Source organism: Eptatretus burgeri, chromosome 12, assembly GCF_056783735.1.
Source record: "Eptatretus burgeri isolate ZD-2024b chromosome 12, Ebu_testis_v1, whole genome shotgun sequence".
NCBI classification, from domain to species: domain Eukaryota; kingdom Metazoa; phylum Chordata; class Myxini; order Myxiniformes; family Myxinidae; genus Eptatretus; species Eptatretus burgeri.
The window spans coordinates 86,586,965-86,731,143 of record NC_140972.1 but is presented as its reverse complement, the minus strand read 5'-3'; the positions used below and the strand labels follow the sequence as shown (position 1 = coordinate 86,731,143).

The following is a 144,179-nucleotide window of genomic DNA, read 5'->3' as shown; positions in this document are numbered from 1 at the left end:
ACTGTATCAAACTGTTTTACTTGCAATTTTCAAAGTGCCCTCCCTCGTGATCGATGCACAATTGCAGCCGAGCAGGCACAGAGCGGCACACACGTCTGCAGAGTTCGATATCAATTTCCTCAAACTTTGCAGTGATTTGAGCCTTCAATTCCTGAATGATACGAGGCTTTTCATGATAAACAAGGTCTTTCATGAGTCCCCAAAGAAAGAAATCTGGAGGTGTAAGGGATGGGGAGCGTGCTGGCCACTCGATCAGACCGCGGCGGCCGATCCACTTTCTGGGATAAAATGAATAATCTGCAAGAAAATTATTAACAACATGACTTCCCAGAAAGAATCTGACAGCCGAAAAAACAGAAATCGGGCGCTACTTTTGACTCACCCTGTATGTGTGTGTGTGTATATATATATGTATATGCATATATATATATATATATATATATATATATATATATATATATATATATATATATATATATATATATATATATATATATATATATATATATATGACTGTATCGGGGGAAGGAGAATGTACGAGTCGATGGCGATGTGGGAAAAGGCAAATATTATTTTTATATTCAAAATAAGCAACCCACGAAAAGACTATTCACATCATATAATGTACACCTTTTTCCATATTTTGTTGCAGGTGACAATAGTAACAATTGTATGGAGATGTGTATGTTCGAGGTAGTTGTAGATTTGTAGTGGGGGTTGGTGTAATTGTGTATTTTATTTGCTTTTGGATTGACACAGGAAAATGTTGAAAGATGTCATGATGGCAATCCATAAAAGGATTGTGATATATTGTGTTGTCTGTCATTCCTACCTTGTCATTCCTCCTCAATCCTCCCTACCTTGTTTGGTTGTTTATTTTTTAGGAACTCCATCCCTACATATTTTTTTTTCATTTTTAACCACTGAAGCTGGACATTTTACATGCTTATGACATCACTCTATAGGAGTGTTTAAGCATATAATTTTGTATACATTTGAATGGGCGGCCATTTTTTCCCCGTGCCATCCCTACATACGGAGTACTAACTACCTTTGAGATATATATGTATATACATATACTCCATGATAGAAAGAGACTAGTGGCGTGCTAGACAGAAAGCTGCCGGTGCAGAGTGGAATGGCACCTTCACTAATGCTGGAGACCATTTTGTGTCTGCCTTGCAATTTCCTCTCATCATCCCTTTGTTGAGTAACAAATCTCTGCTGTGCTTCTCCGTTTTGTGCTCTAAATGCATTTAAATTGGTCACAGATAAATTTGCTCTTCTTCTTGCCTTATTTTTCTAGATTTCTTCTTAATCATGCTTCTTTTTGCTTCTGTTTCAAGAAGTCACCTTTTCCCATTTGAAATGCAGCTTCTGATTAATTTGGTCTTTCCATGGATGCATGGCTTGAAGAAGAAAAAAAAAAAAAAGAACGATTTTTATCTGTAAAATACTGTTGTGGCCACGGGTACCGAGACACCAGTTGTTACTCAGGGGGATTAATCCCCGGTTGTCCTCGGTAGAGCCGGACCTGGGGCCAACGCTCACAATTAACGTTGTGGTACGGTGGGTTGTTTTAAAACCACGAACGCCACCCAGTCAACCACGAGTTCCAGTGTCCGCCGTCTAATTATTCCGTTTAACTGGAGGTCACGTGGTTACCTGAGCAGGAAGCGCACCCTCGGCAAAGCACCAATGTTATCTGATTAGATTTTAATTAGGGCGGCCGAGTGTTTTAACAGCTGGTGCGTGCTGACGATTTTTTGGTCAAATATGTGGTAATTACCTCCCAGTCTATCTCGGTTCGGACAATGCTAGACCAATGGAAGGAAAGGACAAACACGGACAGGTTGGAAATCGACAAATAATTTATTAATAATAAAATAAATAAATGAAAACCTTTTTATTTTCTGAGGTAAATAAAATAATAAATTTCAAAGCAAAATCAATCAAAATGCCAGGAAAGAGACAAAGAGCAGATGCTTATCGGGGGTTGACTTACTTACAGCTAAACACAGACAAGGGCACCCAGCAGATCATTCAGGGGGAGGGGAGGGGGAGAATTGTCTCACTCACCAGAAAGTCGTCCATGAAGGGAAAACGTCCTGAAATGCGTGTGTGCGTGTCACGTCCGTCGCCAGCACCCAGCTTTGCCTTGAACGCCAGTCGAAGTCTGGAGAGCACCGAGATCGTCCGTCACGGGTTTAGACCCTGGTGTTGTTGGTGATCGACCCGTGCCTCACTTGTTGGCGGCGCTGCTCACACCCACACGCGCACCACACGCTCGCTTGCCGAAGCACTCAGAAGGGCGAATTGTCTCGTCGGCGCTGGTCAGACACCCGCTTCTTGGTCGCTTCTCTTGCCCTTTGCTTTTTCCTCTCTCCTTTTGCTTTTCCTCCCCTCACTTTTTCTCTTCAGAATGTTTTTTTTTTCCCCTCCTTTCTCTCCTCACACTTTTTCTCTCAAGACTTTTTCTCTCTTCAGACTTTTTCTCCTCAGAACGTCTCTCTCCTCTCAGAACGTCCCTCTTTCGCTATTTAATCACTTTTTTTTTATATCTTAGAACGTCTCTCCTCACAGAATGTACCTCACGCTTTCTCTCGCTAGTTTTTATATCCCCGGGCCGTCTCCGCGGGGTGCCGTCCGCCCCAAGCTCACCCCGCCCCACTGGGGCATGGTTACCATGGCAACCCGTGCGCTCTCAAAAAAGGCGGGCGTCGGAGCTTGCGAACGAATGTTGTTGAGGAAAAATGAGGGCGGGCTTCAGAGCTCGTGAAAGAAATGTGCGTGAACGTGTCTGTCGTAAAGAAAAAAGCTTCTATAGGAGAGGGAGGGGATCTATCCTTTACCCTTCTCAACACATCACATTTAAGATCCCATTATACATGGGGATGGGGCTCATCTGAACATGCATTTAAGGAAATAACTGTCTGAGGACCTGGATGTGTGGATGCATTCATCAGACCGGATTCTGAAATCCGCAACAATACTAAAAAAAAAATCAAAAAATCTAATAATGGTTAATGAATTAATGATGAAATGTATCGTCACGTCCGAGTGTCCATAAGTACGGAATTATTCAGAGCCGTGACCTTATGGTCTGAGAGATGGTCCAAACGGTCTATTAAGGTGCTGCGTTCAATTTCACTATTTACCAAAGTCATCCAAATGAGCCGAAACGACGGCAAACACACACGGAAAGCAAATGGCTGAAACACACTCTTACCATTTAAAGGATTTATTTTTGGAACAAAAAGCACAGGGAAGAGGGTCGACAAGACGCTATAATAATGGAACGAACTATGTGAGTCAAAAAGACAGAAGAAGGAGAATGGGAAACGCAAGCTTATATACAATGAGGAAATGAAATATCAAATACTATCCACTAGGCACCAACAGTTCACACTTTCACAAACAAAAACAATGCAAGCGGGACTTCCCTTTTCTCTACGATGCGCAGGGTGAATGCAGGACGCGACGGTATCCGCTTTAGAGACCAGGAGGGAGACGAGAGGTAGTAATAATTCAGAGCCAGCAATAGGTATGCAAGGCCTTCCACCAGGCCACGTGGTTCTCCTTTTTCCTCCTCGCGCATGAGGTTTCTTCTCCAAATGAAGTCTGCTTCCTCTTCCGCCATACTTGCCTCTCTTGGTCCTCTTACGAGCCTCTCCTGGTACTCTCTCGGTGGACTGTCCAGTCTCCACTCATTTGCAAACTTGTGGACTCTCTCGTGTCCTCTTGCACGTTCACTCTCCTCATCACTGAGTTCTCCTCTTATCCTGGATGGACTCTCCCTTTTGGGTCCTGCCCACAGAGGCGGCCCCTATAAAATAAAAGGTACGCCTTTTCTTTCGGGCTCGACAGCCCACTTTGCCACCATGGCTGGCACACGCTGGCCAGAGAGATCGCAATTGGCCTTTTTGCGCACCTGTTACATGTGTGCCTCTGAGTACGGGAAGTCCACGCCTAGCCCCGCCGACAAAAGGTATATACGCATACATAATTATCCTGTTTATTCTGTCTATAAATTACACACGCTGCATCCTCAGCGCCACATGAAACAAATGACTTTCTTTGACAGATCCCTGTAACATGGCATTCTAACCTACTCGAAACACACAGACCATACTACACTTACCACAGTCTAGCTATGGACCCTGCCCCTCTCCCTTCTAAGTAACAGTATTTAAAATTAGGATTGTACATTTTTTAAAGTCTTTGGTATGACTCGACCAGGGTTTGAACAACCAACCTCCCAGAGTCAGAACGGACGCTCCAACCATTAAGCTGTTGAGGCTGGTAAAATGAGAGTGCTGTGACTGGCTCACATGATCTGTTATTTATTTTCTGTTTTATTTGAACCCTCGCCATTTTTACCCATCACTTTGCTTACAAATGTAATCAAAAATTGGCACGCTGTACTTTACAAACATTCTGCTCTATTCGCTCTATCATTTGCCTGACGTAATCTTCAATCTACTTGTAAGTCGGCTAACCTCACGTTCAGCAACCATCCTTGCTGCTTATGTATTGTGCTTTGAGATTTTTAGATCCTCATGGAGGATCTCCAAGTCTTACTCACGTTGTTGTTCTTGTGGACTTTTTTGTTTCACAGCCCACAGTTTTCATCAAAACTTCCTGAAACTTGGCGTATATATGTAAAAATACCCCAGCGCAGACAGTAACCACCTCCGATTTTGAAAATTCCTCCTAGAAAAAAGTTATGACGTCAAAATATCTCCGCTAATGGAAATCGCCCAAAAAATTAGTTCCGAAACTAGGCAAGCTTTTTAAATTCTGTTTGCGGGAATCGAACAGGGCATTAGTAGAGATGAATTGCCGCACATATGATGCATCACTATGACGTCATATCAATTTTTATGACGTCATATCAATTTTTATGACATCATTCCTAGTTTTTGACGTTTTTTGTTTTTTGTTTCATTTGTTTCACAGCCTAGAGTTTTCATCGAAGCTTCCTGAAACTTGGCATATATATGTAAAAATACCCTGTGCAGACAGTAACCATCTCAGATTTTGAAAATTCCTCCTAGAAAAAAAAGTTATGATGTCAAAATATCTCCGCTAATGGAAATCGCCTAAAAAATTATCTCCGAAACTTGGCAAGCTTTTTGAATTCTGTTTGCAGGAGTCGAACAGGGCATGAACAGAGATGAATTACCGCACATATGATACATCACTATGACGTCATATCAATTTTTATGACGTCATTCCTATTTTTTGACATTTTTTGTTTCACAACCCAGAGTTTTCATCGGATCTTCGTGAAACTTGCCATGTATATACAGAAAGCCCAGGCGCAGGAAGTAACCATCTCAGATTTTGGAAATTCGTCCTAGAAAAACAGTTGACGTCATAATATCGCCACTAATGGAAATCGCCTGTACCATTATCTCCAAAACTAGGCAAGCTGTTTAAATTTTGTTTGCGGGAATCAAGCCGGGCATAAGCACAGATAAATTATCGCAAACCTGATACATCACAATGACGTCATATTCGTTTTTATGACGTCATAATTAAGAGGACGAGGATCTCAGCTCATTCAAGCTTGTTGCTGTAATAAAGGTAGGAAAAGGTCATTCCATAGGCCATGTTTTATGAGAATTAAAGACTGTTTTTTAAAAGACAAAGAGAATGACTTAGCTAAGCCTGGTGTTGGCTTAGCGGTTAGGGTGCCTGGCTTGGGATCTTGGGGTCCCGAGTTTGATCCCCTATCCATTGAATTAACACCAGGTGTGGTTGATTCAGCCTGTCATCCTTCCAAAGTTGGTGAAATGAGTACCACCGTACTGGTAATAAGGGCACTGCATCAGCGGCACGGCTGTGCCCTCAGCTAATAATGCTACCCGCAGCCTTGTGATGTATACAAAAGAGAAGAATGACTTGTCTGATTCTGGAGTTAGGATGCTTGTACACATGTAAGCATACGAGTTAGGATGCTCGTACACATTCATTACTTGGTACTGCATGGTAAAAAATGACATACAAAGTAAGCACGAGATATGATGAATCTGAGTGAGTAGGGCGTTTTTGGACCATTGATAAAATTTTATTGTTACTCTCCGCAACAAGATGGAATCGTCAAACATCATACATCATGGAATCATCAGACACACTTTTGACTGGCTCATGTCAGGAAACAAATTCCCAAAACATGAAATAGTTTGGTTGCATTGCAGTCCGATTGTCAAACAGCCAGAATTTCAGCACATCCCGAAACTCGCTCTATGTTTTAGCTCCTAATAGACATTTTACCACGTATTTATGGTCAATGCTGTACAGATTATCCAATTATCATGACTAAATGATGTTTTGTGGCAGATTTTTTATTGACAACATCAAAACTCCAGTGCATGAGTCAAGTGAATATTGTGAAAAACCGTCATTATTTTAAGTTGGCTATTAAAGGGTTAAAAGCTCAAAATCAAGTTTGGTAAACACTTGATTTGGATTAAGCATACCAAAAATCCATCCAGTAAGAATGAGTGCCTGCCATTAACATGAAATGCTTCCGTTGTTAATTTTTATTTTTATTTTTTCAAAATTTGACCCTGTCTAATATTTTTAATACCGGATACCACCGGGTGGCGAGATACGATACACATTTGCATAGAGAGAATTGGGGTCTTCCCCCACCTTGAACCCACTCCCCCAGATATGTTACCCAGACACAAACCATAGTTGGGGTACCCTTAGGCAACATGCAAAATTTGGTCGGACGTGGTTGAGTAGTTTTTTTAGTTTCTGAAACATATATATAAACAAACAAATGTACAAAGTCACTTTTATAGTATTGTTTGCAGGAGACCATGCCTTTAATCTAACACCTCTGTGAGTCATAAACTGTTTTGTCAGGGAGTTTTTAAACATCTCAGAACTTGGTCTCAAGAGTGTACTGATATGATACCAACTAATGAGATGAGATTTCATATGTTACACCGATGAGAAGGTTTGGGTATTATATATAGTCATAGCGGTTGAAGCCTATCAGTTGGACTTTGCCCAGTTGGGTATCTTAATAATCCACTGATTTGAAAAATAAAATCCTTACATCTTCCCTCCTTGTGTCATATAAATCTCATTGTTAACCTTCACAGCTTTGGAACCTATGATTAAAAATCCAAACTTTTCATGAACACATTTGAAATGCTTATTTTTCAGACAAGTCATCTCAGCCCACGAGCAGTGCATAAAGATCTGTGGCATGCCTCACGACCCTACAGCAACGAGATTGATACATACGAGGCAAGCTGCTTTCAAAACACAAATTGCCAACAGTCACATGATGATTGCTGGCAGCACCACATCTCTTATGTCATCAATTTTGTGGTGGCAGCATCAGAGGACTCGTACTTACCTTGTGTACAGTATGATTTGAGTGAAGACAACACATAACTATGCCATAGCAGTCAGTCTTATTGATGACTATGGATTGATAAAACACGATTATTTCATATCTATTTATACAACCCCAATGCCTTCATGTTCACCTTTGATGTATTTGCCAAAAAGCTATGATGACATTGTTATTGTCGCTAATTTGTTTCCACAGTCCAATTCATTCACTGAAGATGTTAATTCTGACTCTATTGTAAAGAAAGCACCTGGTCTGAAAATGAAAACGAACATTGATGCTATTAAGGTGAGTTCAATCTAATGGGTTTATTTGATTTTATTAGGAAACAATTAAAACGGTGTTCTCATCATGTGTGCGTGAAAGCCTCCAGCCAGGAAGATAAAGATCAATCTATCTGGAGGTGAAAGCTATAATTTATGAATACCTGTATCTAGTTAGAAAGCGAGAATACCTGTAGCACTGCCAGATTGATTGACTGACTGCTTGGACACAGCTGAGGTTCTGGATGTGCTGTTGTGACGCCATGATTTGGAGATGTTCTGGGAAGAAAGGGTTGAAACCTCGATGAAGAAATGGAGCCCAGTTGATGATCAGGACAGTTGGGAAATTGGTCAATTGTGTATAAATCACAAAAGTTGGTACATACAACTTTGAGATTTGGCATTAAAATATGGTAAATTTTATAACCATAGTATACGGTGTTGCATAATTAGTATTGTACAACAAATCCTTTAAATGTTAAACTTAATGCATGATGAATATAGTGGTTAATGTTCCATAAATGATTGTAATTGTTATATTAGGGGGAGGAACGTGTGTGCGTGCGTGCATACGTACGTACATGTGCATGCAATATCTCGTCCTAAAATGTGTTTCTGAATGCTTTCATAGCTGAGAGGTAACCCTGGACAGGTGACTACTCCAATACGGGATACTGCCGAAGGAGACCTGAACCAGGGTAGGAAGAAATTAACAATCAACCAGAAGACCAAATGCTGCATTGAAGTCATCAGATGGAACGTGAATAAGTAAAGAGCAAATATCGAGTCATCAGGAAGAACCTGGATAGGATTCGGGTTTCAGCCGTTACTCCTCAACCCTCAAACCCACCCAGGTACAGCCAAGTGAGCCTTACAGAAAATTTTTTGGAAGAATTCACTTCTCCTTTGAGAGATAGATAAAGAAAGAGAAATAAAGAGTGAAAGAAATAAAAGAAAAGAAAAGGCAAGAATTTGAATCGATGAAGTAAAATGTGAAAAAGTGTAAAGAAGTGTGAAAGGAACAAAGAACAAAGATGTCGGGAGGAACCCAGATAGATAGATTTCAGCAGTTACTCCGCAGGCTCAAACTCAGCAACAGGCACAAGCAACCAGAGGCCCGTCAACGGGGAAGCACGGTCTACACAACTTCAGGATATGAGACAAACATAATGAAACGGAAAACCAAATACGGCATTGGAGTCATCAGAAGGAACCTGAGGAAGTAAGAGCAAAGATGGAGTCATCAGGAGGAACCTGGATGGTACAACGTAGCTATTGTACCAGCGTAGATTGATCCACTGGTATTTAAAGGTACCACGGTATCGCTAACACTCACAATTAAACGCAAGAAGACATCACTGCCAGCTTAATATCCATTCTGATTAATGATGCATATCCAATCCGAAAAGCACCAGGATGACAATATTTGAATGTCTGTTCAGGATTTGACCCAGGGTGGACACCTCAAAGGTGAGCAAACAACCTCCAAGCTTTTCTGTCAACCTGTTAATCAATGCAAAACAATTATATTACAATGATTCTTCAACAGGCACAATTATTCCCTCCTGTGGGGTTGGCTGACGAAAAAAATTTGGCCCAAGCCTTTCAAGAACTGGCTGGCCCAGCCTGAGGTTCAACTAAGTAGGTTAGAGTCTGAATTTGGAATTGGTTCAGGGTGTCGGCGATAGCTCACGTCCTCTTCACAAAGGACACCGTGGGATCTTTAATGTAAACCAACCAATGGTGGGCATTAAAGATCCCACGGCAGACGGGACACCCAGTTTAACGTCCATCCGAGGGACGTCACAGACACTGATCAATCAATCACCTGAATTGTGAACACGAGGGTGACATTTTATATTTGGATTGGGATTCAAATCCGGTCGATATAGCTCAGAGTCGAGTCGAGTGTGCATACCTCTAAGGCTCAGCTATACTGCCAGCAATACTTAGATTATTTATATAATGCAATTGATAACGTCACAGTGCACAAACGCAGACACCAGAACATTTTCCCACATAACCCTTACGGCACCAATTATTCAATCGTAATCTGCATCAAAACTACAGGAGTTCAAGAATTATTGTTTTCTGAATGAAAACGTCACCTTGATATTTGTACAGTGAATGCATCAGATATTTATTGGTCATGCTTGAGGAGCTGTCTGTTGGAGTATTATATGACAGTGATGTTGGGAGCTTTTGTTGGCTTGCCGAATGTTGATTGCCGCAGTAACAATGAACCTTTGTGACTTGGCTGGTCCTCCCACTTTGGCAATGTCAGGGAGTTAAGGATCCCGTTCAGTGGGAATAATGAGAAAATCTCTTATCAGCATGAAAGTATTGCTACAAAAGCAAAGGAAATTTAATTTGTGTTCTGTGCAACATTGTGCAGAGAAGCTAAAAACGTCACTGAGCAAACAAAACCATGTTTTTGGCAGTGGCAATGTTTTGGTACTATTAAAACTGCCTCCAAATTGCTGTGTAATTGATTAATCCGCTTTTATGGATGCTTCCTATTGCCCTGTCTGTGAGCTGCCATCCTTCATTTGTATTTTCGAAATTATTGGATTTTAAAAGGTGAACCCACATGCTCGTGAGATGGTTTGCTTTTAAAATAATTTGGTTTCATGATCGTCTGCACAGGAAGAGCTGGCCAAAGCTGAGGCCCTGTTGGGAAGTCTGGAAAGAAGTGTGAGCTCGGCGAGCTTCACCAGCCCTCCAGCCAGCCCATGTACCAGTTTCATTCACACTGCTGGAAGACGCTGGAGCAACACCTCGAGTCCGACTACGAGCTCTGTTGGGAGTCCCTATAAGTCAACAACAAGCCCAAGCAACAGCCCTACCATGAGTCCTTTGGATAAGGTCATGACATTTCCTCACAAGTCAGATCTCTGTGAGAAAGCTTCCACCTTTTCTGGAAGTTCTTCAAGCATTGGGACCCAGTTATCAAACTCTTCTGCCTTGCTCATCCCCAGTACAACTTCCCATCAGGTAATTAAAAATTCACTTTGAAAATTGTGATTCTTTTTTCCTGCTTTCACCATTCCCTCTATAAATGTCGATCGCAACTTCCTGCTGTCCTATACATGTACAATGCAGCACATTAAATTTCTGGGCCTCTCAAGGTGGGGGGGGGGGGGAGCGGAGGCCCAAATACGCACAATTTTGGCCAATCGCGGTTTTTGAGCTGAGATGAGTCATTGTTTTTGTCTGCGTGTACGATTACCTCCAATTATGAGCCTTTTATTGTTTCCCATGCACCGTTAATTTTATCAGACCAGCATATGGGACTGAAGCTAAATTAAATAACAAATAGTCATCAAATAGGAAATGACATATGTTGATCCTGTAATACTAGATCGACAAGATCTAGTAAACACACAACAGTTAATAATGGTCTTCCAAAATGTAAAACGATGGGCAAAATTAATTGTGCCAAAAGGCAGACAAAGGTAATGACATTGTGCAAAAAATGAATCAAGTTTTTAGATACTTCAGCAAGAAGTGAAAGTGCGGCACCTGTGGGCCGCCATTACAGGATTAATTAATCAAATTTGTGTAAACATGAGTCAAATATCCGTTCAAGTGTTCCGCTCCGCAAAGCGCAAAACGCTCATGCCAGTCCCATGGTTGAAAGGATGGTAAAAGCGCTTGATGTTGGGATCGAGGACCAAACAGAACAAGGAAAAAAAAGACATAAAATGTTGTAGTCCACGTTGTTTTAGTAATTTTGCTGCACAGAGTTAAAGGGCTTGTCCATATTTCACTTCTAAAAAGGCCCGTGTCTACCAGTCAGCCATCTTTGATCAGATTGCAAAATACAGTTAGATCCAAGTGTACGCCATTGTGTACTGTGCTAGTGCCATGTTTAAATATAATTGGACCATGTATGTCCGAGAAATGGTTGGGCACATGTTTAAGTAACAAAAATGGACACCAGTCAGCCATCTTGATTGTGATCTCGAAAAAAAAAGACTTGCTTATGTAAGCCATCAGTCATTATCTGTGTGCCAAGTTTGAACAAGATTGGTAAATGCATGTCCGAGAAATGGTCGAGGACGTGTTTGATACCAGGATTTTTTTTTACAACGGAAATGCCTGCCAGTCTACCAGTCAGCCATCTTTGATAAGATCACCAAATAAAGTAAGGGGCATGTGTATGCCATCATGGACTGTGTGCCTGTGTCAAGTTTGAACAAAACTGCATGTCTGAGAAATGGTTGGGGACACATTAAAGTAACAAATGGTCATCGGTCGGCCATCTTGGACCTCATCTTGAAAAACAATTATGTACTTATATAAGCCATTATTTGTTTTCTGTATATCAAGTTTGATCAATATCGGTAAATGCTTGTCTGAGAAATGGTTGAGGAAGTGTTCAACACCAGGTATTTTTTACAACTGAAATGGCCGCCAGTCGGCCATTTGGATCTGTTCTTGAAAAAAAAAATTGTTCTTATGAACACCATTCATATTTTGTCTTTGTGGCAAGTACGGATAAAATCGGTCTATACATGTCTGACATATGGTTGCAGACGCATGCAAGCACACACAGACACAAACATCGAGACCAAATCCATTAGCCCCCCTTTTTTTTGGACTAAGTCCAAAAAGGGCTTAAAAATGCCCGTGAGTGTACTCGTGTACAGGAGAAATCATTGCAGATTTACCAACATTTCTGCCTATCTGGATTTCGAGATTATTTACCCTAATCAGGATGGCGTACTGATAAATATCTAACGAATGATGACCACATTCATCAAAATCCAGATAGGTGGCTCCGTTTGATGTTTAACTGACATTGAGCATGTAATCTTTGTCTGTTTGATACAGTTGTCATGCTGAGGCTTCTGGATTGGAGGTGACGCTTTGGTGTTGGACTTTAAGTCCATTGCAGATCAGGGTAGTGCTCGTCACACTCCACATATGTCGATTTACCCGCTGATGACATCACGTGCCTTCTGGCTGAATGGTTTGCAGTAGCAGGACCAATCGTTTGAGTGTCAGAGGGATGATTGTTCTTTGCGGAATATGCGGTTTTACCGTACAAGTTATAATCAGTGGCGATGCTCACCATAACAGCCAAAATTGCAATAATAGCCGAGGCTGACCCTGCTCTTCCCATTTGTTTCAAAATTGGATAGTGGAGGTCAGTTTTATTTATTAGTTTGCTCTGACTTATTGTTATTATTATTATGTATATATATATATATATATATATATATATATATATATATATATTATCATGGCCGTTGGGAGTATACATTGTTTTAAAAGAAAAGGAAGCATCCAACCAAAAATGTAACTCGATCTATCCTGCTAATCTAGTAATAAACAAGCAGAAACAGTTCCAGTCTCAGGTGATGTTTCACCTTCTTCCCAGTGGGCTTCCTCAGGCCAAGAGGTCATATCAAAATTGGATGTTAAAATAGGTGGTGAGTGAGACAAATATTCTTGTGTTTTTGTTGTATTTATTTAAAACCCAGTTGTAATGTGACCTCTTTCCTCAAAGCTTTTCTGCTTCAACGACACATTTAAAGCAAAATATTCTGTACAAATTAATTATTAGTTGTGATATTATTTTGTCCTTCATGTAAAACCATTTATCTTTGCTTTTGTTTGATCTGAATTGTTGTGCAGGTTCAAAGTAATATATCTTCACTCCTGCAGCGTAATGCTGGAAGTGTTTGGGTTCAAAGCCTTCCGTCTCCCACTGGTCGACTGACTTTTCTTACTAACACCATTGGCAGCACCAGGGAGGCAAAGTTTGCACAGTCTGGTCAGCTGTTTCGCCCACAGGCTTCACCAATGATTAGGACAATACCCACCACCCAAATCCATGAGAAAGAGCAACAACCCCTCTCTACCCATCTGTACTCATCTTGCAGCAGCAATAATGAGAATCACCTTTTTGTCAATGGCAATGCAGCAGAATCAACTCATCACAATGGGAGTCATGCCACATCAGAGAGGCCATCGGCAATGATGAAGAACACCGATAGTCACATGACTTCAATCCATTCACCCAGCAAAAACGCTCAGGTACTTCAAGTTATTGTCATTTGCAACGATGAACAGGTTTTCTTGCTGTATGATTGTATCCTTTGTGAAACTATGAGATTGAGAAAATGTATTTTTACTTTCAGGCTTTTCATTTCTCTTTCCTCATCCCTCCTTCCTCTTCACCTCTCATTATAATTTTGTCATTTTGTCCTTAACCTCCTTCATTCCTCAAACATGCAATGTTGCTTTTTGAATATTCAAAGTATTCCACTGAAAACAAATAACTTGGCTGAAGATTAATGGGACTCAAGTTCTGACATGTTGATGTTGAAACTTTTATAAGAGAGATAAACAAGTTTGTTATTTACTTTCTTGTGTGCTGAGGACATCTATTCAAATGTAAACATCATCTGACAGGCACATAGTTGGAATTCAATACATTCATTTACATCTGCTATAACATCATTACTGGATGGAGCATGGCTGTGCCATGATGCAGTGCCCCCTTACATTTAGAATTCATAGTCGGGGTACTGACACACAATAGCTGATTATTTTCGAAACTCATTACTGCAGTTTCTACATCCATAGATATTTGCAGCAAGAAATAGAAGACTGGACAGCGAGCTTCGCTTACTGTTGCTTGAAGTTATGTTTTGAAAACTAAATCCACTAATGTGCTGTAATTGTGTACCATACCTGTGTCTGTAAATTATGTGCGATGATACTGACGTCACAGAGTGGTGACAGTGCTGTGGATGTACATATACCATACAGGGTGCAGATGAACTGAAAATCTGCAGCTTCCTCAATAAATCGACGCAGACAGTACAAGTGGACCTGATGCCATTGACACGCCCAAGCGTATCTTATTCCTCCTCTTCAGAATGGTGAGTTTTATAAAGCGTTCATCATTTTCTTTCCCCTTGTAGTTATGAGTTCTGACATTACATGGTGTTGCAATTCTTAATTCCTTACAGTGTATTTGTGGCAGGTTCTGCTTTTAACCATAATTATTTGGCCTTAGACAAAATTAATGCACAATAACTTCATTGCTCTTGTTGATGCGTGCTTCTCTGACAATGTCATTGATCCATCTGTGTTAAAGGCCTACTCACACCTTGACGTGTTAGCCAGCTTATGCCGATTTTTGAAAAATTTGTCTAAAACGCTGGCACACGTCGAATACGTTATGGGTAAGTTTTGGAAACATTGAGAGCACGCTGAAAAACACTGCCATACGTCGTAGTACGCTGGCTTTCATCGTTGTACTTTGCGGTTGTCCTCAAATTTTAGCATGCTTGAAATTTTACGACGTATGCCGGCGTATGACTCACACGTTCCGCTAAGCTGGCCATAAGTTGTAGGCACGTTATGCGATCGTTGACACGTCGACACACGTTAATTGTAAGTTAATCATAAGTTGAAACACGTCGAGGTAATGTTTAGCGAACCCGAAACTTATTTCTAACTTATGAGTAACGTGTTGTAGGCACGTTACGCGATCGTTGACACACGTCGACACACGATACATGTAAGGTTACTTCGACACGACACACGTCACACGTTACTTCGTCAAGGTTACTTCGAAGTAACGACACACGTTACTTCGACACACGTCAATGTAATGGTTAGCGTCAGTGTTCCAGACTCCCTGGTTTTTTTATTTTTCTTTTTCTTCGGTATGACGGTGATGTTGATACTTCGATTTCTAGTGCAGTTATAATATAATATAATTAATAGGCTGCCGCTCAATGATTTAAATCATAACCACACTAGAAATCGAAGTGTCAACATCACCGTCATACCTAAGAAACCCCCCCCCCCAAAAAAAAACCAGGGAATCTGGAACACTGACGCTAACCATTACCTCGACGTGTTTCGACTTATGAGTAACTTACAAGTAACTTTTGTCAACGTGTGCCAACGATCGCACAACGTGCGTACAACTTATTCCCATCGCGTGCGGAACGTGAGGCATACGGCAAGTACGTCGTAAAATGTTTAACACGTTTAAAAGTACAAGACGTACTCCACTTACTACGACGTATGATAGCGTACTTTAGCGTTCTATTCACATATACCAAACTTACCCATACCGTATTCGACATGCGCCAGCGTTTTAGACAAATTTTTCAGAGGTCGGCATACGCTGGCAAGGTCGCCAAGGTGTGACTGCGATGTTGACACTTCCATTTCTCCGGCGGTTATGATTTGAATCGTTGTGCGGAAGCCTTTTAATAGGCTACGCCACGTGATCATCGGCGATACGTGCAGCGCGCTATGCATAAGTTAGACTATCGTTGGGCATAGGTTGTGAACGCCAACAACAGGCTAAGCATTCGTTGGTATAAGTTATCTGTAAGACAACGGAACGTTCTGTGTCCGTTACTAATATGTTAAGCATACGACCAACTCGTTATGAATACGTCCGAATCTTTAAAAAAAAACATCAAAAGTTCAGCGTAAGCCAGCGTTTTACATACATTTAGATACGTTGCCATTGCTGGCTAAAACGTCAAGGTGTGACTCGGCCTTAAGCAAGGACAAGACAGTGGCCTGGTTGGAGTTACTGAGTCGTTGCATTTTGATGCTGGGAGTCCAGATTTGAATTTGGCGTTAAATAATGTATTGTCCGAATATCTTTTCATGCTATTCATTGCCAGCTCCTTCGACATCATAGCTACAAAAGACATGTATGTGTGAACAGTAACATTGTGATTAGTAACATTTTGCTCCATGATGTTCTGGTATAAACTGATGAATATAAGATTTTGGTTTTCTGACTTTAACTAATAAGTCAGACATTGGAATTGTATCTTCCAAAAGTAACATCGCATTTCCATTTTACAACTAGAAGGGCACTAGGTAGAGCGTATACCTCCATCATGCAATGCCTGATCCACGAGAACATATCGGACCCAACACATTTTTGAAATATCGTACTGTATATCGTTTTTAGCCCGATCTCTCAATGGTGAAGAAACATTTTCAAATTTCTTGGATCTTCACTAAGATCGAATCAATTGGTCCTTGTCACACACCAAACGTGTCCACCAAGTTTCGTCCGGATTCGTCCACAACTTTTTGAGATATCATGCAATGTCGTTTTTAGCCCCATCTCTCAATGGTGAATTATAATCAGTTAAAAATTAAATAATTCTCTTATTCAGATCTGGATTTGGATCTTCACCAAAATTGAACCAATTCTTCCTCGTGTCATTCTCAACATGTCCACCAAGTTTTGTCTGAATCCATCCACAACTTTTTGAGATATCGTGCTATATATTGTTTTTGGCCCTATCTCTCAATGGTGAGGCCTAAGTCACATTTGCTCTACGGCGAGGATACGGCGGCCATACGCCCTCTGAATTGACAGAAACGTGTGGTGGCCGCAGCGTTTCTGAGGTGGCCTCCGGGTGGCCCTACACCGTTCGGCTATATTTTACAGGCCATAGGGGTCGCTGTGGAATTATAGCACGGAGTTATAACTTTTTTTCATTTGTACGTTCGCCGTAGCAATTCGACAAGGAGAAACAAAAGAACTGGTTAAAAAAAAAGAAAGAAAAAAAGAACCCACTCGTTACCGTCCGTCTGGCCACACGTTCGCCTTCGGGCCCCCCTGCGGTCGCCTTGAAAATTCTATGTCTGCCGCAGGAACGCCCTAAGGTCACCGTGCAACATCAAATCAAAGACCGTACGGCACCCCCACGTTTTCGGTCTCCACAATTTATAAATACGCCGTGCGGCTACCCGAAAAATAAAAACATATGTGACTGCTACATTGCGTGACCGTGGAAATACTGCGGCTGCCCTTATAATTGTTAATGGCCGTATATTTTGTAGACCCCACGGCCGCCGTGCCAAATGTGACTTCGGCCTGAAGAATCACTTGAAAAATTCTCAGATCCAGATCCGGATTCGGATATTCACCAAAATTAAGCATTGCTGTCCTTGACCGGTCACATACATACACAACAAAAATTCAGAACGATTGCTTGGAAACTGCGGCTATAAATCGTGTGACAGACAGACAGACAGACAGACAGACAGACAGACAGACAGACAGACAGACAGACAGACAGACAGACAGACAGACAGACAGACAGACAGAAACAGACAGAAACAGACAGACAGAAACAGACAGAAACAGACAGACAGAAACAGACAGAAACAGACAGACAGACAGAAACAGACAGACAGACAGAAACAGACAGACAGACAGAAACAGACAGACAGACAGAAACAGACAGACAGACAGAAACAGACAGACAGACAGAAACAGACAGACAGACAGAAACAGACAGACAGACAGAAACAGACAGACAGAAACAGACAGACAGAAACAGACAGACAGAAACAGACAGACAGACAGAAACAGACAGACAGAAACAGACAGACAGAAACAGACAGACAGAAACAGACAGACAGAAACAGACAGACAGAAACAGACAGACAGAAACAGACAGACAGAAACAGACAGAAACAGACAGAAACAGACAGAAACACACAGAAACAGACAGAAACACACAGAAACACACAGAAACAGACAGAAACACACAGAAACAGACAGAAACAGACAGAAACAGACAGAAACAGACAGAAACAGACAAATGCTACTGACAAACATATTTGGCGAAAATATTGTTGTGGTTGACGAAATTCGCAAACCACCATTCAGGTCCCTTAGGTGAGATATCTCTGTAAGTATATGTGTAGTTAGGCCCAAACCCGTTGTTTAGAGGGAATAAATGTCATTCATGCGGGCTGCGACCCCTCTAGATAGCCGTTTTTCTTTTACTATCTTTATTTTGGACCAGCCGCCATTACTACCATCACAACCACCACCAACCACGTCTCAACAGCCATCACACAACAACCACCAGCCGCAACGCCGCTTCACGACAACAACAACGCCAACAGCCACGACCCTTGCCGTCACATCTCGCTCTCGCAACCATCGCATCACCGTCATTCCCGCGCCGCTTGTGGACACCGATACTGGACTCGTGCAGGGCGCGCACCAAGCAGCGGGTGCAGAAACACCAGCCTTTCCGAAGAAATCGGATCAAAAACGACTCAGCCCACTTCTGTTCCGTCCTATCAGCGAGCATGGGGCGATTTGGCCCCACCTCCAGGTGCGTCGGAGTAATATCGCTATATGCAGATTCATGGATCAAAAAGCATTCACGCCCACTTTTCCTCTGTCCAATGGGGAGCCAGCCAGAGGTAAAGGGTCGAAGGTGAAGGAGCGAGGCCCCGGGGGCTATAAAGGGCCGCGTTCGCTCACCGGGAGTTGAGTTGGGAAGAAGGCAGAGTTGAGTTGGGAAGAAAGTCAGTCAAGTTGAGTTTGGAAGAGCCAGTCAAGAGAAGAGTCGGAGAAAGCAGTTGGACGGAGCTGTGGAGAGTGGGAGAGTTGGAGAGGTGGCGGCGGCGAAGGCAGTCGAGGGGGCGCTCGTGTCAGAGTCTGGAAGCTGCGGAGAGGGAGGCCGATAACGCGACCGAGGTCGCGGTGGAGACGCTCGTCGTGGGACCCGAACCAGTGAGATATCCTCATCCCCCCGAGCATCAACAACCCCCTCCTGTTTCTCCCCGCGCTGAGATAGTGCGAGAAGGGGGCCCCGTTCCCACCCCATACCAGGCAGTCCCAGCGAGGCCCGCGGAGTTGGGGCGCCACCGCCATTTTGCGGCTCATCACCAGACGGGTAGGCTCGACGCGGTCTCGGCCCCAGGCCCGTCTGCCCCCCTCATCGTGGAGGGTGGTCCCTTTTTCTTTTGCTTTGAGTATATGTGTTGTCGGCGCCGTCTGTGAAGTAAAACTGTATAAGTGTTGCCGTGTGTTCGGTAGTCGGTGGTAGATCTGCATTGTGTTTTGCTTTTACATTTGCTTTTTGTGCATTATTGTGTGTTTCTTCTTCTTTTACATTTGCTTTTGGTGTATAATTGTATATGTGTGCTATCCGTGTGCCATCGCGAAATAAATGTGCTTTATGTTGAACTGTTTTTCCCGTTTCGCTTCGTCTTTTCCTCTATTGAATCTCCATCTTACTTCACGTAAAGGGTTGGTCGTGGGCTAAAACACCCGATAATTAATCGAACCGTCGGGGTTGACGATAACACCGCTCGGTTATCCCGATAGTACGGAACGGGTCGCTTAAAGTGGCCCGTGTCCGAAGTCGACCCGCGGCGAGGTGCGATCGCCCGGTCTACCCTTCGTGTGGGTACTTAGGTAGGTCGAATTTGGCGAGCAACCCTATCCCACGCGGGGGGCCGATTGGCACGATCGTGGTGAGGCCGAAAGGCCCACCGGTGACTAGTTCCCGGCGTTAGTCCGAGAGGGTCACGACGGGATTGTCCGTCCGGTGGGCGACGTGCCGCGATTCGAGTTACGTGGCCGTTCGCACGCCGGCGGGCGCGAATCCGCAACAATATTTTTTTCGCCAAGTAACAGGCGTGAAAACATTACCTCTGTCCACCTTCGGTGGCAGAGGTAATAAGTACCATGTAATAAATGAATGGATTTGACATTTACGAATCAAGCAAAATTGTCATCACACCAATCCATAAGGTTTCATAATCATTTCAATCCCCTTTTATATATGTACCGATATTTAGCTTCTCTAGGTAGGAACCACGAGAAGTTGGACAAATAACTATCGAGCAGATACTTTCACAAGTTCATCAAAATAACAAAAATTCTCAAAATGCAAAGGTGAACCTGCCGTGTAAAGGTAAAACCCAGTAAGTCGCAAAGCCGTCCCAATGCAAATCCCTCGGTTTTTCCTTCGGACACCAGAAACTTGCATTTGGAAGTATATCTCTGGAAAGCAGATGATTAGGCACTGATAAACATGCTTGAGGTAAGAAAATAAAACAACCCTCATTATGTGGTTATAAATGCAATAGTTATCAAAAAAAAAAATGCCTTGCTGCCTAATTAACCAGATTGACAGGATAGCTTAGGTGTAGCTTCCTTGCCTTTAATCGGTCTCGTCTGGGTTCAATAATTATCTGTCGTCTTTGCCTTTCATAAGCCGGTTGTTGGATTGATGAGTATAGTGTCCTCTGGAGGACATGATTATGCTGTTGCATCAATTTGCATCATCAACCATTTTTCTTTTTTTTTGAAAAACTTTATCATGATCAAACCATCAGCTGATAATCTCACTTTTCAGCAGACAAATGATCCTCAATAAAAAATGTTTTTTGCATACAACAAAGTGCAAAAGTACAACAAACTGCCATGGCTTGTCTTAAACCTGCTTGAAGCTGCTAACTGTATGGAAGTCCAAAAAAAGTGAGATAAAATCATTGTTCTTTCTCACTTCCGTTGGATTCACACTCCCAAACAGCTGCCAGGTGGTACAACGAGAATTGGATACGGTGCGACAAAGGAACCAACGGCTTCATGGTCTCCTTGCCTCACAGTCCCGCAAGATGCACGACCTTATGGAGCAGGTGCTTCTCCTCGTAATGCAACAGTTTTTGTGCAGTGCTTATTTAAATTGTGAGGGAGCTAGAAAGAACAATGATTTGAATGTCTTAAAAAGATTTTCAGTGCTTACTGAAATTGTGAGGGAGCGAGAAGGCTATCTCAGTAAGTAGGCTAGATTGGAGTTCTTACTGGGCTGTATGGTGGATATCCGGTCCTTTAGGAGATGTCACATGTGAAAAAGGTCTGCAGCTGAGAATTATAAAGGTTGATTTGTCTAAACATCCTCAAGATGTCTTCCGGTGCATATACTTTAGTTTTGTGTTTTGTTTTGTACCAACCAGGAAATTATCATGGCAAGAGAATATCCACAATTACACTAAGCTGATTCATTCAACTGCAAATATAATTGATCCTCAATAATGTGTGCTCATCTAAATCCATATTTGGTCACAATAATTTAAATCCATATTTGGTGGTCTCCCCGTCTTCTACTGCCTCCTCTTTGGTCTTGCCCCCTCTGCTCTTTCTGTGCTCTGTACACTGCCCCCCTCCCCCAGGTTTCTGCGGGGCACACAGTCCACCATCAACCCCCTTCTGGTGAAACTACCTAAATCCAGGATCACTGCTCACCTCCATTCATTAATTCCTCTTTTTTTCCTGCCTGTGGAACGAACTTCCACATTCTCTTTAATCTCATTCTTCCCTCCAGGTCTTCAAGACAGCTGTTCATCTCAGAACATCCCTAATCTAAAACCATGATCTGTTATACCCTTATTAACCCCACCCCAATCCTTCTTGCTTCCAAATTTCCAGTTTTTCCTCCTGAGAGTTTCCTTCTGTATCCATCTTGTCCACCCGATGCATCCTCTCCTGCCCCTCATTCCTCGCCACACCCATTGTTTGCCCAAGTTTGTCTCTATTTTGGCCTTCAACTCTGCTCTTGGTATTTCCCCCCTCTCTCTGCTGTTCCTTTTGTCCTCGTGTCCTGAACCGTTCAGTGTACTAATACTAGCTCTTCCATGAGCCTCGACTATGTATACAAAACAAAAAAATAATTAAAGGTTATTCAGTTGTAAACATGCATTCATTATGTTGGTGATGGATGAAGTAGGCTGTACAGATACCATTTATTTTTCACTATAAGTACTGCAATGAGTTATTAAACTCGGTGATGTTTCATATTCAGCTGCCAGGCTCTAAAATAACCTTTTGATTCGACAAGCGGTTGATTAAAATTTTCGAGTGGAAGCTGATTGGATTAAATTCTCAATAAAAATTGTCCTTTGTCCTTTGTTTCAGGCACTGGAGTTTTGATTAAATAGCATGTTCTGATAATTAATCTGTAAAATTTCATCATCCACAAATACCTTTGCCATAATGTAAGTGTGGATGATCATTTATTAGTAACCCTGAATGTCTTAAAAATATTTGAGGGTCATTTCAATAACTTGCAAGTTGACTTTGGAATTCAATGTGGGTCTTCACGCTCTAAATTATCCATTATTATACAACTTCAAAAAAACACCTTTAATGCTAGGTGTTTGCAATATCATTAGTAAAACGAGATATCTACCAGCAAATCACCCTTGCCCTGTGAATTTTTTTTCAGACCAACATATGACCTTGACCTTCAACATTTAGTGATAGAGTGTAAATTGTTAAAATGTCCTCATCTCTAATCTATCCAAAAAAAAACTCAACGTCATGAAAATCGGAGGAAAATTATTCAAGTTATGCTCAAACTGGTGTTATTTGTTAATTAGGTCACAATCAGAAAAAGTAGGTCAAGGACACTAATCAAATATCAGGTGCACGACTTCAGTACAGGCACACTATTGTGATGCAAGAACATCTTGGAAGGCCAAATGGTCTTTGAGATTCTGCATTAGCAAAATTGAGCGTTGACAAAAAACACACGGTTTTTTTTTTTTGGTTTTTTTTCAGACCGCCATTTGACCCTGACCTTTAATCCAGAGAGGTATGATGTAAATTATGTGTAAACGTGCCTTGCTCTAGGCTATCTCAGGAGGGCAATTTCGGTCCGAGAGGACAAACTTCAGTCGAGTTATGGTGAAAAATGTTAACATGTAGAATTGGGTCATGACCTTAAAAATTAGGTCAAGATCAAAATAATTATGTCAACCCTGCCAACTATATATTCACATTATTAATGCAAAACTTCACTCTGAAATCCAGCTAGGAAATTGATACAGTTTGGAAATTTGGAGCGTTGAGAGTGCAGGAAGAATTTTTATATATATATATATATATATATATATATATATATATATATATATATATATATATATATATATATATATATATATATATATATATATATATATATATATATATATATATATATATATATATATTTTTTTTTTTTTTCTATAAATGGTGGTTTAGTACATCTCGGGGGTCTAAGAAACTCTGTGGTGCCATAAAAGAAAAAAAAAACTTGGGGCGCTAATTGGAGAAACAAACCCCACAAGAGCAATAAGCCTTCCCTATTCTACAGGGGGAGGCTTAATTATTTTTCCAATTAAATAATTTTCTTTTCACTGTGAAAATTTTGAGAAAAGCAATGTTTTTGTGTTCCCAAAGGGTTTACAAAATATTACCATTGCCACTGTTAGAAATGAATTATCATGTCAAATGTCTGCTACAGAATTAAACAAACAAACTTTATTTTGAGATTATATTGCTGAGATGTTTAAATGTGAAGTAATTACGCCAGTGGCTTTCATAAAATGGTAGGACTGGATCAATTGAACAAGTGTAGGTTCTGCAATGTTGAAACAGAAAGCCACCATCACCATCTCTGGATGCAGGAAACATGTCAAAACGAGAACGGCACTCGGTAGAGCGCATACCTCCACTAGGATGAACGGTTTACATTTTGTATCCCACTGATAGGTTGGATCTGCTGACCTGAACCAAAATCTAATTGGCTTGTTCTTGTCATTGTCCGATAATTCACAGGTGTGTGATAGTTTGTGTGTTTGTGTATGTATTTTTTGTCATGCTACTCCTACAGTTCTGAGCTGATTACATCCAGAGTTGCTACGTAGGATCAGGATGACCCCAAGTAGTGCATGGGTGTGTTCGTATCTTTGCCGGTGATCTTTAGGGGGTGGGGTGGGGGAGGGGGCGACGTATATAAATGTGTATCGTGTGGCGCCGCTTCAGGTGGGAGGGGGTATTACAAGTCCACATCTTTTACAGTGTAGTATTACTTTCCTCCACGTTTATCTACCAAGTTTCATCCGAATCCGTCCACAACTTTTTGAGATATCCTGTTTACAGACAGAGACAGACAAATTGGGGTGAAAACATAACCTCTGTGCACCTTCGGTGGCAGAGGGAACAAATGTACACACAAAGGCACAACAACATGTTCAAAAACTACAATATGCCAACCCCAGGTAAGCCATGGAATCATGAACCAAGAGTAATCGTCAAAAACGAGCAGATGGTACTCATGTACAACCTGACCATCTGCTCAAGTGTGAACACTGAAAACAAGACTTTGGGACATAGTGCTCACATGTAAAAACGGAAGGAGATGTCAGTTACCAATGCCTTAGCCTAAACAAAGTGGATGTTAGAAAAAAAAAATCAATGTCGAAGAACCAGGATCTAAAAAAAAAACTAAGTCGAAAGAACCTGGAAGCTGAGTGCAGACAATGTGCCAGTGTTAGTCAGAGCAACCGGAATGGTAAAGCAGAACCTCATGGAGATGCTGAAAACTATCATGGAAAATATTACAACAAGCAAACGACAAATGAAGGCTCCAATCCTTAAAATAGCTCTTGGAACAAAGGCATGAGAAGAGAACATGTTCTGGTGTTAAAATTCCAAATCACATCACAAATTGTTCTTCCAAGCATGTTCCGAGTAAAAAGAAAGGGACACTTCGATCACCCGAAGGGCTACTTCCACCTTGTCACATCTGCTAAAGGACATTACAGCCAATGGGAGTAAAGATGAAAACAAGCAAAATGAGCAAGTTTCATGTGAATAATTTGATTTAATTCAAGCGGTTGGTGTGCGTTGTGGGCGTCAAATACAATCAAGAAGAGACAAATATAAATGTCAGGCAATGAAGAAGTAAGCAAGGTAGAAAGCAATTTCAAACATGTCTTTCTCTTGGTTTTAACCCTCGCTGCTGAGGAATTGAAAGTCAGCTCACACTTTAATCATACGGAAACAAACTACATCTGACCTTATTCCTGAAAAATTGTATTTATAAATGACAAATATATTTGTAACATTTACATTTATATTTTTGCATCTTGATTTGTTTATGATCTGCAGAATGCCATGTGATCCAGATATATCCCTGCCATTGATTAATCATTGAGATTTCAGACGTAAGATGTTGATTGAAAAACTAGTCAAAGTTTTTACTCAAGATGAAGGTATCTTAATATAATGGAGCTAATGTGTGTACATCTACATATATATATATATATATATATATATATATATATATATATATATATATGTATATATATATATATTACATGGCCAAAAGTATGCAGAGACCCCTTCTAATTAGTGGATTTGGCTATTCCAGCCACACCCATTGCTGACAGGTGTATAAAATGAAGCACACAGCCACGCAATCTCCACAGACAAACATTGGCAGTAGAATGGGCCACACTGAAGAGCTCAGTGACTTTCAACGTGGCACCGTAATAGGATGCCACCTTTCCAACAAGTCAGTTCGTCAAATTTCTGCCCTGCTAGAGCTGCCCCGGTAAATTGTAAGTGCTGTTATTGTGAAGTGGAAACGTCTCGGAACAACAACAACAGTTCAGCCACAAAGTGGTAAGCCATACAATCTCAGAGAATGGGACCGCCAAGTGCTGAAACGCGTAGTGCGGTAAAATCATCTGTCGTCAGTTGCAACATTCACTACCGAGTTCCAAACTGACTCTGGAAGGAATGTCAGCACAAGCACGGTTTGTCAAGAGCTTCATGAAATGGGTTCATGATGTTCGATGAGCCAAAGTTCACGATGCGCAATGCCAAGCATCGACTGAAGTGGTGTAAAGCTCGCCGCCATTGGACTCTGGAGCAATGGAAACGCGTTCTCGGGAGTGATGAATCACGCTTCACCGTCTGGCAGTCCAACGGCCGAATCTGGCTTTGGCAGATGCCAGGAAAATGCTACCGGCCCGAATGCAGAGTGCCAACTGTAAAGTTTGGTCGAGGAGGAATAATGGTCTGGGGCTGTTTTTCATGGTTTGGTCTCGGCCCCCCTAGTTCCAGTGAAGGGAAATCTTAACGCTACAGCATACAATGACATTCCAGACGATTCTGTGCTTCCAACTTTGTGGCAACAGTTTGGGGAAGGCCCTTTCCTGTTTGAGCATGACAATGCCCCCGTGCACGAAGGGAGGTCTGTACAGAAATGGTTTGTCGAGATCAGTGTGGAAGAACTTGACTGGTCTGCATAAAGTCCTGACTTCAACCCCATCGAACACCTTTGGGATGAATTGGAAGCTTTGGGATGTGAGCCAGACCTAATCGCCCAACATCGGTGCCTGACTTCACTAATGCTGTTGTGGCTGAATGGAAGCAAGTCCCCACAGCAATGTTCCAACATCTAGTGGAAAGCCTTCCCAGAAGAGTGGAGGCTGTTATAGCAGCAAACGGGGGACCAACTCCATATTAATGCCCAGGATTTTGGAATGAGATGTTGGACAAACAGGAGTCCACATACTTTTGGCCACAGAGTGTATGCACCTCAAATATATATGCATTGTATAATTTAGAAGAACCAAGTTAACGTGATTTGATTTTTGATCATAAATGTTTGATTAATCTCATCGTAGACATCTCACCAAAAATAAGAAAACTTTTGGAATGTGTATTGTTGGTAGAAATGGGAATTCGGTGGAAAAATTCAGTGCCGAAATATCGTAGTGGATGGAGCCAGTAACCTTGGCAACCGTTAATGTTTTTGATTTTCGAATGGTTTCTGGTCACTATCACAGAAATGTTCAATCACGGGTGAGATATATTTCATTTCTTACAATAGTAATGATATCTCCGACCTCTTAATGATGTCTTAGCTGAGGGGTCAAACAAAAATTCCATACCGAGCGCATCGTGGTGGGGGTTTGAAGTTTGGTGAGGGTGGGTGTATGTCCAATCGTTATTGAGTTTCACACTTGAAGGGGATGGGGGGGGGGTGTTTCCAGAGCCATTTTGTAATGACCTTTTTCATTACATATTAAAATGAGCTGTAAAAGGACTTTTTGGATGTTTCTGGGTGAGCTTTCCCATAACCTTGAATGAGGTTCTGATAAAGCATTTCTCGATTAGCATTGGGTTTCCCGGGAGATGTCACTGTAAACTGGTCGATGGGAGAAAACAAAAGTGACTACAGCTCCGCGAGAAGAGGAAGAAGAGGCTGCAGCAGGAAAACAGGTTGTCCATCTCCATATATGAAACTGAAATGGTTTTTTGTTTGTGACCTCACTGCTTTGAGCTCCCAAAGTTAATTCATGACGAAATTTTCTACAATCAGATTTTTAACCATGATGCACCTAAATAGGCAGTTTAAACAGTTGTGAGGAGGTCATTTGGCCCATTATTGCCACGTTGCACTCCAGAGTTAAATTATTTACTAACATGAGGTAATGGCTTTCCTACAGTTTCACTCCTTTACACCCTGTATGGCCTGTAGACCCCATTAGATCCTTTACACCCCTTAGACCCTTTAATACCCATTTAGTCCCTTTTGACACTTTTCAGACCATTTGAACACCTCGGACCGCTTTTACTCTTTCGCCCTTAAACCCCTTTATACATTTCGACCCATTTAAGACCCTTAGACTCTTTAAACACTTTAGACCCATTTATGACACTTCAGACACGTTCTTGACATTTTAAGACCCTTAAGCCACTTAAGACCTCTCCACACCCTTAAGAAAACTGAAAGATTCCCCTGAAAATCATTTTTGATGACGTTTTCCGTACACCATTCGCGTTGCATCACAAGTTGCGATGACGAATCGAAACTGATATCCCAAAGTAAAACTAATCTGGAAAAGTGAAATTGAAACTACTGATATATGGATCATCAAAAGGGAAACCAGAATGAAATGTGAGAAAATTGAATGAAAATTGCTGAAAGGAAAGCTATGGAGAGTATAAAGAGCGGCGGCAATTTGGGGACTGAAGAAGCGATGTGGAGAGGATTGGTGGTCAGTTGGCGTGGAAAGAACTTTGGTGATCTTCCATCAGGTGATGGGCCCAAAACGTACCAAAATTAGTTTCTCAGCCAAGCTTTCATAATATCACCCTCACTCCCAAGTAGTACTTCGGAGGTACAACAAGCATGGATTGAAAATCTTCGCTGGTGGAATGAAATGAGGTTGCCAAGGTTAACAGCTCCACCTTCTGCAATATCTGCACACGATATATCATATACATACATACATACATATGTACATACATGAGAAATTTCAACTGCCATGTACTGTTTTGCGATTCTGGGTGTGTCAGAGGAAGTTGCTTGAGAAGAATGTTGAGGAAATAGAGCAGCAGAATATGGTGCTGAAGCTACAACTTCAGCGGTTTCAGCAGGAGGTAAGAAAGGCAGTGGGAACAGCACTTATTTTCCTTTCATCAATTGCTCAGTCTTCCTGTTTTTATGATGATGTAATTCTGACACATTTTTGTGCCCTTAATTTCCAGCTCCCAGGGCAAGACCATCTTAATGGGGAGAATTCCATCTCCTTCAGGACTTTTCTGTAAGGCAAACTAATTCATCAAAATTTACCTGAAATGCATTATTAATGCCATAGTTTTGAGGTATTTTGTTGGATATGTCATCTCAGAAAAGGAATACTCGCATGGAACAATGCCTGTCAGCAATCTGATCATTGAAGGATATAACAGCAATTGCATTAATAATGAGAAGGGCACTCGGTAGAGCACATACCTCTGCCGCGTAATGCCTGATTCAGTGGAACATATCGGGCCCAATAAGTTTTTGAAATTTTGTGTTATACAGTACTGTGCATTGTTTTTAGCCTTATCTCTCAATGGTGAAGAATCACTTCAAAAATTAAAAACAATCTCGTGTCTGCATCCACATTCGGATCTTCACCAAAATTAAATAAATTCATCCTTTTCACAGACCGATGTTCACCAAGTTTTGGCCGAATCTGTCCATACCTTTTTTTTTGAGATATTGTGCAATATAACGTTTTTGGCCCCATCTTTCAATGGTGAAGAATCAGAGAATATAATATGTAAAAATATAAAAACCCAAAGTCCTCAACTGCCCCCCCCCCCCATCAAAAGCCTCAAACACCTCAATCCCAACTCTGTCCCCTCTCTGCCCATCCCTTCCCCCAACTTAACTCTGTCATCCTCTCCTACTTTCTTCTTCAAGTCCTCAACTGCCCCAGACCTCCCTTTTCCAACTCCATGCATCCCCCACCCACAACTCTCTGTTTTCCCATCCCCATTTCTTCCTGTTCTTAAAAACATTACACAGAGAACTTTGGTGGATGAGAAGGCCATTCAGCCTATCATGCCTGCGTTGTTCCAGTCCCCATTTGATTATGAACAATGTGAAAAGTAAATAAAGACGGAACTTTAAATTCACAATCATTATAATAATGTAAGAATATAATATGTGATAACATTCCAAAACAAGACAGCATCCATAAAATGGATGGAGTTGATGCTTATTGTCTGATTATATATTAATAGTGTTCGTTGTATTGCTCCATTATGTTTTAGGACATCAGAAACACACAGCGCTGGAAACTCCTACCCTCTGCTCCGACTCACAGGAATAAATGAGTGAAACTGACTGCTGCTCTCGGCATTGCACCATTGAAGACTACACTGCATACTGTGCTGCATTCTACGGGTTTTCATGGACACAGCTAATATTTACCAAACAGCTTCGGCCTTTTTCTATAAGTTTATTTGCTTTCCTGACATGGTTGTCTCTAAAAAGTCATTCATTATGAAATGGAAATTTCATAAACAGAATTAATACTTATGTAAACACATAAGGAATGTGACTTTACGCTGCATCGCAATTACAAATTCTGAGAAATCCAGGAAGAATATTGTTCAACACACTATGGCATGATCCTAACTGATGGGGCACATACAGAATAATTGTTTGATAAAGATCTGACATTTTAGTACATCTACCTTTACATCACATACGTACAAGTATTTCATGCATGCTTTCTAATCCACACTAGTTGTCACATATATTCACCATAGACAAGCTAGGAATGCAATTATGTTAGATATCAGGAAATACATGGCATCCCAATTTTATTTTGTACTTGCACTTCATGTTCTCAATGCAAATTGACTCATGTATATCTCATGTTGGCATGTGCCTGAAGCTCAGAGCTTTTACATTATCACAGGCTAGTCAAGGACATGAGAAGACATAAATGTACTTTTGCATGAATCACAACAACATTTGTAGACAATTGATAGATCAACACAGAATGTAGGATTTGAACACGTGATCTTGGCGTTGCAGTTACGCACTCAAATGGGAATGCGAGCTAACAGGCCAATTTGACTGAACAGTTCCAAACAAGTATCTTAGCACATAATTGCTGCATTTATTACCATGGATATTTTGTTATCATTTTCTACAAAATCGCAACCGTTTTATTTCGAGCATATTACTACATTTCGAGCAATCCTTTTAGTAGCCATTGAGGGTGAGTCAGTAAGTGAAGGAACATCAGAAAGGTGGAAATATAAACTACATTTACGTATTCACCCAGTAAGCAAATGATATTACCACCTCTTACATTTAATCCCAACAAAGCACTAATAGGCCTATATGCAGTTTTTATCTCTTTCTTTTTCACCATTTCCAGATATCAAAGGAGCTTTATACTCCCATTCTTACTCCTAATATGCGAAATGATTAATTATGGCCAATCGTTTATGGAACAAACATTCACTAAATACCCCAAAAACGTTACTACGGACTATATTCCCTGTACATGACCCATATGCAGTATTATCTACAATTATTGAGACAACGTAGGGGTAGGAGGGGCAGAGAAGTGAAAATGGTCTCTTCAGATTTGTTTTTAACTGCAAGACCAAAAATCGAAAGTTTAGAAACCGATTTAGGAGTTGGGCTCAAAAATAGTTATTTTAAATATGAATCTTATGAACACTTTATGGGCCTTGTGGTATTACTTCAGAATAATAAAGGATTGCCGAATAGCCAGAGTATATTTTATTCTTTGAAAAATATGCGGTTTATTGGAAGTTCATCAAGTACAGCAAATAGAGTAAAATAAGAGCATCAAGTACATGATGATTTTTAGCAGAACGATTTGATGGGAAGCTTTAACCCATCATGGGAAGATGGGAAGAAGGAAGGAAGAAGTCCAGGGTGATGACTTAAGTAGATAAGCAGATGCAAGGATGGATTATGTAAGTAGTTCTGATAAAGGGTTGTATTGTATAAGGATTGGATGGACAGAATTGACTTGATTAAAGGATGGAGGATGAATTGAAGAAATGAACAACCAGATGATGGTAGATGAGGCAAGTTGATTGACTGGATTTAACATATGGATTGTATAACTTGGAAAGACGTTTTTCAGATGTATGTTGAGCAATCAAAATAGATGGATAAATCGATTGGATTGATACCTTGAATTCGTGAAAAAGCACGTAAAGTTGAAGGTTGGGGAAGGGGGGGGGGAGTGCGAGAGTATGGAGAGAATTGATTAAATGGTTGACACACTAGAATATGCATGAAGGGGAGAAAAATGGATTGACTATGTCGAAATCAAAATGATGATCTAGTGACTGCAGTTAAACAGGAGATGGATGGATTCATTGATGTCAATGTATTTGAATAATTTAACGAAAGGATTAAACATGTTTATAAATGAAATAGTTGGATTAAATGAATGTATGACTGGAGGTATAAGAAGAAGAGTAGATTGTAACCACAAAAACTGAAGAGTGGAGTATCATTTGAAGTTGCATAAACCTTTCAAAGTTAAAAATATATATTGTTGTGGGCTGGGGTCGGTGGCGAGAACAACCACGAGGTGGGGAAAGCTTGCGTCGTCTCCCACCAAGCTCCCCGGAATTGTAGGCCGTCGCTCGGATAACTCCGTGAGCCGGCGGGTCATCTAACCGAACGTGGACGCCAATATCTCAACCGCATAGCGAAGGTCTATTTGTCTATAACCAATTTACCTAATTAACTACGTGATTTCGACTACCGGGGAAACCACGCCCTTGACACGTCTTGCTCAAACCGGGTCATACGACTGACTACGGTAGAGTTCCAACTACCGACTACCAACTCCGGTTCGGGTGCAGCCGAGCGGAAACCGCCAAAGCCAAATTAACGGGTTATCGGGATTAAAACCCCGCCTAAACTCATATCCGAACCATGCTGGACCAGTTCAACAAGGGACGTTCACGAACTGGGAACATTTCCAACAAGTTTTATTTACAGTAAATGAAGACACAAAGCAAGACTTAACGCAAATATGCAAGAAGTATTTACAATGATCCAAAAACACTTATTCAGTTCTACTTAAAGAAGGGCCCACACGCAGACACACACACAAAATGAAAAGAAACCTAGAGTCTTTATTGGACCCTCGCAGCCATGGAGACAAGCTAGGGGCCAGAGTTCGTTGGTGTACCTGACCGTCAGACGAAGGGCGTGCTCCGTGATGCGGCACCTGACAATGGTCACTGGTTTGGTCCCCAGTTGCACATGTGGGACTCGAGGTTCGTGGTGGAGCTCGGGTGGTGAATGGCCGGGGTCCACAGAGGGGGGTCAGGGTAGCTCTTCCCTTCCTCGTAGAGGGCCAGCAGAGACACATTCGCCACCTCGACGCCCACCAAAAACTCTTCAAAAGAACTTTTAAAAGACTCTCCAAGACATCCAAAAAGACCACCCAAGACCTCAAAAAGACCCTCCAAGACCTCAAAAAGACCACCTGCCTCAGAGAATGCTTGGGAATTTATAGACCTCCCTCAGTGGGGAGGGGCTTTGGTGAACACACCTCACTGTCCACCTCTGATTGGACAGGTCCTACGGCCAACCTTTCCGGGGCGGGGCCTTGGCCCCTGCCGCGAAACCCCAGCCAGTCTTCCACGCGGGTTCATACTTGACGAGTAACAGTATTAATGTTGCACAGGCCGCCGTGCAAGAGTTACAACGTTTGTGGAAGGAACGTTGGTGGAAGCGGCAAGGAACGACTGCAAGACCCTGCCTTGGCAAGTCAGAGTGCTTGTAGACAGTGGGTGGGTAGTGGATCGTGATGGGGAATGGAATGGTTGTTGGTTGTTCATTGGATGTAAAGATTTAATAACCTAACTAAAAAGAAATCGCAACGCATGCCTTTGATTCTCCCACTAAACAAAAGGAAAGGTATCTGACTACACACATACTTAACGACATAACTGACTTTTGGGACATCTGTATGTTGAATGCAAATGGTTTTCAGATCCGTAACAATATACAGTACTGACAAAATCAATTTCTGCATGAACCCTGCAAAAGAACCAGGATAATTGTGCATCCATCTGTGATGGTTCAACAATAAGTCCATAGCCTAACATCGAAGATGAAAGTGTGATCTATGAGTTAAAAGGATATAATTTTTCAAAGGATTATAATGTTGAAAATTCAAGTGTAATTTCTTTTTTTTAAAGAAAATGAATAAATAGATTGTTCAAGGTAGTCACTTGCTTTTTATGTCAGATTATGAACCGGATGATTGCCCTTTGTATGACTTATTTACTTTTTTTTTTTAATCCACCCCTTCAACCAGTTGCACTGTGCATTTTAGCAATACGAACTTGAATGCCACAATAGCTACATAACTCATTAATTCTTCTTTGATGTTCCCTTTGATCCCCTTACACATGTATCAGAAACCTAAACTTAAAAGAACTTCATATATGCATTTTCAATAATAAAAGGTTGAAAATATTGAATTTTTACTGCATCACCTTCATCTTCAAAATATGTCTACGGTTTGTCATTTACACTATGAGGGAGATATTTTCTGTTGGTCTGTCTGTCATTGTTGCTGTTTTTTCTCAGAGATGGCCAAACAGATCTCAGTCAAACTTTCAAAGGTTCATCAGTGAGTGCCAGGGAGTGTTTCTGCCAAAAAATTTGAAAAAAAAGTTTGGATTTTTTTTTTGGGGGGGGGGATTTTCTTTTAAAATTGTTTTTTGTGCTTAAGCCTTTGTCACTATGTGAAAGGTAATACTAAATGATCCCCAACCACACTCCTTTATTCCTTTGTGGGTGTCAGGAAGTGTTTTAGGCCCCCACAATTTTTTTCAGAAAAAAACCAAATTTGAATTCTTCAAAATACCTTCAAATAATAATTTGGTTTATTTTCATCAATGATCTTTGTGACTCTCCTGAAAATCCTCCTTATCTTTTTGCTGAAGACCACCCTCTGCCGGACCATCTGTCATCCCTCAGATCAGCAAGCAGCAGCAACTTTACTCTGCAGATCTGGATAAAATCACAAGCTGGTCCAACACGTGGAACATGTCCCTTCAATCCTGACAAATCTCACCCTCTCACTATGTCTCTCCAAAAGGACCGCCTGGAACCCCCCCCCCCCATCTACTTGCTCAACAATCCTCTCTTGAAGAAGTCCTTTCATTCAAGCTTCTGGGTCTTACTATCTGCCATGATCTTTCCTGGGAAAGGCACATTTCCAAGCTGGCCTCCAAAGCCAGTTGCTGAATGGGCATCCTCCATCGTGCAAAGTCCTCCCTTGGCACAGCTGAGCTCCTAACCACATACGAAGCTTTCGTCCACAGCCTGATGGAGTACTGCTCTCCCCTCTGGGCTGGTGCTCCCACCCCTCACCTTTCTCGGATTCACACTGTGGAAACCAAGGCATTTAGGATCATTGGTATCTCCTGTGGTGAGACTGAGCCTTTATGTCTCTCACTCTCTCACCACAGGCATGTCGGTGGTCTTTCTGTCTTCCACTGTCTCCTCTCCGCTCTCGCCCCCCTCCCCTGCTCTGTCTGAGATATGTCCCCCCAATATTTCCGCATGGCACTAAGGTCTGCCAGCAATCTTCTGGTAAAACTACCAAAATCAAGAATCACTGCTCACCTTTACTCTTTCATTCCTCTTTTTTCCCGCCTTTAGAACAAACTCCCAAATTCTCTTAAATCCCACTCTTCCCTCCAGGTTTTCAAAACAGTTGTTCACTACCATCTCTTATCTTCCCCCATCCAAAACAATGATCTTTTCTACCCCAAGTAATCCACCTCAAACCAACCTCCTTCAAATTCCCTGATTTCCTTCCTGAAAGTCTGTCGTGGAAGGTCCTGAAAGTCCCTGTCATATAAGGTCTTGAAAGTCCCTGTCGTGTCCCTCTTGTTTACCCTGTGTACCCCACCCATATTCCTCTCCCATCCACAGATCTCCTCATGTCTTTGTTCCACACTGTGTTTTTTCCTCCCCCCCCCCCCTCTTGTCTCCTTCTCCCCTTGTTGTATGTTCTGTGTGTTGACTCTCTTGACAAGCCTCGCCAGTGTATGCAATTTTTTTTTAATAAACAACCCTTTTTCTTCTTGTGTATGGCCATTATGAGGTGCACTAAAGTTGAATGTCTAAAGGTGTAGGTGTTCAACTTTTTATTCTGCATCAATATTCTGAAGCAAAACCGTGTGATTTCATTCAAATAGTGAGCATTTTAGCTTCAAAACTGCACAAAAAAATGCTCAAATTACCCTAAAACAAGCTTTTAAACCAAACAAAAGCATTGTCTGACTTAACCTTTTGTTCTGCATCACTATTCTGAAGCGAAAACTTGTGATTTCATTGAAATAGTAAGTATTTTAGCTTCAAATTCGCGCAAAAAATGCTCAAATTACCCTAAAACAAGCTTTTTAAACCAAACAAAAGCAATGTCTGACTCGACCTTTTGTTCTGCATCACTATTCTGAAGCGAAAACGCGTGCTTTTCTTGAAAGAGTGAGTATTTTAGCTTCAAATTCGTGCAAAAAAAATGCTCAAATTACCCTAAAACAAGCTTTTTAAACCAAACAAAAGCATTGTCTGACTAAAGTTTTTGTTCTGCATCACTATTCTGAAGTGAAAGCGTGTGATTTCATTCAAATAGTGAGTATTTCAGCTTCAAATTCGTGCAAACAATGCTCAAATTACCCTAAAACAACCTTTTTCACCAAGCAAAAGCATTGTCTGACTCAACCTTTTGTTCTGCATCACGATTCTGAAGCGAAAACGTGTGATCTCATTGAAATAGTGAGTATTTTAGCTTCAAATTCGTGAAAAAAAATGCTCAAATTAACCTAAAACAAGCTTTTTCAACCAAACAAAAGCATTGTCTGACTCAACTTTTTGTTCTGCATCACTATTCTGAAGCGAAAACGTGTGATTTTATTAAAATAGTGCGTATTTTAGCTTCAAATATGCAAAACACTGCATTTCACAGAAAAATATTGTAAACGCAAAAATGCTAAAATTAACCGAAAATAACCTTTTTTCACCAAGCAAAAGCATTGTCTGACACAATTTTATGTTTTACATCACTATTCTGAAGCGAAAACGAGTGATTTTATTGAAATAGTGAGTATTTTAGCTTCAAATTCGCGCAAAAAAATGCTCAAATTACCCGAAAACAATCTTTTTAAACAAAACAAAAGCGTTGTCTGACTCAACTTTTTCTTCTGCATCACTATTCTGAAGCGAAAACGTGTGATTTCATTGATATAGGGAGTATGTTTGCTTCAAATTTGCGCATAAAAAAATGCTAAAATTACCATAAAACAAGCTTCTTAAACCAAACAAAAGCATTGTCTGACAACTTTTTGTTCTGCATCACGATTCTGAAGCGAAAATGTGTGATTTCATTGAAATAGTGAGAATTTCAGCTTCAAATTCGTGCAAACAATGCTCAAATTACCCTAAAACAACCTATTTCACCAAGCAAAAGCATTGTCTGACTCAACCTTTTGTTCTGCATCACTATTCTGAAGCGAAAACGTGTGATTTCATTGAAATAGTGAGTATTTTAGCTTCAAATTCGTGAAAAAAAATGCTCAAATTACCCGAAAACAAGCTTTTTAAACAAAAACAAAAGCATTGTCTGACAACTTTTTTTTCTGCATCACTATTCTGAAGCGAAAATGTGTGATTTCATTGAAATAGTGAGTATTTTAGCTTTAAATATGCAAAACCCTGCATTTCACAGAAAAATATTGCAAACGCAAAAATGCTCAAATTAGCCGAAAACAACTTTTTTCACTAAGCAAAAGCATTGTCTGACACAACTTTATGTTCCACATCACTATTCTGAAGCGAAAACGCGTGATTTCATTGAAATAGTGAGTATTTTAGCTTCAAATTCGCGCAAAAAAATGCTCAAATTACCATAAAACAAGCTTTTTAAACCAAACAAAAGCATTGTCTGACAACTTTTTGTTCCACATCACTATTCTGAAGCGAAAACGCGTGATTTCATTGAAATAGTGAGTATTTTAGCTTCAAATTCGCGCAAAAAAATGCTCAAATTACCATAAAACAAGCTTTTTAAACCAAACAAAAGCATTGTCTGACAACTTTTTGTTCCACATCACTATTCTGAAGCGAAAACGTTGATTTCATTGAAATAGTGAGTATTTTAGCTTCAAATCCGCACAAAAAATGCTCAAATTACCCAAAACAAGCTCTTTAAAACAAACAAAAGCATTGTCTAACTCAACTTTTTGTTCTGCATCAATATTCTGAGGCAAAAAAGTGTGATTTCATTGAAATAGTGAGTATTTTAGCTTCAAATGCATGCAGAAAATGCTCAAATTACCCTAAAACAAGCTTTTTCAACCAAACAAAAGCATTATCTGACTCAACTTTTTGTTCTGCATCACTATTCTGAAGCGAAAACATGTGATTTTATTAAAATAGTGCGTATTTTAGCTTCAAATATGCAAAACACTGCATTTCACAGAAAAATATTGTAAACGCAAAAATGCTAAAATTAACCGAAAACAACCTTTTTTCACAAAGCAAAAGCATTGTCTGACACAATTTTATGTTCTACATCACTATTCTGAAGCGAAAATGCGTGATTTTATTGAAATAGTGAGTATTTTAGCTTCAAATTAACGCAAAAAAATGCTCAAATTACCCGAAAACAATCTTTTTAAACAAAACAAAAGCATTGTCTGACAAAAGTTTTTGGTCTGCATCAATATTCTAAAGCGAAAACATGTCATTTCATTGAAATAGTGAGTCGTTTAGCTGAAAATTCGCACAAAAACTGCGCAAATTACCCTAAAACAAGCTTTTTAAACCAAACAAAAGCATTGTCTGACTCAACTTTTTCTTCTGCATCACTATTCTGAAGCGAAAACGTGCGATTTCATTGAAATAGGGAGTATGTTTGCTTCAAATTTGCGCAAAAAAATGCTAAAATTACCATAAAACAAGCTTTTTAAACCAAACAAAAGCATTGTCTGACTCAACTTTTTGTTCTGCATCACGATTCTGAAGCGAAAATGTGCGATTTCATTGAAATAGTGAGAATTTCAGCTTCAAATTCGTGCAAACAATGCTCAAATTACCCTAAAACAACCTTTTTCACCAAGCAAAAGCATTGTCTGACTCAACCTTTTGTTCTGCATCACTATTCTGAAGCGAAAACGTGTGATTTCATTGAAATAGTGAGTATTTTAGCTTCAAATTCGTGAAAAAAAAATGCTCAAATTACCCTAAAACAAGCTTTTTAAACAAAACAAAAGCATTGTCTCACTCAACTCTTTGTTCTGCATCACTATTCTGAAGCGAAAACATGTGATATCATTGAAATAGTGCGTATTTTCGCTTCAAATTCGCAAAACGTTGCATTTCACAGAAAAAAACTTATAAATGCAAAAATGCTCAAATTAACCTAAAACAACCTTTTTTCACCAAGCAAAAGCATTGTCTGACAATTTTATGTTCCACATCACTATTCTGAAGCGAAAACGTGTGATTTTTTTTGAAATAGTGAGTATTTTAGCTTCAAATTCGTGCAAAAAATTGCTCAAATTACCCTAAAAAAGGTTTTTTAAACCAAACAAAAGCATCGTCTGACTCACATTTTTGTTCTGCATCACTATTCTGAAGTGAAAACGTGTGATTTCATTGAAATAGTGAGTATTTTAGCTTCAAATTCATGCAAAAAATGCTCAAATTACCCTAAAACAAGCTTTTAAACCAAACAAAATTATATGTGTGTATGTGTGATATAATTGTGAGGAACAGACATGAAAAAATGAGGTGTGTGTGACATAGAACTGTGAAGAACAGAAATGAAAAAAGTGAGGTGTGTGTGTGTGTGTGTGTGTGTGTGTGTGTGTGTGTGTGTGTTTGTGTGTGTGTGTGTGTGTGTGTGTGTGTGTGTGTGTGTGTGTGTGTGTGTGTGTGTGTGTGTGTGTGTGATAAAATTGTGACAAACGGTCATGAAAAAAATTTGTGTGTGTGTGTTTGATAGAACTGTGAGGAACAGAAATGAAAATAATGAGGTAGGTGTGTGTGTGTGTGTGTGTGTGTGTGTGTGTGTGTGTGTGTGTGTGTGTGTGTGTGTGTGTGTGTTGTTAAGTCTGGCTTTCTTCTTGGAACTATGGTGCAGTAATTGGTCTTCATTTTTATTGTGTACGATTAATTATATAACTAATTATTTGTTTTTTTCCTTTTTATTACAGCATTTCAAACTCTCATAAGCGAGGTGGATTGTTATGCAAATGATCTTCACAAGGAATGGAAAGCTCTGAATGACGTCCTGACAGATATCCAGTTTGTTTGTCAGGAATTTCACAATGACCTAAATATATGTATTAATAACCTCCCACCAAGATGGACATCACAGAATTTACCCAATGTTTCAATGTTCTTTGAAGATTTACTTGAAAGGTATTGTCGATGCAATTTCTTCAAAATTAGAATTATGGGTTTGAGGGTGATAAAAAACAATAATAAAATGCTGTCAATGAATTTTCATAAAAATAAATGTATTGTTTTAAATATTTAATGGATAATGTACTTGAAAATGGTATGATTATTACAATTCAATGTGCTTGAACATGTATCTGTTTGAATTTAAATTTAATACTGTATAGAAATATCTTTCCTCTGTATTGAAGGATAATCAACCTGCTGAGTAAAGGTGTTCAAAACAAGCTGACCTTTCAAGTAAGCTTTAGTTATTATTCAGAAAAAAAAATTGCCTATCATTTAAATATATCATGCTTACTATGGGATTTTAATGAAATGATTAATATAAGGCACCAGCAAGCTTGATTGGAGATATTATTTTAGCTCAACTGGAATGTTGGTCTTAGTAAATATCCAGATGTGTTCACTAAGTTCTGATTGCTTCAGAACTTTTTGAGATATCATGCTACATTTGTTTTGGCCTCATCTCTCAATGGTGAAGAATCACTGAAAATCTTCTAGTAGTCAGATCCGGATCCGGATCTTCACCAAAATCTAATCAGTTCATCCTTGTCACACACCGAATGTACACAAAATTTCATCCGAATCCGTCGACAACTTTTTGAGATATCGTGCTACATTGTTTTTGGCCTGATCTCTCAATGATGAAGAATCACTAAAAAACTTCTAGTTGTCGGATCCGGATCCGGATCTTCACCAAAATCTAATCAGTTCGTCCTTGTCACACACCGAACCTGTCGACAAAATTTCATCCGGATCCGTCCAAACTTTTTGAGATATCCTGTACACAGAGACAGACAGAAAGAAAGGGGTGAAAACATAACCTCCTTCTCACCTTCAGTGGTGGAGGTAATAAATGAGGTTGAAAATTCTATAAAAATAATACACATCAATGTTTTTTTCTTTTTAAGAAACATTTGCATAAGCAACAGAAAAATTGGCTTTGAATAACAATTCAGGCAAATGTTTTTCACACTAAAACAATATCTAATTTGTAACGTTACATTGACACACTCGTCTTATTTGAGGGACTTTATTTGCATTTGGCAAAATACAATCTCACATCATAACAAGCAAAGAATGATCCATCACAAGCCCCCAATCAAAATTGAAAACGTCACCAAATGGTATTGCTCCCAGCATGCATCATTGAGTGGTCTTCATAATAAAATCTCATGAATATTATGTGTTAAACAAACAAGTAATGAGTACTAGATATGTGAATAAAGACTTCGTTGTAAGTGCAGAGGTTTTCAGAAAAGGTTGGTAATGAGTGGTGGTGGGTGGTGGGTTGGAAGGATAGCCGAGAGGTTTGTGCACTCTCCTTTGAGCCGTCTTGCCTGGGTTTGAATCTTGAACGAGCTATAAACCATCACCCTGGTATTTTGCATGTCGGGAAAGGCATCAATATGTGTGTCGTCCATTGGAAAGACGTTAAGCCAGAGGAGCCATCTGACAGCGGCGTTTGCAGGAAAACATTAATTAGCCCATGGTTTCGCAGTCATGAAGAGTCGGCGAGTTATCTCAGGCACACTTGTTAAATTCCAAGTTCTTGCTCTGACTGACTACTGGCAAAGGAATAGCAAACCGCAAGTCATTACCTTTTCCCAGGAAGTACCTCAGAAAACGAACGTTGATGATTGCTCGAGCATATGGCACATTTGATCAATTCCATGGAGTGGTGATATGCGTGGCGTGGTGATACGCGTGTGTGCATGATGTCAGGTCAGAAAAGTCACCACTGGATGACATAAGTTGAAAGTGTTGGCACCACACTTTTCAACTTATTTCATCCAGTGGTTTAAGAATGCATAAGATAAAGAGTAAATTGGCAAAGTAGTTTTCGATTATCGCAGCAAGAAATCTGAAGAATGTTACTTCAGCTGAATAATAGTTGCATGGAAAAATGTTTATTTTCTAACCTGGAAAGGTTTTTCAATTGTCCTATCAAGTTAAGTGAACAATGAGTATTACAATGAGTAGAAGCAACAAAAAGACAAAAACAGCCAACATTATTTTGCATATCAACTTTTTGACATTTGTGCGAGTAGGTGGAAGCGGTGCATGCCTTGGAAGGTAAGGAGAGAGAAAATCTGCCACTTGGTTCACAGCCCTGGTGTTGTTCTCACAACGGTATAGGCCATCACTCTCCCAGAAGAAGCAATCAACCACCAAGGAAACATTGACATCGTGAATGCTACTTCCACTATGTTGATCTTCCTGGTACTTTGTATTTGGCTTGTGATTCAGAATCACCAGGATAGTATTTTGACCTGTACGTCAGTAAAATAGAAAACAGCAAGCATGTCAGAGCAGGGCAAATGCAACACCGAGAAAATACCACTTAAGAGGGAGCACACACAATACAGCATGGGTGACTCAGAACCAACCATTGATGACACTTTTTTTTGGCACAGTACGTAATATACTATAGTTATGGTGGAGGGATGCAGATATGTGAAAGTATATGAGAGATGAAGTAGTGCTGCTGGAAGAGTATGTATTGTCGCTGAAATGTCCACAGTTGGTGCACACAGACTAAAGATTCAATTACCTTAACAAAAACCTCAAAAATGTAGTTTGTTACAATATCAAGTTGTGCTTTTTTATTTTAAATTATTTTTTGCAACATTGAGGCTCATGGAAGAGCAAGGTGACTGAGTGTAGGAACTGACAGTGGGGCAGCGGGGAAACTTCGACACAATAAGCAAGTGAATGATGAACAGCAAAAGACAAGGGGAGGAACAACAGCACTGCTTGTTTTAAGTTCTGGAGAAAAAAGTGGGACAGAACAGCCTCTGGAAGGCAGTTCCACAGATAGGAGAAGCAAAGACCAAAATAGCTGAGGTGTGCAGTCAGTCTGTACATTGGAAGTTTCATAAGGAGGTGTTTACTCAAAGTACACACATATCCTGGAGTTGCTGGAGAGGGTCAGAGGGCTGAGAAAGCAGAGGGAGCGAGACCATTGGTGAAGTGGTCAAAAAAAATTAAAAGAGGCCACAAATCTGCCTGTGATGTGAGAGCAACATTCCTTGATCGACCTCATCAAGGGAGATTCCAATAATATTGCAAGCTGTATATTCCACCAAATCCATGGGAGACAGATGTGCACCAACCCATGCGAGGAGCAGTACTCCATTTAGACTCAAAAATGCAAGTAGCTCTGGTTTTTCAAGGAAAGACTTTGAGCAGTGGAGGATGCCCTGTCTGTGACTGACTTTACAGGTCAGCTTTGTTATAAGGTCAGCCCAGGAGAGGTCATGGCTAATTGTGAGGCCAGAATGTTTCAGAGACTGAACTTCTTCCAGTGACTGACCATGAAAATAGATAGGTGGGTTCATTTGACTTTTTTTCCAAGTACAGTAGGGTGCCGATGATATTATCAGGATTGCAGTGCATACATGGTCCATTTAGTAAACCAGCATCTAATAATTTCCACATTAACACAGATTAATATAGCTACTGTCTGCCAATCAGCGGGATGGGGGTATTGTACGACACAATGTGGTGTAATTTGCAAAAGGAAATAGGATTTTGCAGAGCACCGCAGAGGTTATTTATGTGGATGAGGAACAAGACTGGCAGAGGGCAGATTGTAGCTCCTGCCAGTTGGACTGTGTGAACAACAATATTTTGCATCATTGAGATGTTCCCTTGCAATAGTCAGAGGAATATGGACTTTCATTAAGAACATGAAGAACATGTTCTTCATTAAGAACATTGAATAGAAAGTTAGACATTATCATCTCCAGAAGAGAGGATCTACCGGTTACACAAATCTGGGAAGAGGTTTATAGATTGGGTCAGGGCTACAGAGTCACACAATCCCTTAGCTGGAGTGCCACGGCTGCTTATTGCAGAGATAACACCCAGGCAGCGAGAATGGTCACAGTTGAGTTTGTTTTTTTGTATACCTTGTCGAGGCTCGTATGAGAGCTAAACACAATGCACAGCCGAGAATTCCCAGTCAGCGACTGGCTTTGGAGGCCAGGTTGGAAATGTGGCTTTCCCAGGAAAGATCATGACAGATCATGAAACCCAGAAGCTTGAAAGAAAGGACTTCTTCCAGAGGATTGTTGAGAAAGTGGATGGGGGGGGGGTTCTAAACAACATAGTGAGAGACATAGTGAGAGTGTGAGATTTGTCCAGATTGAAAGACATGTTGCATCAACACAGAGGAGGAACAGAGTTGGGATTGATGCTTATGAGTGGACCCATGTTTGCAGAGAAAGAGTTGTATATGGAGTCATCATTGGATGGATAACACCGCATGCAGACAAATATTATGTTGTTGCAGACACGTATTCCAGATAACTCGGGAGGTTAGTGAAGAGAATGGTAATTGACAAATTAGGTTCTTGAGATGGACAACACCACCATCTCTGGAACATGGAAGGAGTCTGTGAAAAAAAGAGAAAAAAAAGAGATATAGAGATATAGAGATATAGAGATATAGAGATATAGAGATATATATATATATATATATATATATATATATATATATATATATAATGCATGGGGGAGGGGGAGGGGGTCAGGAGAGTGGAATCAGAAATCATTTATCAATAAATATAAAGTATGTAAAAGGAGGCCTGGCAAGATGGCTGAGAGATACGCACACTTGCTTCTAAAGCTGTCAAGCCTGTGTTTTAATCTCGGCTCAGCTATAAATTGTCATCCTGGTGTTTCACAGGCAATGTGATTTGTCAGGTTTTTTTTCTTCGTTCCTTGGATCGACGTTGAACCGAGGATCCCGTCTGCCAGCGTTAGTTGGTGGACATTAAATGTCCCGCAGTGTCCTGCGGAGAGTAGGCGAGCTATCGCCGGCATGATGAATAAATTCCAAATTCAGGTCAGGTCAGGTATGGGAGCATGTGCCAGAACAGCGCGTCGCTGCGTCCACTTTCCGCCGGTACTCCAGGGGCCTCCGTCTGGCCATCCCCCAGGCAGATGCCAGGCCCATCCCCATCTCCTTGAGATGATGGTCAACCTGCTGCAACCATGAGGCACGTGGTCGGCCCACTGGCCTCCTCCACTCATGAGACTCCCTCGCTGAGAGAATCTGGTGAGCAGGATCAGCGTCAGGAAAACGAGCCACATGTCCATACAGCCGCAGCTGACGCTCACGGACTATGCAGGTAACAAATCTCATCCGAGTCTCTCTCAGCAACCGCTCGTTGGACACAAAATCCGACCAGCGATAGCCAAGGATTCTCCGAAGAGACCTGGTACCAAAGGAATTAAGTCTCCGTCTCAGATCCTTGGTCAAAGTCCAAGTCTCGCACCCATAGAGCAAGACTGGAAGTACCAAGGACCTGAAGACTCGGACTTTCGTCCTCCCGCACAGGTACCGGCAGCGCCACACCCCATGATCCAGTGAATCCATGACTCCCCAGGCCCGACCCAGACGTCTATTGACCTCCGGCTCACAACCTGCGGAGACATGAATATCACTGCCAAGGTAAGTGAATCTATCCACGACCTCAACATCCTCACCACAAACAGACACAGACAGGACAGCAGCATCCAAGATGTCACCGAAAGCCTGGATCTTTGTTTTGACCCAAGAAATCCGTAATCCCAACGGCTCCGACTCCTCATTCAGCACCTCGAGGGCCCCCAAGAGGATGTCTAAAGTCTCCGCAAAGATGACTGCATCATCTGCAAAATCAAGGTCCGAGATCTTGACATTGCCAAACGATGCACCGCAACTTGATCTCTCCGACATCCTCCCAAAAATCCAGTCCATACAAGTGCTGAAAAGTGTGGGGGCAAGTACACACCCCTGACGAACTCCAGTAACAACTGGAAATAAGTCAGAGATGGTACCACCACACTTCACAGCACTCTCAGTACCAGAGTAGAGTTCAGACATCAGATCGATCAGTTTTGGTGGCACCCCACGAAGACCAAGAATCCTCCAGAGGACATCCCGATTCACTGAATCGAACGCTTTACAGAGATCAACATAGGCTGCAAGCAGCCCCTGCCGAAACTCTCGTCTGCGTTCGGTGAGGACACGAAGTGCAAGGATACGGTCAATCGTTGACCTCTTTGGTGTAAAGCCTGACTGCTCTGGACGCTGGTGCTCAAGCAGATGGTGGCGAACCCTATCAAGAATTATCCGAGCAAAGACCTTGCCCGGCACTGAGAGCAGCGTCACCCCTCGGTAGTTGTTGCAGTCTTGGCGATCACCCTTCCCTTTCCAGAGAGGGACAACAAGGCCCCTCTTCCAGTCAGTTGGGATGATGCCTGTGTTCCAGGCAGAGCACAAAACTGCATGCAACGACGCGAGTGCAGCATTTCCACCAGCCTTGAGAAGTTCGGCATGGATGCCACAGATCCCTGGAGCTTTGCCCCGTTTCAACTGGTTCACCGCAGCCCGTGTTTCCACAAGCGATGGTGGACCACTGTTGATTCGAGGGTCAGCAACAGGGATTGTAACACCCTTGACGTCCAACTCGACAGCTGGGGGATCAGCCTGGTACAACCGCTCAAAGTAACCGGCCCAGCGGGCCTTCACTTCAGACTCCTCTGTCAAGAGCCTACCACTCTCTGCTCGAACTGCAGTGCTCCGAGGGATGGGCTTGGATGAACGTAATGCGCGAATTCCCCTGTAAGCGGGACGAGAATCACCTGTCCACAGGTGATGCTCTACCCCTCACAGATTCCTCGCACATAGGCCTCCTTGTCCACCCTCAGTGCACGTACAGTTTTACGCCTCAGCTCCCTGAACAGCTCAGCTCTGCCATTCAGCCTGGCCCTGCGACTCTGGTCAATGGTATCCAGTGTCCCTTGAGAGACAAAATTCTTCTTTGCCCTGCGGTGAACTCCAAGGCATCCACCGGCAACATCAAGGACGGTGGTCTTGAAGGTGCTCCACAACTCTTCAGGAACCCCCAAAGCACCCAGACCCCCCAAGTGTCCACTCAGCCTGTTCGCAAACTCCTCAGCTACTCTCTCATCCCTGAGCTTGGCAACATCCAGCCTAGGCTGGGATAGTACCATTCTCCAGGATTTAAGGTGCAGCTTTAGAGTTGCTACAACAAGCCTGTGGTCAGTATTGAGGAACTGAGCACTCCGGTAGACCCTGCAGTTCTGGATCATCCTCCAACGACCGTCAATGAGGACATGGTCAATCTCCTTTGCCACACCGCCAGCGTTGGAATACCAAGTCCAGCGATGAGCTTACGGGCGCTGAAACCATGAACCAGCCACCCTAAGTCCATGACTTCTTGCAAAGTCAAGGAACTTAGTGCTATTCTGGTTCATAGTTCCTGACCCATGGGGACCAACACACACCTCATAACCATCCCTATCAGTTCCAGTCGATGCATTGAAATCCCCCAAGACTAGAAGTGTATCTCGTCTGGGGCACTGATCAACCACAGACTCGAGTGTGGCGTAGAATGTGTCCTTCACGGTAAGATCACTCGCCTCAGTCGGAGCATAAATAGAGACCAGGGAAATGACACCTAAGGAGTGACGAATCCTTAATCTCATAATACGCTCGTTGACCGGTGTTACCTCAATTATCATTGGGGTCAGCTTATTGGACACAGCTACAGCAACTCCTTGGGTATGGTAACCATCAGAGCGACCAGACCAATAGTAGGTGTAACCACCCACCATTATCTCGCCGCAATCCGGTCTCCGAACCTCAGAGAGAGCTGCAATCCCGATGTCCAAACGCTTGAGCTCAGATGATAACAGAGACAGGTGATCATCCTCTCTTAGGGATAGGACATTCCAGGCACCCACCCGAAGGGACCGCCTCAGGTTAACCCAAGGAGACCGCCGTCTGGTGGACGACACCTCAGCACCACTCCGACACACTCTCCCGCAATCTGACCCAGGGATGTTACCCCGTGGTTTCCCTCCTATCAAAGATTGGGGGTCCCGAAGGCTTTGCCCCAATCCCATCATCCGGTGAGCTGCCCTGCGAAGGGAAGCTGCACAGGAGGTACTCCCACGGAGTGGGTTTTCAGATTTTTTTGCGTTTTTGCGTTTTGCGGAATGAAGCGTTTTACGGTGGCTGGAGTGCAAATCCTGCCGCCAACCTCCTAATAAGAAGTAACCCAACTGCAGGAGGACGTCCGCAGACACAGTTGGGCACTAGATATGGATGGCCGTTGGCTCACAAGGAGCTCCTCCGCCCTTTGACAGGTTTTGTTTTTAATCCTGCTGGGTGTCCATATCCAAACACCCTCCTCACCAGAAAACCTGGTGGGGGAGACGGTTTAGTCGCCGACAACCCGACCATGGAACAGGTTAGTACAGGTTTACATGGTACCTGTAGCAGGTCACAGATCGAACCTGACCAAACAAAATTCCAAATTCCTACCCCAACTACTGCTGAAAAGGCAATGGCAAAGGCAAACCACCCAGTGAAATCCTTGCCAGGAAACTGCTTTGGCAGCAGTTATGCTTTGTAACAGTGGTAAACCTGAATCAGAATATGAAAGGAGCGAGTGTCACCGGTGGCTTGTGAACAGTTCATTCTACTTCCCTATCTGCAATCATGTACACCTGAAAGGTCTCAAACATCATTTCCAATTTTATAACAAAATAAAATGATTCAACATGAACAAATACCACCCGTTGCTTCATTGACGGGAATACTGAGTGGGGGGGGGAGGGAGAGGGAGAGGGGTGGGTGAAAGAGAAAGGGAGGAGAGTGGGGAGGCAGAGAGGGAAAGAGGGAAGGGAGAGGGAGTGAGGAGGAGCGAAGAGGGGTGGGGAAGGGAGGATGGAGGGAGAGTGAGGAGGGGTGGGGGAAGGGAAGGCAACAAGAGGTTAGAGGAAGGGAAGGCAAACGTGCGGTGGAGTATCAATTACGATTCATATTGTCTCATCAAAATGATTCTGCATAGAATAACAATAAAGATCGAAACAACATAACATCTGAAATCCATTTTCTACCGGTCATACTGAACATACCACCTCGAGACAAACACTGCCCAGACGCATCCGGAGCCAAGATGTCCAGAGACAAACACTGCTTGGACATGTCCGGAGGAAAACTCCTGTCAAGACACGTCCGGAGACTAGCTTCCGTCTGGACACGTCTGGAGACAAATTCCCATGCGGACACGTTCGGAGATAAATACCATGCGGTATTTGCGCTTGAGCTATTTAGCCAGCGTATGCCGACCTATGAAAAATGTGTCGAAAACACTGGCACACGTCGAATACGGTATGGGTAAGTTGTGTACACGTTAGGAGCACGTTGAAAAACAATGAAGTATGCTGTCATATTCCGTGGTACGTCTAGTACGTCGTGAAATTTCAAGCATGCTGAAAATTTTACGACTTACTCGACGTATGCCTCACAAGTTCCGCATACGCTGGCATAAGTTCTCTGCACATTCCGCGATCGTTGACACACGTCGGACACACGTTACTTGTAAGTTACTCATAAGTCGAAACACGTCGAGGTAATGTTTAGCATACCCGAAACTTAATTTTTAACCTATGAGTAACGTGCTTTGAACCTATGAGGAGCGTGCTTTGAACCTATGTGTAGTGTGCTTTGAACCGAAGTGTAACGTATCTCAAACGCACATTGTCGTATGTAGACAAATTAGATTGACGTCTTCCGGACAACCACAGAACTTATTGAACGTGTTTCTAACTTACATCTACCGTATAATGGCGATTTGGCAGCGTTTAGGGGAATTGGTATATACAAATGGGCTTCACAAGAGGAACCCGTCAGTGTTCCAGACTCCATGTTGAGTAAATGTCAGTAGTAGTACTAGTAGTAGTAGTAGTAGTTCCATGTAAGCAGTTGTAGTAGTAGTTCCATCTCAGTAGTAGTAGTAGTAGTAGTTCCATGTAAGCAGTTGTAGTAGTAGTTCCATCTCAGTAGTAGTAGTAGTAGTTCCATGTCAGTAGTAGTAGGTTAGCGTGATGGGGAGGGTGTGGGTGATGATGTTTCCTCATTGCATCCACGAATAGGAGACTACTTTGCACCATTGTTCGATGTTCTTTTATTTTCGGCTATTTTTTTTTTCTCATTCCCACGATGAACTATTTTTTGTTTCAGTTTTTAAAGTATTCAAAACGACTTGGACAAATGCATAATGTACTAGTAATGAACACAGAACGCTTCGATAACCTATAGATAAGTTATTCCAACGATTGATTATCGTGTTTTAGGCGTCCACAACCTATGCCCAACGATAGTCTAATGTATGCATAGCGTGGCAGCATATCGTCGACGATTACGTGAGGTTTTCTATTCATAGGCTGCAACTTCACTTTTAAAAAATGCCCGTCACTCGCCTATTGTTTTTTGGATGCTGGTGCTCGGCAATTGAAATAGTTTCCATTGAACGAGTTAAATCGCTTCCACAGCACCCGTTGGTTGGTTGGTTGCCATGACCTGCAGTCATGGCACCAACAGCAGCAGGCTCAGTGCCAGCCTCATGCCAGGCTCAAGCAGATCCCAGTAGAAGGTGTACTGCTTGGTTATCCTTGGACCCACTCTGGCTAGCAGCTCGTCGAACATCGCTGGGGGCATTCACAGGAAGTTGATGAAGGATGCATGGTCCTCGTTCCGGAGTTCCACCATGAGCTGGTCATATATGCCGTAATGGCGTCGCCTCCCGATCCATGGTCTGACCCAGTTCCTTCTCCTCCGTTCACGTCTTCTTCTCCCAGATCTATTGGCACGCAACTGGTGCAGTGTCAACTCGATGAGGTCATGTTGATGTTCGAGGACAGGTAGGTATTGTCGTCTCAGCCTTGCCGTATCCTCCATCTCTTGGAATGACATGGACATGTACTCACCAGGAAGTCTAAAAAAAAGACGTGTTCCTCCTGCGAAGGCCCTTTTATACACCAATTCCGCTAATCGCTGCCAATACGTCATTATACGGTATCTGCAAGTTAGAAACGCGTTCAGTACGTTCTGTGGTCGTCCTGAAGATGTCAAATACGTCGACATACGTATTTATGTGTAGGACATGCTTTACAAATAATTCCCAAGCACGTTACTCATAAGTATACTATAAGTATTATATCATAAGGTATAAATAAGTCACGGGTACCCCAAACATTACTTTGACGTGTTTCGAGGAACGAGGAACTTTCAAGTAACGTGTTGCGAAGTGTGAACAACGTTCGTGTAGCGTGCTTACAAAACGTTACTCATAGGTTAGAAATAAGTTTCGGGTATGCTAAACATTACCTCGACGTGTTTCGACTTATGAGTAACTTACAAGTAACGTGTGTCGACGTGTGTCAACGATCGCATAACGTGCCTAGAACTTATGGCCAGCGTAGCGGAACGTGTGAGTCATACGCCGGCATACGTCATAAAATTTCAAGCATGCAAAAATTTGAGGACAACCCAAAAGTGCAACGTTTAAAGTCAGCGTACTACGACGTATGGCAGTGTTTTTCAGCGTGCTCTTAACGTATACAAAACGTACCCATAACGTATTTGACGTGTTCCAGCGTTTTAGACAAATTTTTCATAAATCGGCAGACGCTGGCTAAATCGTCAAGGTGTGACAGCGGCTTAAGATATGCGATGAAACTTTCACACCATGGCGCCCGTCACAGGTATGGCATGTCCACACACCCGTGGACAGACCCGACAGATCCAAATCAACCAAAATATACCACGTCATGTACGCTGTATGTGTACTGTTACGACTGTGGAAATTCACAGAACACCATAAAAGGTCCGTAGTTCAGTTAGATCGATCAGTCTGTGTTCAGTTAGATTTCCCCACCATTGTTTAATGGAAATTATTCATGTCACGGGGCTGTGATCCTTTGAGATAGTGTTTTTCTTTTCGATCATTATTTTGAACCAACCACATCTCCACCACCATTACAACAACCAACATCACTCCCCTTAACCACAACACCAACCACAACCACACCTGCCTCTCAACAACCATGCCATCCTCACCACTCCGCCAGCAACCGTCAACATCTCCACGCCACAAACATTGCCTCACCTTAGTCTCCAAAACGCCGCCATCTTTGCACCAGCCGCGGCGAGTCCCAAGCGTACAGCGTCGCTGCAAACCGACGCCGGGGGTTTCGTTGTGAGCGCAAGCGACGGTGATTCCACCACGTCTGCTCTGTGTAAAAGCTTCGCCTCGAAAAACGGATCACAGGAGATAAAGGGGCGGGGCATGTGGGGGTCGAAACGCAAGTCTGGTGATTTCTACAACGTCCGCTCTGTGTTGAAGCTTCGCTCTCGGAGAATCAGATCCAGAGGGCCGGTGATCTCTACCACGTCCACTTTCCGGGCAGAGGTCAGAGGTGAGAGGGCAGAGATCAGATCTCGTCTCACCAGCCCTATAAAAGGCCGTGCAGAGCGCCAGTTCAACGAGTCAGTCGGGTCTGGAGAGTGTCTATCTGGAGCGGTCGGGGAGCTGCGCGGAAGTCGGAAGCCTGGCGCTTGGAGCCTTCAGTCGGTGAAGAGGATCGGAAGCCAGGAGGAGACGCGAGCTGGGAGCGCAGCCCCGCCTGCTCTGCCGCGCAGACTTGCACGCTCGAGTATGGGCCGGAGAGGACTCACCAACCAGCTACTAACGGATCGGGCTTCGTGACAGTCCGGGCAGCGCGAGGGACAAGCGGGCTCTTAACGAGAGCATAAACTCGGAAAGAGCGAAGGCCCGTTTGTTCCTCTGAGGCGTTGCCGGCTGGGCCCAAATCACCGGGCCGTCGGACGAGGCCTGGGCCGGACCGCGGCTCCACCAGCTGCCATGGGAAAGGAGCGTCGTGGGTCGCCCCAGCAAGGAAGGTAACCTGCGCGGCCTCGTGGGGCCTTTTCGGTCAGCCAAGTCCCACGCCATAAAGGCCCACGGGCCCAGTGTGACCTCCCTCTCTGTGGGGGTGGTCTTTTCTTTTGCGTGCATGTTGTGGCGCCGTGTCCATAAGTAAAACTGTTAAGTGTCTGTAAATTAATAATTATAATAATCATATTCAGTCGTAGTGCTTTCCCTTGCTTTTGTTTGCCTGTATACGTGTTGGCTGTACATATGTGTAAATTGAAAACAAATGTGCTTTGTTGAAATGTACCCCGTTCGTTGAGTCTTCTCCTTATTGAAAATGCCATCTTGCATCACGGAATAAATAGCTGGGTTTTAAACACCCGTTAAATAGAATCGGATCCGGCGAGGTCAGGCGATAATACCCGCTCGGTTATCACTGCAGAACGGAATGGACCGCTTAAGCGGTTCGTGTCCCAAGCCGACCTGCGTCGAGGTACAGTCGCCCGGTCGACTGCCCGCGCAGGTACTTAGGTATATCGAATTCGGCGAGTGACCCTATCTTGCGCAGGTAGACAATTGGCTCGGCCGTGGTGGGGTTGAAGACCCACCCGTGACAGGGTTCCGGCGTTGCTCTGGAAGGTCACGACTGAATTGTCCGTCCGTTGGGCGAGCTGCTACTATTAGTGGAAAGCGGCAGTTCGCACGCCAGCGGGCGCGAATTCGGAACAGTACCTCTACCTTATCGTAAATGTCGTTTGTACATCCCAATTGGGACATTAACTGTACCACTATTGACTGTAGGACGCAAAGTAAGTGGCTTAAGCACTCACGCAAGCACTCCAACGGAATGCCTGGCTTGGCAAATAATTACCGATTGCCGTTGAGAACAGTATGCATTCGGAATTGCCCAAGCAATGTCCGAGTTGGACAAATAAACACTTTTCTGACGTCAGAACTGCAACTGAGTTCAAATCTCAAGCTTACATTTTGTAATTCTGCTTAGTTTAAGGGATTCTCGAGGTTATTGCATGTGCTGGAATGAAATAAAGCCACGGACCCTGGTGTCTCTGGGCATTTTTAAGCATTGTAAAGTACCCAGCGATTCACCGATATGATGAACAGGCATTTGATAATGAGTGAAGAAAGTGAAAAAAAAACAAAACACTTTATTGTAAAGAAATCGTTGTGGCCTGTTCTAAGTCATGGCAGGATTGAGCAGGTCAAAAAACATGGTGGCTTCAGATTCCAGCAAGTTTATCCAGGATACACCTTCAGACCCCAGAGAGCGAGGTGGCCGAAGATGCGCCTGATGAAGGATATAATTAATTAAGGCCATTAGTTATCTTCAAAAGGGGTGTTTTAATTAACACAAACACCCCATTTTCAGTCATGCACTCCCTTAGAGTTTTCTTAGTATGCATGCAAAGTTTGAGGCTGCTAGGTTTTATAGTTTTGGAGTTATGGACACACACACACACACACACACACACACACACACACACACACACACACACACACACACACACACACACACACACACACACACACACACACACACACACACACACTTATTGGTATAGATTGCACTGACCTGTGCCTGTGTACATGTCGAGAGCAGCTTTAGCATCAGTGCCAACCCGAGTTGAAGCGACACAGAAGAGGAGGAGTGGAAGTCTCGACGAGGCATATGATGTGGCAGCATTATTCCTCTCTTCAGCGTTTCCAGATATTTTAACACAATGCAGGTCATTCTTCCTCAGAATCTGCTGAAGTTCCTGAATGAATGTATTTTCTGCATTGTTGCTGCGACCATAAACAGCATACATCAACTTGATAACACCTGGGTTTGAGGAAGAAAATGAGCAAAAAGAAATTTTTTTATTACGATGTGTATGTTGATACAAAATGGTAAAACAAAATGAAAGAGGAAATACGGCTGAAGGCATCTTAGAGTATTAAAGATCAACTCAATTAAAAAGGTATTAGGCTATGAGGTAGGCTACAAATTTGACAGGGAGATGTGATGTAATAGTGATGTGAGCCGGGGTTTGGGGGCGATAAACGACCACTGGGTGGAGCAGTGGAGTCGTCTCCCACCGAACACCCCGAATTTAGGTCGTGACTCTCGGAAAAGTCCAGAAAGGTCACGGGTCCCTTAGCGGACCGTGGTCACCAATATTTTGATGGCGTGGGGTAGGGTTAATTGCCTAATTTCAATATACCTAAGTACCCACGTCGTCCAACTACCGGGGAAAACCACACCCTCGACGGACCTCGGGTGGAATGGACTGTTTACCGAGCCCGATCTGGGTGTAAACCGAGCGGGGATTACCAAGATCCGTCAGTCCAAATGAACAATTTACGGCACAAACGGCCTCACTAATTCTCAATACGCACCGTGCTGGGTTAATGAAGGAAAAACACGGATGACGAACTGGAACATTTAACACAGGGGTTTATTTATAAACAATAATCGGGGAGGGGAACACACAAAGAGCAGAGTTATCCGACTAAAGCAGTGGAAACAATGTACAGTGAAAAACATTTAATCAATACTACTTAAAGACGGGGCACACGGACACACACACACACACACACACCCAAAATGAAATGGACCTCAATGGCCACGGCCTTTATTTGCACCTGCCCGCCCCATGCAATCTGGTCGAGCTTGTCCGGTGGCGGGACTCGAACCCACCGCCAACAACGCAGAGCCAGGCACCAGGGACCAGGGAAAGAGCGTCGGACGCCAGCCAGCACGAAGGCGGACGAATGAGAGATGACGAGCCGACCAGCGATCGAGCCCGGAACAGCTTCCTTGATCAGGCCACACCAGGCGAGGCAGACGCGCACAGCCAGCATGGGAACGGACCAGACGAGCACCCGCGGGTAGACGAGAACGCCAGCAGGCAAAAGGAGGCTTCTTTTCCTTCTCCTCTTTACGGGGCGAACCTTCTCTTCACGACGGGGCGAACTTCTTCTCGACGATGGCTCGCCACCTCGTCTTATCCTTCCCCTCCCCCGCGGGTCGAGGGAAACGCTCTGACGTACTCGCCTCCGGATTGGACGAGGGGTTGTCGGGCGATTCGTGGCCGCCGTTGATTGGAGGAGCTCACGGTGGGCGGAGGGAACCTCATCCCTGGACGTGACACGCTGCACGTGGGCGATGGACGGCGATGGTGTGAAAACGAAGGATGAAGATTTAAAGATGTAATAAAAAACTGACTACAAAAGTAACTCGTTGCGCACACACAAAATTCCCATTAGACAGAAGGATGGGACCCTGACTATAAACACATACTTATCAAAATAACTGAACTGCGGGGGTTGCTGTCTGTCTGTGTGCAAATGGCTTCTAGATTCGTAACAATGGTAACGTAGTGCAGGATGCCCAGTGACGAGTATCTTGATCATAGGCAGTGCATTTTAGTGGACTTTAGTCCAGTGCCAGACAATTTCTCCGAGTCAGTTGTTTGAGAGGATGGCAGAGGTTGCTTAGCATTGGCAGAAACTTGCTGAGGTTTGTAACAAATCCGATGAAGCGATGTACTGTCTGTCGCCGTAGGCATCTCCACCACAGCTTGTAGCACTTTCTAAAGATTTGGCTTCATTCCCTCTTTCGTAAGTACTTTAAATGCCCTAAATAGGAGTTTTGTGTCTCATACAGTTTCACTTTCTCAAGGTTTACATGCAATCATTTTAGTATGCACTACTCAAAAAAAAAAAACGAGAAAAGGAGCAGCTTCTGATCATGGTCGGCCAATGCTTCTTCATCGATTTTTCCTTTCCTGTACAACAGAACAGAATGTCATCCAGAACCTTCTTCATGCTTGGTAACCCCCTCCCCCCAATCTGATCAATTTGTTTCTTGAACTATTGATGCACAGATTTAATTTGAAGTGGTATCCGCAACCAACGGTAATGACCGGATGGCATATCGAATGCTGTCAGATCGAAACTTGGCTCATCTTTCACATCAGAAAGTGAAAGAACCAATATTTCATGTCAAATGAGCTGAGAATACGTGCATTTCGCAAATCCGGCAGGATATCATCATCCAGTAATGACTCTGCATGATTGCAGTGTTGGGGTGTTTCAGATCAATGAATATCCTCAACTTCCCTGTAGACGGTTTTATCCCAGTTACCATACTGTTCACCGATGGAGTTGGTGTTGTAACAGGTGTGATGATGTCCAGCTCTTCCAAATGACTGGGTTTCCCTTCGAGCTTGGAACGCAGTGCCACTGGACTTCTGCGTGTTAATTGAATGACGAGTTTGACACTGGGGTCAGTCTCAGTAGAACACAGGCCTTCAAGGAACACTCTCCAGAACCTTAAGGCCCGGTCACACCTTGACGTTTTAGCCAGCGATGGCAACGTATTAAAATGTATGAAAAACGCTGGCTTACGTTGAACTTTTGATGTTTTTTTTTTTAAAGATTCGGACGTATTCATAGCGACTTGGTCTTATGTATAACGCATTGGTAACGGACACAGAACGTTTCGTTGTGTTATAGATAACTTATACCAACGAATGCTGAACCTGTTGTCGGCCTACACAACCGATGCCCAACGATAGTCTAACTTCGGCATAGCGCGTTGCACGCATCGCCGACGATGTCGTGACGTAGCCTATTAAAAGGCTGACGCACAACGATTCGAATCATAACCGCTGTAGAAATGGAAGTGTCAACATCGCGGTCACACCTTGGCGATCTTGCCAGCGTATGCCGACCTAAGAAAAATGTGTCTAAAACGTTGGGGCACGTCAAATACGGTATGAGTAAGTTTGGTATATGTGAGTACAACGCAAAAGTACGCTATCATACATCGTAGTAAGTAGAGTACGTCAAGAAATTTTAAACATGTTCAAAATTTTACGACGTACTCGGCGTATGACACACGTTCCGCATGCGATGGGGATAGGTTGTACACACGATATGTGGACGCTTGCACACGTCCACAAAGGCTACTTATAAGTCGAAGCACGTCGCGGTAATGTCTTTTTTACGCGAAACTTATTTCTAACTTATGTTTGACGTGCTTTGAACCAATTCTTTACGTAGTCCCAACACACATCGACGTATGTAGACGTATTCCAATGACGTCTTCCGGTCGACAAAAAAAATAAATGAACGTGTTTCTAGCTTACAACTGCCATATAAATACGTGTTCCCAGCGGTTTTGGGAATTGGTATATAAAAATGCTGCTCATAAAAGGGGAACCCAACAGTGTTTTCAAGTCCTTTTTGAGTCGATGTCCATGTCAGCAGTCACAGTATCAGTATATCAGTATTAGTATTAGTATTAGTAGTAGTTTGTTCATGTTGGCAGTAGTAGGTGAGTGTGAGGGGGAGGGTGTGGGTTATGATGGATCGTCCTTGCATTTAACGATTTAAATGATAAACTCAACGATTTAAATGGCTGCATCTCCACTATTGAAAGTAGACGCTTGTGCTCAACAATTGGATTTTTTTTTACACTCAACGACTTTTAAACGGTACCACTCAGCTATTTTCATTGTTTACAATGAACGATTTAAATTGCTGTCACTCGCCTTTGTTTTTTGACGCTGGCGCTCGGAAATTTTAATCGTTTCTATTGAACATGCTAAATCGCTCAAACTCCACTATTGAAAGTCGACGCTTGCGCTCAACAATTGGATTTTTTTTACACTCAACGACTTTTAAACGGTACCACTCAGCTATTTTCATTGTTTACAATGAACGATTTAAATTGCTGTCACTCGCCTTTGTTTTTTGACGCTGGCGCTCGGAAATTTTAATCGTTTCTATTGAACATGCTAAATCGCTCAAACTCCACTATTGAAAGTAGACGCTTGCGCTCAACAATTGGATTTTTTTTTTTTTTACACTCAACGACTTTTATACGGTACCACTCAACTATTTTCATTGTTTACAATGAACGATTTAAATTGCTGTCACTCGCCTTTGTTTTTTGACGCTGGGGTTTGGAAATTTGAAGCGTTTCTTCTGAACGTGTTAAAACACTCAAACTCGACTATTTAAAATAGACGCTGCCGATGGACAATTGGAATCATAGCCAAGCTAGACATCGAAGTGTGAACATCCTCGTCATGCCGAAGAAAAGTTTGAAGAATGCTGCAAATAAGTGTCCTGGCCGTGGCCGTGGATGCTGACGCAAGGACGATCCATTATACCGATGTCTTTCAGCCTATGAGTAACTTAAAAGTAACGTCTGTCGATGTGTGGCAACGATCGCGTAACGTGCCAACAGCACGTTAATCATAGGTTAGAAATAAGTTTCGGGTACGCTAAACATTACCTCGGCGTGTCTCAACTTATGATTAACTTACAAGTAGCATGTGTTGACGTCTGTCAACGATCGCAGACCGTGCATACAACTTGTGGCCAGCGTAGCGGAACGTGTGAGTCATACGCAGACATACGTCGTGAAATTTCAAGCATGAAAAAATTTGAGGACAACCAAAAAGTACAATGCTTAAAGCCAGCGTACAACGACATATGGCAGTGTTTTTCAGCGTGCTCTCAATGTTATCAAAACTTACCCATAACGTATTCAACGTGTGCCAGCGTTTTTGAAAAAAAAAATCAAAAATCGGCATACGTTGGCTAAAACGTCAAGGTGTGACCGGGCCTTTAGGTTCTTGCCACAATTCTCTGTTGGGAACCCAATATTCCAGCCTTAAGGGGCTGTCACACCTTGACGTTTTAGCCAGCGTATGGCAAGGTCTCAAAATTTATGTAAAACGCTGGCGTACGCTGAACTATTGATGTTTTTTTGAAGTTTTGGGTGTATAATAACGTGTTGGACGTATGCATAACGTATTAGTAGCGTACACAGAACGTTTTAATCACATATAGATAACATACCAACGAATGCTGAGCGTGTTGTCGGCATTCACAACCTATGCCCAATGATAGTCTAACTTATGCATAGCGCGGCAGCGTATCACCGACGATCACGTGGCGTAGGCTATTCATAGGCTGCGGCTCGACGATTCAAATCATAACCGCACTAGGCATCGAAGTGTGAAGACGCTGTCACACCTTGACATTTTAGCCAGCGTATGCCGACGTATGAAAAATTTGCCGAACCAAGTTGGCACACGTCGAATACGTTATGGGTAAGTTTTGTATGCATTAAGAGCACGCTGGCATACGTCGTAGTACGCTGGCATACGTCATTGTACGCCGAGTACGTCGAGAAATTTTCAGCATGTTGAAAATTTCTCGATGTACTCGACGTATGACACACATTCCGCATACGCTGGCATAAGTTGTAGACACGCTACGCGATCGTTGACACACGTCGACATACGTTACTTGTACGTTACTCATAAGTCGAAACACATCAAGGTAATGGTTAGCGTCAGTGTTCCAGACTCCCTGTTTTTTTTTCTTTTTCTTTGGCATGACTGTTATGATTTATATTGTTGAGCGGCAGCCTTTTAATTATATGATATTATAACCGCGCTAGAAATCGAAGTGTCAACATCACCGTCATACCGAAGAAAAAAAAATTAAAAAAAAAAAAAAAACAAGGGAGTCTGGAACACTGACGCTAACCATTACATTGACGTGTTTCGACTTACGAGTACCTTACAAGTAACGTGTGTGGACGTGTGTCAACGATCGCGTAACGTGCCTACAACGCATTACTCATAGGTTAGAAATAAGTTTCGGGTACGCTAAACATTACCTCGACGTGTTTCGACTTATGAGTAACTTACAAGTAACGTGTGTCGACGTGTGTCAATGATCGCGTAACGTGCCTACAACTTATGCCAGCGTTATGCGGAACGTGTGAGTCATATGCTGGCATACGTCGGGAAATTTCAAGCATGGAAAATTTGTCTAACAGCTCGGCGAACTACGACATATGCCAGCGTACTACGATGCATGCCAGCGTGCTCTTAACGTATACAAACTTACCCATAACGTATTCGACGTGTGCCAGCGTTTTAGCCCAATTTTGCATACGTCAGGCATACGTTGGCTAAATCGTCAAGGTGTGACAGGGCCTTTAGCAATTACTGTCACAAACCTAATTAACCTATCGATTAAGGCCCAGTCACACCTTGACGTTTTAGCCAGCTTATGCCAATTTTTTAAAAAATTGTCTAAAACGCTGGCACACGTCGAATACGTTATGGGTAAGTTTTGGAAACATTGAGAGCACGCTGAAAAACACTGCCATACGACGTAGTACACTGGCTTTCATCATTGTACTTTGCGGTGGTGTTCAAATTTTAGCATACTTGAAATTTCACGACTTATGCCAGCGTATGACTCACAAGTTCCGCATAACGCTGGCCATAAGTTGTAGGCACGTTATGCGATCGTTGACTCACGTCGACACACGTTACTCGTAAGTTACTCATAAGTCGAAACACGTCGAGGTAATGTTTAGCGTACCCGAAACTTATTTCTAACCTATGAGTAACGTGTTGTAGGCACATTACGCGATCGTTGACAAACGTTACTTGTAAGTTACTCATAAGTCGAAACACGTCAAGGTAATGGTTAGCGTCAGTGTTCCAGACTCCCTGTTTTTTTTTGTTTTTTTTTTCTTCGGTATGACGGTGATGTTGACACTTCGATTTCTAGTGTGGTTATGATTTAAATCATTGAGCGGCAGCCTATTTATATTATATTATAACCGCACAAGAAATCGAAGTGTCAACATCACCATCATACAGAAGAAGAAGAAGAAAAAAAAGCAGGGAGTCTGGAACACTGACGCTAACCATTACCTCAACGTGTTTCGACTTATGAGTAACTTACAAGTAACTTTTGTCGACATGTGCCAACGATCGCATATCGTGCGTACAACTTATTCCCATCGCATGCGGAATGTGTGAGGCATACGGCAAGTATGTCGTAAAATTTTAACACGTTTAAAATTTCAAGACGTACTCCACTTACTACGACGTATGATAGCGTACTTTAGCGTTCTATTCACGTATACTAAACTTACCCATACCGTATTCGATGTGCGCCAGCGTTTTAGACGCATTTTTCAGAGGTCGGCATATGCTGGCAAGATTGCCAAGGTGTGACTGCAATGTTGACACTTCCATTTCTCCGGCGGTTATGATTTGAATCATTGTGTGGCAGCCTTTTAATAGGTTACGCCACGTTATCGTCGGCGATACGTGCAGCGCGCCATGCATAAGTTAGACTATCGTTGGGCATAGGTTGAGAAGGCCGACAACAGGCTAAGCATTTGTTGGTATAAGTTATCTATAAGTTATCGAAATGTTCTGTGTCCGTTACTAATATGTTATGCATACGACCAACTCGTTATGAATACGTCCGAATCTTTAAAAAAAAAACATTAAAAGTTCAGCGTAAGCCAGCGTTTTACATACATTTTGAAACGTTGCCATTGCTGGCTAAAACGTCAAGGTGTGACTGGGCCTTTACATAAGAGGGGACTGTGAGAGGTGAGCCTTGCTAACGTTAGCTTTTCTCACTTCGCGCTCCAACCCATTTTGTTTCAAAAATTCACAACAATCATCAAATCCAGAGTTCTTATAAAGTTCTTCATTCCTAGTTTTCATCCTCTGCCTTCCTCAAGGTGGTCCTGGGCGGGTTCACGCAAAAAATAAGTGACAACTATATTCGTTATTCTTGTGTGTTTGTCTGTCTGTCTGTCTGTATATCTGTATGTCTGTCTGTCTGTCTGTCTGTCTGTCTGTCTGTCTGTCTGTCTGTCTGTCTGTCTGTCTGTCTGTCTGTCTGTCTGTCTGTCTGTCTGTCTGTCTGTCTGTCTGTCTGTCTGTCCCGAGCATAGCTCCGTGGGTTTTGATCCGATCCTGATAAAATTTTGGTGGGAGGTTTATATCATGATCTGGTTGTGTTTTCCTGAAAATGGGCGTGGTGCGCCCATTATGGGCGGAGCCACGCCCAAAAAACGTGTTTTTAGGGGGTAGCCGATTTCAATTTGCATCTTCTCCTAGGGGATTTGTCGAATCTGACAGGGGTTTCGGTATTTCGTTAGTCCAATGGCACCTGCATAGCCCCACAGAGCTCGAATTTTCATTTTCATCCCAAGGTAAAGGTCACAAGGTCACGAACTTAGAAAATTGCAAATTTTGACGTAAAAAATTTTCTTCTCCGAGGGGTTCGTCGAATCTGGCAGGGGTTTCGGTATTTGGTTAGCCCAATGTTACCTGCATAGCCCCACTGAGCTCGATTTTTCATTTTCATCCCAAGGTCAAAGCCACAAGGTCACGAACTTAGAAAATTGCGAATTGTGTTTTTAGGGGGTAGCCGATTTCATTTTGCATCTTCTCCTAGGGGGTTTGTCGAATCTGGTAGGGGTTTCGGCATTTGGTTAGCCCAATGGCACCTGCATAGCCCCACGGAGCTCGATTTTTCATTTTCGTCCCAAGGTCACAAGAGCAAGGTCACAAGGTCACGAACTTAGAAAATTTCGAATTTTGACATAAAAATCATACGACCGCCCAAACTTTGAGAGCTGGGATGACAATATTTTTTAATGCATAATCTTGAGGTCATTCCCCACCTAAAGTCTTGAAACCATTTTGCTCTATCTCGAACACCTTGCCCGTGGCACCCCCTTCAATTTTGTTTTTACGCTGATTTCATCAAAGTATGGATAATCCGAGGAGTGCGAAATGCCATATAGCCTATATGACGTTATATTGTTCCTGGAATGTTCCAGAGGAAATTTTGCACCAAAGGTCATAATCCTTGATCTTTGACCTTTAAAGTTCACAAAGGTCAAATTTTCAAAGTTGTGGGAATCGAACCGGGTTTTCGACCTTCTTCGACGAACTAACTCCATTATGCTATAGCACGTATCCTGTTTCCTTATTTTAATGTCCACAACATTGTTTTGTGACCTTTAAAGGTTATGCAAAGGTCAAATTTTTAAAGTTCTTGAACGAAACAGGGTTTTTGACATTTTGCAGCTAATGACCGGTCACTCATGTTGATCATTTTTATAACTTGGTCAAACATTATCACATTGTCTCATCCTTGACTTCTGAAACAATCTACATCGTCAAATACCACTCATGAACCATCGTCGTCTTCAGACTTGTTTATCTTGTCTTATTTTTCAAGTTTCAATATAAATCCCATCAATTGTCTACATCCCGAGTGAATGTCACCAGCTTCAGTTATCAGTTGAGCCCATATACTCAATTTTAAAACCATAGAGAAAATTTAATGGGCTCCCTGTCCTTTATAACACATTTCAAGTCGCACGTGACCAAGTGGAACATTCCCATCCATACACACAGCAATAACATTAGCCATTACATTCCACCATTACCTGCAAGGCCAAGGCATCACAATTACCTGCAGGTGTGGCTTCAAATCAGCAGTGGGGAGGTCCTAAAATGTGGTGGTGGAAGTGTAGCATTGTGTGTGTGCCTGCAGCACAAACAAAGACCTACTTTGATGAAGATACTGGGCTCCCCATCCATCTCACACCCCAGCACCACAACAGCTCCCTTTGCTATATGCCCTGCCAGAGGGGGTCACCAAAATGGCACTTCATAGCCTATCTATGGTTGCCAGTGGTTGGTCTTCTGATCCGTGGCCAACCGATTGCTCTAATCCCAGTGCGTTTTCCATTCCCAGTCACTCTCTGGGCTACTGGGGGCAAGACATGGCGAGCAACAGGCTTCCTGCTCTCCATCAGAGCCGAATAGACTCATGGACACACACCACTTCCTGACCCACAAACCTTATATGCAATTATCCCTCCAAGGCTGCCATCCATCTCTATGTACAACTGCAGTACACGCTACAGGATGTTTTCCTCACATTCCATGGCCTGCAGACACGCAACATCGTTGGAATCACAATAAAACATAACAAGTCTGAAGACGACGATGGTTCACCAGTGGTATTTGACGATGTAGATTGTTTCAGAAGTCAAGGATGAGACAATGTGATAATGTTTGACCAAGTTATAAAAATGATCAACATTATGTGGTACGAGTGACAGATTATTTGCTGCAAAATGTCGAAAACCCGGTTTCATTCAACAACTTTCAAAATTTGACCTTTGCATAACCTTTAAAGGTCAAAAAACAATGTTGTGGACATAAAAATAAGAAAACAGGATACGTGCTATCGCTTATTGGAGTTAGTTCGTCGAAGAAAGTCGAAAACCCGGATTGATTCCCACAACTTTGAAAATTTGACCGTTGTGAACTTTAAAGGTCAAAGGTCAAGGATTATGACCTTTGGTGCAAAACTTCCTCTGGAACATTCCAGGAACAATATAATGTCATATCGGCTATATGGCATTTCGCACTCCTCGGATTATCCATACTTTGATGAAATCAGCGTAAAAACAAACTTGAAGGGGGCGCCACGGGCAAGGTGTTCGAGATACAGCAAAATGTTTTCAAGACTTTCGGTGGGGAATGACCTCAAGATTATGCAAAAAAAATATTGTCATCCAAGCTCTCAAAGTTTGGGCGGTCGTATGATTTTATGTCAAAATTCGCAATTTTCAAAGTTCGTGACCTTGTGACCTTGACCTTGGGATGAAAATGAAAAAAAAATAATCGAGCTCCGTGGGGCTATGCAAGTACATTGGGCTAACCAATTACCGAAACCCCTGCCAGATTCGACAAACCCCTCGGAGAAGATGGATTTTTACGTCAAAATTCGCAATTTTCGAAGTTCGTGACCTTGTGATATGACCTTGACCTTGGGACGAAAATGAAAAATCGAGTTCCATGGGGCTATGCAGGTGCCATTGGGCTAACCAAATACCAAAACCCCTGCCAGATTCGACAAACCCTCTAGGAGAAGATGCAAATTGAAATTGGCTACCTACTAAAAACACAATTCGCAATTTTCTAAGTTCGTGACCTTGTGACGAAAATGAAAAATCGAGCTCCGTGGGGCTATGCAGGTGCAATTGCGCTAGCCAAATACCGAAACCCTGTCAGATTCGACAAAACCCCTTGGAGAAGATGCAAATTGAAATCGGCTACCCCCTAAAAACACATGTTTTTTGGGTGTGGCTCCATCCATAATGGGCGCACCACGCCCACTCTCAGGAAAACACAACTACATCATGATATAAACCTCCCACCAAAATTTTATCAGGATCGGATCAAAACCCACAGAGCTACGCTCGGGACAGACAGACAGAAAGACACACAAGCTGGTAGGCGGACATGGGTAGTCGACTACTCAAAAGAACCTGACGCGATGGGCCCGTTTGATGGGGAATGACCTGAGGATTAAGCACAAGAAAATTCATGATTCTAGCTTCAAGGGTTAATGCTGCAGATTGTTTTTTCGTTAAAATACCCCCACATTTAGAGGTTTTTCGGCCGTTGCTAGGCAACGGAGGGGTCCATAGCAACGGTTCTTTCTCACACATAACTAGGACATACCATGAACCTACCATACCAGTTTCATGTATATCTGACTCATAGTCTCTAAGATATAACGAACTTCGTTTTTTTATTGTTTTCTACCAGGGTTCATTCAAAGTCTATCTTCTCCGACAGTTTTCATAGGATCCAGCTGGAAAATTTTGACAATATGGCTGAATGTACTGCCCACAGTCACTCGTGGCCCGATTTTTGATTTTCGAAAAAAAAAAAAAAATTTCACTCCGAAAAAAAATTTCAAAAATTTCAGTCCTGTTGCTAGGCAACAGTGGTGTTCATAGCAACAGTTCTCATTTGCACACAACTAGGTCATCGATGGTATGAACCTACCAACCAAGTTTCATCGAAATCGCCATTGTATTAACTGAAATCGCCATTTTAAATACTGATAATAAGGGTAGAACAAATCAATCTCAAAAAAAAAAAATTTGAATTTTTTTTTTTTTTCGAAGAGATCGACTATACCACCCAACAAATCTGAAATTTTTTTTTTTTATCTTGCCAAAACGAAGTTTTTGCAAGATATGTTAGTCAGCTTGTATGTTTTTTTTTGTTTGTCTGTAATCATGTATAAAAAATTCTGCAGAGCACAGTTATCATTGGAAATTTTTGTAACTTCGCATATCAGAGGCCTAAAGAGGTACCTTTCAGCACATAAAATTTTGAAGGTTAAGGTCAAAGGTCAAGGTCACTTTGTCGCAAATCAGAGGAGTCGACGAAACCTTTATTTTTTGAGTAATTTTGATCGGATAGTCTTCAAACTTCATGGGAATATATTTCATGTTCTGGCACTCAGCTGATTAATTTTTGGTGGCGATTGGCCTTGACCTTCATGGTTAGCGCCTTAGGTCAAACATATTTGACCCCAAGGTCAAATTTTCAAGTTTTAGGAACCATATTGTATAGTACCTCAAATTGAACACCTCGATGAATGCTTTCTAGATATGTCAAGCTTGAGACATTATGACGTCAGTTGGTGATGTTATGAGGCAAAAGCATATTTTTCATGGTTACTCTGTAGAACGATTCTCATTGGAATCTCTCATAGGCAGATATTCCTCAAGGAGTCGCTCCTGGTGGATAGCAGCTCTGTTCACCTCAGTGTGACCTCACACGTGGTCACCTTTTGGCAAGATGCGGGTCACCCTGCAGGTGACATTGGTTTTTTTTTTTTTCGACTAGATCGACTACCCAACAGATAGACATGCAGACAGACAGACACACAACAATAACGAATATAGTGCTCACTTATTTTTTTCGTGAAAATATTTTTTCGTGAACCAATAATCACCAGTGAATGGTCTTTATTTCACACACACATCACATTTTAACCCTTCCTCCCAGTCCACATGCCTGGCTCTCATGGCTACTCTTGCCCGTCATCCATACCAATTCCCCAACTCACATACATACCCAAAAAAGCAAAGCATGACGAGTCGTGACAATGGGGAAATGTTAATTTATTCCAATCCAATTACAGCTGGAGAGGTTGTTCAATGCAAGCAGTGCCTGCCTATGCCAATGAAAACCGAGGGCTCTCTTCCCAAACTGAAAAATAATAATCACAGTGGACTATCTGTGGAATATTATGCAAGCCACTCCAGGCCTTTCCCAACCACTCCATAACTCTCCACAGATGCTCCGGTTGGTTGTCTGATGGATGGGACTCAAACCTGGGTCCATGCAGTTTGACCCGTGTCCATACACCAGCCCAGCATGGCAGGTTTCCCCATGCTGGCTGTCCCAGAGCCTCAGGGAGAGGCTACTAGACCGCATGCCCAGACGGTCACCTCCTCCGGCTCATATTCACCCTTGGTGGTGCCGCCTGCAACACCCCCCACCACCCATGGTGGTCCTCTCGGCACACCAGCAAAGGTGCCCTGAAGGGACCGTCTCGGTTCCCCAGAAGACTCAACCCCCTTCCAGAGTCCGGTGATGCATACCGGTCCGAGACACTCGCTCGGACGGTACCCTGATGTACACCTTGTCATTGTCCCTGTTGGAATGCAAATATTCACCGCAGTCTGAGGTAATTTGCACTCTGAAGCAGGTTCTCCTCGAGGATTTGCCTGTATTTGGCTCAATTCGTTGTTCCCTCTATTGTTACAAGTCTCCCAGTCCCTGCTGCTGAAAAGCATCCCCATAGCATGATGCTGCCACCACCATACCTCATGGTAGGGATGGTGATAGATGGGTGATGAGCTGTGCTTGGTTTCCGCCAGATGTAGCGCTTTGCATTCAGGCCAAAGAGTTCAATATTCGTCTTATCAGACCACAGAATATTTTGCCTCATGCTCTCAGAGAGTCTTCCATGTGCCATTTTGCAAACTCCAAGCATGCTGTCATATGCCTTTTTCTCAAGGGTTGGCTTCCGTCTGGCCACTCTCAAATAAAGTGCAGATTTCTGATGTGCTGCAGAGACTTTTCTTTCCGGCAGGTTCTCCCATCTCAGCCAAAGAACTCTGTAGTTCTGTCAGAGTGGTCATTGGGTTCTTGGTCAACCCCATGACCAAGGTTCTTCTTTCCCAGTTGTTGAGTTTGGTCAGCCGGCCAGCTCTAAGAAGAGTCTGGGTAGTTCCATATTCTTTCCATTTCCTAATGATGGAGCTCACTGTTTTTAACACTCTCAAAATTGTTTTATACCCTTCCCCAGATCTATGCCTCCTCAGAATTCTATCAGGGAGTTTGACGGACAGTTCCTTGGACTTCATAGTGGAGTTTCTGCTCTGACATGCAGTGTCAACTGTGGGACCTCATATAGAAAGGTGTGTTTTTCTCTAAATCATGTCTAATCAATGAAATTGCCCACAAGTAGACTCCATTCAAGGTGTTGAGACATCTCAAGGATGATCAAAGAAAATTGGATGCACCTGCGCTCAATTTGGAGTGTCATAGCAAACGGGTTGAATACATTTTGACTCAAGACATTTCAGCTTTTCATTTTTAATTAATATGTAACAGTTTATAAAAAATAAAATAAATTCCACTTTGACATTATGGGGTATTTTATGTGTATATCAGTGACAAAAACAAATCTCAATCTAATCCATTTTAAATTCAGGCTGCAACAACAAAATGTGACAAAGTAAAAGGGTGTGAATACTTTCTGAGGGCACTGTATTTGGCTGGAAGATTGACAAGAAGGCAATTACGATGACAAAGAAGCAAAGTTTGTGCAAAACACATGTACTCAACTGTCTGTGGTCTGTTTGTCCAGGCTGCTTCAGATCTGTTCTCGTTTGCGTAGGTCAAATGACCATTTTTCACAAATAATCAGATGTGATCTTACATACTGAGATGACTGTTAAATGTCACTCCAAAGTCACGGATGGCAGACCTTGGCTTACCAAAAAGTTTAACTTCTGAACGATTCCACTGACAAAGACTGCAATTCAATATTAAAATAAATGATCACAAAACGCTTAACATAATTGCTGCTTTAAGTTTAAAATTTGGGCACAATCATGCGATTTGTAATGATATAAATTACCTTCCTCATTCACCATCATTGCTTTCCCAGTTGTACTGTGTGTAGAATGGATTCTTCTCAACATCTAAAATTAGTCTGGAATGGTGGAACGAAGGTACAGACACGAACGGCAGGTGGTGCAGAAACTCGGCACAGCTCAAATATTATGCTTTCTATCCTCACAGCTGGTTAAACAACATTTTCACATTTTGACAAAATGGCACAGCATGGGATCCATTTTGCAAAAGTGCCAGAGTAATGTTAAAGCAGGAGACACCAAACAAATTCAAACCACACCTAACGATGTAATCTGTGAGGGTTTTGCTATTTTTGATACGCCCAAAGCTACACTCACTGAATGCGCCTACCACCCACATTTGCTTGGTTCAGGTGTTCATTTGTTATCATCAGAAAAGCACCCTCAAAAATATTTAAACCAATAAGATGTTTAGACTTTAAAAAATTTGCTGGTTTTGTTTGTATCAAAATATCCTTTTTATCGACTTATGTGAGATTTAAACAATTGTCATACTTTAGCTCCGACATGGGGCTCGACTTTGCATTTCAAAATCTCAATAAAATTATAATATATATATATATATATATATATATATATATATATATATATATATATATATATATATATGGACCGGCCTTGTACTTGAATGGGTAATATGTTGTTACAATGTTGAAATACATCCCATAGTCCTATATACACGAAGTTGCATGTGCAGTACTTACAATATTGTCCATTTTCTTTTTAAAAAACTCCAGACATTTCCACTCATGTTTGTAAGTCATTTGAAACAGTCATATAATTTGACTCAATTCTGCAGTAACTTCCAATGAAACACCATAAAGTTAGAAGCTGATTAGCATCTAGCAATGAATAATCAGACATGTTGTAAGCATTTAGGAAAGAATCAGCCTTTTCAAGATTTGATATTTAAAAGCAAGGCCAAGTTAATACAGTAAAGTTTAATTCTAATGAGCAGTTAAAGTGGGTGTGGCTCTGCTCACAAGGGGCGTGGGACGCCCCTCATACAAAAAGACAACTAGACCATGATATCTAGCTTGTGTCCAAGTTTCATCAAGTTCGCATCAAACGTCACGGAGCTATGCTCTGGAAAGAGTCACAAACAGACAGACAGACAAACACACACACAAACACAACGAAAATAGTAGTCACTGCTGGCACCCGCGAACCAAAAATACAGTAACACCGAAGTTGTTATGTTGGAATCAGAATACCATGAGAATCGGGCCTGGCTTAGTGTACTGCCTTTCCTTTTAATAAGAAAATCTATGCAGCCATATGAACCTGAAAACGCAGTCACATTTCCTGAAAATCTGTCTGTTCCTCTCCACTGCGATTACTTTAATGGCCCAAAGTATTCCCACCTTATTGTGAGGTAGTTTTTCAATCAATCTTTCATAAACCGGTTAGCTCGGCTAGTCGTTCAATTGAACATGGAGAATAATTTGGAATTTGTTCAAGGTGCTGGCGATAACTTGTCTGTTCTTTATGAAACACAGTGCAATATTTAATGACCACCAACTCATGGTAGCAGCTGTGACACTCGAGCTGCAACGTCCTTCCGTGGGATGGCAAACTTTGTGAAGCAATGCTCTGCTATCATTGGGTTATAAATCGAACAAGACTAAGACCGCTTAAAGGCAAGTATGCTATCTGTCCATTCTTGTCAGACTGCAAGTTCACTTGTACTCCCACTTACACTAATAAAGCACGAAGATGATATTTGACTCACCACCGACAAAGAGTAGCCTGAAAGTCGCTTTACTCCTCTCCAGTAAAGCATTCGTTCTTAAACTCTTTTAATGTACAGGTTTTATTGTGCAGTACAGTACTTACAATAATTAATCAGTCATTGTATCTGTATGCACTCCATCGTTCTCCATGTATCTGTATGGACATTAAACTGAGCATCCTGTCTACCGGCATTAGTTGGTGGATGTTAAAAATCCCACGGTGCCCTTGGCGAAAAGGACACAAAAGGTACCCAAAAGGTTTCAAGGTACACACAAAAAAAAAAACTTTACGTAATGAAGGGTTTAACCTGCATATGTAGGGCGCCCCTTTATATGAACTTTTCCAGAGCATCACAAGGTTCCTCCGAAGACCACAAAAGATGTACAGCATGCACATGAGAATTTTTTGAATGTGCCTTATTATCTATAGTTTGGCATTTTCCACAAGCCATGGAATGTCCCTTCTTTTCAATAGTTTGTCACATGGCACATCTATCTATATATTACTAAAACTCTCATCTTGTATGTATATATATATATATATATATATATATATATATATATATATATATATATATATATATATATAATATATATAGATATAAATAATATATATACATATACAATATATATATACAGTATATACATGTATTATGTTCCCAAAATACAGCCAAAACGGCACACGATAGTACAAAATTTTTCGGGCCACCTTACTTACCATTCGCCTGCAGTGTGCAGTATCAAGTTTCGTTCAAAACGGGCAAAATATATATATATATATATATATATATATATATATATATATATATATATATATATATATATATATATATATATATATATAAATCAAATCCCGATTCAGTCAAGTACTCATCGGGAGAATTTGATCAATGCAAACGTCAGCGGTATAGTTTGCTGGAGCTATATATTTTTTTCTTTTCTTGAAATGATTTTTTTCATCAACTGCTGTCACAACGGGAACCCAATGGGTTCATGGGTCGTCTTGTACCGTATAAAGGGGCCTTTTCTATGCCCCTGGCATTTTTCTCAGGAACATGCTCGTTCCTTCCACACAAAATTCACGATCCATACAGTGGAGTCGAACCAGGTTTCACTGATTTCACAAATATCAAAATCATCATGTTCTTCTGCTATAAGTGGATGAGGTGCGTGTGTGTGTCCCCGTGTGTGTGTGTCCGTGTGTCCATGAGTGGCATACTTTTGCATCTGTTAATTACGTACCTCTATTCATGAATTACACACCACTGGAACGAACCTTTTGACCCTTTAGACTGCCGAGACCCCTTCGAACTTTGAAGACTCTTTAAGACCCTGAAGACCATGAGGATCCAAAAACCCAAATGACTCAAAAAGACCCCACCCAAGGACCTAAAAGTCCCCGAGGACCCAAAATTCCCAAAATACCCAAAACCCCAAAAGTCTCAAAAAGTTCCAGAGGACCCAAAAGTCCCACAAGTTCCCAAGCACCCAAAAGTCTCAAAAGTTCCTGAGCACCAAAAAGTCTCAAAAGTTCCCGAGGACCCAAAAATCCCACAATTTCCCTGAGGACCCAAAAAGTTCCTGGGGACCCAAAAGTCCTGAAAGTTCCCGAGGCCCATAAAGTTCCAAAAATTTCCGAGGACCAAAAAGTCCCAAACATTCCCAGACCCAAAAGTCCCCGAGGACCCCAAAGTCCCAAAAGTTCCCCAGGACCCAAAAGGGATGCAACGGGACCATGAAGACCAATGCAAATTTGGTCCATCGGACCAACGGGTCCACTCATTGATAAAGTCAGTGAGATCTGCAAACTTGTTCCTCAGGCATTGAGCATTAAAATAACACAATTTGAGAGGCTCGTATTCTTTACAGCCAGAGATAAAGGTCGTTGTTATTTTCCCTTTGTGTCAATGAACTTGAACTATTATTTACACTCAATCTATTTTCATGAACACAAGAGGGTAGTCATTTGTGAGGAGGACCAGGGGATGGAGGTGTTTGTAGATGCCTTTTTGCCAGGCTCTTCCCCTTAATACAGTTGGGATCTGTCTCATGTTTCTTCTTCAGTTCCGGCCTGAGATTGTAGTCTTCCCATCTTTCCATTTTTGTCATGTCCTGTCTTACGTAGACTGACGCTATCTGTCAAAAGACAAATTTCTCACTAGGTAAATGCTCGTTGCATTTCTGAGGCACTTCCTCTTGAACTCATCACTCTCAAGTGAAACTCTAAAGTAATCTTGGTTTCCCATCAGATTTCAGTCTGTCTAGCCTGGTGTGCAGAGTTGGCTGATGGTGGTGGTGGTGGTCATATGGCAGCTTAGCTGCCAGGGTAGCTATCATTTCTTGAAGCGCGACTGTGTCACTGATGCAGTGTCCCTCTACCAGTACACACACTGGAACTGGTACTCATTTCGCCGACCTCGGAAGGATGACAGGCTGAGTAAACCTCCCTGGTGTATTAATTCAACGGCCGACGGGGCTTGACTCAGGACCCTCGGATCCCAAGCCACCACCCAAACCGCTAAGCCAACACCAGGCTCTAGTTGGCTGATCAATATCCACATCAAGTTTATTGAACAGTTCTTTGACCAAGTCAGCATCTTCAGGAGGATCTTTTTTTCAGGAATCCCACTGATGACGAGGTTGTTCTTTCACAATTCTCTTTCTCCGTACGTTCATGGTACATAAGAGTCAGCTTGTTACGAAGTTTATCTATGCTCATTGACAATCATGGTCCATCTTAAGCTTCGAATTTGTTTCCAAGACATCCACCTTGACATCCAGTTTCCAAGACATCCAGTTTGATTCGATGTGAAAACTTTGGAACATTTTCACACCTGTGAGACTCGTCATCGTGCTCGTTTGACTCATTCCCTCAAACGATCGCTCGGCCTTGCTGTGAGCTTGCCTTGCATCTCCTTTTCCTGCAGCTCTCCAAACTTCCATGTACTGCTAATACCTTTGGCGGAAAAGGTTTCCAATGACTCTTAGGACTTTAACTTTGCCGTTTTAACCATTATTTCCTCGTCCCTCTGATGTTTCGATAACCAAGCCGCGGTATGAGGGACAACACTCTGAGGGAAAACACTCTGAGGGAAAACACTCTGAGGGAAAACACTCTGAGGGAAAACACTCTGAGGGAAAACACTCTGAGGGAAAACACTCTGAGGGAAAACACTCTGAGGGAAAACACTCTGAGGGAAAACACTCTGAGGGAAAACACTCTGAGGGAAAACACTCTGAGGGAAAACACTCTGAGGGAAAACACTCTGAGGGAAAACACTCTGAGGGAAAACACTCTGAGGGAAAACACTCTGAGGGAAAACACTCTGAGGGAAAACACTCTGAGGGAAAACACTCTGAGGGAAAACACTCTGAGGGAAAACACTCTGAGGGAAAACACTCTGAGGGAAAACACTCTGAGGGAAAACACTCTGAGGGAAAACACTCTGAGGGAAAACACTCTGAGGGAAAACACTCTGAGGGAAAACACTCTGAGGGAAAACACTCTGAGGGACAACACTCTGAGGGACAACACTCTGAGGGACAACACTCTGAGGGACAACACTCTGAGGGACAACACTCTGAGGGACAACACTCTGAGGGAAAACACTCTGAGGGAAAACACTCTGAGGAAAAACACCTCACCCCCTGCATCCCGGGGTGTTGGCTTTGTAATCCTCACCGGGGGAGAGATCTTGGGCCATCGTGCGCCGTAGTGGCCGTACAGTGGTGTAATGGGTACGACGTCCGATCGGCTCCTCTCGTACAAGATTCTTTGGGTCTGAGGCAGTCAAGGAGTTCCTTGGAATCGAAACTGGAAAAGTGATTTCGATTCCTGACAGCAGATTCGCTCACGGGCACGTTGTGACAGAAGAGAGCTTGGAGCTTGTTGTTGGCTTCGTGGTTCGGGTGGCTGGCTTTGGATCTTTGTGTTCCTGAGTTCGAGCCCCGTTAACTGCTGAATGAACACCAGGTGGGGTTGACCTCAGCCTGTCATCCTTCCGAGGCCGGCAAAATGAGTGTCCGGTGTATTGGTGAATGGTGGGGAGGGGCACAGCATCAGCGGCAAAAACTGCGCTTCCAAGAAATGATCGCTCTTCCGGCAGCTGACGTCAGAACAGAGCAGGAACTCGCGAGGGAATTCGCGGATTAAACTCGGTCGCCCCCTGCCGCGACCAGCGACAATGACTCAATAGCTACCCACGTGGACAAATATGTGTGGTGTCGGGAGTTACATGAATATTAATGAATTCACGATGAGCCGGAACTGATGAGGAGAAACCCAGTGTGACGTCAGCGGACTGTCACGTGAGTGGAGGCGGAGACACTATTAACAACAGTTGAGCTGGAGGAGTTACGTGTGGGCTGACTTTACCACACAACATAATGGGAACAAAACAAGAACCTCTTTCACCTATCACTGTCAATTTTCCCTTATACCTCGTCGTTGATGACTCTTACGTCATTCAGTTGTGTTGTTTCCATTCAATTATTTGTGGTACGAATATATATCCAATTTATGTCGGCCATTAGGTATAGTTAGCATTAGATTCTTCAATATTTTGTCGCGTGTTATTATTCACATTTACTTCTCACTGATATCGCACGATATAGTCAGATTTTTTAATATTAGCTTTTCGTGCATATTCATTCTGAAAATATTGCTTTAATTTAAACGATGAAGACACGGCATTTAGTGGTCCCAGAATGCCTTTCGGTAAAATGGCTGCCGCTTCTGTGTGCATGTTCCGGGCTCATTGCAATGCTCTTGTTCGAATGCCTCGTTTGACTTTTGGGTACGAATTTGATTGTAGCAGATTTAAGAGAAAGGAGTTTGTGTATAGACTGGCTGAATTGATTTCCCTGTGTTTTGTTTCAAAACATCGCTTACGCCTCGGCCTTTGCGACCCAAAACGATGCTCTTGATTTTATTTTTTTTTACGTTTTAATTTCGACAAACTTGAGCACAGGTTTACTGTATGATTTCCAAATGTTACTTAGTTTATTAAACTACATTTTAAGTCTGAAGTTTCTTGGCATTGCGAGTCTGTTCCGTCATCCTGACGTCAGCAAACCACATGGATTTTTTTTTTTCACCACTATTTTCGTTGTGTCTGTCTGTCTGTGTTTGGTGGTCGCAAGACTACCCTTAATCTCAGGTTTTCCGTATGTCTGTTTGTATGTAATGGACAGCTCTGGAGGCCAGAGGAGTCAACCGATTTTGATGAAACTTGACTGGTAGGTTCATACCAGGATGGAGTTGTATGATTTTGAGCACCGTTGCTATGGACGCCACCGTTGCTTAGCAACGGGATTTTGAAATTTTTGAAAATTTTCTAAAAAAAAAAATTAAAATCAAAAATCGGTTTCCGTGCTTTTATGCACACTATACTCAACCTCTGTCAAAAATTTTCAGCCTGATCCGTCAAAAACTGTGTGACTAGTATGCAATTATATTACCATATGCTTTCACCCCAACGTTCGCCTTGGGATTCCCTAACGTCGGATTAGGGAATCGAACACAAATGATGAATGGACAGTTGCTCGTCATGTTCCTATATGGAATAACGAACGGTTAAAATGCCATTTGATGTGTTCTCTTGTCTACATATTTCAAATTCGCCTTAGTCTAGCGACCACCCATGTCGCCTACCGGCTTGTCTGTCTGTTTGTGACTCTCTCCAGAGCATAGCTCCGTGACGTTTGATGCGATGTTGATGAAACTTGGATACAAGCTTGATATCATGGTCTAGTTTCTTTTTGTATGAGGGGTGTCCCACGCCCACTTGAACTTTTTATTTATTTTTATTTTCGATTTTTTTGTTTTCTCACAATTTCATTTACTAGAGGCTGTGCGTAATGTCTATAAGTACAACATATAAAAAATCCGATTTGATTTGGTCAATTTTGATGGAAGAGATAGGTTTTTACGGTAGGGCTTCCTCAATAATGCCCGCGAACCATCGTCGCCTCCCGGCTTGTTTTCTATCTCATTCACTTAATTCAGTCATTTTTGACCAGTCACTCAATCAGTTTGTGCTTTCCTGTGGTTGTGGTGGTGGTGGTGTTCGCGTGGGTGCAGAAGTTTCACCCGAATGTTGGGAACAGCAACCCAAACCAGCAGCAACAAACTTGGTAACTCTGATTCGAGTGTCGAAAACGCTGCCCCACCCGCGGGTCCTGAACTCGAGCTCAAACCCGAGGCAGCAGAGAAAGCCTTGCTGGAGGAAAAGGTGAAACTTGAAGAACAACTGAAAGAAATGACGGTGAGGTGGAATAAAGCGACATATTCGTGTTGGTGTCCCGCCTCCTTCAGCAGCTCCTCGTAGCTTGGTCTCGCTAGCCCCGGTCAATGTAGTCACTCTTTGTTGATCTTTTTGTGGTTGATATGTCCTCCTTCAGATGTGGTGACTAAAACTGAAAACTACACTCTCAATGAGGCCTCATTGAATTTATGCAATGTTCACACCACCTCTTTTAATATACAAGTGGGCCCGAGCATAAGGTTTGTTGCCTTTCACCAAGGCCAGTGCAGGGATTTACATTCGTGATTACTGCCAAATGATACTACGATTGTTGACATTATTGGTATTAATATATGATTTGTTTTCATGTTGTCATTCTTTTTGTTGTTTGTTTTGTAAATAGAATGCCATGCCGTGGAAGGGCCTATGAAGCTGCCCAATACACCTCAACATGGCGTGTGTTTTAAATGTGGGAGTTCTTCCAGGTTCTTTTGTAAATGGCCTAATCAACTCAGGAGATCATGACTATCTTTAAGCTCCAGTACAACTCTACAAAAAAACATGATGCACACACACACCCACACCTCATCCAGGTATAGTCGATAATGTAGCTATTGTCCTGTCCTGTATCTATTGGTGAGTTTGGGATCCTAGGGTCCTGAGTTCAAATCTTGCTCAGTTGAATTAATGCCAGGTGGGGTTGACTCAGCCTGTCATTCTTCTGAGGTCAGCAAAATAAGTACCAGCTTGCTGGGATGATTGAGCTATTTGAGTATCCTGTGTCAGAGTGGTATATATATATATATATATATATATATATATATATATATATATATATATATATATATATATATATATATATATATATATATATATATATATATATATGAGCCTGGTGTTGGCTTAGTGGTTAGGGTGGTGGCTTGGGATCCCAGTGTCCTGAGTTCAAGCCCCGTTGGCTGCTGAATTAACACCAGGGGGTTGACTCAGCCTGTCATCCTTCCGAGGTCGGCGAAATGAGTGCCAGTGTACTGGTCCCGGTGTATTCCCCGGTTAGAATAGGTATACCATATCCCTGTGTGTCGTAAGAGGCGACCAGGGTTGGCGTCAGGAAGGGCATCCGGCCATAAAACATTGCCTCACAAAAAGCCAAACCCCTGCACAGCAGGGAAAAATGGCTGTAAAAACGGTCATATATATATATATAGAGATATAGAGATATAGAGATATAGAGATATAGAGATATAGAGATATAGAGATATAGAGATATAGAGATATATAGATATATATATGTAACTTTCAATTAGCAATGAATGGTGGATTTTTTTTAATTATTCTCAGGGTTGCAGGCTTGTAAGTGGATCCACAGATCTGAATAATTCCTTGAACTCGTATTGTCATTGACGACAGCCTGGTGTTGGATTAATGGTTAAAGTGGCTGGCTTAAGATCTTCGGGTTTGAGCCTTTGTTGTGCCATTTAAAATAACCAGGTGGGTTGACTCAGCTTGCCATCCTTCTGAGGTCGACAAACGCTTACTGGTAACGGACACCGCATCAACAGTATGGCCGTGCTTCCAGAAATGATGCAACCAGCAGTCACAGGGCTGCATACAAAACAACAACATTCGCACAACATTTTAAGAAAGACAAACTTTCAGAAGTCCCAAAGGTGCTTGATAATTCTCCAGGTAGGCTAGCAGGTTTGAAGGCTGCTCAACCATGTCTTTCATTTTGTACCACAAGTTGAAAACGCAGTTTAAACAGGAGATGCTTCACCAGAATAAGCAGTCAGTTCCAAAGAGTTCAGGAGAATTCTCGAGAGTACAACAGCTCATTTGACATTCATGGTTATCCAAAGGTTAATCACCATTATTAAAAAACGTGTGCCGTGTTCAAGCTTATCCTCCATTATTATGAACTTTTAAACATGGAAAATGAACAACCTATCTCTTGGCATAAGACTCTTCTCCATTCTCCAAACAGTAAAAACTGGAAGTCTGGGCCTGTTTTTATTTTTATTATATACATGGTTTAAGAGGATTACATTAAAAAAAATGTTTTCATTTGAAACAGAAACAAATAAATTCGTTAATTTTGGATTCGGTAGATTTGTTTACCTTCTTCACTCGTTTCTAACAAACACCGACTAATTACACTGAACAACAAAAATTTTTTACTGGAGATGTGTAAAGTGATTTAGACTAATTTGGGTACGCTGATTTCAAAAATCATAACCGTTTTGCTGTATCACGTCAGGACTTTCAGTAACAGAAATATTCCCATTGCCTAGAAGTCAGGATTTCAATGAAATTTACAAAAATTCATTTATTCATTTATTTCATCATGAATGCTTCAAAATTATAGAAATTACAGAAAAACTCCACTAGAATGTAATTAAAAATGCTTTAGGCATTTGGCTTTGTGTTTGTGCTGCTCTGTGTCAGTTTCACGATGCAGGAACCAGCAGAAATCGCCCATCATGTTCGGGTTGTGCCGCCCTTGGTAACGCGTCTCCATGAGTGAAATCTCTTGGTGGAATCGCTCGCCGTGCTCGTCCGAGACTGCTCCCAAGTTGTCAGGGAAGAAGTTCAGGTGCTGGTGTAGGAAATGGATTTTCAGGGACATTCTGGAGCCAAGTTTCCTGAAGGACTCCAGCAGCTGCTGCACTATTTCTTCATAGTTGTCCGCGCGCTCGTTCCCCAAGAAGTTGTCCGTCACAGCTTTGAAGCTCCTCCACGCTGCCAGCTCTTTGGGGTTTAGAGTTGTCAGAAAAGTTTCGTCCTTCATAATCTGTCGGATTTGCGGTCCAACAAAGACACCAGCCTTGATCTTGGCCTCCGACAAGGTGTTGCCAAACTTTTCCTTGAGGTATAAAAACCCACGCCCATTCAGATCCATTGCCCGTACAAAACTTTTCATCAAGCCGAGCTTTATGGGGAGTGGTGGAAGGAAAACCTTGGCTGGGTCGACAAGGGCGATATGCTTCACGTTGTGTCGACCAGGTACATGCTCTTTTCGCTCTTCCCAATCTTTCTTCGTCCAGTGATTCTTGTCGTCTCTGCTATCCCAGAGACAAAAGAAGCACATGTATTTCGTGTAGCCTGACTGCAGCCCGAACAACAGCGCCACCACTTTCAAGTCTCCGCAGATGTGCCAGTTGAAGTCATTGTACTTGATGGAATCAAGCAGCTGCCGCATAGTCTCATAGGTCTCTGTCATGCCGAACGCGTGAGCCAGTGGGACTGATGGTTTCTCGTTGCCATTGTGGAGCAAAACAGCCTTCAAGCTGTTCTTCCCCGAGTCGATGAAGAGGCGCCAGTCTGCAGGATCGTGATCACACCCAAGTTCTTTCAACAGACCGTTGATGTCACTGCAGAATGTCATCGTGTCTTCCATCTCAAAGAACTCAGCCATGTCTCTGTGACGTGCTCTGAACAAGGATATCTTGGTGTTAGGTTCAAGTAGATTCCACTGCTGCAGCCTTGATCCAAGCAGCTCTGCCTTCGCCTTTGACAGCGAGAGATCTCTTACAAGATCATTTAAGTCTCCCTGGTTCAGAAGGTGTGATTCTTGAGTGTCGGGTTCAAAAGGTTCATCATCACCATCCTCTTCACCACTGCTTACAGCTATGTTCTGATCAGCTGGAGGTGTTGGAACGGGGTTCTCGTCATCATGAGGCACAGCTTTATGAGCAGAGACGCAGTCAGCCTACTTGATGTGACCTTTATTCTTCTTGTTGAAGCCGGCGATGCTTGTGCAGCAGAAATAACAATCATCATGATGATTCTGCGGCTCACGCCATATCATGGGCACCGCAAATGGCATGCTCGCGTGCTTGCCCACCAACCACTGAGTCAAGGTTGTGTGACAGCTTGTGCAGCAGATGTGTGGTGCCCAGCTCTGTTCTTGGTCCCCCACCATACACCCGAAGTAGTGAAAGTAGGCGGCCTTCATTTTCACTTCTGTAGATATACTTCGCTGTTGATCTTTTTTGGTATACCGACCACAGACATAACAGAAGTTGTCAGGATGATTGGTACAGGAACGCCTACTCATCTTTATCTGAAAGAAAGAAATATAACACAAGTTAACAACAATTGTACGAAATAGACATGTTAAAGACATATGTAAATTTCATTGAAATCCTGACTTCTAGGCAATGGGAATATTTCTGTTCCGGAAAATCCTGACGTGATACAGCAAAACGGTTATGATTTTTGAAATCAGCGTACCCAAATTAGTCTTGATCACTTTACACATCTCCAGTAAAAAAAAAAATTTGAAATTTGTTGTTCAGTGTTATCAGAGTTGGTTAAAATCTGTGACTTTCGATTTTTATCATGGTCACTAAAACAATGGTATAATATTGATAGGAGAGGAGATTGGGACCATACTCTGTGCCTAGCGTTGATGCTGCCTAAGCAGTCTCCTTGGTTATTGAGCACAACCCTGGATATGTTGCCACTCCGACACAGTATACCAGCATGCTGGCACTCATTTTGCTGACCTCGGAAGGATGATGGGCCGAGTTAACCCTACCTGGTATTAATTCAACAGCTGAGCGGGATTTGAACTCAGGACCCTAGGATCTCAAGTCCACCACTCGAACCATTAAGCCAACACCAGGCAGATAATATTGATCGGATGACATTTAAGATCACATTTTACTTCTGTTTCTGCACTTTCATGTTTAAAATTAGGTGACATTTAGTGGAAGATAAGTAGCACACGTTTCGTGGAGGGAGGCTTCCATGAGTTGCCAGGGAGTTTTTGTTCTTCACAACTTTACCTCCCATAGGAATTTTTTTTTCAACTGCAGTTTGAGTACTGTACTACCTGCTAAGAGAATGAGAGGGGGTGTTACTATCAGTTTATTAAATATGATGAAATTATTGATGTTGATGCAAATGTGGCAGTTTAGAAGTCAGTGAAAAGTTTTAATTGCTCCAATGAATGCAATCTTCTTCAAGATCATTCATATAATTGGGGAATGTTTATGCCTTCAACTCTAATCTGGATAAACTAATTGATAAATTATTCACTTGCATTTTAATCAAATTTAATCCTCTATGATGATTATGATTATGTGCCATACTCCTTGCAAAGTGTTGGTACTTCTGCAGCAGTTTCTTTCCAAGGGTTATGCTGGGTGGTTTGCCATTGCTTTAAGCATCATATAACTGGAGTTACTTTGAAAAATTGTTGTCCTGCTTTGCCAGCAAAAATTGTGTTCAATTGTAGCTCATTATTGGAGAGTGTATTGAAGTGCCATTTCTCACCACAGGACCGCTATAAGAGAAGTTTGGCAGACATGGAGAACATGAGAATGAGGGCTCAAAAGATGGTGGACGAAGCAAAGTTGTATGGTACGTGGGCTTTGTTGGATCATTTGAATCCAAAAAGTTTTTGTTTTTTAATCTCTTGTAATTGCATTTCAGGGTTGTCACAAAAGTTATTTTTACAGTCAGGCCCTTTTGTATGATTTTATTTATATTTTCTTGGTATTTACATTCTGAGTTTTGGATCGAAAGTTGTTAATGAAGCAAACTCTCTTTTACAAAAAAACAGGGCAAAATATCCTGGTCGCGAAATAAAATTTGGCATCAACATTACTCATGCCTGTTTTCACATCATTTCAAAAGTGAATGTTGAGCTTTTCAATGCAGCACGAGAAGCAGCCGCCGTAAATGGGACACGGACAGACACCATAGTTCACAATGTACAGTGTCCATATTGAATTGAAACAACATTGAACCCTTATAACTGTTTATGTATTAATTTTGTGTGTGAAGTGCAAAGTGTACTCCACAAAGGTGCTCCACATCTCCACAATGGATGTTCTTCAGCTGAAGGAGCGCATTACAGCAGCAGTGGCCACTGTAACCTCAGAGATGTCGGAAAATGAGTACCGTTGTGACTTCGTGCTACGAATGGTGCACATGTTGAATATTTACTTGAACGTACCCTCATGTACACAAATGATATGTACCCATGTACCAAATGAAACTCAAGCATACTGACTAGTTGTGTGAATATTTCTCTGTTTGCATTAGTCAATAAAAATTATGAGGCTTCAAAGTTTTCAGTTCAAAATGGACACCCTATGTAATCGATGACTTGCTTCCCTTCCATGGAACTTCAACACAGACTATTTTGCCCATGAAGCCTGTACAATGGTTGGCAACTTGAATTTTTTTTGTATACAGAGTCAAGGTTGGTGGAAGAGCTAGAACATTGAATGGATCATGATGCAACAGGACAAAATGAACAGTAGCGAGGGTAGGGAGAGACACCTACAGTGAAGTTGAAGGACAAAATAGAGGGAGAATCGGACAAACAATGGGGTTGGGAGGAATGGGGGTAGACAGGATGAATACAGAAGGAAATTTCTCCCTCCTCCCCCCCCCCCACTTCCCAACCAATCCTCCCGATCTCCCTCTTTCCCTCCTACCCCCACTTCTCTTTCTTTCCTTCCTCTCCCACTCCCTGTCTCTCCTCCTCCACCTTCCCTACCCGCCTCTCCCTTCCCTCTTTATATAGTCAGGTTCCTTGTGTCCATAATTTTACGTTCGTTGGAATTTTTTGGAGAGCTAACCCCAACATTTTTGGAAAGCTTAAGCAATACCAAAACAGAAAATCCATCTTTCACATTTTTTCAATGCATATAATGTGGTCAAATAGGTCGTTTTGGGGTAAAAACCCGTTTTTTTTATTTCAGCTCTGAAAATTCAAAATTAATCGCAAGCAAGCAACTGATGATGCATAATTGTTAACTAGAGGACAGTTCTTAATATAGAATACATCTATCTGTATTTTGAGCAATGGTTGCCATGGAAACGGCTATCATTTTGTCACATTACCGTTTATGTAATGTATTGCTTTCAAATCTTGAAACAAGTAACGCATGAATATGGTGATCAGTGAAATGTACTTAATGTCAAATATGAGTTTGTAGCCAATTGGCATCATTGCCATCGTGGTCATGCCGTTCAATGTTTGAGTCCTCGTCATTCTCACACAAAGTGCTGCACATGTAAAGATCAGTGCATGTTAAGTTCTTGGCCCTGCAGGAACATTTCTGTGATGAACGTTCTGTCTTGCACTGGCACCTTATCATCTCGATAATTGCCTTTGGTTCAGGGAGAATGTCTTTTGTCAGTTTGAGTTGACCACTCGTGTCCTTGTGATAGCCATTCTTTAATGGATCAAGAAATGTTTGTTGAGAAATTGCTGCTTGACCCCAAATGTATGCCTGGATATGTACCCGCATGATATGCTGCCTCAGAGCACCGACAGTTGGTGGTAACTTGTCATTCTCAGCCATGTTCTTACAGAAGAGATGCCACCGAAATTCAGGGATGCTGGAAATATTGACACCACTTGGACAATAACCTGAACAGACAAATCTTGCTAAAGTTGTGTATTGGTCCTCTGACAGTTCAGCATCCTTACAGAGCATAGCAAAGGCATCTACTATGTCGTCATCGGCTTTCAAGTAGCACTGGACCCACTTTGCCTTACCATGTCGAGTGAACTGCCCAGTATTATCGGCACCGGTGAATGCGTGGGAGGCTGGCAATGCCTGAGCTCTCTCCTCACCTAGGGCCTTCCAGATTGGCTCGATTTTGACAATGCTAGATGCCATTGAGATAGATGTGTGTCTTGGCAGTAGATGATAGCTTGCTATGGCAAGAACCAGAACATCCATATCAGGTGAGAATATCGTCAGCTCAATATCTCCCGTGTGTTGCTGTGATGCAGCTATTGCTTGCTGAATCATCAACGTATCGGCCTCCTCATGGTTATTCGCCTCAAATTGGAGACCCCTGTTGCTCGACGTCCGCCCAGATGCCGAAACGACTACCACCTTTGTTGAATCGCGGTTGTATTCTAGAGTTTTCTCTGCCAAATACTCCGTCAGATCAGCCTTGGTTTGATCATGGGACAGAAAGACTCATCGTGATGTGTTTGATACTGGTATCATCCTTGACCTGATATTGGGCTGATGCCTTTCCTTGACGTCGTTTGTCTCTCTTGTTGTGCTCTTGAGGAAATCTTGCTTGTATGTATCAAAAACAAGAATTACATAGTCGAAGCCTCTGGTCAGACTCATCACCCTATCATTGAAACATTCACTGAGGTCCTTCACTGTCACAACCATTGCTGGTTTCTTGGTAATTTTCTGGACAACTACCATTCCATCCATGGCTGCGACCTTCATGCTAGTACTGCCATCAATTACAGCATCAGCGGGTGCTGGTTCCATGTGTGTGGCATCAAGCTCATCTTCTGGCAAAGACGGTTCCTTGTTGGCAAACTTCTCCAAGTTGTGGATTAGCTTCGACTTGTCGGTGCATGACAGTAAGCTACCGTTTGGTGCAAACAGGGCCCTCGGTGTCACAGTGAATTCAAAGTTGCCAATTGCATCCTTCTGGTCGACGTCCCTGCTGGATCTGGAGAGTACCATCAGTCTACCATACAAATCCTTGGTTTCTTTTAGATCTACTGTCTTGTCCCTGATCTTGATTGCTTGTGTTGTATTGCCAGACATGTACATTCTGTTCTTCTCCTTCTTCACTGGCGCCCATAGGCTGACATCACCATTGATCCGTTTAGCAACAAAATCTTCATAGAGATTCTGTCCCGTTTCATCAATGTTCAGTATCTGTGGTACAAATTCTTCTGGCACATAAGTGTGGGTGACCACATTGAAGAGCTGGTTACCCCCCTCAACTTCAAATGGATTTTCATGACTAAGTATGGCAGCCTTGATTCAGTCAATTGCATTGTGTTCACGCTTGACGACACTTGGAGACAGGCCATGGTGCTCAGTGATCTCACTTTCCTTCAGACCAAACTGTCCCTTAAACTCGCAAGACAGGCGTGACAGTTCAGGTGCAGCCAATAAGAATCGCTGTCTGGCATTTGCATTATTTGATATGCCAATCAGACCAGAGTGAACCTTCAGCAACCTGTTCAGATTCAACAGCGTGGTGCTCCGATCGATACAAATGGGATAGTATTCTTGGTGACCGAAATATTTCCTGCTTCGAGCTCCCTCCAGGTCTCTGGATGGCTGGTCTTAAGCGCATACATGTCAGATATGTACCTTGGCCAGAGCCGCTTGTACTTGATTCTGTCCATGGCAAAACATAACTTGCTGAGTTCTTCACCGGCTTGAAGATGAAGGTTTAAGTCGGCATTCCGCGATGCTGCAACAAAATGCAGAATTGCCTTGAACATGGCATTCTTTGAGTGGCTGGCCTCCCATTCCTGAAGTCTCTCAAACAAGTTCTCATTGATGATTACTTTGAGCAGACAGTTGCTGGCTTGCTGCACTGATTCAGCTTTCAGTGCTTTGTCATGTTCTCCACAAGCAGTTTGAACTGTATCCGTTGCAACAACGCAGACTTCTTTGAGATGCAGATTGTCCTTGAAGAATTCTTCTATTGCCATTTCAGAGTGCGCCACATACGAGTATATGTGAGCTTGAAGTGAGCGTTTGTAATGGGTGCATTTCAGAATCTGTCTTGTGGTTGCAGATCCATACACATCGGCTTCCATCCAAGCATCGTCTATGCCAGAGTTCTCTATGGATGCACCCAGTCCTCTCGGTGCAGCCATGATGACATGTAGCTCTCCCAATCTGGGAATGATTATGCCTTTTAAGTCAGGCCGAGCATCCAGTAGCTGAATTACCTTCTCATAGAGAGCCAAGTTACAGGAAATGGCAGTCGGGGTGATCTTTCCCAACAGCAAGCTCTTTAAATCTGCGACATTGTTTTAACACAGTCATTAGCGTTAACCACTCATGTGCTATCTCAGGCATCAGAGGCAGAGCTCCGATCGGCGTCACCAACAACAGGCGTGTTGGAAGGAGAGAGTTGTAGCCAGCCCAACAAGGGAGTTTTGTAAGATTCCTTTCTGTGTTTGTTCTGGAGAGAGCCAACGCTAAGACACATCCCAGGTGTGTCAGCTGGTCGTGTTTGTCAACCCCCGTCTTATTGACTGAACTCAACCATACCTTGTCAGAGGACGATGACCCTGTAACCAGTTTTGGCTTGTTACATGGTATTATTTCTGTATGATGCGGAGTGACAGTCAAGTTTCGTTTCGTTGCTTCTGTGATTTGTAGAGGGGGTGCTATCATCTCTCCAGCACCATCTGCCTTCTGAAACACTACTATAATGGTTCCATGAGTTGTCTTTGCCATTATGAGTATCCTCAGCAGTCAGTATTGTCGAAGCCAAAGACCGGAAGTCGTCCACGCTTGAGAATTGGTGGAACATACAGTCCTTGGAATAGTGTGGTATTTTTAACCACAGCATTTGCAATCGATGTCTCAAGAAGCAAGATACGGCTGTATGGAACGCAGTACTCCTGTGCACTGAGAAGGTCTACCATCTTTTTATTCCTTGTGTCATGGTGGACGGCTCGAGCCGTACCGATAACATTAGGATTTTCCCTTTGACGTTGCAGACGGAATAGAGCAGATTCGTTCCGTGGTTTGTACATTGCCTGCCTCCTAGACTTGAGGCCATATATGATGGTTTGGCTTACAGTTAATACTGATCTGTCCACAACATTTGTCCGTGCTTCTGATTGCATCTCTTCCCCTGGGCCAAGCATTATCCAACGTACCATTGCTGATATTGAACAACAGACACAGCAATGTTTCATTGCACAGATGGCCGTTTCCATGGCAAACAACTGTTCCAATACTTGAAAATCATAATACTTGTGTGCCAAGTTAGTCATGGTCACTATATTTAAGAATTATTTAGGCCATCCGATGGAAAATATAATTTTTAAATATATATATATATATATTAAAAAATGGCAATTGACAGTTAAAATGCAACATTTTATTATCTTATAATATCCATTGTTAGCCATTTGACAGTAATCCATCAGTTGTTTATTTTGTATTGTTTCAGATTTTTATAAATTGGAATTCAAAAAAAAGCGTTTTTCACCCCCAAAACGACCTTTCCAAAAGTTGAAAAAATGTGAAACATCATTTTTTTATTTAAATAGATTTTAAACTTCTCAAAAATATGTTGGTTTTCTACTCCAAAAAATTCCAATGAAATTACACAAGGAACCTGAATTCAGAATCTGTCTTGTGGTTGCAGATCCATACACATCGGCTTCCATCCAAGCATTGTCTATGCCAGAGTTCTCTATGGATGCACCCAGACCTATCAGTGCAGCCATGACGACATGTAGCTCTCCCAATTTGGGAACGATTATGCCTTTTAAGTCAGGCCGAGCATCCATTAGCTGAATTACCTTCTCATAGAGGGCCAAGTCACAAGGAATTACACAAGGAACCTGTCCATGTTCTATCCTTTTTAAACGGTTTTAATTTCCTTTTCAGTTTTTTTTTTTCCTTGGTTTCGCTATTCAGTTACTTTTATTTGATGTACTCATTGTTGAGTGCCTGAGCAAGGGTTATACTGGGTGGTTTGCCATTGCTTTCCCAGCAGTAGTTGAGATAGGAATTTGTAATTTGGCCATGGTGCCGGCGATAGCTCACCCACTCTTCGTGAAGGACACTGTGGGGATCTTAACATCCATTGACTAATGTCGGAAGACAGGACGCCCAGTTTAATGGCCACCTTAGGAATGACACATACATTGATTCACCCAGTCTGTGAAACACCAGGATGACATTTTATAGCTGGGCCAAGATTCAAACCTAGGCTAGACAGCTTAGAGGTGAGTGTGGGTACCTCCAGATCATCCTATCGACCAAGGTTGTATAGTAACACTGTTAAACAAACTGCTATTCTATGTTGTATTTATACGTTAAAAATTTACATTTATAAAAGCCAAATCCAAAAATTACCCCCGTGTGGGGGGTGACGGTCATCTCTATAATGTTTTTTTCCTATCATAATCGATGAACCGTTGCCAGATATCTCCTAAAATGACAGACTCGATCGGTTTTGAAAATGGCGACTTTCACAACTTTCATGACCTCATGACCTTGATCCTGACCTCAAATCCGGGAAAAATATGTCGTTGAGCATCACTCATAGACCTCTACCCACATACCAAATTTCATCAACATCGGAAGTAAAAAGTTTTCTTTGTACCGGGAGGTGTTTTTGACCATCTTCCAGGTTACGTGGCGGCCAAACGGGACGGAAATTCAAAAATCTGTCTGGTTAGGTACAAGATAATATTTTTTACTATCATAATCAATAAACAGTTGCCGAATATCTTGTAGAATTGCAGACTAGATCAGACTACTAGTAGGTTTTGAAAATGGCGATTTTTAGAAATTGCGTAACCTCGTGACCTTGACCCTAACCTTGAACCAGGACAAAAGTTATATCGTTGTGCAACACTCATCGACCTCTCCCCACATACTAAGTTTCATCAAGATCGGAAAGAAAAATTGTTGACGGACGGAGATACGGACATTTGGTCTGGCTTTATTAGGTCGTCTCGGTAGAGATGACCTAAAAAGGTCGCTACTGGTGTCCCTGGAAGGTGTAAACTAATAGCAGGCATAATTACCTTTAAAAGAGTTGGAACCATTTTACCTCTGTTCCTTGGAAACCATTATTTATTTTATTGGGTTCGAAAGAAATTGCTTTTTCCTAATTTGTTTCCGATTTCACTAAGATTTTGACATTTATTTAGGCTATGAGCTCCAATCGTCAAATGTGGAATCAGATTTCGAACATCAGCTTTTAATAAGCCAATACGATACAGTAATCTTGCCAGGAGCCAATCGCATTGCACCTAGTCTCACACAGCCAATCGGCATAACAGCTTACGGATGAACGGATCACCATCTCTGTGATATCGGCTGCCTTTCAAAATCCTGCAGCTGAATTTTTTTTTTTTTGTCCTTGACAAAATTAAATCAAAATGCAGGTATATTGGGCTCAAGACATTTAAATCCATTGCAAATTAAACAAGACAGAGCATTTGACAATGCCGAGCCGAGCCAGGTTACGTAGATTGTCTTTCAAAAACGAAATTTACAACCCTATTTTTGTGTGTGTGTGTGTGTGTGTGTGTGTGTGTGTGTGTGTGTGTGTGTGTGTGTGTGTGTGTGTGTGTGTGTGTGTGTGTGTGTGTGTGTGTGTGTGTGTGATGTAATTACCTCTGCCACCAAAGAAGGTTATGTTTTCACCCCTCGTTGTCTATTTACTTGTCTGTCTGAGCAGGATATCTCAAAGTTGTGGAGATGTTGGATGCTTGAAAAGGATGAATTGATTAGATTTGGGTGAAGATCCACATCTAAATATTAGAAGTTTCAAGTGATTCTTCACTATTAAGAGATATGGCTAAAAACGATATACTGTCTTGTACGATATCTGAAAGTGTCAGGCTATTACAAAACTTGGTGGATGAGTTGGGTAAGAGACAAGAACAATCTGATTAGATTTTGGTTTCGGTCTGGATGCAGATCTTGCTTATCAGTGGGATACAAAATGTAAACTGTTCAGCTCGGCGGAGGTAAGCGTGCTACTGAATCCTGGTTTGTTTGTTTTTCACACCTGAGAAGGAACAAGATATAGGTGTGAACAGACACCCTCAGGAATGGGTGTGGTAACAGACACGATCCACGTTCAAGGCATAAATTAAGTTGTTTCAAAGACTACATTTGGTATGGTTAGCAAAGACAACTGTTACAATTTCATGATTAAAGAAAAACTATTATGAGCTTTCAACTGCAGAGCTTGATGGGGTACATCAATTGTTCAGGCCCAGTCACACCTTGACGTTTTAGCCAGCTTATGCCGTTTTTTGAATAAAATTGTCTAAAACGCTGGCACACGTCGAATACGTTATGGGTAAGTTTTGGAAACTGAGAGCACGCTGAAAAACACTGCCATACGTCGTAGTATGCTGGCTTTCATCGTTGTACTTTGCGGTTGTCCTCAAATTTTAGCATGCTTGAAATTTTACGACTTATGCCAGCGTATGACTCACAAGTTCCGCTACGCTGGCCATAAGTTGTAGGCACATTATGCGATCGTTGACACACGTCACTTTTAAGTTGCTCATAAATCGAAACATGTCGAGGTAATGTTTAGCGTACCAGAAACTTATTTCTAACCTATGAGTAACGTGTTGTAGGCACGTTACGCGATCGTTGACACACGACCACACACGTTACTTGTAAGTTACTCATAAGTCGAAACACGTCAAGCTAATGGTTAGCGTCAGTGTTCCAGACTCCCTGTTTTTTTTTTTTTTGTTTTTTTTCTTCGGTATGACGGTGATGTTGACACTTCGATTTCTAGTGCGGTTATGATTTAAATCATTGAGCGGCAGCCTATTAATTATATTATATTATAACCGCACAAGAAATCGAAGTGTCAACATCACCATCATACAGAAGAAGAAGAAGAAAAAAAATCAGGGAGTCTGGAACATTGACGCTAACCATTACCTCAACGTGTTTCGACTTATGAGTAACTTACAAGTAACTTTTGTCGACGTCTGCCAACGATCGCATATCGTGCGTACAACTTATTCCCATCGCATGCGGAATGTGTGAGGAATACGGCAAGTACGTCATAAAATTTTTAACACGTTTAAAATTTCAAGACGTACTCCACTTACTACGACGTATGGTAGCGTACTTTAGCGTTCGATTCACATATACCAAACTTACCCATACCGTATTCGACGTGCGCCAGCGTTTTAGACGCATTTTTCAGAGGTCGGCATATGCTTGCAAGATCGCCAAGGTGTGACTGCGATGTTGACACTTCCATTTCTCCGGCGGTTATGATTTGAATCGTTGTGCGGCAGCCTTTTAATAGGCTACGCCACGTGATCGTTGGCGATACGTGCAGCACACTATGCATAAGTTAGACCATCGTTGGGCATAGGTTGTGAACGCCAACAACAGGCTAAGCATTCGTTGGTATAAATTATCTATAAGACAACGAAACGTTCTGTGTCCGTTACTAATATGTTATGCATATGACCAACTCGTTATGAATACGTCCGAATCTTTAAAAAAAAAAACATCAAAAGTTCAGCGTAAGCCAGCGTTTTGCATACATTTTGATACGTTGCCATTGCTGGTTAAAACGTCAACGTGTGACTGGGCCTTCAGATCTGAGAATGAATGATCTATATTAAAGTGGATCTGTAACTCTCCAGAAAATCGTTTATTTATTTGCTGATGACTCCACCCTCTGTCATGACATCCCTCATCCTTCAGACAGGCAGGCTTCAGCCCCTTTCCTCTCTTCAGACCTTTACAGAATCACAAGCTGGTCAAACACATGGAATATGTCTCAATCCTGACAAATCTCACTATCTCTTTCCGAAAGGACCGTCTGGCAAACCCTATCTACTTTCTTAACAATCCTCTTGAGGAAGTTGTCAATTCAAACTCCTGGGTCTCACTATCAGACATGATCTTTCTTGGATAAAGCACATTTCAAAGTTGACCTCCAAAGCCAGTCACCAATTTATGTATGCAATTTTTATTTTTTTTAATCTGTACACACACCGTTACACACATTTATAATAGCTTCTCTCACCCCTTTCAGAACAGGTGAGGCCAATATAATCTCTATTGGTCATTGATTGCAGGCATGTGAATTTTTTTCCACAGGTATTCAGAGCTTCTGCAAAGATTTACTGGAGGTGGCAGACATTCTGCAGGCAGCGACAACAAGTGTGCCAAGTGAGGCACTCGACAGTGGCAATGCTCACCTCAAGGGGCTGCACGAAGGCCTGTGTCTTACTGAAAGCCAGCTCCAGAAGGTATTCACAAAGCATGGCCTTGTTACTCTGAATCCTTTGGGGGCCCGCTTTGACCCTTATGAGCATGAGGCACTGTTCCACGCACCGGCCGAGGGTCGCGAGTCAGGCACCGTAGCCGTGGTCACCAAAATTGGTTACAAGCTCCATGGACGCACGCTCCGGCCAGCTGTGGTCGGTGTGGTCAAAGCACCCTGAGGCATGCGGTCATATACCTTGCCTTTTGCCATCTTCTGGGAATTTTAAGAAGTACCATAGTTGAATGGTACAACTTCGGAAGTTATACATGTCAGATGCTGCATGTCAGATTGGTTCGGAAGATAGTTCAACTGGGAAGTTGTTTGCAGATATAATAAAATTTGGTTTGAGTTTGAGATCTTTTTTTTTTTTTCTCCACCCGAAGGGGAGGGTTGAGGGGAGGAGAGAAGAGATTGAAATTGTCAAGATTGTTTAGTTTTCATTTATCTACCTATGTTTGATTTTGATGTTATTTTGTAAAATGTGAGCAATGTACATGCATTCCCAAGGACCATCGGGTACCTGTTTTTATTTTTTTTTTGAAGTTGTGGGAATACGTGATTTATGGATCAATGATGGATGCATATAAGGAAAGCCTCAATCACACAGAACTTTCTTTACTATGGTCTGATTTCCATCCAGATGCTTTTATGGAAAGGTCGAATTGGCTAAGTTGAATTGGCTAATTGGCTAAGGATCATTTTTATTAATTTCTTTTGAAACAAATGTCCTGGTTTACTCTTGCCAGGGTGGTGAATATGTAAAAAAAAACCAACAAACTATCAGTCTGAACCTACTGTTTGTAGATGTTACTGCACATATTTAAGGGTTTGGTATATCAGTTTATATACCAAGAGATAATTACTAGTTTTGAGATTTAAATATTTCTTTTGCTTTGTGGACTAATATTGAAATGGCTATGCACCTGCACAGTCAGTGTTATTTCATGGTACCTGCTTTCCAATAGTTCATTGGTGGAAGTGCAAGTGTGTTGAAGGTATATATATATATATATAATCTTATTACAGCAACTAAATATCCTGAAGTTTGCAGGCAGCTGTTCATGAGGAATGTAAAAGGAAGAAACAACAAAGTTATTGGATCAAAAATAAAATGAAAGTTTGGCTGTTTTCAAAGCCAACTGTAAACTTTCATGTGCATGTATTTTGGAAGTATTGGTGGTTCATATTGTTGTGGCAAGAACGACCGTGAGGTGGGAAAATTACGTGTCTCCACCAGACTCCCTGGAATTGTAGGCCGTCACTTCAGATAATTCCATGAGCCACGGGTCGCAGAACTGACCGTGGTCGCCAATATCTCGATCGTGTGGCGTAGGGTTATTTGTCTCGAGCCAAAGTACCTAAGTATCCACGCAATCTCATCTTCTGGGGATCCACGCCCTTGGGACACCTGGTCGAACTGGATATACTCTACTGGCAGCGGTAAATTCACACTACCGCTTTGCAACCTACCTTTCCGGCTCGTTGCAGTCGAGCGGTGCCTGCCCAGGACATCCCGGCTGTGATAGACCAATTACCGGGGATGAAACCCCGCTTATACTCAGAACATGCTGGACCAATATAAGAAGGGACAGAAACGGACTGGGAACATTTCTAATAAAAGGTTTATTAACAGTAAAAAGACACAGGCAAGACAACGTGGATATGCAAGGAATATTTACAAGGATTCAAGCACTTACACAGTTCTACTTAGACGGGCCCACACGCAGACACACACACAAAAAGAAAAGAAACAGAGTTCTTTATTGGACCCTCCAGCCGATGAGAGAGAGAGAGAGAGAGAGAGAGAGAGAGAGAGAGAGAGAGAGAGAGAGAGAGAGAGAGAGAGAGAGAGAGACGAGCTGGGGGTCAGAGTCCGGATGAGTACCTGGCCATTGAAGGAAGGGAGTCTCTGTAATGCGGCACCTGCTAAAGGTCGTTAGGGCACAGTCCGGGAGTTCGTGCAAGACTCATGGCTCGTGGGGCGAATAGTCGGGGTCAACAGAACTCCTCAATAGCCACCGCGAACAAACTCGGCCGCTCCTCTCAGCCACCGTGAAAACTCGACATTCCTCTCTACAGAACTCCCTGCTGAGGATCGTGTCGTAACTTTTATGGACCTCCCTCAGCGGGGAAGGGCCTCGGTGAAACTGATGTCACTGTTCGCCCCGATTGGTCGGGGCTTCCATGGATCCGCCCTTTCTGGGTGGGATTTTGGCCAGGCCGGAAAAACCCGTTCGCTCTTCTGCAGACTCGCTAAAAAGCACCCACCACCAGATTGAATTGGGACGCTGGAGGAAACGGCAAGGAACGGCTGCAAGAACCTGCCTTGGCAAGTCAGTGCTTGTAGACAGCGGGTGGGTCGTGGTTTGTGAGGGGCCGAGTGGTCATGCAGATGGCTTGTTGGTTGTTCGGTGGATGTAAAGATTTAATAACCTAACTAAAAAAAGAAGTCGCACACGTTTTTTTTATTCTCCCACTCGACAAAAGGAAAGGGATCTGACTACACATGTACTTAAGGGGATAACTGACTTTTGGGACCTGTATGTTGAATGCAAATGGTTACCAGATCCGTAACAATATAATCAATACGTATGCACACCACAGTGGAGACATTTAATCATTGTTATTAATGTACAAGTAATTAAAATTGTCCATTAATGGCTGAACACACTGCAAACTGATCCAATATGGATTTGTCCATGTTAACAAATCCAACATTCAAAACGGTTGAAAGATGTAAAATATTAAAAGGAAAATTAAATATCCAGTGTTTCATACCAACATTATGAATTTGACAAATAAAATGAGGTTTTTCAGCAAAAAAAAAAAATTGGCAATACCACTCAAGGAAGAGGATAATTTCCAAAATGACTACCCTTGCATCATTAACAAATAAGCTGCTTTTCTTTCAAAGTTCAGTTTTGATCCTCTGAAGCAAGTCATTTTGATCAACATGTTCGGTGTGACCATACCAGTTTGCATTGGCAAGCATTACTGCATTCTTTGCTGCTACAACTGCCATCTCCATGCAGCTCGCAGCCCATTCAAGGCCATTGAGGTAGTACAGGCCATGGTGGAGCCTTATTGGAGGCAATTTCTGCTGAGAAGGATTGTAATGTGGGGTTGCAAGCCAGTCAATATCCTGTTTAGAATGGTATAAACTAAATAGTGTGTGGAGCTCGACCTTCGTTAGAGCGTGAGGTGAGAAAACCTTCCAAACAACCATTTCACTTGGGTCTTGGTGGCCGATTCCTGATATATTTACAGGTGTCAACATTCCAAGGCTATTGAAGAAAACCAAATCTGTTGAAGTGGTGAAAATCACCGAAATTGGCAACTTCGTCTTGTAGTTGAAGTAGGAAGCATTCACGGTACCATGCACAAACGTGGCAAAGATTTGCTGATAAGAACCAGAAAAGTGTCCCACAAATGGTTCCACACCAGAAAAGGAGATGGGTGGATGGTCAGTGTGGAGCGGTGTGCAAACAAACACCATGTCATACACATCACGTGATTGGCCAGAACCTGTCTCGTATATCAACTCGTACACATTTGCTTCACTGCCTGGAAAACGAGACCAGACAAGCAAACACTCGCTAATCATCTTCTTTTTGCGTATGGCAGCTTGGCTGCTGAGTAGCTCTCATTTTGTTGGGTGCCCCAACACCAGTTCACTGGTACTCATTTCACCGACCTCAGAAGGACAGGCTGAGTCAACCCCACCTGGTGTTAATTCAGTGGAACAGGGCTCAAACTCTGAGCCAGCCAGCCCAAGCCAACACCAGGCTTGTTCATTTTTGCTTGAACTCCATTATACAGCAATTAAACATGTGCAGTCTGCAACAAGTGCCAAATTTGACAAACTACTGTTGGGTCATTCAAAGAATGAAACAAAATTTACACGAATCTTTCAGTTTTGGTAAAAGGGTAAAATCGATATGCATAGTACAAGGATATGGCCAAAATCTCAGCTCAATGGGGGGACAGCTTGTTCCTGTGATGTCACCAACATTTGACCTTATCTCACACCCCAAGCAAATCTCAATGTGCCATAACTTCATTGCTAGTTGACATAGAAATATGGTTCATGTATTGTTTTGAAGCTCTTGGCAAGCTCGAACCTTTTCATTGGAATAAGGGTGAGAGACTTATTACATACACCAACCAGATTCTCGAAAGAGCAATCAGAGATTGCAGACCCTCGCCAGACTTGTTCTGTGTGGTGGTGCATTTGTTCGGTATGTCAACGATACATCGATTACGTTGGTTTATTCCTATTATGTAAAACACCCCAAAACCCATACTGGCAGAAAAGACTTTGGAATGCCGGTTGCATTTTCCATCTAATTATCATATAACTTTGTTTAAAAAAAAATTATCCATGGGTAGGTGCTCCTATGTTTAAAGTTTTGTTTCAATCACTTAAGCGGCTGTGGAGAAAAATTTAAAAGTAAAAAATACCCCCGAGCGGGAGTGCCAGTCATCTCTTCCAGAGGTCGAAAGTAACTCTGTGCCAGACTGGAATAGGGGCAGTTCATAAAGTGCGTACGCTCTACTTCCGGGTTTCAAAACCACCCACCCCCTCATACATCGCTAATCGCTTGCAAAGCCAGCAGTTCCTTATGAACAGATGTTTGTAAGCAATGACAATGCAGTCCCGAGCGGTGCAATTTACCTTTTTCTTTTAATATCACAGCACGTCATTTATGAAAATAAAAGTACAAATTGACATTCAAAACTGTTAGTCATAAATTAAAGTAAGTGTGCATATACACTTGTGTTCCATTGTTTTAGTTTAATCTGACAAAAGCTTCAAATGTAATATTTGTCTCAAAGTTCTTAAATTTTTTTTTTGTATGTACGTACTTTATAAACGGCCCATACGGGGAATCAGAACGAAGTTTGAAGGGCTATAAAATCGGAACGAGAGCAAATTTCAAAAAAATGGCTCGTGTTGTTCGAGATAATAGTCCATAGTATCTGAATCACTAATAACATTTGATCTCTCTTGATAAATGAGGGAGGAGATACGATTTGAAATCGACGATTTTCGCAACTTTGACAGCCTCGTGACGTTGACCTCGAAAGTTATATCATTGTGCATGTCTCATTGACCTCTATCCATTCCACTGTTGGTTATTTGTCTCCACTCGGTTCGATTGTGGACGGACGGACAGACTTCGAGACTGGGGTTATTAGGTCATCTCTGAGATGATAGAGATGACCTAAAAAGGTGAAAAAGTGAGGGCTGCAGAAAAAAAAGAAACAGAAAAGAAAAAAGTTTGGTTGACATTCCACAACATGGTCAAGGATGGTTGTGGACACCTATTACGAGTGCTCATACAGCGGTCGAACAGACCTTTACAGTTCTGTGTTGGTTCACATTCACTTTCTAATCGTATGTCTTAGACATGCGTATGTAGTTATTTTATCATACGTACTCGTATTGTAATAGTACGTGAGCTTAATAATAATCATTATTATAGAGGTACAATACTCCGTTGAAAAATAAACTAACATGTATACTGGCTACCACTAGGTGGTGTTTGTGGCCTACGTTAGCACATTATGCATGGACGGACAGACAGACAAATAAACAGACCCAAATGCAACGTCCTCTCCTCTGGCATGGGCCAAAATGAAAGATGAACTGGATATAATTTGACATCAACCGATATGCCTCCACCCACATTCAATCTTTACTCACTCCAACTTTGACCTGACACCTCAAGACCATTTTACCTCAATATATAAACTGTACATATGTATGATGTAATTAGTTTGTTCAAATCCTTATCTTGACAACATTTTTACCTGACATGACCTCTGACCTCTTAATGATAAAAAATGAATCAGTTGAACTTTGCATCATAATATATAGTGTATACTTTTATCAAGTTTTTGGGCAAAATCCCATCGCTGGTTCACAAGTTAGCACGGTCACAGAATTCTCACGTAAGGGGACCTTTGACTTTGACCCCAAAATCGAAACACTTCATCTTTACATAATTATACATACTTGTACCAAGTTTGACTTAGATCCCTTCAGCAGTTAAGTTATTGTGGTAATGAAAACCTATCATGGACGGATGGACAATCCAAAAACACAATGCCACCGGCGACTTAATCAGCGGAGGCATAAAAATAAAATTACCCCCGTGCGGGAGTGACGGTCATCTCTGCGAGAAAATATATAGCCTCCTGAAGGTAGGGCAGTTTTTGCAAACTTTGAAGTCACGTGACGCGAAAGCGAATATCGAAAATCCGGCCTGACAAAATTTAGATATTGTCCCATAGATTTATATGCCACAATCAAATTCAAGATCGCTTGAGAAATGTAGGAGGAGATAGATTTTGAAAAGTCATTTTCGCATTTTTTGCCAACGTTGAAGTCACGTGACACGAAAACGAAAGAGAATATCGAAAATCCGGCCCCACAAAATTTAGATATTGTCCCATAGATTTATATGCCACAATCAAATTCAAGATTGCTTGAGAAATGTAGGAGATTGAATTTGAAAATCGTCATTTTCGCAACTTCAAAGGCCTCGTGACCTTGACCTTGAAAGTCATACCATCGTGTACGTCTCATCGACCTCTATCAGGATCACTAATGACCAGATCTCCCGCTTCAACTTCATTGTGGACGGACGGACCGACCGTCACCTCTCCTCTCAACACCAATATTATTAGGTCATGCTCGAAGAGATGACCTAATAAGTTATCATGGTTGACCTTGTCCTTTCAAATTTCCCCAAAACACGGTGTTTGTCAATATTTCCGACATTTGATGGAGACTCTTACACTTTACAAAGCAGGGCTAATTGTGCAACGTCATGACGGTGGAGATCTAACAATTCCAGTATTTCATGATGGTTTCTTTTTCAACTGAGTACTGTGCCTCCATAATAATCATAATTATTATTAAGCTCATGTACTATTAGAATAAGAGTACGTATGATGAAATAACTACATACGTACGTGTAAAAGACATACGATTGGAAAGTGAATGTGAACAAACACAAAACTGAAAAGGTCTGTTCGCCCGCTGTATGACCACTCGTAATAGGTGTCCACAACCATCCTTGACCATGTTGTGGAATGTCAACCAGACTTATTTCTTTAATTTTTTTTTTCTGCAGCCCTCACTTTTTCACCTTTAAATTTGTTTTCTCCACAGCCCCTTGAGTGATTGAAACAAAAAACTTTCAACACAAAAGCACCTACCCAGAGATAATTTTTTTTTTAAACAAAGTTATATGATGATTAGATGGAAAATGCAACCAGCATTCCAAAGTCTTTTCTGCCAGCATGGGTTTTGGGGTGTTTCACATAATGGGACTAAACCAATGTAATCAATACATCGTCGACATACCGAACAAACAAAACAAAAGTGGAAATGAAACAAACAAAACTGCCTGTCTTATGTGAAAAACCGTGCACGTCGCTCCACTCACCAATTTGAATCAAAAAAAAATATCAAAGGTGCTCAATTGATTTGGCATGGAATTACCCTGTTATGGAATTTTCTATGCAGCTGCAATTTTGACACCACCACTGCATCCCTTACAACCAGTAGTTTAAAACTCCATGTTCACTCTGCATTTCCTTTACCAGCACAAGAACACATGGCACTGTAGTACAAGCTCTGTTGCTAATTTTTCAATTTGAGTACACCCTAAAGAAGTTTGTCTTTGATAATCTCATCTTGCACCTCAGTCATTTTTTTTCCAGAATATTTGTGGCTGATCATTTGTGAAAGTTAGAGTTCCCGCTCTTAAAGCGAAGAAAAATATATATATATATATATAAAACTGTCTTAGAATGCTGCACTTGATTCTCTAGGACCTAGGTTGTGGTAATTGGTAACAAATTTGACTGCAAGAATGATGAATGATGAAGCAAGAAGCAAGAATGATGACCTCATTCCAAATTTAGAACAAAAGGGGCTCATACATCAAATATGATATCAGTTCAGGCATTCTTTAATTATGTATTTAGTCTGTGGCTGGCTTCTGGTTGCATCATTACTGGGAGAGCATATTTGTCACTGATGCAGTTCGTCCTGTAAGTTGAAACAAGCATTTGGAATTTGCTCATGGTGTCAGCGATAGCTCACCTACTCTTTCTTAAGAACACCACGTGATCCAACGTCCACCAACTAATGCCAATCAGTTTAACATCCATCATAGGGATGGCGCGCACACACATTTATGAATCATCCTGTCTGTGAAACACTGGGATGACAGTTTAAAGCTGGGCCGAGAGGCATATGCATCCCTCGTGGCTGTCCTACCAGCCCCATGACAGTTGACTTTAAGATCATTGGTAAAGCCTAAGTCACATTTGCCACGGCGGTCATGGGGTCTCCAAAATCTACAGCCACTCGCAATTATACGGCAGCCGCAGTATTTCCACGGTCACACAATGTAGCAGTCACATGTTTTTATTTTTCGGGGAGCCGCACGGCGTATTTAGAAATTGTGGAGACCGAAAACGTGGGGTTGCCGTAAGGTCTTTGATTTGATGTCGTACGGTGACCTTAAGGGGGCCCTGCGGCAGCCATAGAATTTAAGGCAGACGCAAGGTAGCCTCAAGGTGCCCGCAAGGCGACCGCAGGGGGGCCCTAAGGCGAACGTGTGACCAGACAGACGGTAACGAGTGGGGTTTTTTTTTTTTTTTTTTTTTTTTTTTTCGGCTTGTCGAATTGCTACGGCGAACGTAGAAATGAAAAAAGTTATAACTCTGCGTTATAATTCCACGGCGACCCCTACGGCCTGTAAAAGATAGCCAAACGGCGTAGGGCCACCCTGAGGCCACCGCACGTTTCTGTCAATTCAGAGGGTGTACGGCCGCGCAGAGCAAATGTGACAGGCCTTAATGGTGCTCAAAACTCGATGCATCTGAAATATCCCCTTCTTTTGCTCATTTACCTTTCTTGCGTGGCCTCTTCTTGAAAGCGATTGAGGTAACTCGTGCAGTCCATAAGCGAGCTTTGGCTGCATATAGAAGACCGAAACACATGAGCTTGTTTCCACCTTCGATTGACCATAAGCCCGATTGTACTCCTAATAAAGCAACAGCACCTACAAGACATGTTGAATGACAATTCAAGATCTCCATACAACATTCAAAAGCCAGGATGCCCACAAAAACAATGTACAATAGTGTAAAAGTGTCCATATTTGCATTTTTACAAAAAAATTAAAAATAAATGCTGTAACCTTACGATATCTAAGTGAGAATTGGTAATTTGGGGAGGGGGTGAAAGGTTAATCTCTCCCCCTCAGATACAAGCGACTTCAACAATCTCCTGTTTGTCAGCAGAAAGGCTCTGGATAAACACTCCCCGATTTGTCAATGAGAGTTTCGGCTGCCGTCAAAACATTTGAAGTGCCAGTGTGGTGAACACAGGAGACAGGATTTTGGCATTCAAAAAAAAAAAAAATACGACTGCACGTCCTGAAGCTCACTCAAATCCACCGCAGACCCCCTCAGACCCTGATTTTTTTTATTTTTAATGCCGTGAACAAATGTTGGTACATCATGGGTGATGAAGGTTGTGGTCAAGTTTCATCAAAATAGTGTGTAGTTTCTGATAAGAGTGCAAATACCTATTTTTTTGGGGGGGGGATGTCAACCTCCTCCCCCCCCCCATTCCCCCATTATGAGCACAGATTTTGATGCGGTCAATAAACCTTCAATAGTCATCAGATATGAAGCTTGTGGACAAGTTTCATCAAAACCGTGAATTTGGTTCAAGCAATAATAACTGAAATGTTCACCGACTGACACTGTTCAATTGCATAAGCTCACCTGGCTAAATTCCAGGTGAGCCAAAAATGGCTGAGGTATTCTGTAAAACTATCCTTCAATGTACAAGAAAATCCACAGTTCATGCACAATCAGTTTAGCCTTTTAATCAACCCCAAATGAGAATACTTATCATTTAATCTTCAAACCCCTATTGAAAACAACTCCCCTCCACCCTACCAATCAACTCCTACAGTTCTGCTGATGCTTATCACCAGAATATACTCTTTTTTTTTAATTTTAACCTCTGCCTCCAAAGGTGGAAGGAGATTATATTCTCACCCTTGTCTGTGAGCAGGATATCTCAAAAAGTTAGGGATGGATTCAGATGAAATTTGGTTGGGTATGTGACAAGGACAAATTGACTAGATTTTGGTGAAGATCCAGACACTATGATGTTCCAAGTGATTCTTCATCATTGAGAGATGGGACCAAAAACTGTGTCGCATGATATTTCAAAATGTTCTGGACGGATTAAAAAAGTTGGTGGATGAGTTGGGAAGGTGACAAGAACAAGCAAATTCGATTTTGCTTAGGTCCAGATTCAGATCTGGCCCTATCAGTGGGATTTAAAATAAGCCGTTCAGCCTGGTGGAGGTATGTGCTCTACTGAGGGCTGTGCCCCCTTGTGTTGAGCCTCAAACCCCAGATCCGCAACAGTATTGTTTTCGGCCCCATCTCTCAATGGTGAAGAATCACTAAAAAAAAAAAATCATCGTGTCCAGATGTTTACCAAAATGTAATCAATTCCTCCACATCATAACCCAACTTGTCCACCAAATTCTGCCCGAATCTGTCCATATCTTTTTGAGATATCCTGATCACAGACCGACAGGGGTGAAAATATGACTGTGCCAAAAACAAACTAGGATCAAATCAGAATTATGATGCATACTGTGTACTCACCTACAAAAGCACTGATGTTTGTACCTTGGCCATAATTGGTACGTATCACTGGAGCCACAACCTCATTGATGAAGTGGCGTGATACACCCTGCTGCAACAACACCTCATCAAGGGGTTGTTTAAGGAGTTTGAGGAAGTCCTCTTGTCCAAGGCCAAAGAGGAGTTTTTCATTCGATGAAAAGGAATACCCACGAGATTGGTATTTGTAGATGCTGCAAATGAAGTCGCACACGACCACAAATCAAATAAAAATGGACAGATCCTTTAAAAAGGATTGCTTAGTTTATAAGATATTAACAAAGTGGTGCCAGCGATATGCTTTGTCACCAACTTTAACAATCGAATGTGAATGTAAAAAAGAGAATACCCAGATTTCTGAGATTACCACTCCATTTTAACAAAGGAGCAACATTTCACTTTATGCTTCAAATAATAATAATAATACTAATCGTAGTAGTGTTTGAAGGTAGGTGAGCCATCGCCGGCCCAATGACCAATGACCAAATTCCAAATTCCTGTCCGAACTACTTAGTTGACCAGACCAGATCTGGCCAGCCAGTACATTAAAGACTTGGGCCAAAAACGTCCCCTGATCAACCCCACAAGAACATGGGAATAAGGGTGGCCATCGCTTTTGTGAGTGCTGTAGTTTTCAAATTAGGAGCTTGGGGTGAAATCATGCATTATATGATACGATTTTCCACAGTCTACTCTCACAGATGAATTAAAGTACATCAAAGAAATATTATTTCAGTTTTGAGGATCGGATATCATCTGCACTAAATAAGTGTCAAAATATGTTGTGAAATCTAATGATTTAAAGAAATAACAAGTCTTATAACCAAGACGATATACCCATTTACTTTATGCAAGCAAGGCGATGTTCCCTCCTTCTCCATACATACAAAAGAAAATGTGAAATTTCCAAAGCATAAAACTTATCTTTTTCTACTGTTTGGAGAATTATATTGAGTGAACAAAACTTTTTTTTTTAGGAACATGCCAAAATTAACCAGCTTCATTAAGCTAGTGATTTCATGCATTCACTGCTTGACCTCACACCCTGTCCTCAAGAGGGACTGCCAATCCATAGCATCTGCCAGATGTGTCAATTTTCAGAGGTTTCGTGAGGTGCTCCACAGGAAATCAAAGCAAATCTGGTTAAAAAAAAAACAGATGTTAAAAAAAAACAAGTTACAACACTTGCGTGGACCCTGAACCGATGGACCATGTGACATGCACAGATGAGCAGACAAAATGGCGGATTTTCTGCAATGTTTATTTCACAGGCGAATGAACTTTGCGATATCTCCAGGGTTCTTCTACATTAAGCAGCAACTCTTTTGTGGATGAAGTCATTATTTCATCAACCGCTGCATGTGCGATGAAGACCGCCTTTAAAGTTAAAAGTGATCTTTAACGGAATGCAGCGACAGCCTGACCAACAGTTCCTCATCAACGATTAATTGGATTGCTTGAACGAGTGCTTAAGCCACTTGCCGAGCACCCATTGTCGATAGCGGTACCGCGCTCCGTCACCCCGAGCGAGCAGCTCGTGCTCCGTCACCCCGAGCGAGCGGCTCGTGCTCCGTCACCCCGAGCGAGCGGCTCGTGCTCCGTCACCCCGAGCGAGCGGCTCGTGCTCCGTCACCCCGAGCGAGCGGCTCGTGCTCCGTCACCCCGAGCGAGCGGCTCGTGCTCCGTCACCCCGAGCGAGCGGCTCGTGCTCCGTCACCCCGAGCGAGCGGCTCGTGCTCCGTCACCCCGAGCGAGCGGCTCGTGCTCCGTCACCCCGAGCGAGCGGCTCGTGCTCCGTCACCCCGAGCGAGCGGCTCGTGCTCCGTCACCCCGAGCGAGCGGCTCGTGCTCCGTCACCCCGAGCGAGCGGCTCGTGCTCCGTCACCCAGAGCGAGCGGCTCGTGCTCCGTCACCCCGAGCGAGCGGCTCGTGCTCCGTCACCCCGAGCGAGCGGCTCGTGCTCCGTCACCCCGAGCGAGCGGTTCGTGCTCAGTCACCCCGAGCGAGCGGTTCGTGCTCCGTCACCCCGAGCGAGCGGTTCGTGCTCCGTCACCCCGAGCGAGCGGTTCGTGCTCCGTCACCCCGAGCGAGCGGTTCGTGCTCCGTCACCCCGAGCGAGCGGTTCGTGCTCCGTCACCCCGAGCGAGCGGTTCGTGCTCCGTCACCCCGAGCGAGCGGTTCGTGCTCCGTCACCCCGAGCGAGCTATGAAAAAATATCCAATTTCTTAGCCATTTGCAGTGTTAACGTGTTTTGTAAATTACTGAGCCAAATTACTTTTTTTTTTTTTCCACGTCACACAGCTATTTATAAAGAACTAGTACGTGCCCGTAGGTGAGTGCCAGTATGTGCAGCCTCTTTCTCTATCAAACCTCAAAAACACATCCGCGGGTCCCCAGCAATATTCCTGGCATGTTTAAATCGTGCAAAAGAAATAACAAATAAATAAATAAACATTAATTGTGACATCATTCGTGACGTCATAGCACCGTTTCCTGTCATTGGTTGACAGATAAATGGCCGTAACTTGGGAACTGCTCGTCCGATTAATATCAAACCTTGAAAAGTACATCCGCGGGTCCCCGGCAATATTCCTGGCAAGTTTCAGTCAGATCGGACCGTCGATCGTGCAAAAAAATAAAAAATAAAAACAAACATTAATTGTGACGTCATTCGTGACGTCATAGCACCGAGTCTTGTCATTGGCCGACAGATAAATGGCCGTAACTTGGGAACCGCTTGTCCGATCGATATCAAACCTCGAAAAGGCACATCTGCAGGGTCCCGGCAATATTCTGGCAAGTTTCAATCAGATCGGACCGGCGGTCGTCGAGAAACGGCGGTCGCAGACACACACACACACACACACACACACACACACACACACACACACACACACACACACACACACACACACACACACACACACACACACACACACACACACACACACACACACACACACACACACACACACACACACACAGCAATTATTGATAGACGTTTGTGAACACATCCCTGAAACGTCTATATAAATGCAACATTGTTTTTCGGTGAAAGCTACTCAAGGTATCTGGGTTGTATACAGTAAGTACTGTTGTTGGTAATCACACTGACTACAACCTGCCGACTCCAGAAAAATTGCCGATAATCGTGTGTGTGTGTGTGTGTGTGTGTGTGTGTGTGTGTGTGTGTGTGTGTGTGTGTGTGTGTGTGTGTGTGTGTGTGTGTGTGTTCATATGGCATAACATATTCTCTTTACTAACACACACTGTCTCTGTCTCTGTCTCTGTCTCTGTCTCTGTCCAGCTTAGCCCCAGACGCGTCCGGGCGGCACTTGTGTATGGACGGGAGTTGTCTCCAGACGGTGTTTATACCATGACTCTTAGAAAATGGATTTGAGACATCATTTTGCTTCCATCTTTACTGTTATTCTATGCAGAATCATTTTGTTTTTCAGTATGAATCGTAATTAATGCTCCAACACACATCTGCCTTCTCTTCCTCTCATCTCACACCGTCTTCCCTTCCCCAACCCCATCCTCCTCACTCTCTCTCCATCCCCCCTGCAGTATTACCGTTAGCAAAGTGGTAGGTGGTATTTGCTATTATTAATAAAAATTCAGACATTAAATCCTTCCTATTCTCCAATGGCTTGATTTCAGAACAGGTCACTCTACCCTGGATATGCTGTTTCTGCTCTCCCAACAATGGATGGAGGTACTCTATGCCAGACATGAAATCAGAGCCATATCCCAGGACATATCACGTGCTTTTGACATGGTCTGGCACCTTGCCCTGCTCACCAAACTCTCTTCCTATGGTATCCAAGGCCATCTCCACTCATGGCTTGTAGACTTCCTCTCCTGTCGCAGCCAGCGTGTGGCCCTAAATGGAGTTCTCTCATCCCCTCTTTCTGTCCAGGCTGGAGTTCCTCAAGGTAGTGTTCTGGGCCCTGTTCTTTTTCTGGTTTTCATCAATGACTCTCCGATTCTCTGGAAAAATCCTCTTAATCTCTTTGCTGATGACTCCACCCTCTGCCGTACCATCTGTCATCCCTTGGACTGGCAAGCAGCAGCTTCTTCACCCTCTGCAGATCTCGATAAACTCACAAACTGGTCCAACACGTGGAACATGTCTTTCAATCCTGACAAATCTCACTCTCACTATGTCTCTCCAAAAGGACAGTTTAGAACCCCCCCCCCCCCCCCCAAAATGTACTTTCTCAACAATCCTCTGGAAGAAGTCCTTTCATTCAAGCTTATGGGTCTCACTATCTGCCATGATCTTTCCTGGGAAAGCCACATTTCCAACCTGGCCTCCAAAGCCAGTCGTCGACTGGGAATCCTCCATCGTGCAAAGTCCCTCCTCTGCTCACCTGAGCTCCTGACCACATCCAAAGCTTTCGTCTGCAGCCTGATGAAGTACTGCTCTCCCCTCTGGGCTGGTGCTCCTGCCTTTCACCTTTCTCAGCTTCACGCTGTGGGAATCAAGGCATTTCGGATCATTGGTATCTCCCACTATGAGGCCAAGTCTTTGGGCCTCTCACTCTCTCACCGCAGGCAGCTCAGTGGTCTTTTTGTCTTCTACAGTCTCCTCTCCAGTCTCACCAACCCCCCCCCCCCGCTCTGTCTGCGATATGTCCCCACAAATTTCCGCAGTTCCCTCAAGGTCCACCAACAACCCCCTTCTGGTGAAAGTACCAAAATCACAAATGATTTGCTCATCTTCACTCTTTCATTCCTCTTTTCCCACCATTGGAATAAATTCCCAGCCTTTCTTCAATCCTATTCTTCCCTCCAGGCCTTCAAAATAGCAGTTCACCACCACCTCTTATCACCCCCCCCCCCATCCAAATCCTTGATCTTTTCTACCACCATTATTCCACCCCAAAACTACCTCCTTCAAATTGCCTGCTTTCTTTCCTGAAAGTTCCTGTAATGTCCATCTTGTATACCCTGTGTTCCCCACTCCATCCCTCAGATCTCCTCATGTCTGTTCCCCACTGTTTGTCCTTCCCTCTCCCACCCCTGCCTCATGCCCCCCTTGCTGTGCGTTGTGTGTGTTAGCTCTCATACGAGCCTCGACAATGTATACAAAAACAAACAAAACAAACCAACAAAAGAAAAACAAACAAATGAACAAAAATTGCAGGTGGAAGCTGTCCAGGGTTCGGTGACGATCATGAAAAGAGCCCTCGGAACAAAACTTTTGAGAACAGAAAAACTTCACAACTTGGTCCATGAATCATGACCCCCCCCCCCCTTTCTACCGAAATGGAGGTGAATACTTTGAGACCTGGGAGGACCCTGTTCCACCTTCTGAAACCCACATTTGGAGATAACACTAACACACACACACACACACACACACACACACACACACACACACTTTTAGCAATATATGCAAAAATTAGTCGCATTACCTCCACCACCAAAGGTGAAGGAGGTTATGTTTTCACCCCTTTATGTCTGTTTGTTTGTAGGATATCTCAAAAAAGTTGTGGACGGATCCGGATGAAATTTTGGGGACAGGTTGGGTGTGTGACAAAAACGAACCAATTCAATTCTGGTGAAGATCCAGATCCGGATCCGACTACTAGAATTTTTAAGTGATTCCTTACCATTGAGATATAGTGCTACATATCATTTTTGGCCCGATCTCTCAAAAAATTGTGGATGGATTTGGATGAAACTTGGTGGACATGTTGGGTTTGTGACAAGGAAGAATTTTTGATTTTGGTGAAGATCCAAATTTGGATACGAGAATTATTTAATTTATAAAGTGATTCTTCACCATTGAGAAATAGGGCCAAAAACAATATATAGCATGATATTTCAAAAATGTATTGGGCCTGATATGTTCTCGTGGATCAGGCATTGCGTGGCGGAGGTACGCGCTCTACCGAGTGCACTTCCAGTTTTTCTTGTGGCCCCAGAACGAAACAATCTATTTATAACAGACCTCTCAGCTCCCAATGCTCCCCCCCCCCATGATTAATAGTAATTATAATTTTAAGTTTAACCTGTACATTCACAAGCCCCAGATATTTCCTTCCGATCAGTGTTCAGAAGTACCCAAACAAGTTACGGTGTCTTCTTCAGGGAAGTGATCCTGATACATCTAGCTCCTACGTAAATATAGCTGGCACAAGTTTTGTTCATTTTCAAATCACAAAGATGTCCTTTGCCAAAACAGATGGTTTTCCTTACTTGGTAATGATGCAGAGCATTGTCTTTCCAACTGCAGATGTCCATTAAATAAATTAAGCCTGCCATGTTCATAGGAGGAGACTGCAAGGTTCAAAGTCCATTCACTGGTAGCAATTCGTCGGAGGTTTGTGTCGCACACGTCCGTGCACTTGGGCATTGCACCGTCTTTTACACCACCCACATGGTCGGGATTTAGCAGTACAGGCAGCTGCCCGTTTGGTGAGCTGAGAAAGTTCTCCAACTCTTTTGTTGTGCAGATGCACAACCCTTTCTCAGGGAGTTTTCCAAGTATTTTCAGCTTATTTTACAAGCTCTGTGAGCCATTTTAGGGAACAATCCTTATGTCGTACACACAATACACTTTATGGTACCTTGAATACCACCGTTTCCAGGGGGTTCTGCACATGCACACCAATCATTCTCGGGCGGACTACGTCAATTCAAAAGTCACAATTTTGCAAAACCGTCTCATCTCATAACAGGAATGCATTTGGCAAAATAAGAAAAATGTATACATTGTTATGAAAACAAGCCTTACCATAAAGCCAAATTCATGAATTAGAGGATTGCAAACATTATTAAAAAAAAGAAAAACATACAAACCTCATGAACCGATCGACAATATCTTCGACCCACAGCTGCATGCGAAGGTAACTGAATCCATAACGCCACAGAATGCGAAGGATATTTATTATATACCAGTCGCTTTCCACAAACACAAAGTCCGTACCATCGAAGATAGCAAATTTCTTTTCTGAAATCTTCTGTTGTTTGAGGCCTATGGGTAACATGCACTCATTAATAGTTGCCACTGCTGTTCAACCTGTGTTTATTTGTTAAAATTAACTTGAGATAAAACACACCTAAACTTTTAGCAATTTCCACTAAATGTAGGTTCAAAGGATGAATAACAGATCCTCCAGCCTCGTAAGCTTTGCCGTTGACATCGATGGTGGCCAACCGACCACCCACAGCGTCAGCTTCGAACACATCAAGTGCAATATCAGGTCCAAATTCCTGTCTTGCGAAATAGGCTGCTGCAGAGCCTCCGATGCCAGCTCCCACCACCGCTGCATGGTGAAACAAAAAGGGGTTCAAGAGTTGATGTCTTCATGCAAACTTGTACCGATACTGAAAAACGAGCATTCAGATACCAATCACACTCGGGGTGTCTGCATGGGTGTGCCTGCATTTTGTTGTTGCCAATCATCAATTCAACTAATTATTCCTTCCTTTTTGTCACACATTATTAAACTACCCTGCATAGGTAGCGCAAAATGGATGTAAGCAATTAGTTCATTCAGTCAATCTGTCCATCTCAGTCTCGCTGACAGATGTCAGTCTATGATCGAGGAATCTACTTAAATTTCATACTTTGACCACTGTAGAACATAAATCACCTTGTTTGCACTTCTCAAAACACTCAGTTTAGTCGTACTTGGGAAAAACTTTACGCCATCTCTACCAATAAAATTTGCCTCGACCTGCTGGTGGAATAACAGCGAGATTCAGACAAAGATATAGATCGTGTTAGGCAACGCAAAGCAAGAGTTGAAAAGATCCTTCCGGGGCCTATTTCTCAAGATTGTGCGGGGTGATGTGTTCTCAGAACTCTTTCGTTTGTAAGTACAAGTCACATGATATGAAGTTTAATTTGTGGAACAGGATTTAAACGATGGTGTTGTTGTTGTTCGTCTTTCGGCTGCTCCCGTTAGGGGTCGCCACAGCGTATCATCCGTTATGATCCGCATATTGATTTGGCACAGGTTTTACGCCGGATGCCCTTCCTGACGCAACCCTGGTCGCCTCTTACGACACAGGGATAAGGATGGGGTTTCGCCATGATTCCGGACTGCTCCACACCCTCTCATAGCGTGGCCCAGCACAGAGCTCCCGTCCTCAAGCGATCCTCCAACCCAACCCTCCGAGTAGCCGGATTACAGGCGCACGCCACTGCGCCCAGTATTTAAACGATGGTGTATGAACAAATAATATCCAGTGGGGGTGAGGGGAAATGACAAACTCAAAACAAGCAAGCATTCACATGTGACATCCAGATGAAAATGTTATCAAATCTCAACGGAGTCTGGAGTTCCACAAGGGAGTGCTTTGGGATTTGCATTGTTCTTCAATCTATGTTTAAAAACAAACCCTCTCCAATCCTCTGGAAACAGCTGCATCACCTTGTTGTCCCCCACCTCTATGACAATGTCAGAAACGGGGGACATTAAAATGAGCTCCGTCCGACCGAGCATCTGTCCATGTACTTTTGTGTGCGCGATATTTCAAAAACTCTTCAACGTTTAGCTTTCATATTGCAGACATCTATTCCTCATGACATTATCTCAACCTGATTAGATCATGGCTGTGATTGGCTGAATTATGTTGCCATGGCAACCATCTCAGCAACTTCGCTTGTGTACATATTTCAAAAACCATTGAACATTTAGCTTTCATATAACAGATCCATTCCTGAGCCTGGTGTTGGCGCAGTGGTTAGGGCAGCGGCTTGGGATCCAAAAGGTCCTGAGTTCAAGCCCCGTTGGGCCACTGAATTACTACACCAGGGGGTTGACTCAGCCTGTCATCCTTACGAGGTCGGCGAAATGAGTACCAGTATACTGGGCCGGTGTATACCCCGGTTAAAATAGGTGTACCATATCCCTGTGTCGTAAGAGGCGACCAGGGTAGCGTCAGGAAGGGCATCCGGTGTAAAACATGTGCCAAATCACTATGCGGATCATACGGATGATCCGCTGTGGCGACCCCTAACGGGAGCAGCCGAAAGAAGAAGAAGATAACAGATCCATTCCTCATACCACACAAAAGTCGGGGGACCTAGAGTAATCAGCTCCTTATTGATATGGAATCAATTAAATGTTGATCTGACATGGAACACGTCTTTCAATCATGGCAAATCTCAGTCTCACTCATTCTCACCCCATTGCTCAGGAAAGATCATCAAGCAAACTCACCTTTGTTTCCATGGTCAGCCAATGGAAGAGGTTGTCTACTGGCTTCATCATCAGCCATGACCTCGCATCACATTGTTAGCAAGCATCCAAATCCAGTCGCAAACTGGGCATCCTCCATCATTTTGACTACTTAGAACATAGTGTTGTGGTGCCGGGTGTCGGTGGTGAGCACGACCGCGAGATGGAGCAGTAGAGTCGGCTCCACCAAACACCTGGAATTTAGATCGTGCTTCTCGGAGAACTCCGAAAGGCACGGGTCCCTTACCGGACCGTGGTCACCAATATTTTGACGGCGTGAGGTAGGGTCCACTTGTCTAACTCCAATTTACCTAAGTACTCACGCCATCCAACTACCGGGGAAACCACACCCTCGGCCGACTCTGTCCGATACGAGTCGCGGGTAACGGCTTGGATCCAGCGTAACCGAGCGGAGTTACCAGAGCCGCACCGGATCAAATGAACAATTTACCCTCGCTATCTCTCAATACACAGCGTGCTTAGCCAATGAAAGAAATGACGGAACGAGCTGGGACATTCAACAATAGGGAAATTTATTTATAATAATAATAATCAGGGAGGGAAGCACACAAAGAGCAGAGTTATCCAAATAAGAAATGTATAATGAGCAAATGAAAGCACTTACACAATTATACTTGAAGATGGATGGGCCCACACACAGACACACACACACAAAGAAATGGACCCCGTCAGGTCTTTATTGAAGGCTTCCAGCTCGAAGAAAGGTGAGCTGGAGACCAGAGCCTGTGCTTGGACCTGTCCACCTCGTGTGGTCTTCGACGATCCGGCTCGGCGGGACTCGAACCCGCAACACGATGCCGCTCCAAGCACCAGGTACTGCGCTCTCCAACCAGCCACACACCAATCGACCAAGGAGAAGATCAGAGACGATGACCCGGGACCAGACGAACCAGCCAGCATCAAGACCCACAACCCCGAAGACGACGATGACGACCACGACCGAAAGCTCCCAGCCTGGCGTTCCTTTATATTCCTTTTTCATCCAGGGTGAGAGAATCGCCGTCTGAGGCGATCTCACCCTCATTGGACGGCGCGTCGTGGGAAAGTTGTGGCGTGATTGGACAAGGGGCACGCCCCTGCCTTCCTGGGCGGAGTCCTGGTCTGAGGCGATGGAAATCTTCGCCCACGTACGTGGCCGAACGCACGTGGGCAATGGCGTCGGTGTGCGAAGTGAAGTGAAGAAGATTTGTTGTAAAAGAAACTCCACAGCGCACACACGTAATTTCCGTTAGACACAGGTAGGGGGCCCTATACTAACTATAAACACACACTTACCGATATAACTGTTCTACAAGGACCTGAATGTTGAGTGCTCATGGCTGCCAGATTCGTAACAATAGAAGGCCCTTTATCCGTAGTTCTGTGGAGTGCAACACCTTTATGCCCGGTGTTGGCTTAATGGTTAGGGTGGTGGGCTTGGAATCCCAGGGTCCTGAGTTCAAATCCCACTCAGCTGTTGAATTAATACCAGGTGAGGTTGACTCTGCCTGTCATCCTTCCGAGGTCGGCAAAATGAGTGCCAGCATGCTGGTATCCTGTGTCAGAGTGGCGACCCGTCCAGGATTGTGCCCAATAGCCAAGGAGACTGCTTCAGCAGCACCAACGCTCTGCACAGAGTCTGGTCCCAATGGATTGGAATGGAGTGCTGCTCACACCTATAGGCTTGCACCCCAGCATTGTAACTCTCTTTCCTGGAATCTAAAGCTAAACATTGTTAGCATCTCCTAGATGAGCACAAGCCGTGTTGTTCTCACATTGCAGACATTTTTTTTTTTAAAACCACTTCCACTCGAGCTTCCTCCACTCTCTCCCAACCTTCTGATGGAGGAGCTCAAATGTGAGTGAAAGAATAAATATTTATATTTGAACAGGAACGCATGGCCGGCGAGTATTGCAAAGACGGTTTCATTTAATTTCCGTGCCAGCAAACAGGACGGACGCACACACGCACACACACGCACATGCGCACGCATGCGCACACGCACGCACACGCACACACACGCGCACGCACACACGCACGCGCACGCACGCACACACACACGCACACGCGCACGCACACGCACGCACACGCACGCACACACACACGCACGCACACGCGCACACACACACACACGCACGCACACGCGCACGCACACACACACACGCACGCGCACGCACGCACGCACACACACACGCACACGCGCACGCACACACACACGCACGCACACACACACGCACGCACACACGCGCACGCACACACGCGCACGCACACGCACACGCACGCACACACACACACGCACGCACGCACGCGCACGCACACACACACACACACGCACGCACGCACACACACACACACACACACACACGCACGCACACACACACACACAAACGCACGCACGCACACGCACGCACACGTTAGCTTTTCTTGAGGAAATGTTTTATGGCCGGATGCCCTTCCTACACCAACCCTGGTCGCCTCTTACCACACACAGGGATATGGTACACCTATTCTAACCGGGGCGTACACCGGGCCCAGTACACTGGTGCTCATTTCGCCGACCTCGGAAGGATGACAGGCTGAGTCAACCCCTCCTACCCAAAGCACCAATCGGACATTTTTGTATCTCGTCGAGTTGGGATTCCGAGGGCTTGTAATCCAGCGCTCGGTGCATGGAATGTTGTTCAAAAAAAAAAAAATAGTAATAAAAGAGAAAAATAACACAAACCAACTTTCCGTGGGGGAGCAAGTAACGGAGAGCCTCCAACCAAGCTGCACAGCACGAGGCACAGCCACATGATCGCCACAGGTTCGGTCAGAGCCATTTTACCGGTACACACCTTCCACTGGAACGACTCCTCTCAACTTCCTCTTCAATGAAAAATCTATCTAAGGCTCTATATAAGCCACTTCTAAATTTCCTCAATGAAAAATCTATCTAAGGCTCTATATAAGCCACTTCTAAATTTCCTCAATGAAAAATCTATCTAAGGCTCTATATAAGCCACTTCTAAATTTCCTCAATGAAAAATCTATCTAAGGCTCTATATAAGCCACTTCTAAATTTCCTCAATGAAAAATCTATCTAAGGCTCTATATAAGCCACTTCTAAATTTCCTCAATGAAAAATCTATCTAAGGCTCTATATAAGCCACTTATAAATTTCCTCAATGAAAAATCTATCTAAGGCTCTATATAAGCCACTTCTAAATTTCCTCAATGACAATGCATTTCAGGTTCGACACAGGCCACTTCCGTCGAACTTTTTCATTAATAAAAATGCATCTACACATGATTTAACTTCCTCCTTCAATGAAAATCCATCTAAGGCTCTATATAAGCCACTGCTTTTTATACACTCACAACCGGATTTAAGTTTAACAGCCCCCGGGACATTCGAGTAGTAGAGGCCCCCCTACCACCATCCTTGTAATATAGTGGGAAGATAAAAAATATATATATTTAAAAAGAGCATTACTGTGTAAAGATCTATGAACATTTCACGACAGCACTTTTTTTTGAATCTGAAGATAAATTAAAAGTAAAAATATTTTAAGCAAGAAAGCAATCAGAGATTGCAGACCCTCGCCAGAACTAGTTTTGTGTGGTGTGTTTTTGTTTGGCGTTTGTGTACTGGTGTGTTATGTAATTAATAAGAGACATAACTAGAACTGCCACTTGATAACTACTGGCAGTGATGACCCGGAACCAAGACGTCCCACTTTGATGCAACCCCGCTTTGATTGGCACCTGACCCTGACCCTGACCCATGACATTTATTATTATTATTAATATTATTATTATTATTATTATATTATTATTATTATTAATATTATTATTATTACTGCTTTCCTTCCTGAAAGTCCCTGTAATGTCCATCTTCTCTTCGCCATATTCCCCGTCCCATCCCCATCCCTCTTCCTTCCACAGTTCACCTAATGTGTCTGTTCCCCACTGTTTTGTCCCTTCCACTCCCGCCCCTCTTGTCTCATGCCTCCTTGCTGTGAGTTGTGTGTTAGCTCTCATACGAGCCTCGACCAAGGTATACAAAAAAAAAAAAAATTATTATTATTATTATTATTATTATTCAATTTAATTCAGAATGGGATTGAAATAAATTTAATTCATATCAAATGGAAGACCAAACAGGTACAGTCCTGCATTGGAGTAATATTAAGGAACCCAAACAAGAAAAAAGCGAAGATGAAGTAATCAGGAGGAACCTGGAGAGGATTCGCATTTCAGCTGCCACTCATCTACCCTCAAACCCATCCAGGCACAGCCAAGTGAGCGTTTTTCAAAAAAAAAAAAAAAATTCAAAAAGAACCCAGATCAAAATAAATTGAATAATTCTAGCTGCCAGACCATGTGTCTGATCAAGTTGGAATTTAAAACATGTATTCCCCATCACTTCGAGATCTTAATTGTGAAGTTCCATGTCGAATGATTAAGCAGTTCCAGAGTAAACATTATTTAATATTTTTCTTCAATCCAATATGGCTGCCAAACTATGTGACCTATCAATTATTCCTGAACAAACTTGTACACCCAAGGCTTGGGGAACATTTGTGTGAAGTTTCTGCTCAATCGGTCCAGCTCTTCTGGAGAAGATTTTTTTGTTTTAGGGTAAAATCAAATATGGCTGCCAAACCATGTGACCTGTGACGTCATATGTGTGAAGCTTTTGTTCCTCATGGGAAGGCAGCCATACGTGTAAAGTTATGCCTCGATCTGCTCAGCCACTTAAGAGATTTTTGAAGGTTAAAAAAAACAAAACAATATGGCTGCCGAATCACGTGACTGATGACGTCATCAAATTATTTTGTGGACCATTTTATCCCTAGTAGTGGGGCAACTTAGCATAACAATTGTGCATTTTGTGAGGAAAGCACCAAATTTGGCACACCAGTAGCCTATCATATTATGAACAGATTTGGATATTGGGCCATTTCAAATTCAGCCGTTGATGGCTGTGGCAGCCATTTTCCACTGCCATCAAAAATTTTGAGATGGCCCAATATCCAAATCTGTTCATAATATGATAGGCTACTGGTGTGCCAAATTTGGTGCTTTCCTCACAAAATGCACAATTGTTATGCTTTATTTAGCTCAGTTGCCCCACTATAGATCCATTCCAAAAATTTTCATACTGATCATACGTAGTGTTCTCCAAATGCAATTATGACGTCATAACGAAGGCATCTATGACGTCATAAACATCACACATTCCTCATGAGGAGTACTTGCTGTGTGCCAAGTTTCTATTTTTTCCTTGGTTTGGTTTCAGATAAACAGAGGTCCAAAGTTTTTCCGTCTGTCCAACATGGCTGCAACACCACGTGAACTATGACGTCATAATTATGATTGAAACATTCTACACGAGTAGTCGCACTTATGGTGAAAATTTTGTCTCAATCTGACTCTGGTTGCAGAGAAAAACACGAAAGTTCTGTGCGGACAAGCAAACAAACAGACAAATGGCTTAAGCATTCAAGAAAGCTTTCTGATGTGAAGTGTGATACACTGAAATGATCTCTTGAGTTAATTAGGCTAATTAACTACAAATATTCTGGAAGAATTCCCATATTTTGAAAACATGCCATGTTAAGGTGTATAAAGCAGCTTCATCGGTCCTTCCTCGGACCCTCCTAATGGAAGAGATAGGTTATAGAACATAACAGGACAACAAACAAAGGGAACATCAGGAGAAAGGGGAAATGCCAATATCAGGGAGAAGGTTGATGGAGACGGACAAACATGGGATGCAGGTCATGATGAGGGGTAGGGGAGAACGCAAGGGGGTGGACAAGATGGATCCTTAAGGAAATTTTTGGAGGGGGTGGTTTAATGGGTGTACAAAAGATCATCGTTTTGGATGTGGTATGACATGAGATGGTGGTGAACAGCTGACTTGAAGACCAGGAGGGAAGAATGAGATTGAAGAGAGTCTGGAAGTTGGTTCCACAGGCAGGAAAAGAGGAATAAATGAGTGGAGGTGAGCAGCGGTTCTGGATTTCAGCAGTTTCACGAGGATGGGGTTGCTGGTGGACCATGTGTGTCCTGCAGATACTTTTGGGTGACAGAGCATGGAGAGGGCAGAGGATACAAAACCAGAAATGAGATGGAAGAAGACAGAGACCAATAATTGATATTGTCAAGTGATAGCCCCATTGACTCAGCTTCATCACAAGAGCAATGGTCTTGAAAGCCTTTGTTTCCACAGGGTCAAGCTGAGCAAGATGTGAGACAGGGGACAGCCCAAAAGGGAGAACAGTACTCCATCGGGCTGTGGATGAAAGCCTTGTTGGTGGATAGGAACTCAGGTGTGCCAAGAATGGACTTTGCATGATGGAGGATGCCCAGTAGGTGTCTGGCTTTGGAGACCAACTTTGAAATGTCGCTTTCCCAATAGAGATCATGGCTGAGAGTGAGACCCAAGAGTTTGAGTGACTGAACCGTTTTGAGAGCATTTTTGAGAAAGTATATGGGAGGGTTTTATATAAGTATATGGAACTGTCCTTTAGGGAGAGAGAGAGAGAGAGAGAGAGAGAGAGAGAGAGAGAGAGAGAGAGAGAGAGAGAGAGAGAGAGAGAGAGAGAGAGAGAGAGAGAGAGAGAGAGAGAGAGAGAGAGAGAGAGAGAGAGAGAGAGAGAGAGAGAGAGAGAGAGAGAGAGAGAGAGAGAGAGAGAGAGAGAGAGAGAGAGAGAGAGAGAGAGAGAGAGAGAGATGTTCCAAGAAATCAGATTAGTTAGAGGAGTCCTGCTCAAAAATGGATACATCAAAGGGATACTCCCTTGCCCTGAAAGAACCAAAACGGACAGAACAAAAGGAGCCAGACACACTTGGGCACTGTACCTCCAGACTACCACTCCCCCCTCGTACCTGTCTATGCTTATGGCATGAAATGTACTTCCCATGGGGAATATCTCCACTTGGGACTATGCAGCCCGAGGTATTTTCAGTCTCGTTATTTCTCTCTGACCCTTCTTTCTCTGGTGTGCATTAGGCCTTAAGTGTTCAGGTAATTAAGGATCTGCCATCGTACGTTTCTCTGGGGCGCATATGGGTTTTCGTTTAGATAATTGTGTTGCTTCTTTTGTATTCCCACCCTTCTTGGTGTACATACACCATTACACATCCACTTTGTCTCTGAGTATTCAAGTTGCTCTGATTGCGAGTTATACAAGCTATAAATGTCCATTAAAGAAGAGATTGGGTTTGGGCAATTAGCGCCCAGTACGAGACTGTCCCTGCGTCTCGCGATCTCTGCTTGGATCACGAATTAGGGTAATCGGATGCACAGGACGTATTAGCGAGTCGCCTGACTCGCTCAGGTGGTCCACCCGAACACGGTAATGCGGCAGAGACTCGAAACCCTATTCAGAACACCAAAATGAGTTGGCCAGCGTGTCTGCTTTGACATGGTTGGTCAAGATTCGGACAGAGCAACTGGGAAACTGGGCCGAGTCCGAGGACTACAACAATACAGTAGGTTTTATTTTTATCTTGCCAAAACGAAGTATTTGCAAGATCTGTTACTTGGTAAGTTTTTTTTGTTTGTTTGTCTGTAATCATTGGATTTTTCACCTTTATATCACTCTGTAGAGCACAATTCTCATCGGAAACTCTCGTGGGTACACATATCGTAGTATTATTACAATACCCTTCAGCACACATAAAGGTCAAGGTCAAAGGTCAAGGTCACTTTGCGGTAAATCATGGAGGTCGACGAAACCCTTATTTTTTGAGTAATTTTCATCGAATCATCTCCAAACTTTATGGGAATGTAGTATATGGTCTGGCGCTCAGCTGATTAGTTTTTGGTGGCGTTGGCCTTGACCTTCATGGTTAGCACCTGAGGTCAAACTTATTTGACCCCAAGGTCAAATTTTCAAGTTTTAGGAACCATATCGTGTAGTACCTCAAATTGAACACCTCGATGAGTGCTTTCTCGATATGTCAAGCTTGAGACATTATGACGTCATTTGGTGACGTTATTAGGCAAACGCATATTTTTCATGGTTACTCTGTAGAACGATTCTCATCGGAATCTCTCGTGGGCAGATATTCCTCAAGGAGTCGCTCCTGGTGGATAGCAGCTCTGTTCACCTCAGTGTGACCTTAAAGGAGTCACACGTGGTCACCTTTTGGCAAGATACAGGTCACCCTGCGGGTGACATTGGTTTATTTTATTTTTAACCCACCTGGTACGGAGTTCAGGGAAGATATTAGCACCACGTGGTGTCCGGCAGTCAGGCAGGCAGTCACGCTGTCTGTAAACACTCGGATCTTCTTCTCTGAAACTACATACATGATTTTGATGGAACTTGACGACAACCTTCATCACCTGTAATGGATTAAAGTTTGTTCACGACATTAAGAAAATAGGTGGTTGTCACCCAAAATTGAAGTACTGTCTTTACTTTTTTCTTCATGAAATGTTTTGTGGGTCATCCATGCTTACCAATGGTTTCCTGGTTCTACCAGATGTGCCCAGGAGCATTGTCCCTATTTTTATGGAAGTATGGGAGCATGCCAATTGGTTGTGGCTGGTTTTGGGACCAGCTTTGAAACGTGGTTGGCCAAGGAGAGGTTGTGTCTGATGGTCAGTTCGAGAAGTTCAAACGACTGAACCTCCTCCAGTCATGAGCATCAACCATGGGAAAAGATAGGTGTATTCGTTTAACGATCCTTCCTGAGCGACAGGGTGGGTGACACTGAAATGTCCCCAGATTGAAGAACATGTTCCATTTATCAGACCCAGTATCGAATCAATTCCAGATCAGTGGAGTGATGCAGCAGCTGTCTACCTGTCAGTACGATGAGGGGGGGGGGGGGATGATGGGCAGCGGTATTCAGTATTGTATTACCGTTGTTATGCTGCCATTGGATGTGCACCTATGTTTGTCTCTCTTGATCCTCTGCACATCCAAAGCACATTCTGCTTCTGATTTCAACCATATTATTGCACATAATAAATAGATAGCACCTTATGAACGCAACCCCCTTTACATATTTGTACACTTTGTTTCATCGGTGAGAGTTAAATTCTTCTCTTTTCCTCCACCACCGAAGGTGAATCGTTTTTAAAATAAAGAAAATAGCAGGTCGTTTGGACCGAACCTTCCATATCACACTCGCCTTTGTGACACAATTGAAATTTGACAATCGCACAAAATACAAGTAAACATCGTCCAAATGAAATTTCTGGACAAAACATAATCTCATTGCATCCTTTGTGATATAAATTTTTGTTTCATAAACATTTTCTGAAAAATTGGCAACTCGAATTCATCAGCAGCAAAAGTTCAGGTCAACTTTCCTGCGTTTTTGTTTTTTTTTCACAGATATTGGAACTTCGAATAGTTTCGCAAGTCCATTGTGAAAATGTGGAACGACATGGTAGACTAGACTCAGGTACACAACTGAGATTCTCGTTTAAAAGGTGTGGCCAGACTCTGGTCTCAGCTCATACATTATGATGTTCGATGGCTGTTTTTGTCAGGACAGTCATCATCAGACACGTGCTGTGTTTGTAATGGGGTCTGGTCCACTGCAGATATGGTGTAAACATAAATATATAAACGCATTTAATCAGGGCAGGCACATTTCAGCTGACTAATTATAAAGTAATTATAATGTTAAACTGCAATTATAAAGCCAAAATTTATTCCCATCCACTTGTGGTTACTCAGGTGCAATGCCAGCAGGGGGCACTACCTCATCAGGTATTCTTAATTCGCTGTTTGAATCGATTATTTTGTTGAAGCACTTACTTCATTTGTACCTTTCCTGGTCTAGTCACCATCGTGGGATTCGTGGCCCCTATTCGGCTCAATAACTGCTGAGCCCCCAAGAACAAATCCTATAGACCACACGAACACCTTTATACCTTTGCATTATGGACAAACAAACATGAGGTCCTGTTCATGGTGATTGAGAAAATTGGAAGGAAAATACATTTTGATGCTCTTGATAGTTCATCATACTACGCTTCCATCGTGTCATGTGGCCTCTTATCCCTCATGGATGGGGGAGCTTAGATCAGCACTGGGCTGCTGTTAGGATGCCAAAAAGCACAATTCAATGTGGTTCTTTGTTTATATTTTTATGGCTCCTCTCATTGAGGAAAACTTCAATAGCACATATGGTAATCTGTATCCTGTTGGATCATTCAAGTCCTGAGGCATAGTGTTGGCTTAAAGGTTAAGGTCTTGAGGTGAAGCCCCTGTCTAACCGTTGAATTAATACCAGGTGGGTTGACTTCGCCTATCATCCTTCTGAGGACTGTAAAATGAGTACCAGCTTATTGGTAACAGGGGCAATGCAGCAGCGGCATAGCTGCACCCCAGAAAATGATGCAGCCAAGCAGCCACAGGCTCCATATAAATAAATAAAAAATTCAACCCCGAGGCCTCGGGGTTGGCATATGATATATGCACTTCCCTCTGAGCTGTCTAGCCTAGGTTCAACTCTGAGCCCAGCTATAAACTGTCACCCTGGTGCTTTGCAGGCAGGGTGAGGTACCAAGGTGCGTGCCGTCCCTCGGATGGACGTTCAACTTGGCATCCCATCTTGGCTGGTTAAAAATCCCATGGTGTCATTCGCCAAGGGTCGGCGAGTGATCACCAGCACCCTGGCCAAATCACAAATTCCTGTTGCAACCTATAGGGGGCACTGCATTAGCAGCACCACCATGCCCCTGCAAGAACCGGTGCTAACTTCTCGCCACATGCTGCGGACGAACGACGAAGGTTCAAGCACATAACAATAAGAAAAGTTTAAATTACCATGGAGTAAAAATAATGTGATGAAGCCAAATAATTACATACAGTACAAATAAACTGTAGATTTAAATTTTGGTATTAGTTGTAAAATGTGTCCCTGCTGTTATTATTCCTGGTCATTTTTATTATCATCCTCACCAAAGGAGAGGGTATTGCATTTGGGTCCGTTTGTTTGTCTGTTTGTTTGTCTGTTTGTCCGCAGAGAACTTTCGTGTTTTTCTCCGCAACCGCTTCTTGGATCGAGACGAACTTTTCACCATTGGTGCGACTAGTCACGAAGAATGTTGTAACGATAATTACGACGTCATAGGTCACGTGGTGTGGCAGCCACATTGGAAAAAATGTCGACCTCTATCTCTGAAACCGCACCAAGGAAAAAATTGAAACTTGGCACATAGCAAGTACTCCATATGGTGAATGAGTGTGATGTTTTTTTTATGATGTCAGAGGTGCCCTCATTATGACGTCATAATTGCATATGAAGAACGCCACGTCTGATCAGTATGAAAGGTTTTGAGGGTCATCTCGGGATTAAATGGCCCACAGAAAAAAAAAAAACTTAATGACGTCAACAGTCATGTGATTCGGCAACCATATTATCTATCTATAATTCCAGCAATGTGTGTGTGTGTGTGTGTGTGTGTGTGTGTGTGTGTGTGTGTGTGTGTGTGTGTGTGTGTGTGTGTGTGTGTGTGTGTGTGTGTGTGTGTGTGTGTCTGTGTCTGTGTCTGTCTGTCTGTCTGCGACCGCCATTTCTCGACGACCGCCAGTCCGATTGGATTGAAACTTGCCAGGAATATTGCCGGGGCCCCGCGGATGTGCCTTTTCCAGGTTTGATATCGATCGGACAAGCGGTTCCCAAGTTACGGCCATTTATCTGTCGGCCAATGACAAGACACGGTGCTATGACATCACGAATGACGTCACAATTAATGTTTATTTATTTATTTATTTTTGCACGATCGACGATCCGATCTGACTGAAACTTGCCAGGAATATTACCGGGGACCCGCGGATGTGCTTTTCAAGGTTTGATATTGATCGGACGAGCGTTTCCCAAGTTACAGCCATTTATCTGTCGACCAATGACAGGACAACACAACTCTTCTTTGTTTGATATGACGTCACAATTGACGCTGTGGACCTGAGTATGTTTCCCAAGTTATGGCCATTTATGATGCGGTTGGTCCAATCTAATTGAAATATTGCCCCAATCCAGTCGTCGCTTACGCACCTACGGGCCCGCCCCTACGGGCCCGTACTAGTTTTTAGAAAAAAAACCTTCAAAAATCTTCTCTGAAGTGGCTGAACAAATCGAGACGAAATTTTACATGTATGACCACCTGTCCAGGAGGAACAAAAGGTTCACATATATTATATCATAGGTCACATGGCTTGACAGCCATATTAGATTTACCGTCAAACCTATAAAAAAAATACACCACTCAAAAGAAGTCCTGACGAGGGTCTGCAATCGCTGATTGCTCTTTTTAGATCCTCGGGGAGGATCTCTAAGTCTTACTCACGTTGTTGTTCTTCATCTTCTTCTTGTGGACTTTTTTGTTTCACAGCCTACAGTTTTCATCGAAACCTCCTGAAACCTGGCAGATATGTGTAAAAATACCCTGCGCAGACAGTAACCATCTACGATTTTGAAAATTCCTCCGAGAAAAAAAGTTATGACGTCAAAATATCTCCGCTAATGGGAATCGCCTAAAAAATTATCTCCGAAACTAGGCAAGCTTTTTAAATTCTGTTTGCAGGAATCGAACAGGGCATTAGCAGAGATGAATTCCCGCTCATAAGGTACATCACTATTACGTCATATCAATTTTTATGACGTCATTCCTATTTTTTGGCATTTTTTGTTTCACAACCCAGAGTTTTCATCAGATCTTCGTGAAACTTGCCATGTATATGCAGAAAGCCCACGCGCAGGCAGTAACCATCTCCGATTTTGGAAATTCTTCCTAGAAAAAAGTTGACGTTCTAATATCGCCGCGAATGGAAATCGCCGATACCATTATCTCAGAAACTCGGCAAGCTGTTTGAATTTTGGTTGCGGGAATCAAGCCGGGAATTAGCACAGATAATTTATCGCAAACTTGATACATCACAATGACGTCATATTCGTTTTTATGACGTCATCATTAAGAGGACGAGGATCTTAGCTCATTTGAGCTTGTTCTTGTTTATATCTTGCATCTGCTCTTCATGAGCCTCAACAACTGTATGAAAATAAACACCTCCTTCAACCAAAAATCAATATTGTCGATGAAAGACATTTTCTGTTTGAGGCCTGTATTAATCGCCGTTTTTCCATCAGGATTTGGTTGAACATGAATTGTGTGTGGAGGAAGCCGCACTTTCTGGATGCTTCAGTGTGACAATCAAAGGGGAATTAAACAGGTGCATGCCATGGCTTAGTCGGTAAAAAGTCCACGTAGATGCTGTAAATCATGTTGCTTTTGCCAATTGTGCAAGTGCTTTGTACGATTTGGCATTAAAATTAACGAGGTTGTAAATACAGCACTATCAGTGAACTATGTAATGAAAGGCAGGAATGTCCACAATCCTTCAATGTACCAGATGAGGGGAAGTGTCGCCATGGTTATAATCGAGTACGTGTAATTAAACCGTATACATTAATAAAGTCGTTTGTTCGAGAAAGCAGGGAGAAGATGAAAGATCCTTTTATTAAAGAAGATGAGTGTTGCAAGTATTGTTACAAATGAAAATGCACTTTTTTTAGCCAAATCCAAGACATGCCTTGAATGTTTTACATGGTGTACAGAATTGAAATGTTGAGAATGTTGAAGGATATTGAGAAATAGTCATATCTTGCATGCGAAGGTAATCAAAATAAACACCAATTACTGCACTGTAGTCCCAAGAAGGAAGCTGGACATAACAACACACACACACACACACACACACACACACACACACACACACACACACACACACACACACACACACACACACACACACACACACACACACACACACACACACACAATGTTTGATTTATACAGACATTTCAGGGATATGTTCACAAACATTAATCTTTTTAATCAGCTGCGTGTGAAAAAAAACATTTGGCTCAACAATTTAGAAAACACGTTAATACTGCAAACGGCTTGGAAATCGGGTGTTATTTCACAACAACTTGCTCAAGGTGATGGAGCATGAACCACTCTTCCAGGGTGAGGGAGCATGAACCACTCGCTCAGGGTGAGGGAGCATGAACCACTCGTCCAGGGTGACAGAGCACGAATCACTCACTCAGGGTGACAGATCACGAACCACTCACTGACGGTGATGGACCACAAACCACTTGCTCAAGTTGACGAAGCACAAACCACTCACTAAGGGTGACGGAGCACGAACCACTTGCTCTGACTGATGTGGCGGGCAAAAGCGTCCACAGTGACTAAACGATTCGCTCAGAAGGATGTAGCGCAGTGCCGCTATTAACTGTCAGGGTCCTGAGTAGTGGTTAGGGTGGTGGCTTGGGATCCTAGGGTCCTGAGTCGTGGTTAGGGTGGTGGCTTGTGATCCGAGGGTTCTGAGTAGTGGTTCGGGTGGTGGCTTGGGACCCTAGGATCCCAAATCGCCACCCTAACCCGGGGGTAACTTGAAATCTTTACACCGACACTCTCGGCTAAACGTCGTTCGTGTGACCATCTAAGACGAGCCATTTGTTGACACTTTCTCTCCATTTATCCCATCTTACAGACGTAAAACGTTTGACTTCTTCGTTCGCTACATTGGCCTGGTGAATAATACAGGGGGAGCGTCTATTGGCTGTCAAGGCGTCACGTGATCCGTGTGGAGAAAATTCAAATGAAAGAGCGCGTGGAATGCATCGATTTTCAAGATGAAAATACACAATAACTGCAGCTATTTGAGTGGAGAACTTTTGGATACGTATGTATTTGGATATAAACTATCATATTATCAAGGTTTTGTCGACCCCCCCCCCCTCCCCGATGAGTGGAACGAAATTGCACGATACAGCTTACGGGTGATGGCTTGTATGGCAGATACTATGGATGGGCAGTCCCTCTGGGGGAGAGGGAGTTCAGTCTTGTTGTGAATGCATTCAATCATATAGCTCAATGAAGCTGGTTAATTTTGGCACGTTCTTAAATTTTTTGTTCACTCAATATAATTCTCCAAACAGTAGAAAAAGATAAGTTTAATGCTTTGGAAATTTTACATTTTCTTGTGTATGTATGGAGAAGGAGGGGACATAGCCTTGTTTGCTTTAAGTAAATAGGTATATCCGCTTAGTTATAAGACTCGTTATTTCTTTAAATTATCAGATTTCACAACAGATTTCGACACTTATTTAGTCCGGACGATATCTGGTCCTCAAAACCGAAATAATATTTCAATGGTATACTTCAACTCGTCCGTGAGAGGAGATCGTGGAAAATTGTATCACATAATGTATGAAATCACTCCAAGTTCCTAATTTGAAAACTATAGAACTTACAAAAGCGATGTATACAGCGATTTGTGGCAATGATGAACAGGCATTCGATAATACTAGTGAGGAAAGTGAAAAAAAACTTTATTGTTCAGAAATCGTTGCGGCCTGTTCCAAGTCAAGGCATGGTTGAACAGGCCAAAAAAACATGGCGGCTTCTGACCCCAGCAAGATTATCCAGGAAACGCCTTCAGACCTCAGAGAGCGAGGTGGCTGAGGATTGCTTGATGAAGGATATCATTAAATAAGGCCGTTAATTATCTTCAAAACGGGTGTTTTAATTAACCCAAACACACAATTTCCAGTCATGCACTTCCTTGGAGATTTCTTAATACGCATGCAAAGTTTCACGCTGCTAGGTTTTATGGTATTAGAGTTATGGAGGACGGATGGATGGACACACACACACACACACACACACACACACACACACACACACACACACACACACACACACACACACACACCCTTTTATTAGTGTTGAGGACAACTGTGCTGTGATGGCCATGATGGGGGTTGGGGGATTTTTGATGATCTTTACACCAGTATATAATAAAAGGCATCAATTCCATTTTAATTTTTTTTGTATTGTAATTTTCCTTGTGGTTCTGCATTGTATTATAATTCTGAAATCCCCATGCCCCCTTGTCGACACATTAAAGATGGCTTTTATTTCGCTTCACAATACGAGACTTTTTTTCCATTCTCGTTTGATGTTCCACAAGCAGGGATGGCATCAATGGAGTCATTCGTTGCCTCGACAGTGACAATGGAGTGACATTTACTGGAAGGTGCTTCAAATGTATGGAGATGAACTTTCCAGGCATTTAGTAACTCCAATGTGTTCAAAATCATTACGTTCTTCTTTCTGCAAAAGGCATTTACTGACTTTGCCTTAATGTTCGATAACCTTTAATAAAGGCCTTGTACTTTAATACCAAAGTCTAAGCTTAATGCCCTTCTCTCACATGTGGAACCATTGTCCTGAGTCTGCTGTCTTATGGTCTTCCCTTAAATTTGTCGAGTCTGTTTTTTGGCCCACCACCATCCCAGTTTGTCAAGGTCCACCACCATCTTTTGGTCTCTCCCATTTCTACCTCTCTCTGTCAGCTTATAGATAACTGCTGACAGTTTTGAGCAGTTTCACTTGCAAACTCCTCTTTTTGTGCTGTGTGGATTCTTGTTCTCCTGGTTCTCTTTATGCTCAATGAATTGTCAGTTGAGTCTTCGCACTCTGTTTTGCTCTTCCAGGACCCTTGATGTTCGCACTTTGATTTTTTTTTAATGTTTGAAACTGCATTTGGTTTCAAAAAAAATAATCAAAATTGGCAACTCCTACATATCTGTCAGACTGAAGTGTGACTGTTTAGCCTGGGTATGATTGAATCTTTTTCAGTGACTTGGGTAAGCTTGGTGTTGACTTAATGGTTAAGGTGGCTGGCTGAAGATCTTAGGGTCTTGAATTCAAGCCCCTGTTGGCTGCTGAATTAACACTAGATGGGGTTGACTCAGCCTGTTATCCTTCTGAGGCCAGTGAAATGAGTACCATACCAGTGTACTGGGAAGAGATGGCACTGCATCCACAGCCACATCCCCATAAAATTATGCAACCAGCAACCATTGGCTGCACACGATAGCTCGCTAGCCAGCGAGCTAGTGACATCGACCATGTCTTCACTTGCAATTTTAAAGCATGCTGAGAGGATGTTCTCAGTATCTCTACTTACCCAAGTAGTCCAATAAATTTTCCATTTTCGTGGCGAGAACCATGAATAATAGGCTTCCGAAACCCAGAATTTTGGCACACTTTGGTGTGTTGCCCATAAGTACCATGATATAATTATATTTTCCACAATGCTGTTCTCTTTCCTGAAGGTTTATGCCTATTGAGCAGTGAAAGAATAGCCGATAAGGGTGCTTCACCAAACTCATGAAAGGGCAGAGGAGAACAGGCGACCATTCGATGGACATACCAGCATGACGTGGAAGAAAAGGCAGGTTTCTGGCAGACTTTGGTTGAGATAAAGAAAGAAATGAATTGAGTGTGACTGGAAGACAACATTAAATGAAATGGCAGTGAGCTGCAGCCTTGAAAAACTTGAGGGAGCAAGTGATTTTTCTTTTCCAACTCTGACCGCAAGGCCTTGTCATTATATATTGATCCTTCCTGACTGATGTGGTCACGGCAGCGAAAACTTTATCTTCATTCCCATAAAAAAACAGCACTCTCCCTTTTTCCGGTCAAACTAACCCTTTCCCAATGGGATAAAGGGGGTATTGTAATCGGTGTGCGTGCACCCCCGGGTGGTCTACTTTAAAACAGCACCCTGGTGTGTGAAAGGGTCATCTCGAGGCCTAGACAAATGCCCTGTTGGGGAGGCTCTGTATTCTTCAATTCTCTGTCTAGTTTTGATGTGCTTTAGAAGTCATGATGGTATATCTTGCAGGACTTGACAAAATATAAATCTGTAGCACTGTTTTGACCTCAAGTTGCATGGTGAGAGCTCTCTCAAGAGCTCACGAGGATTCAAAGTATGCACAATAATCTCGAGAAAAGGTCTCATGTCTGTGCCTGTGTGAAACATTTGTTTAATAGATAAAATGTACCAGATGGAGGTTTTTCAATATGATGTCGTTTGAACATTAGTTCAAGATTAACTAGAAAGACACTTGGTGTAGAGCACATATTTTCGCCAGGCTGAACAGTTTACGTTTTGTATCCCACTGATAGGCCGGGTCTGCATCCGGATCGAAACCCAAATCTAATCGGCTTGTTCATGTCACTGACCCAACTCATCCACCTAGTTTTCTCATAATCCATCCACAACTTTTTGAAATATCATGCCATACAGTATATCGTTTTGGTCCCATCTCTCAATGGAGAAGAATCACTCAAAACATTATTGTATCCGGATCCGCTTTCAGATCTCCATCACACTCAAATCAATTCGTCCTTGTTACAAACCCAACCTGTCTACCAAGGCTTTTTTTTTTCCAAAACCTTCCACAACCTTTTGAGATATCCCACTCCCAAACAGACAAAGAGACAGGGGTGAAAACATGACCTCCATCCACCTTCGGTGGCAGAGGTAAAAATAACTTTTGAAGAGCGATGCTTGAGTACACCCCAAAGTGTAAACAACATTTAAAGGTGACTTTTTACAGTGCAGTTAGTGTAAGGGAATGAAGTCGTTTTCGATCAATGCGGCCTTTCTTTAACAAGCTTTCCCATCACTCAAATGCAAACAGTGGTTGAGAGACGAAGAATATATATATATATATATATATATATATATATATATATATATATATATATATATATATATATATATATATATATATATATATATATATATATATATATATATATATATATATTCATGAGACGCTCTACCCTGCAAAAATAAATTTCGTCCACTGTGTCTAGGCACACAAAGGCGAGTGTGGTGGCAGAAGGTCCTCCTGCGTAGTGTTGAAAAGGTTACGACTGACTGCACATTTCTGATTGATGTTCTGCGGCTGTGAATCGTCAATACAATTTGTAATCAATGCTAGTTGATGCTGCCATTCTTCAACACTCTTCTGACTTCAGGGATTACCCGGGGTGTTGATATGTCGTTTACATCGCTCACTTGGCCAAAGATTATTGTCTTTTCTAAAATATAACAAAAAAGGAGGACTTGGCAAACATGTAACATATATTGGCCTTGTTCGCTTGCCTTTGGCTCTGCATAATTTAGAATATTCTCCCTGAACAGCATTACCATTAGAACATTAGTCAATAGTTGCCCTCTTTGCACAACCTGACGAAAGGTTAATGTGTCTTGATAACTGATTCATTTGGTTGGATATAATGGCAGGCTAATAGTTCACTTCACAAAGTTTGTACACTTATCAGATAGCATTGTGAATCGCTTGATTTGCACACTTAAGTGCCTTTCCTGTGAGAAGCCCATATTATCAATATTACAAGTCATTTCACCACATTGTTTCAGGATGACATCTTAACAGATATTGCGAGTCATTATGTTATGATAGGTTTGGTTGGAATATTGAAGTAATAAGGTATTCTGTATCTTTCCAGTTTAGATTTTGTCTTTTTTTTGTTGTGGATTTGTATGGCATTTGGACAAGTACAGTGCCTATAGAAAGTCTACACCCCCATTCAAATTTTTCACCTTTTGTTGCCTCATAGCCTGGAATTAAATAGCATTAAATCAGACTTTTTCCACCTTTATTTACACATCGTTATCCACAACTTCCAAGTGAAAAACAAATTCTACAAATTTCAGAAAATTAATTAAAATACAAAACTAGAATATCTTGGTTGGATAAATGTCCACCCCCTTTATAATAGCAATTGTAAATTACATCAGGTGTAACCAATCACCTTCAAAATTACACACCAAGTTAATTGGCCCCACCTGTGTTAAATTGCAGTGATTCTGATTATTTCAGGATAAAATCAGCTGTTCCTGTAGGTTTCCTCTGCTGGGTAGTGCATTTCACAGCAAAGACTCAACCATGAGTACCAATGAGCATTCAAAAGACCTCTGGGATAAAGTTGTGGAAAGGCACAGATCAGGGGATGGGTACAGAAATATTTAAAAGGCCTTGAATATTCCTTGGAGCACAGTCAAGACAATTAGTGGGGAAACTTAGCTAAATATACCATAACAATTGTGTATTTTGTGAGGAAAGCACCAAATTTGGCACAATAGCAGCCTATCATATTATGAACAGATTTGGATATTGGGCCATCTCAAATTCAGCCGCTGATGGCTGTGGCAGCCATTTTCCACTGCCATCAAAAATTTTGAGATGGCCCAATATCCAAATCTGTTCATAATATGATAGGCTACTAGTGTGCCAAATTTGGTGCTTTCCTCACAAAATGCACAATTGTTATGCTAAGTTGCCCCACTAAATCATTAAGAAATGTAAGGCATATGATACCATCAAGACCCTGCCTAGATCAGGCCGTCCCTCCAAACTGGATGACAAAGCAAGGAGGACACGGATCAGAGAGGCCACCAATAGGCCAATGGCAACTTTAAAAGAGCTACATGCCTTTATGGCAAAGACTGGTCACTGTGTGCATGTGACAACAATATCCCAAGCATTCCACAAGTCAGGCTTGCATGGAAGGGTGGCAATAAGGAAGGCATTATTCAAAAAAGCCAATCTTGAGTCCCATTTGAGGTCTGCAAAAACCACTCCAGAGATTCCAAAGCCATATGGCAAAAAGTTTTGTGGTCTGATGAAACCAAGATGGAATTTTTTGGCCAAAATGCAAAACGTTACATTTGGCCAAACCCAACACAGCACATCACCCAAAGAACACCATCCTTACTGTGAAGCATAGTGGTGGCAGCATCCTCTTATGGGGATGTTTCACATCAGTAGGGACTGGGGCACTTGTCAGAATAGAAGGGAAAATGGACGGAACAAAATATAGAAAAATCCGAGAGGAAAACCTGCTGCCCTCTGCAAGAAAGCTGAAATTGGGATGGAAGTTCACCTTTCGGCATGACAACGACCCAAAGCATACAGCCAAAGCTGCTGTGGAGTGTCGAAGGAACAAAAAGATAAATGTCTTTGAGTGGTGCAGTCAGAGCCCCGATCTAAATCCAATCGAAAACCTGTGGCATGACTTGAAGATCGCTGTCTATCAACGCTCTCCACTCAACTTGACTGAGCTTGAACAGTTTTGTATTGAAGAATGGGCAAATATTGCCCAATAAAGGTGTGCAAAGTTGGTTGAGACCTATCCTAACAGACTCACAGCTGTAATTGCTGCCAAAGGTGCTTCGACCAAGTATTAACTCAGGGGGGGTGGACACTTATCCAACCAAGATATTCTAGTTTTGTATTTTTAATTAATTTTATGAAATTTGTGGAATTTGTTTTTCACTTGGAAGTTGTGGGTTATGATATGTAAATAAAGGTGGAAAAAGTCTGATTTCATGCAATTTAATTCCAGACTATAAGGCAACAAAGGTGAAAAAATTGAAAAGGGGTGTGGACTTTCTACTGGCACTGTATATAGGATGAGTGGATTCTGCCTTCTCCTGAATGTATATGTTATGGTTTTTTTTATAATAATGTACAAAACCACTTTCTTGCAATATACATTGTGAACCGTGGTGCCTGTTTGTGTGTTCGTCTGTCTCCCGTTTACAGTGGCCACTTCCAATGTTCCGTTTGAAAAGCTGCTGATTGGTTATTTTGCATTTTCATTTCACTTTTATTGATGCAATATCGTCAGTCACTTTATTATCCTTTCCAGTAATCTTTAAAATCAACAGGAACATCTGGGTGAAAGTAGATTTAATACAGATCTTCATGGAGAACTTAAAATAGCTATATTTTGCCCTCTTTTTCGACATATCCAACCTCCACCGCCCGATGTTTCACCACCTTTTTGCGATGTGCGGTGAAAGTAGCTCAGAGCTTTGGCTCTGAATGAAACCAATAATGGAACACGATTAACATTTTAAAAGTTGATGAAACAATTTAAATTGATAGATTAACTTAAACTCTTCTCATAAATGGGGACGGGTACCTTCGCCTGCTTTTTCCGTCACTATAAGACATGAGATCAGGGCCGTCTCTCTGGACTTATTCAGAGCTTTCATTACAGTGTAGCATCCCTCCAAGGCCAACTCCACTCTTGGATTACTCACTTCCTTCACTATCGTAGCAAATGTGTGGCTCTCAATGGAATCCTTTCTTCTGCTTTCACTCTCAAGTGCCCCAAGGCAGTGTTCTAGACCACATCCTATTCCTGATCTTCATCAATGATCTCACTAGTGCAAGTGGAAAATCTTCTTTATCTCTTTGATGACAACTCCACGCTCTGCCTTGACATCTGTCATCCTTCTGACAGACAGGTAACAGCCTCTTCCTTCTCTTCAGACCTTGCCAAAATCACAAACTCATCAAGCACTTGGAATATGTCTTTTAATCACACACACACACACACACACACACACACACACACACACACACACACACACACACACACACACACACACACACACACACACACACACACACACACACACACACACTCTCTCTCTCTCTCTGAAAGGACCCACCGCAAACCCTCCCATATACTTTATCAACAAGCCTCTCGAAGAAGTTCAGTTACTCAAACTCTTGGGTCTCACTCTTAGCCATGATCTCTCTTGGGTAAGCCACATTTCAAAGTTGGTTTCTGTGCAGCTTGATGGAATACTGCTCTCACATCTGGGCTGGTTCCCCTGCCTCACACCTTGCTCAGCTTGATTCCATGGAAACCAAAGCATTCAACATCATTGGAATCTTTTGCGATGAAGCTGAGTCTATGATCCTATCATTTCCCCATCGCCAACATATCGGTGGCCTATTTGTCTTCTTTCGCCTCCTCTCTGATCTTGCATCCTCTGCCCTCTCCGTGCTTTGTCCCCCCACCGCCAAGGTATCTGCAGGATGCACACAGTCCATCAGCAACCCCGTCCTAGTGAAACTGCCAAAATAAAGAACCACTACTTACCTCCACTCATTTGTTCCTCTTTTTCCCCCGCCTGTGGATGCATCTTCCACACTCTTCAATGTCGTTCTTCTCTCCAGGTCTTCAAGACAGCTGTTCACCACCATCTCAAATCATCCCCCATCCAAAACCATGATCTTTTATACACCCGTTAAACCAACCACCACCCTCCCAAAGTTTTACTTCTGTATCCATCTTGTCCACCCGTTGCGTGCTCCCCTGCCCCTCATCGTTAGGGCCCTGTCACACCTTGACGTTTTAGCCAGTGTATGGCAACGTATCAAAATGTATGTAAAACGCTGGCGTACGCTGAACTATTGATGTTTTTTTTTCAGTTTTGGGCATATTCATAACGAGTTGGATGTATGCATAACGTATTAGTAACGTACACAGAACGTTCCGATAACTTATAGATAGCTTATACCAACGAATGCTTAGCGTGTTGTCGGCGTTCACAACCTATGCCCAACGATAGTCTAACTTATGCATAGCGCGTGGCAGCGTATCGCAGACGATCACGTGGTGTAGCCTATTAATAGGCTGCCGCTCAACGATTTAAAGGCCCTGTCACACCTTGACGATTTAGCCAGCTTATGCCGACCTATGAAAATTTTGTCTAAAACGCTGGCACACGTCGAATACATCATGGGTACGTTTTGTATACGTTAAGAGCATGCTGAAGCACGCTGGCATACGTCGTAGTACGCCGAGCTCGTCGACAAATTTTAAGCATGCTCAAAATTTTTCGACTATGCCAGCATATGACTCACACGTTCCGCATACGCTGGCCATAAGTTGTAGGCATGTTATGCGATTGTTGACACACGTCGACACATGTTACTTGTAAGTTACTCATAAGTCGAAACACGTCGAGGTAATGTTTAGCATACCCGAAACTTATTGCTAACCTCTGAGTAACGTGCTTCGAACCTATGAGTAACGTGCTTTGAACCTATGAGTAATGTATCTCCAATGCATATTGACATATGTAGACGTATTTGACGTCTTCCGGACGACCACAGAACTTATTGAACGTGTTTCTAACTTACAGCTACCGTATAATGGCTTATTGGCAGCGTTTAGGGGAATTAGTATGTAAAAATGGGGTTCACACAGGAGGAACCTGTCAGTGTTCCAGACTCCATGGTTTTTTTTTTTTTCTTCTTCTTCGGTATGAGGGTGATGTTGACACTTCAATCTCTAGTGCGGTTAGGATTTAAATCGTTGAGCGGCAGCCTATTAATTATATTATATTATAACCGCACTAAAAATCGAAGTGTCAACATCACCGTCATGCCGAAGAAGAAGAAAAAAAAATGGAAAAAAGGGGAAAATTTGGAGGAAATTGATTGGCTGAGGGAGTGCAGAACTTGATGACGTATTGGTCATCAAGTTTTGAATATGCTGCCAACAAATTGTTGAAGGTATTTGAGAGGTTAAGGGGGAGCCGGGTTGAAATTTAACCCGAGCAAGTGTGAAATTTTCAGGTGAAGGCCTATTGGGCACAATTGCAGATGTTGGGTTTTAAAAATAACCATTTGTACAGGAAATGGGTAACACCAACAGGTTATGTAGCTTCCTGGTTCATCATGGTACCAGATACATTGAAAGAAGTGGTAATGGGGCACATACATGGGACGAGGACAATGGGACATTTGGGCGTGCCCAAAACTTTGGCAAAATTGCGGCAGAGGTTCTATTGGGCAGGTTCTATTAGGCGGTGAATTTGGGCAGGGACATTCAAAATTGGGTGAGATCTTGTGACCTCTGCCGTGGTAAGAAGGGCCCCCACATGCATGCAAGGCCCCGCTCCAGGTGTACAGTGCAACTTGAGAGTGCCACTTCAGTGGGTGGCAGTAGATGTGGTTGGGCCCCTGCCAACCACCTGCCGAAGGAACCAGTACATCATGGTGGCAATGGACTATTTCACAAAATAGGCAGAAGCCGACCCATTGCCCAACCAGGAAGCCTGGCTGGTAGCTTAAGTTTAAGTTGAAGGGTTCTTCTCCCAATTTGGCATGCCCATGGATCTGCACACTGACCAGGGCCAGAACTTTGAGTCCGAGCTCCTGCGGTCGGTGTGTCAGTGCCTCCAAATTAATAAGACCTGAACGACCCTTCTTAGGCCCCAATCAGATGGGATGGTGGAGAGGTTCAAAAGAACCTTGTTGACTCAGTTGGCCTTTTTCACCTCCGAGCATCAGCAGGATTGGGACGAGCATCTCCCTTTTGTATTGATGGCGTACCGTACCGCACAGCATGTGACCACTCGGTGCACCGCCTTGTTGATGTTCGATCGGGAAATGCATGTCCCCATAGATTTGTGGATGGGACCATCACCAGAGCAACCAGTTGGAGCATCTGTGGAAAGGTATGTGAACAATTTGAGGAAGAGCATGGAAAAGGCTCACCACTTTGCGAGGAAGCAAATTGGCTGAGCTTCCTCACATATGAAATTGAGGTATGATACCCAAGCACACTCACCCAGTTTCCTTCCCAGAGACATTATTTGGCTCTACTGGCCCCGGAGGAGGAAAGGTGTGTGCCCAAAACTCACCTCATCCTGGAAGCGCCCAGGGTGGTGCTCCGTCAGATGACTGATGTGGTCTTCAAAATTCAGATGTGCTCGCATACCCTTCCACAGATAGTCCACGGGGATAGATTGAGTCCCTACCTGGGTCGGGAGGCTCCTGGATGGATTGGAAGGGTGCAGGGGAAACTAGGAGTGGTGCATGACATTCTCGGACCCGGCCGGCCTGCGACGACCTGCACTTTGGGTAGGGTGCCTTGGTGCTTGCTGTCCCAAGGGTTCAGTTTTGCTTAGAAATTGGGACATGGGTAATTAAGACAGAGGCAGGCGAGGGTGACCCAGTGGTCGGTGAATGGATCGGTTTGGAGACCAGAGTTGTCTTGTTGTGTTGGTGTCTGTTGCATGTTGGGAGCTGGGTTGTTTTTGGAGAATGGATGTGGATTATAACATGTGTGCAGGCAATGGCAGTGTCGGAACACGATCACCATTTTTGCATTAGAATGTTTGAGAATTGTATGGTCGCAGGGGAGGGAATGACATGTTGGATTTTGTTTGTGGAGAAGATATGTGAGTCCGCAGGAATGGATCAAGCTCAGGAGGAGCAATGACTGCAGCTCCCCTGAGGTAATTTGGCCTTGGCAACCAGTGGTGTCTGGAAATGGGGACCCGTCGGAGGGGAGGTCTGATTTGGTGACCAATGATAGGCATAGCCCTGATGACTCAGAAGAGCCCGAGAGAGCCTGAATGGTGCGGAGAGCCTCCCTGGCGGGACATCAATTGAAAGAGCTGCTTGGCTGTCATGGACCGAATCGTTGAAGGGACCACCGGTCGGCCACTGTGATGGACAAGCACAAATAAAATCGGTAAATGCATGTCTGAGAAATGGATTAAGAGGTGTTTGTCTTTTTTTTACGACTAAAATGGCCACCAGTCGGCCATCTTGGAGCTGATGTCAAAAAAATATGACGTGCGTATGTATACCAACATGTGTTGTCTTTATGCCAAGTACGAATAAAATTGGTTTACACATTCCGAGATATGGTTGCGGACGTACGCGCGCACGCACACACACACACACACACACACACACACACACACACACACACACACACACACACACACACACACACACACACACACACCCAATGAATGATGGCTGACATATGCACGCCATCTTTTTTTTCGAGATTAGATCCATGATGGCCGACTGGTGGCCATTTTATTACTTAAACGTGTCCCCAACCATTTCTCAGACATGCATGGTCCGATTTTATTCAGCCTTGGCACGAGCACAATACATGATGGCATACATGTGCACCTCGCTTTATTTTGTGATCTGATCAAAGATGGCTGACTGGTAGACTGCCGGCCATTTTAGGTGTAAAAAAAACAAACCGTGTTGACCACATCCTCGGTCATTTCTTGGACATGCATTAACCGATGTTTTTCAAACCTTCAACACAATACATGTTATAACAACAAACTTACTAAAACAATGGGACGATGACAGTTTATGTCCTTTTTTCCTTGTTTCATGAAAAATTGAAGTAAATATTGAACACTATTTATATGCAAGGTATCATGTTCTATGAACTGTCGAGTTACTTCCACCACCGAAGGTGAAGGAGGTTATTTTTTCACCCCTATCTATTTGTCTGTTTGTCTGTGTGTTTGTGTGTAGGATATCTCAAAAAGTTGCGGACGGATCCGGATTAAATTTTGTGGACAGGTTGGTTGTGTGACAAGGACGATCTGATTAGATTTTGGTGAAGATCCGGATCCGGATCCGGCTACTATAATTTTTCAGTGATTCTTCACAATTGAGAGATAGTGCCAAAAATGATAAATGGCATGATATTTCAAAAATGAATTGGGCCCGATATGTTCTCGTGGATCAGGCATCGCGTGGCGGAGGTATGCGCTCCATCGAGTGCCCTTCTAGTTTCCTCTGCAACTGTACCATAGAAGAGCTTTGTAGAAAGGTTTCTGTCCAAGAAAGGCATTTGTACAATGAGGAATGGAAAAAGCATCTCATTTATAAATCTATTTGGTGTGAAATTTATTATTAATGACATCGATTTGAGATTCCCCAAAAAAAAGGTTGAAGTGCGAGTGTGATTTTCCTTTATTAATTCCAGCCTATGGATAGATGTCATCGTGAAACTCATCATATACAAATCCATTATTCATTTACACGAAATTATCAATGAATCTAAAGATGTTTTTGCACTTTCTCACAGATGTTAGTTTATTACTGCTCATGTTCTGGATCCAATCAGATTTGTACATGTGCACGAACATATTTGCAAAGTGAAGGACCGGATCCGAACCAATAGGAATCTCCATTGTCTGCGGGAGTATCCTGTTGCCAAATGTAAACTAGCCATGCTTCAATAGAAATCCAATACTTTCTTGAAGTTTTTTGTTGTTGTTGAAAAACTGCAGGAAATGGAATTTTGTTTACAGGCTAGTATGGTCGTTCTTTGATAGACTTTAATGTGCATGCACTTTCTTACCTCTGGTAGATGTTTTATCCACTGCTCTGTCCAATGCCACGACAAGTTTGTCACGTGGAATGTTCCTGCATAATGCGGAAAAATCACAAGTCAATAAATATTTTGTCCTGCCCCTATTGTTAACGTTGTGGATGTGATCGATTACAGGTTTGGAGTTATCAATAATCTAGAATGTTTCAATATGCAAATAAAACCTTGATTATTGATGGTAGTTTTGTAAGCATATATAAATTAGTTTCCTTGCCCCTGTTATACTTCCTGACCATGGATTTAAACTCCATTCATATGCATTTTCAGAATCTATAAATCAATGGTAATTTATAGTATTTATTTGAAAAGTGCAAACTGAGGTACAAGGGACTAAAGGGGGATATGTAAGGAATTTGAAGTATATTGGCATGAAGGAGTGATGGGAATAGGAATAGGAATAAGAAGTCGCTTTCGTGTCCAGGGACGGTGCTTTTATGTGCTGCACCAATATGTTGGGTGGTCGCTCGTCGCTATGTGCTTAGTCTCAGGTTTTCCTTCTGTCTGTACGTCCGTCTGTTTGTTTGTATGTAATGGACAGCTCTGGAGGCCAAAGAAGTCAACCGATTTTGATGAAACTTGACTGGTAGGTTCATACCAGGATCTAATTGTATGCTTTTGAGTACCGTTGCTATGGACGCCACCGTTGCCTAGCAACGGGATTTTGAAATTTTTGAAAAAATTCGAAAAATATATTTTTTTTTTTTTTGAAATTCAAAAATCTGCTTCTGCGCTTTTATGCGCACTATAATCAACCTCTTTGTCAAAAATTTTCAGCCCGATCCGTCAAAAACTGTATGACGAGTATGCAATTATATAGCGACCACCCATGTCGCCTACTGGCTTGTCTACTAATATGCAACACACACACACACACACACACACACACACACACACACACACACACACACACACACACACACACACACACACACACGAAATAGATTCAATGTGCAGAGTGAATTCTAGCAATTTTTTAGACAGTGGAAACGTTGTGCTCACAAAGTTCAGTGAGTGTAGGAAAGTGAAATGTGATGTGGAATGGCTGGAATAACCCATACATGGCAGTTGTGTGAAGAATATCAAAGGCTGCCTGCGGATGCACATGCTGGTGGGTCCAGACTGTGCAGGGAGAGGGATGGCCAAGACTGCCAGCTCGGCCAATGAATGATGAATCTGTCTCGATGATGAAACGACTTCATCCTGGGTGGGCAGGCATAGGCCATACGATTCACCTGACTGATACACCGTGGGTTAGTGAGCTCTGAACACCTTGATGCACACAATAACTGCGCTGCTTTTGTGTGCCCAGCATAAGTAAAGCAAATAGTAGCTGCAACTCTTTCTTGGCATGAACAATATAATTATTTCCTCCGCCATCTACGGTGGATGGAGGTCGTTTTCACCCCTATCTGTTTGTTTGTGTGCAGGATATTTCAAAAAGTTGTGGACGGATTCAGATGAAATTTGGTGGGCCAGTTGGGTGTGTCACAAGGACGAATTGATTCGATTTGGTGAAGATGTGGATCCGGATAATGGAATTATTTAAATTATTCTTCACCATTGAGAGATAGGGCCAAAAACGATACATACATAGCACGATATCTCAAAAAGTTGTGGACAAATTCGGACGAAACTTGGTGGGTGAGTTGGGTAGGTGACCAGAGAAATCTGATAAAAAAAATTTCAGCTCCGGTTCCAGATCCGCCTATCAGTGGGATAAAAAAACGTAAACTGTTCAGCCTGGCAGAGGTATATGCACTCCACGGAGTGCCGTTCTCATTTTGATGCTGAAATTAGATGGCATGGTTGCGCAGTTCTAGTATGCTCATCCTGCCCACAATTTCTGAAAGAGAGGGATATAACTAAAATTTCCATCAAACGCATTATCAGGAGTGTGCTGTATTGTGGAGCACTTTGCTTTTCAATTGAGGCAAAAGTCAGCTCTCCCATCTTCAATCTTGTTGATAGTGCATCATTTAGCATTCCATGGAGGCTGTTTCCTTGTGCAAATATCATTAAGTACCCATGGTGCCAAAGATGATGAATGCATTCGTTTGCATATGTTGATACATTAAGGGGTTCCATATTTATTACACACAGATGGAAGTAAAGTTAAGCACAGACTGCATTTTCCCGGATCACAGCAATAACTGAGAAAATTACTCAGAAACCATAACGTTTCACAAAAATGAAAGCATGTTATATTGATAAAGTATGGATGTTTGACAAATTACTTGAGACAAATTCATTGGTTTTGTTGATTTTTTTGTTGTTTTTATTACAAAATGAGTTTTTCTATATTGGCAATGTTTTACACCAAAAAGCACTAGTTGGAGAGAGGTATTGATGGCAATACATCCTGTGATGCAAGGCTGAAAATGAGTGAATAATGATATTTTTTAAAATGTCACAATGGAATGAATGTCTGTAAAGGTCAACAATGTGTGGAAGCACCATAAGAACGAAAGACTGCTACAACTTTCCTTGTCATCCCCTGAAGACGTCACAAAAGAGAGAATCCAAAGGGAGTTGTTGCCATTCTTGGTGGAACGCAGTCTCCAACTATACCATAGTTTGCACAGGGGGGTCAATTTTCTCAAATCTATGCTCAATAATGTACGAAACATGCTATATTGGATTTCAATCAGGACTTCTTGCTGGCTCAGACACTGTTGTGATGACTTTGTTCGACAAGAAGATGGTAACAGCACGAGAACAGTGGGGCTTGATGTTGTTATATATATATATATATATATATATATATATATATATATATATATATATATATATATATATATATATATATGTATATACGATAGGTCTTGTGAGAAGTGGGTGGTTGTCAAACGATGGAACAACAATGGGA

At 42.6% G+C, this 144,179-nt stretch overlaps 4 protein-coding genes across 10 annotated transcripts in view; 2 read left to right on the top strand and 2 right to left on the bottom strand.

Annotated features, from left to right (window-relative positions):
* The window catches only part of LOC147016045 (uncharacterized), a 57,638-nt gene extending 23,554 nt beyond the window's left edge, over window positions 1-34,084 (top strand). For all 4 annotated transcript variants that reach the window (XM_085848726.1, XM_085848727.1, XM_085848728.1 and 1 more), the window contains 9 exons: window positions 7,186-7,269; window positions 7,577-7,666; window positions 10,288-10,635; window positions 13,285-13,686; window positions 14,425-14,537; window positions 21,000-21,105; window positions 28,604-28,687; window positions 28,796-28,851; window positions 29,852-34,084. In XM_085848726.1, coding sequence (XP_085704852.1) covers window positions 7,186-7,269; window positions 7,577-7,666; window positions 10,288-10,635; window positions 13,285-13,686; window positions 14,425-14,537; window positions 21,000-21,105; window positions 28,604-28,687; window positions 28,796-28,851; window positions 29,852-29,918 — 1,350 coding nt within the window. In that variant the 3' untranslated portion in view covers window positions 29,919-34,084. The remainder of the gene's footprint in view (window positions 1-7,185; window positions 7,270-7,576; window positions 7,667-10,287; window positions 10,636-13,284; window positions 13,687-14,424; window positions 14,538-20,999; window positions 21,106-28,603; window positions 28,688-28,795; window positions 28,852-29,851) is intronic.
* Window positions 34,085-40,976: 6,892 nt separating this feature from the next.
* Window positions 40,977-75,581, bottom strand: LOC147016044 (uncharacterized). Of its 3 annotated transcripts, none has more exons than XM_085848732.1 (3): window positions 75,150-75,581; window positions 54,417-54,665; window positions 40,977-42,358 (listed from the first exon to the last, which is right to left on the bottom strand). In XM_085848732.1, exons 1-3 carry the CDS (start codon window positions 75,169-75,171, stop codon window positions 42,033-42,035), a joined length of 597 nt encoding a protein of 198 aa, XP_085704858.1. In that variant the 5' UTR covers window positions 75,172-75,581; the 3' UTR covers window positions 40,977-42,032. The 3 variants fall into 3 exon arrangements, with proteins under 3 accessions (XP_085704858.1, XP_085704857.1, XP_085704856.1); XM_085848731.1 differs by lacking the exon at window positions 75,150-75,581 and adding an exon at window positions 69,719-69,937 and having other exon boundaries at window positions 54,423-54,665; XM_085848730.1 differs by lacking the exon at window positions 75,150-75,581 and adding an exon at window positions 69,719-69,905.
* Window positions 75,582-76,145: 564 nt separating this feature from the next.
* Window positions 76,146-94,645, top strand: GRPEL1 (GrpE like 1, mitochondrial). Its single transcript, XM_085848722.1, has 4 exons — window positions 76,146-76,263; window positions 77,550-77,733; window positions 82,998-83,079; window positions 93,315-94,645. The coding sequence occupies exons 1-4, from the start codon at window positions 76,175-76,177 to the stop codon at window positions 93,659-93,661; spliced, it is 702 nt and encodes a 233-aa protein (XP_085704848.1). The 5' UTR covers window positions 76,146-76,174; the 3' UTR covers window positions 93,662-94,645.
* Window positions 94,646-96,065: 1,420 nt separating this feature from the next.
* On the bottom strand, window positions 96,066-116,293 carry PCYOX1 (prenylcysteine oxidase 1). Of its 2 annotated transcripts, XM_085848720.1 has the most exons (6): window positions 116,150-116,293; window positions 111,294-111,500; window positions 111,034-111,208; window positions 104,203-104,414; window positions 102,417-102,569; window positions 96,066-97,047 (listed from the first exon to the last, which is right to left on the bottom strand). In XM_085848720.1, the coding sequence occupies exons 1-6, from the start codon at window positions 116,244-116,246 to the stop codon at window positions 96,392-96,394; spliced, it is 1,500 nt and encodes a 499-aa protein (XP_085704846.1). In that variant the 5' UTR covers window positions 116,247-116,293; the 3' UTR covers window positions 96,066-96,391. The 2 variants fall into 2 exon arrangements, with proteins under 2 accessions (XP_085704846.1, XP_085704847.1); XM_085848721.1 differs by lacking the exon at window positions 102,417-102,569.
* Between the last annotated feature and the right edge of the window lie 27,886 nt (window positions 116,294-144,179).

Excerpts from the sequence above, each read along its gene's own strand:
- LOC147016044 (XM_085848730.1), bottom strand. The coding sequence starts at position 69,782 with ATGTTGAGAAGAATCCATTCTACACACAGTACAACTGGGAAAGCAATG. Across the intron at positions 54,666-69,718 it reads AATGATGGTGAATGAGGAAG|GTGTTATCAAGTTGATGTAT; the intron begins GTAATTTATATC and ends CCTCAAACCCAG. Across the intron at positions 42,359-54,416 it reads CGACATGTACACAGGCACAG|GTCAAAATACTATCCTGGTG; the intron begins GTCAGTGCAATC and ends ACTGACGTACAG.
- GRPEL1 (XM_085848722.1), top strand. The coding sequence starts at position 76,175 with ATGCCTTTCGGTAAAATGGCTGCCGCTTCTGTGTGCATGTTCCGGGCT. Across the intron at positions 77,734-82,997 it reads AACAACTGAAAGAAATGACG|GACCGCTATAAGAGAAGTTT; the intron begins GTGAGGTGGAAT and ends TTCTCACCACAG. Across the intron at positions 83,080-93,314 it reads GGACGAAGCAAAGTTGTATG|GTATTCAGAGCTTCTGCAAA; the intron begins GTACGTGGGCTT and ends TTTTTTCCACAG.
- PCYOX1 (XM_085848720.1), bottom strand. The coding sequence starts at position 116,246 with ATGGCTCTGACCGAACCTGTGGCGATCATGTGGCTGTGCCTCGTGCTG. Across the intron at positions 111,209-111,293 it reads GGAAATTGCTAAAAGTTTAG|GCCTCAAACAACAGAAGATT; the intron begins GTGTGTTTTATC and ends TGTTACCCATAG. Across the intron at positions 102,570-104,202 it reads AAACATCAGTGCTTTTGTAG|GTGCTGTTGCTTTATTAGGA; the intron begins GTGAGTACACAG and ends CATGTCTTGTAG.